This window comes from Scyliorhinus torazame, chromosome 6 (assembly GCF_047496885.1).
Source record: "Scyliorhinus torazame isolate Kashiwa2021f chromosome 6, sScyTor2.1, whole genome shotgun sequence".
Taxonomy (NCBI): domain Eukaryota; kingdom Metazoa; phylum Chordata; class Chondrichthyes; order Carcharhiniformes; family Scyliorhinidae; genus Scyliorhinus; species Scyliorhinus torazame.
Window position 1 is genome coordinate 162086270 of NC_092712.1, and position 123902 is coordinate 162210171.

Sequence of the window (123902 nt, forward strand, 5' to 3'; positions counted from 1 at the left end):
GTCTGGTAACAGTGGGGAAGAAACTGTTTTTGAATCTGTTACTGCGTGTTCTCAGACTTTTGTATCTCCTGCCTGATGAAAGAAGTTGGAAGAGTGAGTAAGCCGGGTGGGAGGGCTCTTTGATTATGCTGCCCACTTTCCCAAGGCAGCAGGAGATGTAGATAGAGCCAGTGGATGGGAGGCAGGTTTGCGTGATGGACTGGGCGGTGTTCACGACTCTCTGAAGCTTCTTGCGGTCTTGGGCCGAGGAGTTGCCAAACCAGGCTTTGATTCAGTCAGATAGGATACTTTCTTTGGTGTACCTATAAAAGTCAGTGTGGACATGCCAAATTTCCTTATTTTTATGAGGAAGTATAGGTGCTGTTGCCCTTTCTTGGCAGTAGTGTCGACGTGGGTGGACCATGACAGATTGTTGGTGATGTGCACACCTAGGAATTTGAAGCTGTCAACCACCTCCACCTAGGCCCCATTGATGCGGACAGGGGTGTGTACATTAGCTTGCTTCCTGAAGTCAATGACCAGCTCTTTAGTTTTGCTGGCACTGAGGGAGAGATTGTTGTTGTTCTGCCACTCCACTATGTTTTCTATCTCCCTCCTGTATTCTGACTCGTCCTTGTTCAAGATTCGACCCACTATAGTCATGCCGTCAGAAAACTTGTGGATGGAGTTGGAACCATATTTTGCCACACTTTCGTGTGTGTATAGGGAGTATAGTAAGGGGCTACGTATGCAGCCTTGTGGGGCCCCGGTATTGAGGACTATCGTGGAGGAGGTGTTGTTTATTCTCACTGATTGTGGTCTGTTGGTCAGAAAGTCGAGGATCCAGTTGCAGAGTGAGGAGCCAAGTCCGAGGTTTTGGAGCTTTGATATGAGCTTGGCTGGGATTATGGTGTTGAAGGCGGAGTTTTAGTCAATAAATAGGAGTCTGATGTAGGAATCCTTGTTGTCAAGATGCTCCAGGGATGAGTGTGGGCCAGGGAGATGGCATCTGCTGTGCACCGATTGCGACAGTATGCGAATTGCAATGCACCTTGGCATCCTGGGAGTACGGAGTTGATGTGCCTCATGACCAACCTCCAGAAGCACTTTATTAGGATTGATGTCAGGGCCAGCGGATGGTAATCATTGAGGCACATTGCCTGGTTCTTCTTTGGCGCCGGTATGATTGTGGTCTTCTTGGAGTGGAGTAGGGACTGGTTGAAGACGTCTGCAAACACATCTGCCAGCTGTATGGCCTTTTCGAGGGGTTCCTGACTGAGGCCAAAGAAAAAAAGAGTCTCTTTTGATTGCTGGGTCATTCCTGGCGTTGCAGGCACTGTGAAATAACCCACTATACATGCCCAAAACAGGACTCTGTTTTTGGTGAGTAAGCCGTGCCTCTGCTGCTTTAGAGCGAGAATTTACTGTCTGATTTGCTGGGAAGCAACAGATATAAAAAATGGACAAAAATGTGGAGCATTCTTTATTTGTTTTAATCGTTCCTAGATATGGGTATTGCTGGCAACGCCACAGGATTATTGGCAAGTTGCCGCAGCGCATCTTGTAGATGGAACTCTGTGCTGTCACTGTGTGCTAGTGATCGAGAGAGTGACTGCCTCAGATTGGGGATAGGCTACGAATCATATCTGTTAATTTGTCCTGGATTGTGGTGGGTTTCTTGAGTGTTATTGGAGCTGCACTCATCCAGGCATATCCAGAGTTTTCTATAACACCTTTGACTTGTATCATGTCGACACTGGACAGGTTTAATCAACTTTGGAAATGTGTTACTGGCTGCAGGATCCCCAGCCTCCAAACTGCTCTTCTAGTTTAATGTATGTGCATTGCTCGTCGATTTAAGTCTCTGGTTAATGGTTAATCCTTGGGTGTCCATGGTGGCATAATTAGCAATAGTAATGCTGCTGAATATTAAGGAGAGATGTTTGCTATTCCAATAACCTTTCACCCCTTGCTTAACCATGATTTTTCTGGCTCTGCCTGTGTGGTGGTATGTATTAGGGGTAATACGGTACACCATGAATGCCGAGGAGCTATTGGAGGACAGATGCTGGGTCACGATTGGATCTGCCGCCTACTGGGCTCCACCCAGATAGGTGGGGTATAAGAACCCGTTTTACTCCCCGCAGCTGCATTCTGTGACTGAGTTGCTGGGGAACAAGTCTGAACAAGTTTGCTCAATAAAGCCTTGATTGAAGTTCTCTCCGTCTCGCCTCGTGTGTGATCGATGGTGCTACAATTTATTGAGCAAACTTAAAAAGGAATATGGAGCTCCGGATCGCCCCGGAGTGCCTGCGAATCGGCCCCCAAGCAGCTAACGCAACATCGGCGTTTAAGCACTGGCTGGCGTGCTTTGAGGGATACCTCCGAACGGCCCCCGGCAGACCAACAGAAGACCAGAAGATGCAGGTCCTGCATTCCAGGGTGAGTCCCGAAATCTACTCACTCATCGAGGAGGCGGAAGAATTCCCAGCGGCGAGCAACTTGTTGAAGGAGATCTACATTAGGCCCGTCAACCAGGTCTACGCACGCTACCAGCTCGCGACGAGACAACAAATCCCCGGGGAATCGCTAGACGATTTCTTCAATGCTCTAACGATCCTGGGACGAAACTGCAACTGCCCAGCGGTTCCGGCGAACGAACATACGGACCTCCTGATCAGAGACGCTTACGTAGCAGGTTTGGCATCGTCACAAATTCGCCAGAGACTTTTAGAGAAAGACTCTCTCGGACTCAGAGGTACGGGCCCTTGCAGCCTCCCTCGACGTGGCCTCCCAAAACGCCCGCGCCTATGCCCCCGACCGCGCTGCAGCCCCTTGGGCTCCGTGGACCCCCGCCGTGACCGACCCCCCGGCATCTCCCCACCCCTCCGCAAGCATGCGCAGCCAGAATCCCAGACCACCCGGGGGGGCCCCGCTGCTATTTTTGCGGGCAGCCAAAACACCCCCGCCAGCGCTGCCCGGCCCGCTCGGCCACCTGCAAAAGCTGCGGTAAAAAGGGGCACTACGCAGCGGTGTTCCAGTCCCGTGTGGTCGCCGCTATCTCCAGGGAAGAAACGGGACCATGGACTCAACCCCCCCCAGCGACCCACGGGCGGCCAGCGGGCGCCTCCATTTTGGGCCCCAGACACCACGAGGGGGGGACGGGCGCCGCCATCTTACTACCCACGGACCGCGTGCGATCCATGGGAGCGGCAATTCTGTCCACCCCCGGCCACGTGCGACCCATGGGAGCGGCCATTTTGTCCACCCCAGACCACGTGCGATCCATGGACGCCGCCATCTTGGCTGACAGGCAAGGACCCCAGCGTGGACGGCTCCACACTGCCTGAAGACAACGACCTGATGCACCAACCACGTTTGCCATCGGTGACCCTCGACCAGTCGCGGCCCCAACGCTCCAGACGACAACGACAAAGGTGCTGGTGAACGGGCACGAGACGCCGTGTTTGATCGACTCGTGGAGCACGGAGAGTTTTATTCACCCGGACACGGTAAGACACTGTTCCCTTGTAATTCGGCCAAGCACCCAAAAATTTTTCCTGGCGGCGGGGTCCCACTCCATTGAAATCAAAGGGCTCTGCATCGCAAACCTAACGGTGCAGGGGAGAGAGTTCAAAAATTACCGGCTGTATGTCCTTCCCCACTTCTGCGCTCCCACCCTCCTGGGGTTGGACTTCCAATGCAACCTACAGAGCTTAACATTCAAATTTGGCGGCCCTCGACCCCCACTGACTATCTGCGACCTCGCGACACTCAAGGTCGAACCGCCCTCCTTGTTTGCGAACCTCACCCCGGATTGCAAACCCGTCGCCACTAGGAGCAGACGGTACAGCACCCAGGACCGAGCATTCATCTGGTCCGAAGTCCAGCGGCTGCTGAAAGAAGGCATAATCCAGGCCAGCAATAGTCCCTGGAGTGCCCAGGTGGTAGTAGTGAAGACAGGGGAGAAGCAAAGGATGGTCATAGACTACAGTCAGACCATCAACAGGTACACGCAGCTAGATGCGTACCCTCTTCCCCGCATATCCGACATGGTCAATCGGATTGCACAGTACAAGGTCTTCTCCACCGTGGACCTTAAGTCCGCCTACCACCAGCTCCCCATGCGCCCTGGTGACCACAAGTACACTGCCTTCGAAGCAGACGGGCGGCTATACCACTTCTTAAGGGTTCCATTCGGCGTCACGAACGGAGTCTCGGTCTTCCAATGGGAGATGGACCGAATGGTCGACCAGCACGGTTTACGGGCCACGTTCCCGTACCTCGACAACGTCACCATCTGCGGCCACGACCAGCAGGACCACGACGCCAACCTCCGCAAATTCCTCCAGACCGCTAACGCCCTCAACCTCACCTACAACGAGGAAAAATGCGTGTTTAGCACCGACCGTCTAGCCATCCTTGGCTATGTAGTGCGTAATGGAGTGATAGGCCCCGACCCCGAACGCATGCGCCCCATCATGGAGTTCCCTCGCCCCCACTGTGCCAAAGCCCTGAAACGCTGCCTGGGCTTCTTTTCTTATTACGCCCAGTGGGTTCCTCAATACGCAGACAAGGCCCGCCCACTAATCCAGTCCACTACTTTTCCCCTGTCGACAGAGGCCCGCCAGGCCTTCAGCCGCATCAAAGCGGATATTGCAAAGGTCACAATGCATGCCATCGACGAGTTCCTCCCCTCCCAAGTCGAGAGCGACGCGTCCGACATAGCTCTGGCGGCCACGCTCAACCAAACGGGCAGACCCGTGGCTTTTTTCTCCCGGACCCTCCACGCTTCAGAAATTTGCCACTCCTCAGTAGAAAAGGAAGCCCAAGCCATAGTGGAAGCTGTGCGACATTGGAGGCATTACCTGGCCGGTAGGAGATTCACTCTCCTCACTGACCAACGGTCGGTAGCCTTCATGTTCGATAATGCACAGCTGGGCAAGATAAAAAACGACAAGATCCTGCGGTGGAGGATCGAACTCTCCACCTACAATTATGAGATCTTGTATCGTCCCAGAAAGCTGAACGAGCCGTCCGATGCCCTATCTCGCGGCACCTGTGCCAACGCACAAGTGGACCGTCTCCAAGCCCTCCACGAGGACCTCTGCCACCCGGGGGTCACTCGTTTCTACCACTTCATAAAGGCCCGCAGCCTCCCGTACTCCGTCGAGGAGGTCCGAACAGTCACCAGGAACTGCCAAATCTGCGCAGAATGCAAACCGCATTTTTTCAGGCCAGATAGAGCGCACCTGATAAAGGCTTCCCGTCCCTTTGAACGCCTCAGTTTGGACTTCAAAGGCCCCCTCCCCTCCACCGATTGCAACACGTACTTTCTTAACGTCGTTGACGAATATTCCCGTTTCCCCTTCGCCATCCCCTGCCCCGACATGACCGCGGCCACGGTCATTAAAGCCCTATGCACCATCTTTACACTGTTCTGTTTCCCCGCCTACATCCATAGCGACAGGGGGTCCTCCTTCATGAGTGACGAGCTGCGTCAATTCCTGCTCAGTAAGGGCATAGCCTCGAGCAGGACGACCAGCTACAACCCCCGGGGGAACGGGTCGGTAGAGAGGGAGAATGGAACGATCTGGAAGACCGTCCTACTGGCCCTACGGTCTAGGAGACTCCCAACTTCCCGCTGGCAGGAGGTACTCACGGATGCCCTTCATTCTATCCGGTCCCTGCTGTGTACAACCACTAACCAAACGCCACACGAGCGCCTCCTTGTCTTCCCTAGGAAGTCCGCTTCTGGAATGTCACTTCCGACCTGGCTGGCAGCCCCGGGACCCATTCTGCTCCGGAAACATGTGCGGGCGCACAAATCAGACCCACTGGTGGAGAAGGTACACCTACTCCACGCAAACCCACAGTACGCCTACATGGCGTACCCAGACGGCCGACAGGACACGGTTTCTCTGCGGGACCTGGCGCCCGCCGGAGCTTCCCACACCCCCCCAACACCAATCACCTCCCCCTCACTCCCGCCGATGTGCCCCACAGCCACCCCCTTCCCGGGTTCTCCTCCCAGGCCCGTCCAGGAGTAAGGAAACAGAAGGGGACGGCGCGATGCTCCCAGAGTCGACCGGACCTGAGCCAGCACCACCACCCGGGCTGAGACGATCGGAAAGGGCGACTAGAGCACCATCTCGACTCATCAAATCGACTGAAGATGTATATAATTCAGTGGCCCAGTAAAGCGGCATTGTTGTAAATAGTTAACGTGCTAATCGGGTAAAATGTGAATAATTTGGTGGCCCCGTAAAAGCGGCATGATTGTATATAATTCAATGGTTAAGGCACCGATCCTGTAAACCCCTACCACCATACCACCCACCACCCCGCCGGGTTCTTTTTTAACAAGGGGAGAATGTGGTGGTATGTATTAGGGGTAATACGGTACACCATGAATGCCGAGGAGCTATTGGAGGACAGATGCTGGGTCCCGATTGGATCTGCCACCGACTGGGCTCCACCCAGATAGGCGGGGTATAAGAACCCGTTTTACTTCCCGCAGCTGCATTTTGTGACTGAGCTGCTGGGGAACAAGTCCAAGCAAGTTTGCTCAATAAAGCCTCGATTGAAGTTCTCTCCGTCTCGCCTCGTGTGTGATCGATGGTGCTACAGCCTGAAAGACATTCAAGGACTCTGTCTCAACCATACTTTGAGGGAGAGAATTCCAAAGTCTCGTAACTCTGAGGGAGAAAATAAATCCCTGTTCTCTGTCGTAAATGGGTGAAACCTTATTTTTAAACCAGTTCTAGATTTTCCCACAAGAGAAAACATTCTCTCCCTATTCACTGCTGTCAAGTTTCAATCAAGTTGATTCTTACTCGTCTAAACTGCAGGGGATAAGAGCCTAGCCTGTCCAAGGTTTCCTCATAAGACAACTCGCCCATTCCCGGCATTGATCTAGTCAACATACTTTGAACTGCTTCTAACCATTTACATCTTTCCTTAAATATGAAGACCAATACTGTACACAGCACTCCAGATGTGGCCTCACCAATGTCCTGTATAACTGAAGCATTATCTCCCTACTCTTGTATTCAATTCTCCTCGCAATAATGACAATAATAACAATTGGATTTGCTCATAACATGCTGCACCTGCATCCAAACATCATGCACTGGGACACACACATCCCTCTCATCTCAGAACTCTGCAATCTCTCATCATTTAGAGATTGTGTCTCTATTTTATTGGTCCTGTTAAAATAGACAACCTCATGTATTCGCTCATCATGCTCCATTTGCCGCATCTTTGCCCATTCACCTAATCTATCTATATCCTTTTGGTTATTCATGAAGGTCCCATCTTCTCAACCTTGCCCCTCACCTGAGGTGTAGTGATCTTCAAGGTAAATGACCAACAGTCAGCTCTTCCCACTTAATAGGTCACCTGAGACTTTGGCGACTTTACGTTTACCTATAGCCTTTTGTAGCCTACTTTTGTCATCTTCACAATCTACTTTCCTCTCTATGTGTCATCAGCTATTTTAACAACCATACCATCCAAACCATTTACATAAATTATAAAGAGTTGACGCCTCAGCAATGATTCCCTTGGCACACCATGCATTACATCTTTCCAACCAGAAACTGACTGATTTATGTCTACTCTTTGTTTTCTTTCAACTAGCCAATCTCCTATCCATGCCAAGATGTTACCCCCCTACCCATGAACTTTTATTTTCCACAATATCCTTTGATGAACCACCTTATTAAATGCCTTCTGAAAGTATACTACATCTACCTGTTCCCCTTTATCTACAGCAACTTTTACTCCTTCAAAGGGCAGCACGGTAGCACAGTGGTTCGCATAATTGCTTCACAGCTCCAGGGTCCCAGGTTCGATTACCGGCTTGGGTCACTGTCTGTGCGGAGTCTGTATGTTCTCCCCATGGACTGAGTCCGCGGCCACCATGCCAGCATCCCGACTGGGAATAGGTGGTTAGTTCCATGCCGCCGGGAACCTGGCCGGTCGGGTGCGGAGGATTGCTGGGTTGGCCTCTGTCAATGGGCCCCCAGCCGCTCGGCGTATTCCGTGGTCACGCCAATTTTCGGGTCCCGGAGAATCGCCGAACCGGCGCCGGGTCCGATTACGATGCGCAAGTGGATTCTCTGCCCTCGCGCCTGCCACGATTTCGGCACGGGGTTGTGAAGAATCCACCCCCCGGTATTTAGAAAGATGAAACAAGATCACGGCCGGGATTCTCCGTGAACCGGCGGGGTGGGCCACTCAGGCATGAAGGACTGGCGGGAACCACTCCGGCGTCGGGCCGCCCCAAAGGTGCGGAATCCTCCGCACCTTCAGGGGCTAGTGCTTTGAGCCGGGCCGGTTGGCGTGGAAGGGGATTGGCGCCTTGCCAACCGGCGGCGAAGGGCTTCCACCGGCCGGCGTGAGTTGGCACATGCGCGGGAGTGCCAGCGCATGCACAGAGGGTCCGTCTCTGCAGTGGCCATGGCAGACCGTTACAGCGGCGGCTGCGGAGGAATCGAGTGCCCCCACGGCACGGGTGGGCCCCGATCGTGGGCCAGGCCACCGAGGGGGCACCCCTGGGGCCAGATCCCTCCATGCCTCCTCGAGCCCCCGGAGGCCGCCTGCGGAGCCAGGTGCCGCCGGTAAAGATCTACTCTAATCTACGCCGGCAGGACTGGCTAAAAACGGGTGGCCGCTCGGCCCGTTACGGGCTGGAGAATTGCTGGGGGGGGGCCGCTGCCAACGGGATCTGACCGGCGCGGCGCGATTCCCGCCCCCACCAAAACCCCGGTGCCTGAGAGTTCGGCAGCCGGCAGGGGCGGGATTCGCACCCCACGTGTTTGATCAAGGTTCAGGAGACCAACAAAAAGATGTCGTTAACCTGAAAGTCTGAACTTGCAATGAATTACGTACAAGGGACACGTTTGAAATTGATCTGCATATCATGTTTTGTAAAGCAGTTAGATTTGTTGAACATTCACATTTCCAAAGGAAGGGGGTTGTGGTGATATGCATATGCAGAGCAATGTATATAGTTGGATGTACGACCTCTGACCAGCAGGTGGGGACGGCGATCCACCATGTGACTCCACAGATCGGCAGTTAGTAGTAAGTCACAATAGAAGACAGTCGCATCAGAAGCAGCTCCAGGCAATTCACTTATTCATACCATTTGTATTATAATTAGTTATCTTTCCGCGTGTTCAGTTTGTCAATAAAATATCTTAGTAGTAAACAACTAGATGTTCTGTGTGCATGTTTACCATGGCCACAACACAGAACGTAACAGGCAGCAGTAGGAATGAATTGGTACCAAGTGTGTGGACTCAGAGTGTCTCCCTCAGTATAGGGGGTGGCCTGGCTCAGACCGCCATTGCTGCAGTATTTCTTTTAAACACACCCCTCTGGTGCTAGTTACAGGCTCGTGGCCGCTCACACTGCTGAGACATCCAATTGGAAGGTGGCGGGAATAGAGAATCCCGCTTCTGGCGTGCACACAGGAAAATGCAGCTGGTGGACCGGAGAATCCTGCCCTTAGTCTCCGAAGTGGAGAATTACGGTCTCTGTGTGTTACAGGACCAGAGTTATTCTCTCGTAAGCAGGAATGTCTGTCGCAGTTTGCCTCTGATTGACCGACTGGAGAAACTGGAAAACTGAGAAGATCAGCCTCAGAGATAAATTTCCATAGCTGTTCGCAGGACGAGGAAAGCTGACAACAACATATCGCATCTCTCTGAAATGAAGCCAGTGGGCCTGTTTAAACCCAGGAAACTTCCTCATCCGCTCTTGCCAAAGGTAAAGAAGGAAGTTGACTCTATGTTGAAGGAAAGGGATTATTTTACTGTGACAGAACCAACACATCGATGCTTGGGGATGGTCCCAATACCAAACCCAATGGATCTTTCAGAATTTATGTAGACCGTACACAGCCGAACAAAGCAATAGGACCCGAAGTTCATCCTATGTTGACTGTGGATGAAAGCTTCACTAAGCTGAGAAAGAGTTCCATCTTCACAAAAGTAGATGCTGATAGTGGTCTTTGGGATCTGCCCCTCGATGAAGAATCTACATTTCTCACAACCTTGTTTTCTCCATTTGGGAGATTTTGATGTTAAAGATTGTCCTTCAGCATCACATCAGCACCAGAAACCTTCTAGAGGACAATGTCAAACACACTAGAGGGACTGGATGGAGCCGGAGGTCATATGGGTGACGTCCTTCCTGATCCATGGATCCACTCAGACAGAATATGACATTGGAGTGTGAACTGTGCTGTGCAACTACAGGAAGCAAGGCTTACTCTCCACAACAAAGATGATTTCTTACAGCCAATTTTCAAGTTCCTTGGGCATATCGTGGATGGATCAGAATTGATCCACAGAAAACAAGAACAGTGAAAGTGTTTTCAGCTCCTCAGAACATGACTGAGATCCAAAGATTCCTGGGTATGGTAAACCAAATCGCAAAGTTCCTGCCCAATGACACTGTCACAGTGCATAGACCCAGAGCTACCCACTAACAATACTGGCCGTGCATCTTTCACAGGATTGGGAACTGTAATCTTTCACAAACATATGGGGCAAAGTCCGCCGATCGGCGCAAAAAACGGCGCAAATCCGACTTGCGTCACGCCGGAAAAATGGGTCAAAAGTCTCCGGCCCGAAATGGGCTAGCAGCGACGTAACGGGATCCGCGCTTGCGCACGTGGTTCACGCCGTGCAGCGTCATACGTGCCGCAAGGCGTGACGGCTCATAAGGCCGCGCTGCTCCCCCCCCCACCCGACCGGAACACCCGACTGGATGGCTGGCTGCCGCTCAGCCCCGAGGTTCCAGTCACGGGATGTGGAGGCGCTCCTGGACGCAGTGGAGCAGAGGAGGGAGGCCCTGTATCCTGGGCACGGCCGCAGAGTTGCCCCACGCCACAGCCGGCGTCTGTGGAGGGAGGTGGCAGAGGCCGTCACCGCTGTGGCCCTGACACCACGGACAGGCACCCAGTGCCACAAGAAGGTGAACAACCTCGTCAGAGCAGGCAGGGTGAGCCTCCGCCATATCCCCCCTCCCCCATATCCCCCATAATCCCCCCTCCCCCATATCCCCCATATCCCCCCTCCCCCATATCCCCCCTCCCACATATCCCCCCTCCCCCATATCCCCCCTCCCCCATATCCCCCCTCCCCCATATCCCCCCTCTCCCATATCCCCCCTCCACAATATCCCCCATATCCCCCCTCCCCCATATCCCCCTCCCCATATACCCCCTCTCCAATATCCCCCCTCCCCCATATCCCCCTCCCCATATCCCCCCTCCCCATATCCCCCTCCCCCATATCCCCCCTCCTCCATATCGCCCCTCCCCATATCCCCCCTCCCCCATATCCCCCCTCCCCCATATCCCCCCATCCCCATATCCCCCATATCCCCCCTCCCCCATATCCCCCATATCCCCCTCCCCCATATCCCCATCCCCATATTCCCCTCCCCATATCCCCCATAATCCCCCCTCCCCCATATCCCCCATATCCCCCCTCCCCCATATCCCCCCTCCCCATATCCCCCTCCCCATATCCCCCCTCCCCCATATCCCCCCTCCCCCATATCCCCCCTCTCCCATATCCCCCCTCCACAATATCCCCCATATCCCCCCTCCCCCATATCCCCCCTCCCCCATATCCCCTCCCCCATAACCCCCCTCCCCCATATCCCCCCTCCCCCATATCCCCCATATCCCCCCTCCCCCATATCCCCCCTCCCCCATATCCCACTCCCCCATATCCCCCATATCCCCCCTCCCCCATATCCCCCATATCCCCAGGTGAATCCAGCCCTAACCTTAACCTCTGCAATGCACGCGCAACCGATGGCGTGCATTCATATACCTGCCTAACAGTGTTGCCTTTTACACCTGCCACCCCCCCCCCCCCCAACAGGATAAGCGCGCACACAACAATCGGGAGCTTGTGAGGACTGGAGGAGGCCCCGCTGATGAGAGGCCACTGACCGAACACGAGGAAAGGGCCCTGGAACTGGCTGGCGGACATGACGACCGGGAGGTTGCTGATGCAGAGGTCGGGGGCATAGTAGCAAGTGAGCCACCGACAGCCCGTCCCCATATCCCCCCTCTCCTATATCCCCCTCCCACATATCACCTGATCACTGCCTGATGTCTAACCATGCATGCTTCATTGTATATCGCAGGACCAAACGTCCAGGCACCCATCCCCGCAGATGCAGACCGCCCGCAGGATGCCCCTCGGAGGCCACGGAGACGGAGAGACATGAACCCTCCAGCATGCGACGCCCGCAGGATGCCCCTCGGAGGCCACGGGAGATGGAGAGACCCGGACCCTCCAGCATGCGACGCCCGCAGGATGCCCCTCGCACACCACGGGAGACGGAGAGACCCGCACCCTCCAGCATGCGGCGCCCACAGGTTGCCCCTCGCACACCACGGGAGATGGAGAGACCTGCACCCTCCAGCATGCGACGCCCGCAGGATGCCCCTCGCACACCACGGGAGACGGAGAGACCCGCACCCTCCAGCATGCGACGCCCGCAGGATGCCCCTCGCACGCCACGGGAGACGGAGAGACCCGCACCCTCCAGCATGCGACGCTCGCAGGATGCCCCTCGGAGGCCACGGGAGACGGAGAGACCTGGAGCAACAGGGAGACGACACCCCCGTCACGTGCGGGAGCGACCACCCAGCGACGAGGGGGGCAGCCACAGGCCCCCATCACATCCGAGCCAGGACACCACTACCCGGGACACCACTACCCGGGACAGCACTGCCCAGGACACCCCTACCCGGGACAGCACTACCCAGGAAGACGAAATACCGGACAGTGACTCAGAGTGGATGGGTGGAGATGAACCCCCACCCCAAAGTGCCATGGACTCAGAGTGGGACGAAGAGCACGACACAACGCCACTGCTGTCACCAACACCCTCCACCATCGCAGAAACACTCACCTCGGTTGGGCACTTTAGTGATGAGGCGTCTGGTACACTCACTGGTGCGCACAACACAGCCGTCCCGGTACAGCAGGTGGAGGTAGGAGCAGCAGAGGGGCGGGGCGGTCGGAGGGCAGCCCAGCCCAAGCGAACATCTGCCGCCCAGATGGATCCCGGGTTCCTGGAGTTACCACACCCACACATAGATCCGATGCAACCACCGACCCGGAGATGAGCGAAGAGGGTGACGGGTGGCTTGCGGCGGCTGCAGTCGCAGGTGGAGGAGTCCACCCGTGTCCAGGAGCTGGGAGTGGTGCCGGTCATGCGTGCCACCCAAGCTGACACCGCAAGGGTGGCGTCCGCGGTGGAGGCAATGGGTGCGACGGTGTCAGACATGGGGAACGGTTTGCGAGGCCTGGGGCTTTCCGTGCAGGCGGCGTCTGTGGCCCAGGAAATGGCTGCCCTCTCACAGGAGGCCATGAGCCAGTGCCAGCGCCAGATGGCAGAGGCGCTCAACGCCATAGCCCAGTCTCTGCAGGCCATGGCCCAGTCTCAGCAGGCCATGGCCCAGTCTCTGCAGGCCATCGCTGAGGGCATCGGCGCCAGTGGCCATGTGCGAGCCGGCGTCGCACTGTCACAGACAGGGTTTGCCAACCCCCTGGGCTCCATGGCTGCAAACCTGCAGACCCCTGTCGATACCAGCACGGGCCTCCAGGACTGGCAGCGCCAGATGTCGGGGGGGCGTCGGATGGCCAGTCCGTTCGCATCCCCCACCCATGTAGAGGCCTGGGGGCCATCGGGCACCCCGAGGGAGGAGGAGGTGGTGTGGTCCGTCCCGGCTCCGGGTGGGCAACGGGCAGGACAGGCTGGCAGCTCGCCATCCCAGTCGCCCGAGCCGCAGCCTGGCCCATCTAGGCCAGGATGCCCCAGGAAACGGCCGCCAAAGGGATCCAGTGTCAGAGGGCAGGAATCACAGGAGTCCACCTCCAGTTCTGCTGTACCGTCTGGGGAACCACGTAGACGTAGTCAAAGGGCCCGTAAGGCCAAACAATGAGACACTGAGTAAGTTGGCATGGGTGCAGGGCACAGATGAGTTTTAGGGGCTAGGGCACGTGCATGAACTCCTTTGGTTATTAAAGTCAATGTTACACCTACAGAAGCTGCCTTTGTGCTCTGTCCAAAGCGTGCGGGGGTTTCATGTACGTTGTCATCATCCTCCATGGCCTGCAATAGACACGCGTCCACCCGCAACTGTGTGAGCCCGGCCCGTTGTGCTGCAGGTGGATCGGCAATGGGGGGGGGTGGTGGTGTGCATGCGGGTGGGGTGGGTGGGGTTGGGGAGGGGGGTGAGGGTGCTAGGTGGGTGGATGGGTGGGGGGTGTGGGTGGTCGGCTGTTGCCATGGTGTGCGGTCTGTGGCCATACTACCCGATTCCCACGCCCATCTAGTCAGTGAAGCGGGCGTCTATCAGTCTGTCCTGTGCCCGCTGGGCCAGCCGGTAACGGTGGACAGCCACCCGCCTGTGTCTACCCCGTCTGCCCTGACCATTACCACCATCCCCCTCATCTGGGGAGGACTGCGCCTCTTCCTGCTGCTCCTCCACTCCGCCCTCCTCTGCCTGCGGCACATCGCCCCTCTGCTGGGCTATGTTGTGCAGGACGCAGCACACCACAATGATGCGGCCGACCCTATCTGACCGATACTGGAGGGCGCCCCCAGAGAGGTCCAGGCACCTGAAACGCATCTTCAGCATGCCAAAGCACCGCTCTATCACTCCCCTTGTCGCTACATGGGCATCATTGTAGCGGTTCTCCGCCTCATTGCGTGGCCTCCGTCTAGGCGTCATCAGCCACGATCGCAATGGGTAGCCCCTGTCGCCCAGCAACCAGCCCCTCAGCCGGGGATGGCGTCCCTCGTACATGCCGGGGATGGATGACCGCGACAACACGTATGAGTCGTGTACACTGCCTGGGTAACGGGCGCAGACGTGCAGTATCATCATGCAGTGGTCGCAGACCACCTGCATGTTCATCGAATAGGTCCCCTTCCTACTGGTGAACACGGCCCTGTTATCTGCAGGTGGCCGTACGGCGACATGCATCCCATCGATCGCGTCCCGGACCATGGGGAACCCGGCCACGGCAGATAAGCCCACGGCCCGGGCATCTTGGCTGGCCCGGTCCACGGGGAAGCAGATGTAGCGGTGCGCCATGGCATATAGGGCATCTGTCACTGCCCGGATGCACCGATGCACCGATGTCTGCGATATGCCGGACAGGTCCCCACTCGGTGCCTGGAATGACCCCGTTGCATAAAAGTTCAGGGCCACCGTAACCTTGACGGACACGGGGAGAGGGTGTCCCCCGCCAGTGCCACGCGGTGACAGGTGTGCCAGCAGGTGGCAGATGTGTGCCGCGGTTTCCCGCCTCATCCGGAGTCTCCTCCTGCATTCCCGGTCCGTGAGGTCCTGGTATGACTGCAAGGGCAGGTACACACGGGGCGCCCTCGGGTGCCTCCGTTGCCGTGGAGCCGCGACGTCCTCCTCCCCCTCCTCGTCCTGTCGGTCAGGTGTCCCTCCAGCCTGGGCGGCTGCCACCTGTCCCTCTGCGGCAGCCTGCGCCGCCTCTCTGGCACGCTCCTCCTCCTCCTCCTCCTCCTCATCCAGGTCAACATAGACATGAGCGGCTGCCGCCACGGCGGCCAACATCGCTGGATGATCGGAAAACATGACGGCCTGGTGGGGGGGAGGGGAACGACGACATGTCATCATTGCCCATATCCCCTCCTTCCCCCCATCCAGGTGGCATGGACCGCATGGGTCCAACTGTTGGAGGCTGGCACCTGGCCAGGTGGACCAACTCACTTGCCCTCGCATCCCCCTCCCCGGCACGGACCCCCCATTCCCCTCCCCGGCACGGACCCCCCCCCCCAACCTCCACCCCGGCACGGACCCCCCATCCCCCTCCCCGGCACGGACACCCCCCCCAACCTCCACCCCGGCACGGACCCCCCATCCCCCTCCCTGGCATGGACTCCCCCCCAACCTGCAACCAGGCACGGACCCCCCAGCCCCCTCCCCGGCACGGACCCCCCCCATCCTCCACCCCGGCACGGACCCCCCCCCCAACCTCCACCCCGGCACGGACCCCCCCCCAACCTCCACCCCGGCACGGACCCCCCATCCCCCTCCCCGGCACGGACCCCTCCCAACCTCCACCACGGCACGGACCCCCCATCCCCCTCCCCGGCACGGACCCCCCCCCCAACCTCCGCCCCGGCACGGACCCCCCATCCCCCTCCCCGGCACGGACCCCCCCCAACCTCCACCCCGGCACGGACCCCCCATCCCGCTCCCCGGCACGGACCCCCCCCCCAACCTCCACCCCGGCACGGACCCCCCATCCCCCTCCCCGGCACGGACCCCCCCCAACCTCCACACCGGCACGGACCCCCCCCAACCTCCACCCCGGCATGGACCCCCCCCCAACCTCCACCCCGGCACGGACCCCCCATCCCCCTCCCCGGCACGGACCCCCCCCCAACCTCCACCACGGCACGGACCCCCCATCCCCCTCCCCGGCATGGACTGCCTCCCAACCTCCACCCCGGCACGGACCCCCCATCCCCCTCCCCGGCACGGACCCCCCCCAACCTCCACCCCGGCACGGACCCCCCATCCCCCTCCCCGGCACGGGACCCCCCCCCCCAACCTCCACCCCGGCACGGACCCCCCATCCCCTTCCCCGGCACGGACCCCCCCCAACCTCCACCCCGGCACGGACCCCCTCCCGGCACTCCCCCGGAGCCCAGCCTACTCTAACCACCCCCCCCCACCCCCGCCGCACGCACACACACACAACCCGAGACACACCTCTCCTCACGCATTCAGACTGCGGCCACGCCATCGCCTGCCCAGAGCCAACCCCGCAGGCCGTCACTCACCTCCACGCTGGTCGGCGTGAGCCTGGAGCATCGGGTCACGCCGATGAAAAGGAGGTTTGATTCACGTCGACGGGACTTCGGCCCATCCGGAAGGGAGAATATCGGCAGGCCGAAAATCGGCTGCCTTGCGCAGACCCGTGACATTCTCCGCGGCAGCGGCGCCATTAACGCCCCGCCGACTTTTCTCCCTTCGGAGACTTCGGCAACCGGCGGGGGCAGGATTCACGGCGGCCAACGGCCATTCTCCGACCCTCTGGGGGGTCGGAGAATGACGCCCAAGATTTGTGTCTTGTTTTCTACTTTATCTGGCTTGGATCCATTTAATCAGATGAGTGTGAGGCTGATAGAATTGGTGGGTGTGTAAGGGAGAAGTGGCTGTTAGGTGTGAGTCCAGTGTCCTGTGAAGTGTTGCTGAGTGAGTGATGGAGGTGTGTTGCATTGAGCAGAGTGGAGATTGGTGTTTGAACAGAGACAGCTGCATGGTTCATCTGCCTGCCAACTTTGGTCCTTCTAACACCTGGGGTGAAATTCTCCGGAAACGGCGCGATGTCTGCCGACTGGCGCCCAAAACGGCACCAATCAGACGGGCATTGCGCCGCCCCAAAGGTGCGGAATGCTCCGCATCTTTGGGGGCCGAGCCCCAACATTGAGGGGCTAGGCCGACGCTGGAGGAATTTCCGCCCCGCCAGCTGGCGGAAAAGGCCTTTGGTGCCCCACGCCAGCTGAAATGACATCTCCAGGCGACGCATGCGCGGGAGTGTCAGCAGCCGCTAACAGTTTCCCACGCATGCGCAGTGGAGGGAGTCTCTTCCGCCTCTGCCATGGTGGAGACCGTGGCGGAGGCGGAAGGGAAAGAGTGCCCCCACAGCACAGGCCCGCCCGCGGATCGGTGGGCCCCGATCGCGGGCCAGGCCACCGTGGGGGCACCCCCCGGGGCCAGATGGTCCCGCGTCCCCCCCAGGACCCTGGAGCCCGCCCACGCCGCCTTGTCCCGCCGGTAAGGTAGGTGGTTCAATTTACGCCGGCGGGACAGGCAATTTTTCGACGGGACTTCGACCCATCCTGGCCGGAGAATCGAGCGGGGGGGCCCGCCAGCTGGCGCGGCGCGATTCCTGCCCCCGCCGAATCTCCGGTGCCGGAGACTTCGGCAACCGGCGGGGGTGGGATTCACGCCAGTCCCCGGCGATTCTCCAACCCGGCGGGGGGTCGGAGAATGTCGCCCCTGATAACTGTAATTTCATAAATGTTTTAGATGATTGATGTGAATTAATCTGTATCACTTCTTCTTTCCTTTCCTAGAAAAGTGATTAAACAGTAGTGACAACTAACAAGGTAAGAACATCTTACTAAGACCCTCTTAGCTGTGTTATTATACGAACTGTAACCTTGGAGGAGATTTTGTTATCACATTGAAGTCAGTTTGTTTGCTTTGCTGTAAGTCCCAGTGGAATCTCAAGCACTAATAATGTTCAATTTTATGGATTAAACTAACATGTATCTTAACTTCACCGACAAGCTCAGGTAGACCTAAAGATAAAACCACTTGTAGGAAGGAAAAATTCTGTGCATCAATAAACCAGAAAAATGCCCCAAGATCTTTCACAGGATAAAATCACAGGATCTTTCAAAATAATTCATTAACAAATCAAGGAGAAATTTTCAGGAGTAATTTGCAGTGGATTTTAACAGATTTACATGGAACTTTTCAGAACAAGAAACCTCAGTGGCTGAGACACAGCTGCCAATGATGGGGTAAATATGCTGGAAATGCACAAGAGTCAAGGGTCAGGATTGGAGGACTCGCAGTTGGTGTTGGCTGGTTGCTGGTTAGGGTTGGAAGAGATTACAGAGATGGAGATGGAAGAGGTTGTGAAGGGATTTCAAGAGAATTTTGAATTTGAGGCACTTGGGACAGGAGCCAATCCAGGTAATTGGAGGTGAGAGGAGATGAAATCTCCCTGGATACAATTCCCAGATGGCGTCATTCAAATTGCAGGTAATTAATATCTTCATTCTTTCCACAGCAGTGTTCATCTGATATTTTAAGATGATTGGTTACTGTGTGATTAATGTAACAACCTGTCCAGAGAATGCAATATGAAGGTTTTTTCTTAGCTTTAGGGCTTCAGGTCGTCCCAAACCTGATACGTCAACGAATGCAGCTTTGATGAAGAGTCGTCCAGACTTGAAACGTTAGCTCCATTTTCTCACCACAGATGATGTCAGACCTGCTGAGATTTTCCAGTATTTTCTGTTTGTGTTTCAGAGTCCAGCATCTGAAATAATTTGCTTTTATTTACATCAATTCTGAACCTGGTCAGATTCTATGTGCTGGAGTTGCTCCCATCTCCTGAACATGAGATTAATTAGCAGGATGACGGTGATCTCTGAAGGATATTTGGATGTGGAAAATCTTCCTACCCATTCAGTGAAGAGGCTTTAACCACAAGAATATACTTATTCACTTCTGCATATTTGATCACATGTCCAAACCAGTCCAACTATATAATCTGACCAAAAGTCGACTTACTCTGCTATAAAGCGTCATTTGAATGTGGGTCTCCATGTCTTGGAACATGCGGGGCCTACACACAGTTCACTTAGAAACTGAGTAAATGTCATTGGCCTGTCCATGCGGTCTGTTTATAGTGGAAGCACTGTAATATTACATTCCCATGGCACATGGAAACTGATTCATTTTCTAAAATATTTTGAATCTGAAACTGTCTTTTACTTTTGACATTATGTGTAATTCCTAATTGACTTTAGATCTTCTGCATATGTTAGGACATAACACGGGGATGCAACCTTCCCAAGTGATCCTGATCACACCATCAAAGATCCCAAAACAAAATCTCGCCATGCAACCCCTACTTTGGCCACTCGCGAGATTTCACAGCTATTACGGGATTTGTGCCCATGGCCAGCACAGATGCTAAATTGCAGCCTGGGTGTGGAATCTGAATTGTATTTTATTTACCATCTTGTTTCCTTTGTGAGTTTCAACAAATTCCACATCAGAAATATCTTGACCTATGAAAACAAACCCTGAGATGAGCCTTGTTTTTCTTCCTGTCACCATCACTTCCAGAAATATGTTGAACCTGAAATCTTGTTTGGTTCCTCTTAAATCATCAATTTTACTGGTTTCAGTAGCATCATATTTACATTCTTTATGTAACCAGAGGTTCTGAGTAACCTTATCATTCCTCCAATAATCCTTCATTTAATATGTCTGGAGTAAATTGCCTTTTAATTGTTATCTCTGCCCTGTTAATGAAGTTCCCTTTTGATGGTCCCATCGGCATCAGCCTTCAATAGTACAAGAGTTCCAACAAGCAATTCGATGCAGCATTAGAATTTACAAATACCACACCTTGAGTTGTAACAGCAGAATACATTTGCTCTGGAAAACACTTCCCCTTGATTCACCGTCATGACGCCTGGTTCCTGTTTTTAAAAAGCTGTCGTGATTCGTGTCTGAGAGACATCATGCTTGGTGGGTGGGAAGATGCACTGAGATCTGAAGATTCCACTTTAACCTCACGAAGTACATTATGGGCGCGATTCTTCGGTTTCAAAATTAAGTCACTGAAGGTATTTATAGTTTAATTAATAAGCTGATTGTTTTTGTTGCTTTTTCGGGATAGAATTCTGCCGATTCTATTCATGTACATCCTGTCTCAACATAGGTTTCTTAATCCTGTCATGACTCACTAAAGAAGGATTTTAAAAAATTATTTTCAGGCATCAATCTGTTCACTTCCCCCAATGCCAGATGCAGTTTTCCCTAAGAGCAAAAACCCAAAATACTGCAGGTGCTGGAAATCTAAACAATAATTGAAATAGTTGGAGATACTGAGCAGGCCAGGCAGCATCTGTCGAGAGAACACAAGACAGTCAATGTTTCTGACATGTGACCCTTCATCAGAACCCAAACATCAGATAATTTGTATTCTCTTTATAGATGATGTCTGACTTGTCGCCACCATTTTTGTTTTTGTGGTTTATTGCAAATTTCAATGGTCTCTGCACACTCCTCTGAAATGCTTAAAGTAATTGCACAAACCCAGGAAACTCCTTTTTTATTTCATGTTGATTGGTATCTACAAATGTACAATAACCGGAACATGACTGATCTGACTCTAACCTTAATCTCATATAGCTGCCTCCCGGATAACCTTTCACCCCCTTGTAAATTAAGAATCTATATAGCTCTGCTTTAAAAATATTCAAAGATTTTGCTTCCACTGCTTTTTGAGGAAGTGAGTTCCAGAGACTCATAACCTTAAGGGTGCGATTCAGTGGATTTAAAACGGCTTGTTTACCGGGGTGCCTCTCTGTGCCTGCATGGTTGAGAAAGACCCCGCTACTCAATGGCATCTTGCCATTTTTTTTGGCCTGGCTAGAAACTCCCTGTCAAGGCCACTCTTTAAGTAATTTCTACTCGCAGAAGACTACTTGCGGATCGGGGCACCATTTTTAATGGCAGCCCCGATCTTTTGATCCACTCAGCTCCCACACCGCAGCCTTCAGACCCCGACCATATCGTCCAATGTCCCTCTTCCAGGGTCCTCGAGCACCCCCACCCCACCTCGTACGGGCATGGCCCCCAAGGGCACAACCCTGACATGGGCAACCTGGCGCCTTGGAACTGCCAGTCTGCCAGCTTGGCAGTAACCGTCCCAGCCTGGATATGCCACCTGGGCACCCTGGCAACATCAGGGTAGCAGGCTGGCAGTGCCAAGGTGCCAAATTAGTAGTGCCAGTGCGCCCGGGTGCCAGGGGTAGTGCCAAGGTATTACCCTGCACAGTGTCGACCAGTCAGAGGCCTCAACACCACAATTACACCCCCCCCCCCCCCCCAGGCGCCATCACAACTGGTTCATGACTTTGTGAACCAGTATCAAACGGCGCCTGGTTCAGGCCTTCCTGAAGGCCGGTCAATCCCAGACCGGCTCAGTGGCTCATTTAAACATGCGCACCTGGATCTAGCACAGCGAGAGCACAATCCAAATCACAACGCCTCGTGGGATTCCGCTGAATATCGTGTGATGTTTTGAGTGTTGCAAACTCTGCAAGGTGCCTCTTGTGAGATTCAACAGTCTTGTCTTGACACCAAGTTGGGCGTGACGAGGCCGTTGAATCGCGCACTAAATATTTTTCCTCATCACTATCTTAAATGAGTCACCAATTATTTTTAAACAGTGATCCCTAGTTCAAGCTTCTCCCACAAGAGTAAATATCCTCTCTACGTCCACCCTGCCAATACCCCTCCGGATCTGCAAGGTTTTGAACAAATTGCCTCTTACTCTTCTAAACTTTGGTGGATACAAACCTAACTTCTCCAATCTTTTCTCAGAAGAATCTGCCTATTCCTTACATTCATCTGATAAGTCTTTGATCTGCTTCTGAAGCATTTACATCTTTCCTTAAATCTGGAGACCTTGGGCGTCATATCCGACCCCCCAGCGGGTCGGAGAATGGCCGTTGGCCGCCGTGAATCCCGCCCCCGCCGAAGTCTCCGGTACCGGAGATTGGGCGGGGGCGGGAATTGGGCTGCGCCGGTTGGCGGGACCCCCCGCTCAATTCTCCGGCCCGGATGGGCCGAAGTCCCGCCCAGAAATTGCCTGTCCCGCCGGCGTAAATCAAAGCTGGTATTTACCGGCGGGACCAGGTGGCGTGGGTGGGCTCCGGGGTCCTGGGGGGTCGCGGGGCGATCTGACCCCGGGGGGTGCCCTCACGGTGGCCTGGCCCCCGATCGGGGCCCACCGATCCGCGGGCGGGCCTGTGCCGTGGGGGCACTCTTTCCCTTCCGCCTCCGCCACGGTCGCCACCATGGCGGAGGAGGAAGTGACTCTCCCCACTGCGCATGCACGGGAAACTGTAGGCGGCCGCTGACGCTCCCGCGCATGCACCGCATTTCCGCAACAAACGCCATTTCTGCCAGCTGGCGGGGCGGAAATCCCTCCGGCGTCGGCCTAGCCCCTCAATGTTGGGGCTCGGCCCCCAAAGATGCGGAGCATTCCGCACCTTTGGGCCGGCGCGCTGCCCGTCTGATTGGCGCCGCTTTTGGCGCCAGTCGGCGGACATTGCGCCATTGGGGGAGAATGTTGCCCCATATTTTACAAAATACTCTGTGGCTCACTAATGTCTGTACAATTGAAGCATATCCTCCCTACTTTTGTAATCAATTTCCCTCACAATAAACAATAACATTCTATTAGCTTTCCTAATTACTTGCTGTACCTGTATACCAGCCTTAAGTGATTCATGCACAAGGACAATCCTTTTGAAACTAAGGGTCATGACCTGCGGTTGGGTCATGGGTAGGTGTCAGGAGGGTCGCAGAGCAATCGTTTGCCACTTTCCGAAAGTAGGAAGAAGTGCGCAATGGCTGTGATCGACTTTCAAGAATGCCAGCCGTCCCACACATGTGTACCCTCTCAGCCGGATCTAGCAATGAGCAGGGCTGCAGCTCAGCAGGCCAGACTGCCTACTCCTGATGTCAGCACATTGTCCGAGGGTGAGATTGTTTTTACAAATCGATGGAGTCTCCCTACCAGAAGCAGAGGCAAAGAGCAGGTCATGCACCCGTACACTGACATCATGTGCTCTGGGCACAAAGCCACAGACGAGAGATTTGTCCATTTGGTAGCTGCCAGCAAGCAAGCAACAGGGCTGTGTGAAAAACTGAAGAAAGATAATTCTGTAATGAAGGAAGAGAAGGTCAGAGACACAAACAGGCCAGGATCTCACAATTGAATCGGCTAGAGAGAACTTCTCAGTAGAGTCCACGGCAGGACAAAGCAGTGCTTCTGTGAGTTATATCCAGAGCTCCAGGGCCTCTGGTGAACAATTGAGAAGGAACAAAATTGGGAACAAAGCAGTATAAAGATGACTTCTGGAGGTATGGCCTTGTTAATTTTGCCTTTGCAAATCAGAATGCAAAGCCCATGTGTATTATATTCAGGGAAGTACTGGCAAATGAAAGTTTAAAACCTAATGTCAGGCGGCGAGAGTTGTGAAGGTCGGACGGCATGGGTTGCGAAGGTCAGACGGCATGGGTCGCGAAAGTCAGCATGGGTCCCTAAGGTCGAACGGTTGATAAAAGTGAGTGCCAGGAAAAAAAGTTTGAAAAACACTGCACTAGGACACAGCGATCCCCCCTCTTCCCTACAATCTATCATCATTTCGACTATAAGCTTCTTTTTTATTCTTGTTGCAAAAATAGACAATTTCACATTTTCCCACATTATACTCCATGTGTCAGATTTGTGCCCAATCACGAAACCTATTTGTGTCCCTTTGTAGCCTCCTTACGTCCTCTTCATACTTATTTTCCTACCTATCCTTGTGTGATCATCAAATTTAACAACCATACCTTGAGTCTCTTCATCCAATTCAGTTATATAAATTGAAAAAGGTTGAAGCCTCAGCTTTGATCGCTGTGGTTCACCACTTGTTACACCCCACTAACCAGAAGATGACTCATTTATGTCAACTCTGTTTCCTGTTAGCTAGCCAATCTTCTATCTATGCCAATATGTTATCCTGTACACTATGAGCTTTAATTTTTGGCAATAACCTTTGCTATGGCACCTGAGAAAATGTCTTCTGGAAATATAAGTACAGTACATCCACCAGTTCCCCTTTAGACACAGCACATGTGACTCCTTCAAAGAACTCCAATAAATTGGATAAACATGACTTCCTTTTCACAAAACCAGGTTGGCTCTATCAGATTGGTTTGAATCTTTCAAAGTGCCCGGTCACATTTTTAATGACAGCTTCTAACATTTTCCCGATGAAACATGTTGGTCTAACTGGCCTGTAATTTCCTGTTTTCTGTCTGACTCCCTTTTGAATTAACGTTTGAAACAATGGACATCAGCAGAAAATAGTTAATAGTTGTGACTGTTGTGATAAACGAAGCAGTCTTGCGCGGTGAGTTTCCAACTTATTACTGTCCGCTGAAACCTTCTTCCCTGATTATTAATCTGCCAGAGAGACACCTATTTAAATACATCCCAGGAGATGTGTGTACTGGACCTTGTTTTGGCTTGGATCCTTCTTAAATAATGTTGGACTCAAATGCCTAAAATAGAATATGCTTTATTGTGAGTGAATTTTTCTTTGAAAAAAATCATTGCACATTATGAGAGAATATTTAAAAGTCAATTCCACGTTAAAAAAAACCCTAACTCAGGATTGTTGGATACCAGGGGCGTCATTCTCCGACTCCCCGCCGGGTCGGAGAATGGCCGTTGGCCGCCGTGAATCCCGCCCCCGCCCCCGCCGAAGTCTCCGCTCCCGGAGATTGGGCGGGGGCAGGAATCCGGCCGCGCCGGTTGGCGGGACCCCCCGCTGGATTCTCCGGCCCGGATGGGCCGCAGTCCCGTCCAGGAATTGCCTGTCCCGCTGACGTAAATCAAACCTGGTATTTACCGGCGGGACCAGGCAGCGTGGGCGGGCTCCGGGGTCCTGGGGGAGGGCGCGGGGCGATCTGACCCCGGGGGGTGCCCCCACGGTGGCCTGGCCCGCGATCGGAGCCCACCGATCCGCGGGCGGGCCTGTGCCGTGGGGGCACTCTTTCCCTTCCGCCTCCGCTACGGCCTCCACCATGGCGGAGGCGGAAGAGACTCTCCCCACTGCGCATGCACGGGAAACTGACAGCGGCCGCTGACGCTCCCGCGCACGCGCTGGGAATCTGACAGCGGCCGCTGACGCTCCCGCGCATGCGCCGCATTTCCGCGCCAGCTGGCGGGGCAACAAACGCCATTTCCGCCAGCTGGCGGGCATCCCGCCGTTGGGGGAGAATTTCGCCCAAGGAGTGTGCAATGCACTGACTAATATTTCTTTCCTTGAGGCTGGTTTAGCACCGTGGGCTAAACAGTTGGCTTGTAATGCAGACCAAGGCCAGCAGCGCGGGTTCAATTCCCGTACCAGCCTCCCCGAACAAGTGCTGAAATGTGGCGACTAGGGGCTTTTCACAGTAACTTCATTGAAGCCGACTTGTGACAATAAGCTATTATTATTATTGTTGACATGTTGTTTCCATTTTGGCAGGTGACAGAAAAACAATGAAAATAAAGGAAGTTCCTGCTGCTCCATAGAAAATGATTATTGAAATACAATCAAAGAAAACAGTTCTTAAAAAATCCAGAAATAAAAATTAGACTATTCTTAGTAAGAAGGTCTTGAGTTCCTACATTTTTAATCTTGATCAAAATCTCCCCTGCAGTGATTTATTTCTGTTCATTTAAGTGTAAAACTCCTGAATTATTTATTCCTCTATTAATTACCTCTTAAATTCGAAAACCCCAGTAATTTACCTCCTGTACTGTATTTGAATGGTGCTACCCTCTACTTTGGGCTATCTGTGACTGTCAGCGCCACAACGAGGACATAAAGCTTCAGCACCATTTGTGAGCAGAGTTACATAGGGGAAACCGAGCTCTGAGTTAAATAAAAAATATTTCCAAAAGGATCCATTGCTGTTTCTGATTGGTAAAATTACAATGTTGTTTTGGATGGTGCGACTCCCTTTAAATCCTATCGCTCTTTCAGGGCGACTGATTTATTTTAAATACATTTTAGAATAAGGGAAGTGAAGCAAAAATTTCAAAGATGTTGCCCTGGTGGAATATATTTTGTTTTGCAACTGTTATGAACTGTGATAAAAAGCATATAATCATTTATGTTCCAAAACATTAAAAAATTAAAATTGATTGATTTTCAAATGATGCGTGTGTGAATGGATTTATATCTGCAGATTATATGATGACATTTCTGATCCTTTTACACAGAAATGTTTGTAAGTCTACATGACAGTTTTGTCATTTGGTGAAGCATTTTCAATGGTTTCACAGGGGCTCCAATGAAGACCTGAGGCGCGATTCAAACACCGCGTCGCGCCCGGCCCGGAGCCTGTTCTGACGCCGAATAGCGGGCGAAGCCCAAATCGACCTTTGTGCCGGACGCGATACCTTGTGCGAGTTACATGACTTACTATGCCCGGCGCAATCTGAATCTCACCCTCGCTGGGCGTGATCATATTGAAATGAGCTAAGACGAATCAGGTCCAACAAAACACTCAGTGGTTTCCGGACAGTGGTTACCAGGGGCTGGTTTAGCACACTGGGCTAAATCGCTGGCTTTTAAAGCAGACCAAGGCAGGCCAGCAGCACGGTTCAATTCCTGTACCAGCCTCCCCGAACAGGTGCCGGAATGTGGCGACTAGGGGCTTTTCACAGTAACTTCATTGAAGCCTACTCGAGACAATAAGCGATTTTCATTTCATATGTGCTTGGACTTGCAATCCAGATCTTGTACATGCACTCCAGGCTTGGTGAGAGGGGAACAAGACAATTAGATCTCTGTCCAGGTGTCTCTTCTCATCCTGGATTAAGGGAGGCTGATATCACACACTGACATGGCGGTGAAGGAATACTGGCAAGTCAATCCAGTGTCTCGGGATTCCAAGGGTTTCCTGCCTCTCCGCTTCCCCTTTTAGGTAAGGCTGAGGGAGTGTGCACCTGCACTTGTACAGGAGATCCTCAGCAGGCTGAAGCCCCCTAGGCCTCAAATATCATAGGGTGACAGCCATGGTCATCTCAGTCAACAGAGAGCAGTGCAGCCAGCAGGCTCCATAAGTAATTTCATACAAAATACGGATATGGTATATTTGAACATATTCTATAACTAACACAGTCTTAAAATATAGGGGCAGCACGGTGGCGTAGTGGGTCAGCCTTGCTGCCTCACGGCGCCGAGGTCCCAGGTTCAATCCCGGCTCTGGGTCACTGTCCAAGTGGAGTTTGCACATTCTCCCCGTGTTTCCGTGGGTTTCGCCCCCAAAACCCAAAATGTGTGCAGGATAGGTGGATTGACCACATTCAATTGCCCCTTAATTGGAAAAAATGAATTGGATATTCCAAATTTAAAAAAAGATATATATATTATACATCACACAAAAAAAAGCTCACAATAATCTTTAAAAAATGCTAATCAATGCAGCGGCACAATATCCATTAACTGATATATTTATTCCCACCAAAACAGCAAAAAAGTCATTTTAGTTCTCAATCCACTGTTAAATACAGTTACCGCTCAGGAATACTTACTGGACAGAGATGTTCTCTGAGATTGTTTTAAAGAAACGACCTGAATCCTGTCAGAACCATGCAGAAACTCTGGCTGCATTCCTTCAGACGTTGTTTCTCAATTTGTTTCAGCTCACCTTCTCATCAGACATTCCTGAACTGCTTGGAAAGAAACTGTTAATCTGTCCACAGACTGAACTGCAGTGAGAGCAAAATGGTGGACATTTGCCCACAGCTCCATCTAAACCTCAACGTCCTGCAAAATGACTGATACCTTAGCTCCTCCCAATAATTACATCATCTTACCAAGCTGGAATCTAATTAACTCCACACGGAATAACCTTCATTCAAATACAACTCCATCATCCCAATCTTTTTTCAATGTCTTAATTGCACCCCTGGTTCCCAGCCTTTCAAATCTGGATTCTTTAAAAACATTACTGCATAGGAACATAGGAATTAAGAGCAGACGTAGGCAATTCAGCCCTTCAAGCCTGCTCCGCCATTCAATCAGATCATGGCTGATCTCTTCCTGGTGTCAAATCCACCTCTCTGCCTGTTTCCCATATCCCTTTACCCTGATTTTTATAAGAAATATATCTACCTCCGTCTTGAAAGCATTGAATAATTCAGACTCCACTGCACTATGGGGCAGCGAGTTCCACAAACCAACAACCCTCTGCGAGAAGTAGTTCCTCCTCATCTCAGTTTTAAATCTACCGCCTCTCAACGTATATCAGTGACCTCTCGCTCTAAGTTTACATTTATCAATTCCTGTTAGTATTTTATATGCGTTGGTCAGTATCCCTCTCACCCTTCTAAACTCCAGCGAGCATAAGCCCAAACTCTTCAATCCCTCCTCATACGTCAACCCTTTCATCCCAAAATCAATCGGGTGGACCTTTTCTGAACTGCCTGCCATGCCACCACATCCTTCATCAAATAAGGAGACCAAAACTGGATGCAGTACTACAGATACACTCCAACCTATACACTCCAGTACTCCAGATACACTCCAACCTATACACTCCAGTACTCCAGATACACTCCAACATATACACTCCAGTACTCCAGATACACTCCAACCTATACACTCCAGTACTCCAGATACACTCCAACCTATACACTCCAGTACTCCAGATACACTCCAACATATACACTCCAGTACTCCAGATACACTCCAACCTATACACTCCAGTACTCCAGATACACTCCAACCTATACACTCCAGTACTCCAGATACACTCCAACATATACACTCCAGTACTCCAGAACCACTCCACCATATACACTCCAGTACTCCAGATACACTCCACCCTATACACTCCAGTACTCCAGATACACTCCACCCTATACACTCCAGTACTCCAGATACACTCCATCCTATACACTCCAGTACTCCAGATACACTCCAACCTAAACACTCCAGTACTCCAGATACACTCCATCCTAAACACTCCAGTACTCCAAATACACTCCAACCAGCGGGTAAATGGAGTTGAAATCAGCCATGATTGAATGGTGGAGTGGACTCGATGGGCCGAATGGCCTTACTTCCGCTCCTATGTCTTATGGTCTTATGGTCTTATAACCTATACACTCCAGTACTCCAGATACAGTCCATCCTATACACTCCAGTACTCCAGACAGATACACTCCAACCTTTACACTTCAGTACTCCAGATACACTCCACCTTACACACTCCAGTACTCCAGATACATTCCACCCTATACACTCCACTACTCCAGATATACTCCACCATATACACTTCAGTACTCCAGATACACTCCACCCTATGCACTCCAGTACTCCAGATACACTCCAACCTATACACTCCAGTACTCCAGATACACTCCACATTATGCACTCCAGTACTCCAGATACACTCCAACCTATACAATCCAGTACTCCAGATACACTACATCCTATACACTCCAATACTCCAGATACACTACACCCTATAGAACATAGAACATAGAACATTACAGCGCAGTACAGGCCCTTCGGCTCTTGATGTTGCGCCGACCTGTGAAACCACTCTAAAGCCCATCTACAATATTCCCTTACTGTCCATATGTCTATCCAATGACCATTTGAATGTCCTTAGTGTTGGCGAGTCCACTACTGTTGCAGGCAGGGCATTCAACACCCTGACTACTCTCTGAGTACAGAACCTACCTCTGACATCTGTCCTACATCTATCTCCCCTCAATTTAAAGCTATGTCCCCTCGTGCTAGACATCACCATCCGAGGAAAAAGGCTCTCACTGTCCACCCTATCTAATCCTCTGATCATCTTGTGTGCCTCAATTAAGTCACCTCTTATCCTTCTTCTCTCTAACGAAAACAGCCTCACGTCCCTCAGCCTTCACTCATAAGATCTTCCCGCCACCCTTTCCAATGCTTCCACATCCTTCCAATAATGCGGCGACCAGAACTGCACGCAATACTCCAAATGCGTCCGCACCAGAGTTTTGTACAGCTGCAACATGACCTCATGGCTCTGAAACTCAATTCCTCTACCAATAAAAGCTAACACACTGTACGCCTTCTTAACAACCCTCTCAACCTCGGTGGCAACTTTCAGGGATCTATGTACATGGACACCGAGATCTCTCTGCTCATCCACACTGCCAAGAATCTTACCATTAGCCCAGTACTCTGTCTTCCTGTTATTCCTTCCAAAATGAATCACCTCACACTTTTCTGCATTAAACTCCATTTGCCACCTCTCAGCCCAGCGCTGCAGCTTATCTATGTCCCTCTGTAACTTGTAACATCCTTCCACCCTGCAGCCATGTGTTCAACTCCTCTCTCTCCTTATTCCCTGTCTTTCTAGCATGTGGCACGGGTAACAACCCAGAGATAATAACTCTGTTTGTCCTAGATCTAAGTTTCCACCCTAGCTCCCTGAATTCCTGCCTTACATCCTTATCCCTTTTCCTACCTATGTCGTTGGTACCTATGTGGACCACGACTTGGGGCTGCTCCCCCTCCCCCTTAAGGATCCCGAAAACATGATCCGAGACATCACGGACCCTGGCACCTGGGAGGCAACACACCAACCGCGAGTTTCTTTCGTTCCCACAGAATCTCCTGTCTATCCCCCTAACTATGGAGTCTCCAATGACTAATGCTCTACTCCTCTCCCCCCTTCCCTTCTGAGCAACAGGGACAGACTCTGTGCCAGAGACCTGTACCCCATGGCTTAGCCCTGGTAAGTTCCCCCTCCCAACAGTATCCAAAGTGGTATACTTGTTACTAAGGGGAACGACCACAGGGGATCCCTGTACTGACTGCTTCCTCCCAGCCCCTCTCACCGTCACCCATCTATCTTTATTCTTCGGAGTAACTACATCCCTGAAGCTTCTATCTATAACCACCTCTGCCTCCCGAATGATCTGAAGTTCATCCAGCTCCAGCTCCAGTTCCCTAACGCGGTTTCTGAGGAGCTGGAGATGGGTGCACTTCCCACAGATGAAATCAGCAGGGACACTGACGGCGTCCCTCACCTCAAACATTCTGCAGCAGGAACATTGCAGTACCTTCCCTGCCATCCCCTCTAGATAAAAAAAGAAAAGAAAGAAAGAGCTTACCTGTTCTTCACTCTACCCCTTAGGTTAAAGGAGGTGGAAGGGTGGGGGATACTACAAGTGTAGTGTCTAGGGTTTAGAAACTGCCCAACTTAAATACAGGTAAAAATAAAACACTTAACCAGCAACCACTGCGCCCAACATGAAAACAGCAATCTACTGTTATGGGCCTGCGCAAACAATTTAAATCTTTACTATTTACCTAGCAGTCGCTCTGTCCTCACTCTAACTGGATTCAGCTGGAAACTCCCCACAGTAAGTTTGTAAAAAATTTACTCCCCTTCTCAGTCAGCACTCACTCAGCAACCACTCCACTGCACCCCTCAAGATAACACCTCAAGGAAAAGAAAAACTACTTACCAGTCATCAGTCAATCACTTAGCTGCAGGCTGTGACATCACAGTTCAACTTCTTCCTGCCCTCGAGCCTTCCTTTCAGCTTGGATCCTTACAGCGGTTGTTTTTTCTTTTGGTTAGAGGAGGGGGCAGGGAGGGAAACACTGAAGAAGTGTTCAGGTTTAAGTGTCACTTGACAACAGCTCCTCCACAAACCACCTTCTAGTAACGGTAACCACAATGCATGTATGTGAATTTCCCCCGCAACAGCCAATCAGCAGCTTCGCTCTACTGCCCTCTGCTGCATGCTTGCCTTCACTTGAACAGCTAGGGTCTCTTGCACAGGTAAACCTTCAAGTAACGGTAACCACAATGCACAAATGCAAATTTCCCCCGCAACAACCAATCAGCAGCTCCGCTCTACTGCTCTCTGCTCCAGTAATCCAATACTCCAGATACACTCCACCCTATACACAAAAATACACCAGATACACGCCACCCTATATACTTCCAACAACACCTCTCTACTTTAAATAACCTACTTTTCATAATTGCCATTAGAGAGGAAGAAGATTGGAGGGAGACTACTGAACCTGTGGCCCCTCACCGCAGCGGAACAGAGGGCACTGGACATGGTCAGTAGGCCCAGAGAGATCGCAGTCATCAAGGCAAAGGTCGGCATCGGGTAAGGAACTGAGACCCCACTAAGTTGCGGTTCCCCATGGCATGTGTGTCACCTTCCCCACACCACACACGCACCTCACCCCACACACCCTCTCCACGACCACTATTTCCCCATAACCCTCCTCCACCCACCTTCCTCTCACACCCCCCCCACTACCTCCACTCCCGCCCGGCTCCCAAAGCAATCGATTGTCCAGTCTTGTGTCTTGTAGGAGCTCCTGGCGATGACATGGGGCCTTTTGGTGTACACCGCTCCCGACTCCTACCAGACACACAAGCAGATAACAGCAAGTGTGAGGACGTGGACAGTGACGGATGCCCTTGAGTCGCATTCTGTGATTCCCTGGAGCTCAATTCCGAGGAGGACACCGGCTTTTCATTACAGCTGTCTCCAACACCCTCCATCATTCCAGAGACACTCACTCTGGTTGGACACTTCAGTGAAAATCACCTGGGGCACTATCTGGTGCGCACCACACACATGCTCCGGTACAGCAGGTGGAGGTAGCAACTCCCGAATGGATGGACGGCCGGTGGGTGGGCTGACCTCAGGGACTAGCTGCTGTCCAGGTGGGTTTTGGGCTTCTGCAACATGTGGTCCCATCAATAGCGGAGCAATCAACCATCAGCAGGAGCAAGTGATGGTGCCGACCCTGCGTGCCACTCAGACCAACACCGCACGTGTGACATTTGCGGTGAGGCCCTGGGGGCAAAGGTTTCAGCCATGGGTAAAGATGTCCAAGGCCTGGGGCAATTTGTGCAGGCGGCGGCTGAGGGCCCGGACATGGCTGCCCTACCACAGGCAGCCATGTGCCAGAGCCACCTGGACATTGCAGCGGAACTCCAGCGCCTGGCCCACTCACAGCGGGTCATGACAGAGAGCGCCGGCAGCATTGCCGGGCATTGGCCGACGTGACACAGACATAAAGTTAGGTGGCTCAGACCCGGAGAGAGATGGCTCAGTCACTGGCTGATGTGGCACAGACCCACAAGGTGGTGGCACAGTCACAGCGTGATGCGGCACAGCCCAGAGGGAGGTGGTCCACTCCTTGGCCACGAGCATGAAGACCCTGGTCGGGCCAAGTGCGAGACTCCAGGACTGGCAGTGCCAGATGGCGGTTACCTCCGCTCACACCACTGTCTCATGGAGTAGCCCAGTACAATCGGGCACTCTGCGGGAGGAGGAGGTGATGCGATCTGTGCCGATGATGCCAGCAGGGGAGGACACCCCCCTCCTGTCCGTGTCACATCACACAGGCAGCAGGCAGAACAGGGCAGCACCACGCTACCTGGGACACATGAGCAGCATCCGAGCCGCCGAAGGGTACCCAAGTCACAGGGTGGTAATCGCAGCAGGCCGCCTCCACTCCTGATGTACCGCCTGGGCATCCACCTAGACCAAGAGTTAGGTACCGTAAGGCCAGAAAGGTAGACACCAGTTAGGTTGGCTTGGGTGCAGCATGTTGATAGTGGCTAGGGCACAAACCTGTTCATATATGTTCAGAATAAGCACGTTCACTGTGTTACAACCTACCTCGGTGCTTTGTCAGAAAGGTGTGTGGGGTGCTGACCAGAGGGTCGGAGGGGCCTTGGTCCATGGACTCCAGTTCAGCCCGCAGTCACTGCTCCCGTGCCCCACATCCATACCACCCCCCGCCCCCGCCTCTGCACTCCAAGGGTTTGGTGGGACCGCCTGAGTGAATGGCCAGTTCACATGCAGGGATCACCCAGGTGGACGGTGGAAACTGCCACTGTGGGCAGGGCTCAGACATTAGCAAATGTGTGGTGCACAAGAGCAGGTCGTCATCACCCTCCATCCCCAGGACCAGATCCGCGGTTATAGCCAAGCCAGTGCCCGCAATCCATAATAAGGCAGGTAGGAATCACAGAGGGCGTTGCAAGGGGTGGGGGAGTGGGGGCTGCTGCAGGAGAGGTGTTAATGCGAGGGGGTGGTGAGCTGATGGGGCCGGTAGGGGTAGGATGGGATGTCCATGTCTCGGCCAGAACCCTAGTCGGTGAACCTCGAGATAATTAGAGGTCCCAGGCGGACACTTTGTGCAGCCTCCCTACCTACCAAGGCACCATGTCCTGCCCATCCCCTGCCACCCCCGCATCCTCCTCGGCAGACGAGGACTGAGGTTCATCCTCCTCCCCCAGTTCATTACCTCTCTGCTGCGCGATGTTGTGGAGGATACAGCAGGCCGCCATTATGTGGGAGATTCTCCTAGTGCTGTACTTGAGGGCCCTTCCAGAGCGGTCCAGGCACCTGAACCTCATCTACAGGGTTGCCGAAGCACCGCACAATCATGTCCCTGGTCACGACATGGCTGTCATTGTGCGGGTCACCGCCTGAATCTGTGGCCTCCGGATAGGAGTCATCAGCCATGACCGCAGTGGATAGCCCCTGTCACCCAGAGGCCAACGCTTCAGCGGGGGGGGGACACGTCGAAGAAGTCGGGAATTGTCAAGGATGCCAGGATGACGGCATCATGCACAATGCCCGGGTATAGGGTGAAGACGTGCTTGATGTGAGTCTCATGGTCACATGCCAGCTGCACGTTGATTGAGTGGAACCCCTTTTAGTTTGTGAAGAGCTGCCTGTCATCTGCAGGCTCGTACGGGGACATGCATCGCATCAATCAGCCCCTGGACCCAGGGCATCTCGCCAATGGCTACTAACCCAACTGCCCATGCATCATAGAATCATAGAATCATAGAATTTATAGTGCAGAAGGAGGCCATTCGGTCCATCGAGTCTGTACTGGCCCTTACAAAGAGCACCCTACTCAAGCCTGATCTACCATATCCCCGTAACCCAGTAACCCCCATTTAACCTTTTTGGACACTAAGGACAATTTAGCATGGCCAATCCACCTAACCCGCACATCTTTGGACTGTGGGAGGAAACCGGAGCACCCGGAGGAAACCCATGCAGACACGGGGAGAACGTGCAGACTCCCCACAGACAGTGCCCCAGCTGAGAATCGATCCTGGGACCCTGGAGCTGTGAAGCAACTGTGCTAACCACTATGCTACCGTGCTGCCAATCCTGGTGGGGCTCGGTCCACATTGAAATTGATGTATTGTGGCAACCGGGCATAAAGCACCTTCGTTACGGCAATGATGCACCTGTGCATTCGGCGCTCTGGGATTGCGGACAGATACCCACTGGAAGGACCCCATGGCATAGAGATTCAAGGCGACCATCTCCTTGATGGCCAACGGGAGCGGATGTCCTCCCTAACTCCCCCGCGGTGACAGGTATGCTGCGATCTTGCAGATATGTCACACTGTCTGTCTGCTCAGCCGGAGTCTTCGACAACATGCCCGGTCTGGTACACACAGGGCCTGATGCGGGCCCTCCTTCCAACCACCTCCTCGTTCTGTTGCGCTGCCGGCTCTCCATCCTCACTGGCTACCTCCTGTGCAACTGGGACACGCCCAGCTGCTGCATGATCCTCCTCCTCGAGCAGCTTCAGTTTGTACAGCCTCAGTGCATCCCCCAGACCTGCGGTGACTAGAAGGAAGGACGCCATTCCTGGCTGAATTCCAATATCCAATGTCTGCAGGCGGTGACATCACAAACCCCTCTATCCCTATGGCCTTATCGGTGCTCGTCACCAAGTGGGCCTCTAGCCCTGACGTCCATGCCTGATGCCAGGGGTACCATCGGCGAGTGCTGCCCTTGTCAATGGTACACTACTGGCCCACGTCGAGCACCCTCCTGTTGGGGCTACTGTGGGTGTTGCCCTTGGGTGTGGTGTGTGGCATTCCGCTGGTGGATGGCAGCCGTTTGTGGGTGGGGTTGTTCTGGCGGAGGGTGGGGTGCGTGGACAGTGTGGTAGCGGGTGGGCTGGGTGGGTTGTGGGGGGGGTGGGGGGGGTGTCGGCACGATACGGCCAGTGGCACATTGCAGAACCATGGGCCAAGGTGGGTGGTCACCTTGGTCCGGTGGGGGTCACCCCGGCCACGGCCCATCCCCTGATCACACTCTGTCACTCCCCGCTACCCCCTCTCCCCGCTGACCCTCACAGGAGCCACCCCAAGCAGGCTCGGCCAGTGACAGGACCGGCAGTCCAAGGTCGCAACTCTGCATCTCCTCCCTCCTCACTCTCCATCATCAGCCATGGTGCCTGTTTCCCGATTTTTAAAAGCATAAGTGAACCTTGCCATCAGGAATTCCCCCGGTCGGAGGATCCCGGAGGCCGCGGAAAATACCAGGTCAAATCGCTAATGATCTGCAAATGGTGGTTACTGTACGTACAGAGTAGAATGCATTGATGCCACTGTTGAGGAACCAGAACATTGCGATTTTGAGTGAACACGGCCACGATTTCAGCGTCAACACTGATTCTCCACTCAGTCGCTTTTCCTGAATTCGCCGTCGGCCGATGGAAATCCCACCCCTGGTCTCTGAGAGTGACTGAGGATATGAGTTATGACAATGTCCTGGGATGTGAGCACACAGCTGAAGGATTCATTTGTGGTGATCACAGAGCAGCAGCGCATTGAGACAGCAATAGCGTTGTTGGAAAATGAAAGCTGAATAATCCCAGGCGGTTTATAGCCCCAATGTGTGCAGTCAATTTCCTTTCTATCAGAATAATTCTCACAATGGCAGCAAATCTCACAGACCTGGTTGCCTGGCTCTCAGTGTCTGTGGAGAATCGCACAAATGCATTGGCTCTTGCGAACAGGACATTGCTGTATTCCATTATGCACTTGTGAGTGTCTGCCTTTGAGATACCAGACATGCCCACTGGAGAGCCCTGGAATATCCCACAGGTAAAGAAATGCAATGTCACAGTGACGTTTAAACTAATCGGCATTGGGCTGTCTCCCAATCCACAAGGAAATCCGTTTTCTTGAATAATGGAAGCTCATGACATCCTCACCAGACTGTGACATCTCTGATATTTGGAGGTCATTAAACCACCAGCCGTGTAGTTGATAATACACAAATGATCGACATTGCATTAGTCCCTGGCTGCCAGTCTCCTGGGCTGCCTAATGCTCTGCTAGTGCCACTTGTTGGTATTCTGGTTATTGCTGTGTCTGGTACTGGGACACCCTTGTCTAGATCATCTGCAGCCGCGCAAGAGCAAGTGTGAACGTAAGTCAGGCAAAGATCTGGTCAAAACAGTCTTTGCGGCCCCTAATTGTGAACTCAGCAGTTTTGGGTCAAGGGAAGCTCTAAGCTTTGCATCAGCAATGCCTTGGTCTCACTGTGGTCAACTCCACCCTTGAGGTTCATTCATCCATGAATGTTGACGTTTGCACAATGACCCGGGAAATGGATACCATCACTCTGCAATTTCCTGCATTATTTATTCAGAAGGAAAACAATATTAAAAACGGCATGAAAGAATATTGGTCCAAAATGTTTTTAAATTGGATCTGCTTTCTTTATTACCCTCCGCCCTCACTCCATTATTCTTCCCTTGCCTTTGGGAACTTTTGATCCACCCTGTGGTGTTGGGTGTTCTGACACACAGATGAGCCAACACGGTTGTATATGGTACAACGCTATTTTATTTAAACTTACTATGTACAGTTTTGTCTTGACACTCTGCACGTGGGGATTCCCTGTTTGTGATTTTGTAACAGCTCTTCTCCGTGTCTTTGTCCCCAGACCTACTGACCACCAGGTGTCGTGCTCGTGCTTTTTATGTGGTTGGTGTTCTTGTGTGTGATTGGTTGTGGTGTTGTGTGCTCTGATTTGCCTGTTGGTGTGTCCATCATGATGTGTGTGTTTGAATATCATGACATCCCCCCTTTTTACAAAGATATGTGCCTACGTGGTAATAAATATGATCGTGTCGTGAGTGCATCTAAGAGTGTGTGTGTGTCGTGTACAGCATGTGCATATGACGGAACTATTTACATGGGGCGATGTCGGGTGCGTCACATGAACCAAGTTGTACCATAACATAACATGAATGCGAACGAGAGAAAAAAAAACTTGAACAGTTGTCCAGTCAGACGATATCTGGAACGATAAACAACAACAGGTTATCATGTAAAATTGTGCAACTTGTTAGACATATGAACGGTATTATAAGTCCAGTCTAATGGGCTTGTGACGAGTTCGGGTTGACCGCCTCAAGGGTGGATCAAGAACCACCGGCTGCTGTGCAGGCATGGCCATGGGTGGCGATGGAAAGGGCGTGATGTGCGGCAGCTCCACAAAGTCATCCTCGGAAGCCTGTTGAGGATCTGGCGTGTGCGTACTGTGTGGCTGTGAGCGTGGAAGTCGGCGAAGGGCGCGCCGATTGCGGCGACGCACTGAACCATCCGGCATGCGAACCAGGAACGAGCGGGGAGCCACTTGTCGGAGGACTTCGGCCGATGCTGACCAGCCACCATACGGTTGATGGACGCGTACTTTGTCTCCGGAGGACAGGGGGGGCAGGTCCGTCGCTCGTGTGTCGTACCGACTTTTCTGGCGATCACGCTGCATTTGCATGTTCCGAAGAACCGTCTCATGGTCTGTTGTTGGTGCCAGGATGGAAGGTACCGTCGTCCTGAGGGAGCGACCCATTCGTAGCTGCGCTGGCGAGAGACCCGTGGATAGCGGGGCCGATCGATAGGCCAGCAAGGCGAGGTTAAAGTCCGATCCGGCAGCAGCCGCCTTGCACAGGAGCCGCTTGGCGATGTGGACACCCTTTTCAGCCTTCCCGTTCGATTGTGGATGTAGAGGGCTGGATGTCACATGAGTGAAACCATATGCTGCGGCAAAGGACGACCATTCACGGCTGGCGAAACAGGGTCCATTGTCTGACATGACAGTCCTTGGAATGCCATGGCGAGCAAATGTTTCCTTGCAGGCCCCAATGACTGCGGACGACGTCAGATCATGGAGAGGCATGACTTCCGGGTAGTTTGAGAAGTAGTCTATAATAACGATGTAATCTCTGCCGAGCGCGTGAAATAGGTCAACACCCACCTTCGCCCAGGGGGACGTCACCATCTCGTGTGGTAGAAGCGTCTCCGGAGGATGCGCCGGCTGAAACCTCTGACAGGTTGTGCAGTTGAGCACCATGTTGGCTATGTCTTCATTAATACCCGGCCAATATACCGCCTCTCGGGCCCTTCGTCTGCATTTTTCGACGCCCAAGTGGCCTTCGTGTAGTTGATTAAGAATCATCTGGCGCATGCTGTGCGGAATAACGATCCTGTCTAATTTCACAAGGACCCCGTCTATGTTGGTAAGGTCATCTCGCACATTATAAAACTGGGGGCACTGCCCTTTGAGCCACCCTTCCGTCATGTGGCGCATCACTCGCTGCAGAAGGGGGTCAGTCGCCGTCTCTGCGCGTATGTGGGCCAGACTAGGATCATCAGCTGGCAGATTTGCTGCTGTCAGAGTTACGTGTGCCTCAATTTGACGCACGAACCCCTCCGCATCTGGTGGTGTGCTCACTGCTCGGGAGAGAGTGTCCGCCACGATGAGATCCTTCCCCGGAGTGTAGATCAGTTCGAAATCATACCTCCTGAGTTTAAGTAAGATGCGCTGGAGGCGAGGGGTCATGTCGTTCAGGTCTTTGTTAATGATGTTGACCAGGGGGCGGTGGTCAGTTTCAACCGTAAATCGTGGCAGGCCATACACATAGTCGTGGAACTTGTCCAGTCCAGTTAACAAGCCCAGGCATTCTTTTTCTATTTGCACGTAGCGCTGTTCGGTAGGGGTCATGGCTCGTGAAGCATATGCAACCGGGGCCCATGACGACGTGCTGTCTTTTTGCAGGAGTACCGCTCCAATACCAGATTGGCTGGCGTCTGTTGAGATCTTTGTAGGGCGAGTCGTGTCAAAGAACGCCAGCACTGGTGCCGTGACCAGTTTGTGCTTGAGCTCCTCCCATTCCCGCTGATGCGATTGGTGCCAGTTGAATTCTGTCGATATTTTTATTGGATGGCGCATATTCGTTGTATGAGAAGCCAGGTTGGGAATGAACTTCCCAAGGAAGTTGACCATGCCCAGGAATCTTAGGACAGCCTTCTTGTCAGCCGGCCGTGGCATGGCTGTGATGGCGCTAACTTTGTCTGCATCGGGACGGACCCCTGACCGTGAGATGTGGTCCCCGAGGAATTTCAGCTCCGTCTGGCCGAAGGCACACTTCGCACGGTTGAGACGCAGGCCATTTTGTCGTATGCGGGTGAAGACACGTCGTAGACGATGCATGTGTTCCTGCGGAGTGGTGGACCAAATGATGATATCGTCCACATATACACGTACCCCTTCGATGCCTTCCATCATCTGCTCCATAATGCGGTGGAAAACTTCAGATGCTGAAATGATGCCGAATGGCATCCGGTTGTAGCAGAATCTGCCAAAAGGGGTGTTGAATGTGCATAGTCTTCGGCTGGCCGGGTCCAATTGGATCTGCCAAAATCCTTTGGACGCATCCAATTTGGTGAATATTTTGGCTTGCGCCATCTCGCTGGTGAGGTCCTCTCGTTTCGGGATGGGATAGTGTTCCCGCATGATGTTGTTATTCAGATCTTTAGGATCTATACATATGCGGAGCTCGCCAGAGGGCTTCTTTACACAGACCATGGAGCTGACCCATGGCGTGGGCTCCGTGACCCTGGATAGGACCCCTTGGTCCTGAAGATCCTGCAGTTGTAACTTGAGGCGGTCTTTGAGTGGCGCAGGAACCCTGCGAGGTGCGTGAACGACAGGGATGGCGTCCGGTTTGAGTCGAATCTTGTACGTGTATGGCAATGTCCCCATGCCTTCAAAAACCTCCTGGTTGTGAGCAAGGAGGGAATGGAGATTTGCGTGGAACTCAGCATCCGGGAAGTCGGATATCTCATCTGGAGAGAGAGACATAATGCGCTGTACCAGGTGAAGGACCTTACACGCCTGTGCGCCCAGTAACGAGTCTTTTGATGAGCCGACAACTTCGAAGGGGAGTGTGGCCATGTGCATCTTGTGAGTTACCTGTAGCTGGCAAGATCCTATGGACGGGATGACGTTCCCGTTATAGTCAACCATCTTGAGCCGGGATGGCGTGATGGGTGGTTTGACCTTCATGGCCTGGACTGCAGAATATGCAATCAGGTTGGCGGATGCGCCGGTGTCCAGACGGAAGGTGACGCGCGATCGGTTGACCGTCAGGGTGGCACACCACTCATCGGCTGGATTGATGGCATTGACCTTGTTGACATCGATGACGGAAACGCGGAAGGCATCCTGGTCATCTGCATCACTTAACTGGAAGTCTTGATGCGTGGGCTGGACGGTCCTGACTTGTCTGCGAGATTGTCGGGGATGTGCCGGATCCATGGGTTGAGCCGAACGACAGTGGGCAGCGTAGTGGCCCATCTTGCCACATCTGAGGCACTGTCGGTTTTTTGCAGGACATTGCCCTTTTAAATGTAGAGCTCCACAATTGCCGCACGTCATGATGTCACGGCGTTCGTTGCGCCACTGCGCATGCGCAGTGCGATCTTGCGGTGGGCGCGCCTGCGCAGTGCGTCCCTCGATGTGGCCGTTATTTTTGGCGCGCACCAGCGCGGGAGACCGCGAAAAGCGCGGGAAGCGGCCGCTGTCGTCCGGGCCGTGGGTCGGGAAGTAATCGACGGCCTGGATGCGTTCGACGTCGTGGGCGGCCTGGCTTGCCGATTCGACGGCTGGGGACCCCCTCCGTGCCAACTCGGACGCCTGAAATCGGGCAAAACGGCAGGTAGCATTTTCGTGGAGGACACAGGCTTCCACAGCAGATGCTAAGGTGAGGCTTTTTATTTTAAGAAGCTGCTGGCGTAGGCCACTAGAGGCAACGCCAAAAACAATCTGGTCCCTGATCATGGACTCTGTGGTGGTGCCGTAACCGCAGGACTGCGCTAGAATCCGGAGGTGCGTCAAAAAGGGTTGAAAAAGCTCCTCCTTACCTTGCAGGCGTTGCTGAAAGAGGTATCTTTCAAAACTTTCATTTACTTCAACTTTAAAGTGCTGGTCCAGTTTGAGGATGACCGTGTCATATTTGGATTGGTTTTCGCCTTCTTCGAACACCAGTGAGTTGAAGACGTCGAGGGCGTGCTGACCTGCGTAGAAGAGGAGCATTGCAATCTTCGTTTCATCCGAGGCACTCTGTTTTTCGGTGGCTCGGATGTACAGGTCAAATCGCTGCCTGAAGAGCTTCCAATTGGTACCTAGGTTCCCCGCGACTTGCAACGGCTGCGGTTTGTCGGTGCGGTCCATGTCCAGAATGGCAGGTTAGTTGGCAGGTATCGATCCACTCCTGTACCATGTGGTGTTGGGTGTTCTGACACACAGATGAGCCAACACGGTTGTATATGGTACAACGCTATTTTATTTAAACTTACTATGTACAGTTTTGTCTTGACACTCTGCACGTGGGGATTCCCTGTTTGTGATTTTGTAACAGCTCTTCTCCGTGTCTTTGTCCCCAGACCTACTGACCACCAGGTGTCGTGCTCGTGCTTTTTATGTGGTTGGTGTGGTTGGTGTTCTTGTGTGTGATTGGTTGTGGTGTTGTGTGCTCTGATTTGCCTGTTGGTGTGTCCATCATGATGTGTGTGTTTGAATATCATGACACACCCTTCCTTACCCTTGAGCAGTTGACACTGATACCCCGATTCCCCTGGCACAGTGGAACTGTCCTGCATTATCCTCAATCAGCCATTCATCACTGCAACACTCTGTCTACCATCAATTACTTTCTCTCTGTTACCCTAATTATGTTGAATTTGCCTTTTAATGCATATGCATGACAGACAAATGTATTCATAGAATCATAGAATTTACAGTGAAGAAGGAGGCCATTCAGCCCATCGAGTCTGCTCCGGCGGCTCTTAGAAATAGCACCCCACCCAAGCCCACACCTCCACCCTATCTCCATAACCCAGTAAACACTAAGGGCACCCAACATTAAGGGCAATTTTGAACACTAAGGGCAATTTAGCATGGTCGATCCACCTAACCTGCACATCTTTGGACTGTGGGGTGAAACCAGAGCACCCGGAGGAAACCCACGGAGGCACGGGGAGAACATGCAGACTCCGCACAGACAGTGACGCAAGGCGGGAATCGAACCTGGGACCCTGGAGCTGTGAAGCAATTGTGCTAACTACTATGCTACCATGCTGCCCATGCCCCATATTTAAAAGGTGTTCCTAACATTAGCAACCAGGAAGCTGAACTCACAATCAATCTACCAACAATTTATTCTGTAGTTTTATTCCGTTGTTGGGAAGCTGACCTTTGGCCCCCCACACAGTGAATTAGCTGTGCCCGCCTCACTTCCTACTCCCAGCAGACTCACACTTTCGTGCCCCAAGAGTGGTCTCACCAAACCCCTGTAACAAATATTATTTACATTCCTACTCCATCCCTCTTGCAATGAAGGCCAAACTTCCATTTGCCGTCCTTATTACTTGCTGTCTCAGTACATTCACATTTTGTGATTCATGCACAAGGACACCCAGGCGCCTCTGCAGCATTCTGCAGTCTCTCTCCAGTTAATTAATACTCTGCTGTTACATTCTTCCAGCCAAAGTGGACAACCTTACCTTTTCCCATATTGTACTCCATCTGGCAATTTTGTTGCTGACACACTTAGCCTTTCTATGTCACTTTGTCTATGTTCCTGGTGATTTTGCCCTCATCAGCAAATCTGGCTGTGAGAAATGTGGTCCCTTTATCAAAGTAATTATTGTAGGTCATAAATATTTGAAGCCTCGGGACTGGCAGCATGGTAGCATGGTGGGTAACACAATTGCTTCACCGCTCCAGGGTCCCAGGTTCGATTCCCAGCTTTGTTCACTGTTCGTGCAGAGTCTGCACGTTCTCCCTGTGTGTGGGTTTCCTCTGGTTTCCTCCCACAGTCCAAAGATGTGCAGGTTAGGTGGATTGACCATGCTAAATTGCCCTTAAGTGTTCAAAATTGCCCTTAGTGTTGGGTGCGATTACTGGGTTATGGGGATAGGATGGAGATGTGGGCTTGGGTAGGGTGCTCTTTCAAAGAGCTGGTGCAGACTTGATGGGCCGAATGGCCTCCTTCTGCACAGTAAATTCTATGATTCTATGACTGCAACTGTGTTAGTGTCATTTGCCAACCTGAAAATGACGATTTATCTCAGCTCTCTGGTTCCTGTAGTTAACTAGTCCTATACCCATGCAAACACCCCCAAAACTGTGTTCACTCATCATTCGGAGTAACTCTTCATGTGGCACCTTATCAAATGTCTTTTGGAAATGTAACTATAATACGTCTACTCGTTACCCTTAATGCAATTGGTTATTTGCAACCTCAAGTTAATCTGACAAATTTGTCAAACACAATTTACCTTTCAAAAAACCATGTTGTCTCTGCTTAACTGTATTGTGATTGTTTTGCATGCCTCAGTACTCCCTAATTTTGATACTGTGTAGGATTAGAATCATATTCCCCAGCCCATAGGGGCTGGTTTAACATACTGGGCTAAATAGCTGGCTTGTCATGCATAACAAGGCAGCAGCACGGGTTCAATTCCCGTACTGGCCTCCCCGAACAGACGCTGGAATATAGCGACTAGGGGCTTTTCACAGTAACTTCACTGAAGCCTACTTGTGTCAATAAGCGATTATTATGTAACCTGGGGCGAAATTCTCCACAAACGGCGCGATGTCCTCCGACTGGCGCCCAAAACGGCACCAATCAGACGGGCATCGCGCCGCCCCAAAGGTGCGGAATGCTCCGCATCTTTGGGGGCCGAGCGCCAACATTGAGGGGCTAGGCCGGCGCCGGAGGGATTTCCGCCCCGCCAGCTGGCGGAAACGGCCTTTGTTGCCCCGCCAGCTGGCGCGGAAATGACATGTCGGGGCGACGCATGCGCTGGAGCGTCAGCGGCCGCTGACAGTTTCCCACGCATGCGCAGTGGAGGGAGTCTCTTCCGCCTCCGCCATGGTGGAGACCGTGGCAGAGGCGGAAGGGAAAGAGTGCCCCCACAGCACAGGCCCGCCCGCAGATCGGTGGGCCCCGATCGCGGGCCAGGCCACCGTGGGGGCACCCCCCAGGGCCAGATCATCCCGCCTCCCCCCCAGGACCCCGGAGCCCGCCCACGCCGCCTTGTCCCGCCGGTAAATAGGTACTCTAATTTACGCCAGCGGGACAGGCAATTTATTGGCGGGACTTCGGCCCATCCGGGCCGGAGAATCGAGCGGGGGGGCCGAACAACCGGTGCGGCCCGATTCCCGCCCCCGCCCAACCTCCGGTACCGGAGACTTCGGCAACTGGCGGGGGCGGGATTCACGGCGGCCAACGGCCATTCTCCGACCTGCTGGGGGGGTCGGAGAATGACGCCCCTGGTGTCCACAGTTCTTTATGTGAAAAGTGCTTTCTTATTATTTTCCTCACGACACAAATGATCTAACTCTAATATTAAATACACAGCTAATCTTTGAAAATAGTATAAGATTTGTAACTATTGACACAATATCACCTCCACCTAATTGGTGTTGACATATGTCTATCGGGGTAGAGATCAAGAATAAGAAGGGTGCAGTCACAATGTTGGGGGTTTACTACAGGCCTCCCAACAGCCAGCGGGAGATAGGGGAGCAGATAGGTGGACAGATTTTGGAAAGGAGTGAAAGCAACAGGGTTGTTGTGATGGGAGACTTCAACTTCCCCAATATTGACTGGGACTCACTTAGTGCTAGGGGCTTGGACGGGGCAGAGTTTGTAAGGAGCATCCAGGACGGCTTCTTAAAACAATATGTAGACAGTCCAACTAGGGAAGGGGCGATACTGGACCTGGTATTGGGGAATGAGCATGGCCAGGTGGTAGAAGTTTCAGTAGGGGAGCATTTTGGGAACAGTGACCACAATTCAGTAAGTTTTAACGTGCTGGTGGACAAGGATAAGAGTGGTCCTAGGGTGAATGTGCTAAATTGGGGAAAGGCTAATTATAACAATATTAGGTGGGAACTGAAAAACCTAGATTGGGGGCGGATGTTTGAGGGTAAATCGACATCTGACATGTGGGAGGCTTTCAAATGTCAGTTGAAAGGAATTCAGGACCGGCATGTTCCTGTGTGGAAGAAGGATAAATACGGCAAATTTTGGGATCCTTGGATAATGAGAGACATTGTAAGCCTCGTCAAAAAGAAAAAGGAGGCATTTGTCAGGGCTAGAAGGCTGGGAACAGACGAAGCCTGTGTGGAATATAAGGAAAGTAGGAAGGAACTTAAGCAAGGAGTCAGGAGGGCTAAAAGGGGTCACGAAAAGTCATTGGCAAATAGGGTTAAGGAAAATCCCAAGGCTTTTTACACGTACAGAAAAAGCAAGCGGGTAGCCAGGGAAAGGGTTGGCCCACTGAAGGATAGGCAAGGGAATCTATGTGTGGAGCCAGAGGAAATGTGTAAGGTACTAAATGAATACTTTGCATCAGTATTCACCAAAGAGAAGGAATTGATGGATGCTGAGTCTGGAGAAGGGTGTGTAGATAGCCTGGGTCACATTGGAATCCAAAAAGACGAGGTGTTGGGCGTCTTGAAAAATATTAAGGTAGATAAGTCCCCAGGGCCTGATGGGATCTTCCCCAGAATACTGAAGGAGGCTAGAGAGGAAATTGCTGAGGCCTTGACAGAAATCTTTGGATCCTCACTGTCTTCAGGTGATGTCCCGGAGGACTGGAGAATAGCCAATGTTGTTCCTTTTTTAAGAAGGGTAAGAAGGATAATCCAGGGAACTACAGGCCGGTGAGCCTTACGTCAGTGATAGGGAAATTACTGGAGAGAATCCTCCGTGACAGTGAATGGTAGAACCCTCAAGAGTATTGAAAGTCAAAGAGATCTAGGAGTACAGGTCCACAGGTCACTGAAAGGGGCAACACAGGTGGAGAAGGTAGTCAAGAAGGCATACGGCATGCTTGCCTTCATTGGCCGGGGCATTGAGTATAAGAATTGGCAAGTCATGTTGCAGCTGTATAGAACCTTAGTTAGGCCACACTTGGAGTATAGTGTTCAATTCTAGTCGCCACACTACCAGAAGGGTGTGGAGGCTTTAGAGAGGGTGCAGAAGAGATTTACCAGAATGTTGCCTGGTATGGAGGGCATTAGCTATGAGGAGCGGTTGAATAAACTCGGTTTGTTCTCACTGGAACGAAGGAGGTTGAGGGACGACCTGATAGAAGTCTACAAAATTATGAGGGGCATAGACAGAGTGGATAGTCAGAGGCTTTTCCCCGGGGTAGAGGGGTCAATTACTAGGGGGCATAGGTTTAAGGTGAGAGGGGCAATGTTTAGAGTAGATGTACGAGGCAAGTTTTTTACACAGAGGGTAGTGGGTGCCTGGAACTCGCTACCGCAGGAGGTGGTGGAAGCAGGGACGATAGTTACATTTAAGGGGCATCTTGACAAATACATGAATAGGATGGGAATAGAGGGATACGAACCCAGGAAGTGTAGAAGATTGTAGTTTCGTCGGGCAGCATGGTCGGCACGGGCTTGGAGGGCCAAAGGGCCTGTTCCTGTGCTGTACATTTCTTTGTTCTTTGTTCTTTGACAGGATCTACTCCCATTTGGAAGCAAATGGACATATTAGCGAGAGGCAGCATGGTTTTGTGAAGGGGAGGTCATGTCTCACTAACTTGACAGAGATTTTCGAAGAGGTCACAAAGAGGATTGATGCAGGAAGGGTAGTAGATGTTGTCTATATGGACTTCAGTAAGGCCTTTGACAAGGTCCCTCATGGCAGACTGGTATAAAAGGTGAAGTCACACGGGATCAGGGGTGAGCTGGCAAGATGGATACAGAACTGGCTAGGTCATAGAAGGCAGAGAGTAGCAATGGAAGGGGGATTTTCTGATTGGAGGGCTGTGACTAGTGGTGTTCCGCAGGGATCAGTGCTGGGACCTTTGCTGTTTGTAGTATATATAAATGATTTGGAGGAAAATGTAACTGGTCTGATTAGTAAGTTTGCAGACGGCACAAAGGTTGTTGGAATTGCGGATAGCGATGAGGACTGTCAGAGGATACAGCAGGGTTTAGATTGTTTGAAGACTTAGGCGGAGAGATGGCAGATGGAGCTTAATCCGGACAAATGTGAGGTAATGCATTTTGGAAGGTTTAATGCAGGTAGGGAATATACAGTGAATGGTAGAACGCTCAAGAGTATTGACAGTCAGAGAGATCTCGGTGTAAAGGTCCACAGGTCACTGAAAGGGGCAACACAGGTGGAGAAGGTAATCAAGAAGGCATACGGAATGCTTACCCATATAGGCTCGCTGCCCTCTGAGGTGTCCTCCTGTAGTACAGCTGTGATATTCTCCCTAACCAGTAGCGCAACTCCGCCACCCCTTTTACATCCCCCTCTATCCCGCCTGAAACATCTCAATCCTGGAACGTTTAGTTGCCAATCCTGTTCTTTCCTCAACCAGGTCTCTGTAATGGCAAAAAATCATAGTTCCAAGTATTAATCCAAGCTCTAAGTTCATCTGCCTTACCCGTTATACTTCTTGCATTAAAACATATGCACTTCAGGCCACCAGACCCACTCTTTTCAGCACCATCTCCCTGTCTGCTCTTCCTCAGCGCCATACTGGCCCTATTCCCTAGTTCTCCCTCAATGTTTTCACCTTCTGACCTATTGCTCCGGTCCGTCATAAACCAATACAAACACAGGAACTGTGTGTATTTCTACAGCCTAATTCACATAACCAATGCAACTGCTTCACATGTCCACACTGTTTTTGGTTTGTCCAGCTGTCAAATTATGTGGCAGGGATATTCAAAAATTACTTAAACTTCTAACTGAAATGAATAGACATACTTACGGAGGGTTACATAATAGTACAGAGCAAAAATATTTATTTTGTTTAATTTTATTTGCAGTGATATAAAACATGCACCAGGGATATTAAACATCTTGTAAGTTATATGCATCACTGACTGCACTTTATTTTGGTTTGAGAAACTGATAACGTAGTTAAGATTGGCGCCTTTGGTTTTCCAGTTGGAGTCACATTGGCGCATCTCTGAGTCAGACTGAGTGCAGTGGCTGGAACACCCGCTCTATAAATGTACCTGGTTCAAACAGAGAGTGAAGAGTCCACTTGATTCCGCTGATCCGGAGTAAACTGAAGTCACGAGTCACAGCGAGAACTCAACAGTGAAACAACTCAACCCACTCTGTCCAAATCATGGAGTTACAGCTTCTCACTGTGATCTGCAGCGTCTTACTGCTGGCTCAGCAGTTTGACATTGTGCAGACAGGTAATAGTTTCAGAATATTCTAACATGTGGAATTTGAGATTATTTTCAGTTGTTTTAAATAGCAATGATTAAAAACATTTGTCATCCACATAAAAATACTTCTGAACGGCCTTTGAGGGACAAAGCCAGGACTCAAAGTGACAAGTCTTGGAATTGAATCTTAGCTGGGTTCAACTTTACCACAACCTCCTGTTTAAACAACAGAGATCAGAGGTACAATCGAATGGCCTCGTCACGCCCGACTCGGTGATGCGACGAGGCCGTTAATTCTCCTGGTAGCCCTCTCGTGAGATTTACGACACTCAGAGAAGTTTGGGTCTCACCCTCACTGCGTGAGATACAGATTTACATAATTAAGTGAGCTATTAGACTCATTTAAATATGTCGGTGCCCAGTTCTTCTGATGTCTGGGAACGAACGCCCGTGCTTCGGAGACCTCTCCATGGTGCCGTTTAACTCTGGTCCATACAAACGTGGACCAGGCGTAATGGCAGCTGGGGAGCCTGCTCGGCCATCGGAAGTCTTGGGTGGTCAGGCTCTAAGCAGGGTGATATCCTGGCACTTCTGCTGAGACACAAGCACATTGACACCTCCAGCCTGGCACCTTGGCAGTGCCACTTGAGCACCCTGGCACTGCCACCCTTGTTGGTGCAGGAAGTGAGGTGGATTGGATTGGATTTGGATTTGTTTATTGTCACGTGTACCGAGGTACAGATAAAAGTATTTTTCTTTTAACCCAGGTCCCTGGCGCTGTGAGGCAGCAGTGCTAACCACCACTCCAACATCACTCATTTTGCTGCTCAGCCCCACCTGAGACCAATTTCTACCCCTTGTGTTTAAAGCTATGGAATATTGTTTCATACATTAGAAAATATTCAAGAACCCATTTTGAGATCAGCTCTACCAGTGGGTACCCTTTTAGGGTTAGATGCCTTTCTATTCATAAACCAATACAAACACAGGAACTGCGTGTATTTCTACAGCCTAATTCACATAACCAATGCAACTGCTTGTTTTCACATGTCCACACTGTTTTTGGTTTGTCCAGCTGTCAAATTATGTGGCAGGGATATTCAAAAATTACTTAAACTTCTAACTGAAATGAATAGACATACTTACTGAGGGTTACATAATAGTACAGAGCAAAAATATTTATTTTGTTTAATTTTATTTGCAGTGATATAAAACATGCACCAGGGATATTAAACATTGTGGGAGTTATATGCATCACTGACTGCACTTTATTTTGGTTTGAGAAACTGATAACGCAGTTAAGATTGATGCCTTTGTTTATTGTCACATGTACCGAGGTACAGTTAAAAGTATTTTTCTGCGTGCAACTCAAACAAATCATTTCGTACATGGGAAGAAAAGAAAATACATAATTGGGCAACAAAAGGTCCACAATGTAAATACCTAGACACTGGCATCGGGTGAAGCATACAGGGGTGTAGTTTTAATCAGGTCAGTCCAGAAGGGGGTGATTTAGGAGTTTGTTCACAGTGGGGAAGAAGCTGTTTTTGAATTTGTTTGTCAGACTTTAGTATCTCCTGCCCGATGGAAGAGTGAGTAAGCCGGGTGGGAAGGGTCATTTATTATGCTGCCCGCTTTCCCAAGGCAGTGGGAGGTGCAAATAGAGTCAAGAGATGGGAGGCAAGTTCGTATGATGGACTGGGAGGTGTTCACGACTCTCTGAAGTTTCTTGCGGTCTTGGGCCGAGCATTTGCCATACCAGGCTGTGATGCAGCCAGACAGAAGGCTTTCTATGGTGCACCTATAAAAGGTGGTAAGAGTCTGTGTGGGCATGTCAAATTTCCTTAGTTTCCTGAGGAAATATAGGTGCTGTTGTGCTTTCTTGATGGTAGCGTCAACCAGGACAGATTTTTGGTGATGTGCACACCTAGGAATTTGAAGCTGTCAACCATCTCGGGCAGCACGGTAGCATAGTGGTTAGCACAATTACTTCACAGCTCCAGGGTCCCAGGTTTGATTCCCAGCTAGGTCACTGTCTGTGCGGAGTCTGCACGTTCTCCATGTGTCTGGTGGGTTTCGTCCAGGTGCTCCGGTTTCCTCCCACTGTCCAAAGATGTGCGGGATGTGTGGATTGGCCATGCTAAATTGCCCTTAATTTCCAAAACCATGTTAAGTGGGGTTACTGGATTACGGGGATCAGGTAGAGACGTGGGCTTCAGTAGGGTGTTCTATGTAAGGGCCGGTGCAGACTCGATGGGCCGAATGGCCTTCTTCTGCACTGTAAATTCTATGATCTCCACCTCAGCCCGTTGATGCAGACAGGGGTGTGTACAGTACTTTCCTTCCTGAAGTCAATGACCAGCTTTTTAGGTTTGCTGGCATTGGGGGGGAGATTGATGTTGTTACACCACTCCACTAGGTTCTCTATCTCCTTCCTGTATTCTGACTCGTCGTTGTTCGAGATCCGACCCACTATGGTTGTGTCCTCAGTAAACCTATAGATGGAGCTGGAACCAAAGTTTGCCACGCAGTCGTGTGTGAATAGGGAGTATACTAGGCCGCTAAGTATGCAGCCTTGCGCGGCCCCGGTATTGAGGGCTATCCTGGAGGAGGTGTTGTTGTTTATTCTTACTAATTATGGCCTGTGGGTCAGAAAGTCAAAGATCCAGTTGCAGAGCTCGGAGCCAAGTCCTAGGTTTTGGAGCTTTGATATGAGCTTGGCTGGGATTATGGTGTCAAAGACGGAGCTGTAGTCAGTAAATAGGAGTCTGATGTAGGAGTCCCTGTTGTCAAGATGCTCCAGGGGTGAGTATAGGGCCAGGGAGATGGCACCTGCTGTGGACTGGTTGCAGCGGTATGCGAATTGCAGTGGACCTAGTATGGAGCTGATGTGCTTCATGACCAACCTCTCGAAGCACTTCATTCAGATTGATGTCTGGGCCATTGGACGGTAGACATTGAGGCACATTGCCTGGTTCTTCTTTGGCACCGGTATGATAGTGGTCTTCTTTTTGCAGATGGGGACCTCGGAGCGAAGTAGGGACAGGTTGAAGATGTCCGTGAATTCATCTCCCAGCTGCGTGGCCTTGTTGGGGAGTTCTTGACTGATGCCAAAAGAAAAGAGCCCCTTTTAATTTCTGGGTCATTCCTGGCATTGCAGGCTGTAGCGCACAAAGACTCACGAGAGACGAATAGAGAAAAAGTCGATGAGGCTTTATTAAGCGTGACTTGTTCCCCGCAGTTCAGTAACAGACTGGCCTGCGGGGGAGAACTCCTGGTTCTTATACTCCGCCTTCAGGGCGGAGCTAGAGGTCAACAGCCAACCAGGACCCGGGATCTGTCAGCCAATGACATCACGGCTTCACAATCCCACATGACCCCTAATGCATACTACCACATTCACCCATTGTTAAAAATGAACCCGGCGGGGTGGTGCTTCGCATGGTGGTAAGGGTTCACAAGGCTGGTCCTGGGAGGAAAACTTTTGCATGTCATCACAGTATGCACAGGGTTTTTTTTTTGTTTTGCACTATTTACAGTAGTCGTAAGGGGGAAAAGAAAAAAAGTTCTCGTTAAAGTCCACAACATTGTAGTGTTACATCCATGCCATGAGTCGGTCGGGCGGTCTGGTCGTCCTTGTTGATCGCCTCAGCCCCGGTGGTGGTGCTTGTTCCCGTGTTGTCGTCTCCGGGAGCCTTACGGTTTCTGCTTCAGCTTCACTTCTGGTCGGACCTGGGAGGAGGACCGATCCTCCCGGGAAGGGGGCGGTGGCGGGGTGCGCCGGTGGCAGGGAGGGGGTGATTGGTGTCGGGGGGGTGTGTGTGTTGCCGGCGGGCGCCAGATCTCGTAGGGAGACCGAGTACTGTCGGCCGTCGGGGTACTCCACGTAAGCGTACTGCGGGTTCGCGTGGAGGAGGTGAACCCTCTCGACCAACGGGTCCGACTTGTGCGCCCGCACATGTTTTCGGAGCAAGATGGGTCCTGGGGCCGCCAGCCAGGTCGGCAGCGACGTTCCAGAGGAGGATTTCCTGGGGAAGACAAGGAGGCGCTCATGAGGCATTTGGTTAGTGCTAGTACACAGTAGCAACCGGATGGAGTGGAGAGCGTCCGGGAGGACCTCCTGCCACCGTGAAACTGGGAGGTCCCTGGACCGTAGGGCCAGTAGGACGGTCTTCCAGACCGTGCCGTTCTCCCTCTCTACTTGCCCGTTCCCCCGGGGGTTGTAGCTGGTCGTCCTGCTCGAGGCTATACCGTTGCTGAGCAGGAACTGGCGCAGCTCGTCACTCATGAAGGAGGACCCCCTGTCGCTGTGGATGTATGCGGGGCAACCGAACAGTGTGAATATGGTGTTAAGGGCTTTAATGACTGTGGCCGCTGTCATGTCAGGGCAGGGGATGGCGAAGGGGAAACGGGAGTACTCGTCCACCACATTCAGGAAGTATGTGTTGCGGTCGGTGGAGGGGAGGGGCCCTTTGAAATCCAGACTAAGGCGTTCAAAGGGACGGGAAGCCTTGATCAGGTGCGCACCATCCGGCCTGAAAAAGTGCGGTTTGCACTCTGCGCAGATGTGGCAGTTCCTTGTGAATGTACGGACCTCCTCCACAGAGTAGGGGAGGTTGCGGGGCTTTATAAAGTGCTGGAACCGAGTGACCCCCGGGTGGCAGAGGTCCTCGTGGAGGGTTTGGAGGCGGTTAATTTGTGCGTTGGCACATGTGCCGCGGGATAGGGCATCGTACGGCTCGTTCAGCTTTCCGGGACGGTACAGGATCTCGTAGTTGAAGGTGGAGAGCTCGATCCTCCACCTTAAGATCTTGTCGTTTTTAATTTTGCCCCGCTGTGCATTATCGAACATGAAGGCTAACGACCGTTGGTCCGTGAGGAGAGTGAATCTCCTGCCGGCCAGGTAATGCCTCCAATGTCGCACAGCTTCCACTATGGCTTGGGCTTCCTTTTCCATTGAGGAGTGGCGGATTTCTGAAGCGTGGAGGGTTCGGGAGAAAAAGGCCACGGGTCTGCCCGCTTGGTTAAGGGTGGCCGCTAGAGCTACATCGGAGGCGTCGCTCTCGACCTGGAAGGGGAGGGACTCGTCGATGGCGCGCATCGTGGCCTTTGCGATATCCGCTTTGATGCGGCTGAAGGCCTGGCAAGCCTCTGTCGACAGAGGGAAGGTCGTGGTCTGTATTAGGGGGCGGGCCTTGTCTGCGTACTGGGGGACCCACTGGGCGTAATATGAAAAGAACCCCAGGCAGCGTTTTAGGGCTTTTGAGCAGTGAGGGAGGGGAAATTCCATGAGGGGGCGCATGCGTTCGGGGACGGGGCCTATTATCCCATTGCGCACTACATATCCCAAGATGGCTAGCCGGTTTGTGCTGAAAACGCACTTGTCCTCGTTGTATGTTAGGTTCAAGGCTTTCGCGGTCTGGAGGAATTTTTGGAGGTTGGCGTCGTGGTCCTGCTGATCGTGGCCGCAGCTGGTTACGTTGTCGAGATACAGGAACGTGGCCTGCAACCCGTGTTGATCAACCATTCGGTCCATCGCTCGTTGGAAGACCGAGACCCCGTTTGTGACGTCAAATGGGACCCTTAGGAAGTGGTATAATCGCCCGTCTGCCTCGAAGGCTGTGTACTTGCGGTCACTTGGGCGGATGGGGAGCTGATGGTAGGCGGACTTGAGGTCCACGGTGGAGAAGACCTTATATTGGGCAATCCGATTGACCATGTCGGATATGCGGGGGAGAGGGTACGCATCTAGTTGTGTGTACCTGTTGATGGTCTGGCTATAGTCTATGACCATCCTTTGCTTCTCCCCTGTCTTTACTACTACCACCTGTGCTCTCCAGGGACTATTGCTGTCCTGGATTATGCCTTCCTTCAGTAGCCGCTGGACTTCGGACCGAATGAATGTCCGGTCCTGGGTGCTGTACCGTCTGCTCCTAGTGGCGACGGGTTTGCAATCCGGGGTGAGGTTTGCAAACAAGGATGGGGGCTCAACCTTGAGGGTTGCGAGGCCGCAGATAATGAGTGGGGGTATTGGGCCGCCGAATTGGAAGGTTAGGCTCTGCAGATTGCACTGGAAGTCTAATCCCAGTAATGTGGGCGCGCAGAGTTGGGGAAGGACGTAGAGCCTGTAGTTTTTAAACTCCCTCCCTTGCACCGTTAGGGTTACTATGCAGAAGCCTTTAATCTGTACGGAGTGGGATCCTGCAGCTAGGGAAATCTTTTGCGCACTGGGACGGATGGTCAAAAAACAGCGTCTTACCGTGTCGGGGTGGATTAAGCTTTCTGTGCTCCCGGAGTCGAGCAGGCATGGTGTCTCGTGCCCGTTTATCAGCACCGTTGTTGTCGTCGTCTGGAGCATCCGGGGCCGTGCTTGGTCCAGCGTCATTGAGGCCAGACGTGATCGTAGTGCTTGAGCGTCTTCCTTGAACCCCGTGGAGCCGTCAACACTGGGGTCCGTTGTTGCCGTCCAAGATGGCGGCGGGGGTGAACAAAATGGCCACCCCCATGCATCGCACATGGCTGGGGGGTCACAAGATGGCGGCGGGGGTGGACAAAATGGCCGCCCCCTTGCGTCGGACAGGGCTGGGGCGTCCCAAGATGGCGGCGCCCCTCCTCCCCTCATGGTGGCCGGGACCCAAAATGGCGGCGCCTGCGGGTCGCACATGGGGCGCTGGGGGGGTTGGTGAACGTTTGAAACGCGCAGGACTCCTTGTTCTCCGGGGACAGCGGTGGCCGGGACCCAAAATTGCTGCGCTTGCGGGTCGTACATAGGGCACTGGGGGGGTTGGGGAGCGTTAGAAACGCGCAGGACTGCTTCTTCTCCTGGGACAGTGGCGACCTCCCGGGACCGGCACACAGCCGCGAAATGGCCCTTTTTCCCGCAGCTCTTGCAAATCGCTGCGCAGGCCGGGCAACGCTGCCGGGGGTGTTTCGCCTGGCCGCAGAAATAGCAGCGGGCTCCCCCGGGATGACTTGGAGTCTGAACCGCGCAAGCCTGTGGGGTGGGGGGGGGGGTTTGTCGCGACGGGGGTCCACGGAGCCCAAGGGGCTGCCGCGCGGTCGGGGCCGTACGCGCGGGCGTTTCGCGCGGCTACATCCAGGGAGGCTGCAAGGGCCCGTGCCTCTGAGAGTCCCAGCGACTCTTTTTCCAAAAGTCTTTGGCGGATTTGGGGAGAGTTCATACCTGTGACAAAAGCATCACGCATCAACATGTCCATGTGTTCAATCGCGTTTACTGGCGGGCAGCTGCAGGCCCGTCCCAAAATTAGCAGCGCGGCGTAGAATTCGTCCAGCGATTCTCCGGGACTTTGCCGTCTCATTGCGAGTTGGTAGCGTGCGTAGATCTGGTTCACTGGGCGAATATAGATGCTCTTTAGTGCTGCAAACGCCGTCTGGAAATCCTCTGCATCTTCGATGAGAGGGAAAATTTCCGGGCTTACCCTCGAGTGCAGGACCTGTAGTTTCTGGTCTTCTGTGACCCGGCCGGGGGCCGTTCTGAGGTAGGCCTCGAAACAAGTCTGCCAGTGTTTGAAAACTGCTGCTGAGTTCACTGCGTGGGGGCTGATCCTCAGGCATTCCGGGATGATCCTGAGCTCCATAGTCCTTTAAGCACGCTAAATAAATTGTAGCGCACAAAGACTCATGAGAGACGAATAGAGACAAAGTCGATGAGGCTTTATTAAGCGTGACTTGTTCCCCGTAGTTCAGGAACAGACTGGCCTGCGGGGGAGAACTCCTGGTTCTTATACTCCGCCTTCAGGGCGGAGCTAGAGGTCAACAGCCAACCAGGACCCGGGATCTGTCAGCCAATGACATCACGACTTCACAGTCCCACATGACCCCTAATGCATACTACCACACAGGCACCGTGAAACACCCCACTGTACATGCCCAAAGCAGGACTCTGGTTTTTGGTGGTTAAGTCGTACCTCTGCTGCTTGAGAGCTAGAATTTACTGTCTGATTTGCTGGTGAAGCAACAGAAATAAAAAATGGACAATCGATCCTAGATATGGGTATTGCTGGTAAGCCACAGGATTATCAGCAAGTTTGCCGCAGCGCACCTTGTAGATGGAACACTGATTCCACTGGCCACTGTGCCCATTCACCTAATCGATCTGTATCCTTTTGGTTATTCATGAAGGCCCCACCTTCTCAAGCTTGCCCCTTGCTGAGGTATGGTGATCCTCAAGTTAAATCACCACCAGTCAGCTCTCCCCGCTTAAAGGGGATAGCAGCCTATGGTCATCTGGGACTATGGCGACTTTACCTTTACCTATATCCTCGAGTCTAAGTGCGGTGATGGATGTGAAGGAGAATACCTTTCCAGCCGGCTGTCATGGTGGGTTTACACAACAGATCATTTACTTTTCAGTTCATTATATATGCAAGAATATGAAGCATGTCATATCCTGTGGTGGGGTGGAGCTGGTTTAGCTCACTGGGCTAAATCGCTGGCTTTTAAAGCAGACCAAGGCAGGCCAGCAGCACGGTTCAATTCCCGCACCAGCCTCCCCGAACAGGCGCTCAAATGTGGCGACTAGGGGCTATTCACAGTAACTTCATTGAAGCCTACTTGTGACAATAAGCGATTTTCATTTAATATACCGCAGTGAGGGCGGAGCCCACCGGGGTTCCAGTGCAGTACCTGGAAGTATACCGTATTATCATTTCCAGATCATAGGTCTCAGCACTATACAGACAGTTCATACTTAGGTGAATACATTCACCACATGGGGCGGAATTCTCCTACCCGCCCCGCCACATTTCTGCCCCGACCGGCCGGCGGGAGTCTCCGTAACACCGGCCGGTCAATGGGGTTTCCCATTGTGGGGCAGCCCCACGCCATCGGGAAACCCCCCGGCGCCGGCAAAACGGAGACTCCCGCCGGTGGAGAATGACGCCCATGATGTTATGACAGTACTATAAGGGGTTAATTCAACCAGATCCTGTGTACAGCTTCACAGGAGGTGAGCAGCATCACATGATCTTGCTCTCCTGCTTGTATAACCTCATTGTAAGATATAGCCAGAGTAAAATGTGCTCGAATAAAGTTAGTGTCTTACTTATCTCTGTATTGTCAGTAAATATGCTGTATTAGTCAACAGCCAATACTAAGAGTATTATATGGCGGCAGTGAGTGAAAGAATAATAATGAGCAAGTCTCTGCTATTGCTGGAAATCTTTGAGCAGGTCACAGGCTTCAACCAGGAAGAGTGTTTCTGAATTTCCACTGGGGATTTGCCAGATTACACACTGCATCAGGCCTTGCTGCAAAGGTGAGCAGTGATCTGTCAGTACATTGTTATATGCCATGAGTGACTGTGCAGTCGATATCCTCGTCAGTATCATGATATTCAAACATATATCATAACACATACATAATGATAGACAGACCAACGGACCAATTAGCACACATAACACGACAGCCAATCACAGCCAAGAGGAGACACAGTATAAGACAAGAAACACGACACTTCCTGGGCAGTCCATCTGGAGACAGCACAGGGCCAGGACCTCATAGCAAGACACTCACACCGTCACAACGTGCTGAGTACCAAGTCTGATGTATAAATAGTTAAATGGAATAAAACTGTGTTGTACCAATCGCAACCGTGTTGGTTCGTCTGTACCTCAGAGCACCCAACACTTCATGATACCAGGAGTGAATCGATACCTACCGGCAAATCTGCCATCCTCAGCCATGGACACCCGCAACAAACTGCAGCCGTTGCAAGTCGCTGGGAACCTGGGCACAAATTGGAAGATCTTCAAGCAGCGCTTCGAACTCTTCATGCAAGCCAATGAAAAACAAGGCGCCTCGGACGAAACAAAGATTGCCATGCTCCTCACTACCGCAGGTCAGCACGCCATCGATGTATACAACTCCTTGGAGTTCGCGGAAGGTGAGAACAAAGCTAAGTGTGACACGGTCCTCCTCAAGCTCGACAAGCACTTCAACGTTGAGGTCAACGAAAGCTTTGAGAGGTATGTCTTTCAGCAGCGCCTGCAAGGTAATCATAGAATTTACAGTGCAGAAGGAGGCCATTCGGCCCATCGAGTCCACACCGGCTCTTGGAAAGAGCACCCTACCCAAGGTCAACACCTCCACCCTATCCCCATAACCCAGTAACCCCACCCAACACTAAGGGCAATTTTGGACACTAAGGGCAATTTATCATGGCCAATCCACCTAACCTGCACATCTTTGGACTGTGGGAGGAAACTAGAGCACCCGGAGGAAACCCACACACACACGGGGAGGATGTGCAGACTCCGCACAGACAGTGACCCAAGCCGGAATCAAACCTGGGACCCTGGAGCTGTGAAGCAATTGTGCTATCCACAGTGCTACCGTGCTGCCCAAGGATGAGCTCTTTCAGTCCTTCCTGACGCACCTCCGCATACTCGCGCAGTCCTGCGGTTACGACACCACCTCAGAGTCCATGATCCGGGACCAGATCATTTTTGGCATTGCCTCCAGTGGTCTACGCCAGCAGCTTCTAAAAATTAAAGGCCTGACCTTAGCATCTGCAGTTGAAGCCTGTGTCCTGCATGAGAATGCAACCAGCCGCTATGCCCAATTTCAGGCGACCGAATTGGCATGGAGGGGGTCCCACGCGATCGAATCGGCAAGCCAGGCCACCCACGAGGCCGAACGCGTTCAGGCAATCGAGTTTCTCCCGGCCCGTGGCCTGGACGAGGGCGGCCGTTTCGCGCGCTTTTTAAGGCCTCCCGCGTTTGTGCGCGCCAAAACCTACGGCAATACTGAGGGATGTGCTGCACAGGTGCGCCCGACGCAAGACCGAACTGCGCATGCGCAGTGGCGTAACGAACGCCATGACATCATGACGTGCGGCAACTGTGGAGCTGCACATTTAAAAGTGCAAAGTCCTGCAAAAACCCGACAATGCCTACGCTGTGGCAAGATGGGCCACTACGCTGCCTACTGTCGACCGGCTCAACCTGTTGATCTTCCACATCTCCGACAACCTCGCAGGAACGTGCGGACCATTCAGCCTCCACATCACGACATCCAAACCGACGACACAGATGACCAAGACGCCTTCCGGGTTGCGGTCATTGATGCGAACCGGGTCAACACCATCAATCCGGGCGATGAATGGAGTGCCACCCTAACGGTCAACCGATCGCCGATCACTTTCCGCCTGGACACTGGCGCCTCCGCCAACCTCATAGCATGGTCAGTCTTCTATGCCATGAAGGTCAGACCACCAATCCAGCCATCCCGGTGCAAGATGGTCGACTACAACGGGAACGTTATCCCGGCCATGGGACCCTGCCAGCTCCAGGTGACACACAAAACACACACGGCCACACTCTCGTTCGAGATAGTTGGCTCATCGAAGGACTCCCTGCTGGGCGCACAGGCATGCAAGGCTCTCCACCTTGTGCAACAAATTCTCTCTCTCTCTCCAGACAGCACGTCTGACTTCCCGGATGCAGAGTTCTACGCACAGCTCCAATCGCTCCTCGCCCACAACCAGGAGGCATTCGAAGGCATGGGAACACTGCCATACACCTACCGAATTTGCCTCAAACCGGACGCCATCCCGGTCGTTCACGCACCTCGCAGGGTTCCTGCGCCACTTAAAGACCGCCTCAAGCAGCAGCTGCAGGATCTCCAGGACCAAGGGGTCCTATCCAGGGTCAGGGATCCCACGCCATGGGTCAGCTCCATGATGTGTATCAAGAAGCCCTCTGGCGAGCTCCGCATCTGTATTGACCCCAAAGACCTCAATAATAATATTATGAGGGAACATTATCCCATACCCAAACGGGAGGAGATCACCAGTGAAATGGCCCAGGCGAAGATATTCACGGAACTGGATGCTTCGAAAGGATTTTGGCAGATCCAACAGGACCCGTCCAGCCGAAAGCTATGTACCTTCAACACCCCTTTCGGCAGGTTCTGCTACAACCGGATGCCATTTGGCATCATCTCGGCATCCGAGGTCTTCCATAGAATCATGGAGCAGATGATGGAAGGCATCGAAGGGGTGTGCGTATATGTGGACGATGTCATCATCTGGCCCACCACACCGCAGGAGCACATACATCGTCTCCAACACGTTTTTGCCCGCATACGGGAAAACGACCTGCGCCTCAACCGAGCCAAGTGCTCCTTTGGCCTGACCGAGTTGAAGTTCCTGGGAGACCATATCTCCCGGTCAGGGGTCCGTCCGGATGCAGACAAGGTGAGCGCCATCACAGCCATGCCGCAGCCGGCCGACAAGAAGGCTGTCCTACGCTTCCTTGGCATGGTCAACTTCCTGGGGAAGTTCATTCCCAACCTTGCCTCCCACACGACGGCTCTACACCACCCAGAAAATCCACAGAGTTCTAGTGGCAACACACACACCAGCTGGAATGGGAGGAGCTCAAACGCAAACTCACTACGGCACCAGTGTTGGCGTTTTTTGACACGTCTCGTGCCACCAAAATCTCAACTGATGCCAGCCAATCCGGCATTGGAGCAGTGCTCCTGCAGAGGGATGACACGGCATCATGGGCCCCAGTGGCCTATGCATCACGGGCCATGACCCCCACAGAGCAGCGCTACGCGCAAATCGAAAAAGAATGCCTGGGCTTGCTAACTGGTTTCGACAAGTTCCACGATTACGTCTATGGTCTTCCACGGTTCACGGTCGAAACTGACCACCGCCCCCTGGTCAGCATAATAAACAAGGACCTGAACGAGATGACCCCTCGCCTCCAGCGCATCCTACTTAAACTCAGGAGGTACGACTTCTAACTGGTCTACACTCCAGGGAAGGAGCTCATCATGGCAGATGCCCTATCCAGAGCAGTGAGCACGCCGCCAGATGCGGAGGGGTTCGTATGTCAGGTCGAGGCACAGGTGGCTTTTACAGCGGCAAATCTGCCGGCTGATGACTCCAGTCTGGCCCGTATCCGCCGAGAGACTGCGACCGACCCCCTTCTGCAGCGAGTGATGCGCCACATGACGGGAGGATGGCTCAAAGGGCAGTGCCCGCAGTTCTACAATGTACGAGACGACCTAGCCGTCATTGATGGTGTCCTTCTGAAGCTGGACCGGATTGTGATTCCGCACAACATGCGCCAGCTGGTTCTCGACCAACTACACGAAGGCCACTTGAGGGTCGAGAAGTGCAGACGGAGGGCTCGAGGGGCAGTATACTGGCAGGGCATCAGTGACGATATTGCCAACATGGTGCTCAACTGTACAACCTGCCAAAGGTTTCAGCCGGTGCAACCTCCTGAGACGCTTCTGCCCCATGAGCTGGTGACGTCCCCCTGGGCGAAGGTGGGTATCGACCTATTTCACACGCTCGGCATGGACTCTGTCATCATAGTTGACTACTTCTCAAACTACCCAGAAGTAATACGCCTGCACGATTTGACGTTGTCTGCTGTCATCAGGGCCTGCAAAGACACCTTTGCTCGCCACGGCATTCCGATGACTGTCATGTCGGACAATGGGCCCTGTTTTGCCAGCCAGGAATGGTCGTCCTTTGCTGCTTCGTATGGCTTCACACACGTGACGTCCAGCCCTCTGCATCCCCAGTCCAATGGAAAGGCGGAGAAGGGCGTTCACATTGTCAAGCGGCTCCTCTGCAAGGCTGCTGCTGCCGGGTCGGACTTCTACCTCGCCCTGCTGGCCTATCGCTCGGCCCCACTAGCCACTGGTCTCTCACCAGCACAGCTGCTGATGGGTCACGCCCTCAGAACCACTGTGCCTTCCATCCTGGCACCAACAATAGACCATGCTCCGGTACTGCATAGGATGCAACTGCAGCGCGGTCGCCAGAAGAGGTCGTACGACATACGGGCAACTGATCTTCCCTCCCTGGCCCCTGGAGACAACGTCCGCATCCACCTACCAGACGGTGGCTGGTCAGCACCTGCCGAAGTTCTCCGACGCGTGGCTCCCCGCTCGTTCCTGGTACGCATGCCGGATGGATCCGTGCGTAGGCGCAATCGCCGAGCCCTTCGCTTACTTCCACACTCGCGATGGGACCCTACACAGACGCCGTGTCCTCCACTGGTTCCTGATAGCGACTTCGTGGAGCTGCCATATACCATGCCCCTTCTGTCGCCGCCCGTGGCCGGGCTCGCACCTCAGCCAGTGGTTCTCGACCCACCATTGAGGCGGTCAACCCAAATTCATCGTCCACCTACTAGACTGGACTTATGAGACTGTTCACACGTCAAACTTTTGCAACCACTGTTTTATAACATGTCACTGTTTTATCGTTCCAAATTTCAACGTTGTTCTTCTTTTGTTATGGTGCAACCTCATTAGCATGTCACACCTGACATCGCCCCTTGTATATAGTTAAGTCCCATGTACATGATGTAAATATTACGCATACACACACACCTTTAGCTGCACTCAGGAAACATTTATATTTATAACCACGTAGGCACATAATCTTGTAAAAAAGGGAGGGATGTCATGATATTCAAACATGCATCATAACACATACATAATGATAGACAGAGCAACGGACCAATTAGCACACATAACACGACAGCCAATCACAGCCAAGAGGAGACACAGTATAAGACAAGAAACACAACACTTCCTGGGCAGTCCATCTGGAGACAGCACAGGGCCAGGACCTCATAGCAAGACACTCACACCGTCACAACGTGCTGAGTACCAAGTCTGATGTATAAATAGTTAAATGGAATATAACTGCGTTGTACCAATCGCAACCGTGTTGGTTCGTCTGTACCTCAGAGCACCCAACACTTCAGTCAGGATATTGATGATGAAAATCTAGGTATGAGGAAGTAATCAATGCACTGAAAATCTACTTCATCCTGAGAAAGAGTATAATTTCTGAGCAGGCATTTTTCAATACACCATATCCAAACCAAGGGGAAAGCGTTGATGCATTTATCAACAATCAGTATAGGGTTGCAGAAAATTGTGGATATGGCAACTTGAATGATGAACAAATCAGAGACAGATTTGTCTTCGGAGTGTTGGATGAAGCCTTGTCTGACCACCTGCATCCTTGAAATCTAAACTTAACAAAGTCAATCCAACTGATCAGGCAAGCTGAGGTTAGGAAGCAAAACTGATCCATGACTGTATCGTTCCATGTTCTATGTTCTATGACTCAAGATGACAGGGAGAACCCGATTTTGGGTTCTTTCTGATGCTAAATTGCAATTTGACCATCAGGCAAAAAAACTACATGTTCCGGGAGGGATAGAACTCAAGGTCAGAGAACAACTGGATGCGACTCTTCGATATAGAGAGAGAAAAATCACAGAAACATTCTGGGTTGAATTCTCCGCTTCACAATGCCGGAAGCGTGAATCGCAATCAAACAGAGAATCACACAAAATGGAAAAAGTCAGGTTTGCGACCGGCACCGATTCTGACGCCGTGCTCCGATCTCTCACTGGCGGCAAAACCAACGTTTGCGTCTCACGCCGGTGGGTCCATGCAAAACCGACATTTGCATGGAAATTGATATCTATAATGGCTTGAACTTTCATGCTCCACCCTTCCGCAATACTCCGTCCTACTTAGGCAGACGTCTAGCGGGCTCGAATAAGTGCAAGTACTTGTAAGCGGTGACTGAGCGCCATGGCTGCAGAGGGAGAGCAGGAGGCTGAAAAACTCGTAAAAGCCGCAAAAAGCGAGTGGTTTGCTGGGGATGGGAGTTTGTGCTTGTGGAAGTGTAGTGATATGCATATGCATAGCAACCTCTGAAAAGCAGGTGGGGATGGTAATCCACCATGTGATGCCACAGATTGGCAGTAGTTCGTACTCGAGGACAGTAACACTGGAAGTAGCTCCAGGAGAATTCACTTAATCGCTACCGTTTGTATTATAGTTTGTTCTTTATCTTTCCATTTTGTTAATAATCTATCTTCCTAGTAAAAAAATAGATGTTCTGTGTGCATCTTTCCCACAGCCACAATACAGAATATAACATGGTACCAGGGATAGCGTTATATTTCACAGGAGAAGCTACAGCAGACGATGATGATGATTATGATGATTACAATGCTGATTACAATGCTGAGATTACAATAATGATGATTACGATGAGTATGTTTTGTGTGCATCCTTTCCACAGCCACAACACAGAACATAACATGGAATCAGGAATGGGATTATACTTCACAGCAGAAGCTACAGCGTACGACAATGATGATTTTCATGATGATGATCATTACAAAGAGGAAAGTGAAGAATCCGATGATGAGCCAGAAGAGGAAGAATATGAATGTTTATTTAGTCTATTTGGCATTAGTGACTAGGTGATAACAAGTAGCATCAAATCTGTGCATGACAATGATGAGTGTGACAGTTCTAAATTGGAGTATGCAGAGGCTGAAAGTGAGATTGCAACAGCAGACAAATTAGCTGAGAGCAAATCAACTGTGAGCAGACAACTGGTAATTGAAGAAATAACCCCCATTTTGGAGAAATTGCCTCCAGAGAAGTACAATGAATTATCCTATTGCCACGGAATGGTTCCTGCAGTAGATTCCCAAGTAACCAAGGCCAGTCCATCACAAAACTTGCAGAAAGAACAGATGGATACAATTTCATGCAGTCCTACAACGATAGGCAAAGCATGCATCGTTCTATCAGATGAGGATGAGCAACTAATTGAAACTAAAACACAAAGTGAAGAACTAATGTCTAATGGTGAGCACATTGATTGAGCTCAGACACTGGAATGCGATTGTTTGTAGATCTTTCCTGACGTTGGAAAACTGCCTGCAACTGCGAAAACCTCCGAAAGTATGCCAACTTTGTGTCATAATATACACCAGTATATCATGGTGCAGACACACACACTGATGGACACACAGCAAGACCAATCAACATACACAACACCGCAGCCAATCACCAGTTAGAGCACACTCACTACAAAGACAGGGGGCATCAGAGTTCCCGCTCATTCGGGATGCAGCCTCTTAGAAGGACAGAGCTTACAGCTTACAGCACAGATCTTCACCATGTGCTGAGTGCATCGACTGGTTAGGACAGGCATAGGCCTTTAGTTTAATCTAACATCGTGTTAACCCACAGTGAAAGTATGTTCAACAGTTTCTAACTTAATAAAATAGTGTTGTACTATTTTAAGTGTTGGTGGCCTGTATGTGTTCCACGGATCCAGAGCACCCAACACATCATGATACCAGGAGTTGAGGGATATTAGAACTTCTTAGACCTACCTGCAAGTGATCTGCCTTCCACCAGCATACAGTCATCCTGCAGAATGGACAGCGTCCGCCCGCCGCCGCCGCTCTGCATCACCGGGAACCTGGGGGCCAACTGGAAGATATTCAAACAACGCTTCCAGCTCTACCTTGAAGCCACAGACCGGGAAGCTGCCTCAGATACCAGGAAGATCGCTCTCCTCCTATCCACGTCCGGGGAACATGCCATCCACATTTTCAATTCTCTCACCTTTGCTGATGATGAAGATAAATCAAAATTCAAGACGGCCCTCCTCACGTTTGACAGTCACTGCGACATAGAGGTGAATGAAAGTTTCGAGCGCAATGTATTCCAACAGCGTTTGCAGGGTAAGGATGAACCTTTCCAGTCCTTTCTCACCCGCCTCCGCATCCTTGCGCAGTCCTGTAATTACGGGCCCAGCCCTGACTCCATGATACACGACCAGATCGTTTTTGGTGTTCAGTCGGTCCCCCTACGCCAGCAGCTCCTCAAGGTAAAGCAGCTCACCCTAGCGATTGCCATCGAGACCTGCGTGCTACACGAACACGCCACTAGTTGGTATTCCCACATCCAAGCGGCTGAAACGACGCGGCAAGGTCCCCACGAGGCAGAACGGGTCCAAGCAATTGAGCAACTCCAAGGCCTCAGCCTGGATGAGGGCGGCCATTTCGCGCGCATTTCGCGGACTCCCGCGCTTGTGCGCACCGAACGAGAGGACGGCGACGTCGACGGCAGGCGCACACCATGTACGACCGCACCACGCATGCGCGGTGGTGCAGCGAACGTACTGACGCTACAACGTGCGGCAACTGTGGCTCCGCCCACTTAAAGCAGCAATGCCCTGCCAAATCCCGATGATGCCTGAGGTGTGGCAAACTTGGACATTATGCTGCCTTATGCAGATCAGCTCAGCCTGCCAACTCTTATCGCTCCAGCCAGCCTCGCAGAAATGTCCGTGCCATTCAACCCACGGTCACCGAGTCCGATTATGACCTGCTACCCGATATTGACACCGAGGACCCGAAGGCACCTTTTCAAGTCGGTATCGTTACAAAAAACAGGGTGTCCCCGAAGCAAAGAATCCAGCCTCTATCGGTATACAGCATCGATCCAGACGATGAGTGGTGTGCCACCCTTATGGTCAACCGGTCCCAAATACGATTCCGCCTAGACACTGGTGCCTCCGCCAATCTCATTTACCTCCAAAGCCTTTGTGTCAAACCAGCCATCTATTAGATTATAATGGCAATGCCATTGCTGCCAGCGGCTCATGCCAACTTGAAGTGACTTACAGATAATGCAAAGCCATCCTTCCTTTTGAAATCGTGGGCTCCTCGAAAGCCTCCCTGCTTGGTGCGCAGGCATGCAAGCTGTTGAACCTAGTTCAGAGTTCACTCTCTCTCTCCTGCTGACGCGTCTGCCTTTCAGGACACCGACTTCAGGGCGCAGCTCGACGCCATCATCAACCAGTACCACGACGTCTTTGAGGGCATGGGCACGCTCCCCTACAGCTACAAGATTTTATTAAAACCGAATGCCACGCCTCTGGCGCACGCACCTCGCAGGGTCCCAGCACCCTTTAAGGACCGCCTCAAGCAGCAGCTGCAGGACCTCCAGAACCAAGGAGTGATTTTCAAAGTCACGGAACCGACCGACTGGGTCAGTTCCATGGTATGTGTAAAAAAAGCCTTCTGGCGAATTGAGAATTTGCATTGATCCCAAGGATCTAAATCGCAATATCATGAGGGAGCATTATCCAATTCCCAAGCAAGAAGAGCTCACATGTGAGGTGGCTCGCGTCAAGCTCTTCACCAAACTCGACGCCTCAAAAGGATTCTGGCAAATCCAGCTCGATAAATCCAGCAGGAAACTTTGCACATTCAATACCCTCTTTGGCAGATATTGTTACAACAGGATGCCGTTTGGGATCATATCCGTTTCAGAAGTGTTCTGTAGGATTATGGAACAAACGATGGAAGGCATTGAAGGTGTTTGCGTCTTTGTCGATTACATAATCATTTGGTCCACCACCCCGCAGGAGCATGTTAGTCACCTCCAGCGCGTATTCAGACGTATACATGAGCATGGCCTCCGCCTCAACAGGGCCAAATGCTCTTTTGGTCAGACGGAACTCAAGTTCCTCGGGGACCACACATCTCCCAATTGGGTGTGCAGCCGCATGCGGACAAGGTAGCTGCCATCACAGCTATGAAAACACCAGAGGACAAGAATGCAGTCCTCCGATTTCTGGGCATAGTCAATTTTTTAGGGAAATTCATCCCTAACCTCGCCTCTCATACCACGGCTCTCAGGAACCTGGTCAGGATGACGACAGACTTCCAATGGCTCCCTGCCCACGAGCGCGAATGGAGAGAACTCAAAACAAAACTGACCACGGCCCCGGTCTGATCTTTCTTTGATCCAGCAAAAGAGACCAAAATTTCGACCGATGCCAGCCAATCCGGCATTGGGGCAGTGCTCCTTCAACGTGATGAGGCCTCATCATGGGCCCCCGTTGAATTTGCATCACGTGCGATGACCCCCACGGAGCAGCGCTACGCGCAGATAGAAAAGGAGTGCCTGGGCCTTCTGACCGGTGTGGTTAAGTTTCACGATTATGTCTACGAACTTCCTCAATTCACCGTCGAGACCGACCATCGCCCGCTGGTCAATATAATACAGAAAGACGTGAACGACATGACGCCTCGCCTCCAGCGTATTCTGCTCAAACTCCAGCGATACGACTTCCAGCTGGTATACACCCCAGGCAAAGACCTCATCATTGCTAACGCTCTCTCCAGGGCAGTCAACATTCCATGTGACCCAGCGGGATTTGTCTGCCAGGTTGACGCCCATGTGGCATTCGCGGCCTCCAATCTACCTGCCTCGGATGAACGCCTCGTCCAAATTCGCCGTGAGATGGCGGCTGACCCTTTGCTACAGCGTGTCATGCGCCACCTAACAGACGGGTGGCTCAAGGGCCAACGCCCTCAATTCTATAATGTCAGAGATGATCTGGCGGTAGTAGACTGGGTTCTTCTAAAACTGGACCGCATTGTCATCCCGCATAGCATGCGCCAGCTTGTCCTGGAACAGCTACACGAGGGCCATCTTGGCGTGGAAAAGTGCCACCGACGGGCCCGAGAGGCAGTGTACTGGCCAAGCATTAATGAGGACATAGCCAACACAGTGCTCAACTGCCCCACTTGTCAGCGCTTCCAGCCGGCCCAACACATGAGACCCTGCAGCCCCATGAGTTGGTCATGTCACCATGGACCAAGGTGGGCATCCACCTGTTCCACGCGCTGGGTAGAGACTATGTCCTGATCGTGGACTATTTTTCGAATTGCCCGGAGGTGATACGGTTGCACGACCTCACCTCGTCTGCAGTCATTCGTGCATGTAAAGAAACCTTTGCTCGACACGGCATCCCGCTCACGGTCATGTCGGACAATGGCCCCTGCTTCGCCAGCCAAGAATGGTCCAACTTTGCCAGGCGGTACAATTTTGCCCAAGGGACGTCCAGTCCCTTGTATCCCCAATCCAACGGCAAAGCGGAGAAGGGAGTACATATAGTCAAACGGCTCCTATGCAAGGCTGCCGATGCTGGGTCCGATTTCTACCTGGCCCTGCTGGCCTATCACTCCGCCCCACTGTCCACTGTCCTGTCGCCAACCCAGTTACTCATGGGTCGCACCCTGAGGATGACAGTGCCGTCCATCCATGTCCCAGACCTCGACAACGTTCCGGTCCTTCGCTGGATGCAGCTGTCTCGTGCACAGCACAAGGCAGCTCATGACTCCCATGCAGCTGATCTCCCCGCTCTGGCTCCAGATGACAACGTCCGTATCCATCTTCCGGATGGTGGCTGGTCTGCAACTGCTGTTGTCCTTCGGCAGGTGGCCCCCCCGCTCGTTCCTGGTTCGTCTACAGGATGGCTCTATTCTGCGCTTGCAATCGATGCGCCCTTCGTCTCGTTCCACGCTCGTCACGTGATCCTCCAGTGTTGCCTCGCCCTCCTGCTGACCCTGCCACGGGCTATGCAGAGCTCCCCGTCACTCTGCATCCCCCTGACTTTGACGCAGTCCAGCCCGCTCCTGAACCGGCGGCTCTCGACCCACCCTTGAAGCGGTCAACCAGAATTCGTCATCACCTCAGAGACTAAATTTATGAACTTTGCAAACTGATGGACTCTCTGAATTGTTTCGTTGCTTTGTTTGATCGTTTCCCTGGTTTGTATATATTGTTGATCTCGTTACTCTTGTTGAATACTCCTTCTCTGCACCAGGCACCTCCTTCCCATGTAAATAGCTGAGTTCTCATGTACATAGTCCTGTAAATATGACTTTGCACCCCACACGTAGTTAGGAACATTCTCACCATACATTATTTATTGCCACACACATGCATTTTATTTATAAAAGGGGGCATGTCATAATATACACCAGTATATCATGGTGCAGACACACACTGATGGACACACAACAAGACCAATCAACACACACAACACCGCAGCCAATCACCAGTTAGAGCACACTCACTATAAAGACAGGGGGCATCAGAGTTCCCGCTCATTCGGGATGCAGCCTCTCAGAAGGACAGAGCTTACAGCTTACAGCACAGATCTTCACCATGTGCTGAGTGCATAGACTAGTTAGGACAGGCATAGGTCTTTAGTTTAATCTAACATTGTGTTAACCCACAGTGAAAGTATGTTCAACAGTTTCTAACTTAATAAAGTAGTGTTGCGCTATTTTAAGTGTTGGTGGCCTGTATGTGTTCCACGGATCCAGAGCACCCAACACATCACATTGGATGCCTTATTAGTTGATGAGCCTGTAGTATAGCATTGGAGGGCAAGCACTATAGATCAATCAAAACTCCTCAATCCAGCAAAGGCTCCAGAAACAGCTATTACAGCAGAAGATCCAGGAACCACTATTACAACAGAAGAGCCAGAAACAGCTACAACAGCAGAAGATCCAGAAACAGCTACAACAGCAGAAAATCCTGAAACAGCTACAACAGCAGAAGATTCAGAAACAGGTACAACAGCAGAAAATCCCGTAACAGCTACAACAGCAGAAGAGCCAGAAACAGACATTACAGCAAAAGATCCAGGTGAAGCCATTACAGCAAGTGATCCTGAACAGCTAATACCTTGGTCGAGACCAGTATTAAGAGTGAGGCTCCAGGTGCATAGGGAGATGTCAGTTTGGACCGCAGCAACTTCACGGATGACTCCACTAAAGCTAAGAGAAGGAAAGAGCTGATTATTAAAAAAAGAAGGAAGGGTAAGTGAAGAGTCGTGGACAGAGTCTGTCGGCCGGGTGGCAGCCACGACAGTTAAGACATGAGCATCCGCAATAAGGCCAATATAGAAGAACACATACGGAGTAGGAAGCATCATTTCAAAAAGCTGAAAGAGTTTATGACTCAAAGACCAGTCAGAAAACCTGTCTTTCAAAAGATGAAACAAGATCACGTATTCGGTCAAGGATCAGGAGACCAGCAAGAAGATATTGTTTGCCTGAAGGTCTAAACGTGCAATGAATCGCATACAAGAGACATGTTTGAAATTGTTATGAAAATCATGTTTTGGAAAGCACAGTTATATTTGTTAACCATTCAAATTTCCAAAGGGAGGGGGATGTGGTGATATGCATATGCATAACAATGTATCTAGTCAGATACGCGACTGCTGACCAGCAGGTGGGGTTGATGATCGACCATGTGACTCCACAGATTCACGAACTCTGACCAGCATGTGGGGCGGTGTTCCACCATGTTTCTTCACAGATCGGCATTCGGTGGTAAGTCACACGAGAGGACAGTCGCATTAGAAGTACCTCCAGGAGAATTCACTTATTCATTTCCATTTGTATTATAGTTAGTTATCTTTCCACGTGTTCATTTTGTTAATAAACTATCTTAGTAGTAAAGAACTAGATGTTCTGTGTGAATCTTTACCATGGCCACAACACAGAACATAACAGGCAGTAGTGCGGAATGAATTGGTGCCAGGTCTGTGGACTCAGAGTGTCTCCCTCGGGATGGGTGTGTCTTGGCTCAGACCTCCAATGCTGCAGTTTGTCTTTTCAACACACCCTCTGGTGCTACGCACAACCTACTGGCTTCTCACACTGCTGATGTCGCCTGTGTCCTTTAAATGCTCAGAAGGCCTCTGGTCATCTGGGAACCCACCGATTCCATCGCTCTGGACACCCTCATACACCAGCCATTTCAGCAAGGGGATGAGTGTGGCCAAGCTCAAGCAGAGGCCCAGAGTTGTTGGCACTCCATGGAAATGCTGCCCCACTTGCAGAGAAAGTAGGGATCAGTGGTGCTTACCTCAACCAGAGAACACCTACACTGTGGCCTTTAGAACCCTCCCTGGTTTCCTGTCACTCTCAGAGCAGAGGCTTCACCAGTGACCCCCACCACTCTGGATCAGCAGCTGTCTCCTCTTGGTGAGGTTGACGGTGCAGACTGCCTCTGCCACCATCTCCCGCTGTAATGTTCTCTGTATGCACGGGTGGCGAGGTCTTTGTAGTTGAAGTTATCAAAGAACATACGGCTTTGTAAATGAACAAAACTGCTTATTAATTAACTAAATCATTAAAGGGTTTCTGTGATGTCTGTAAGATTACAGGTGGATATGACGGCTAAATACAAACAATTATGAGTAACTATTATTAATTACTGTTGACTCAGGAGCTGCTTGATATGCGACTATACTCTGTGTTTGATGTCCAGGTTGTCTCTCCCACATGTGTGTCCTCCAGTCATGTTCTCCTATCGCCACACCACCTGTGGTCAGAAGCTAGAATACGTTCTGTCTCCCATGTGGGTGTCTTCCAGTAACATTCTCCTGTAGCCATGCCACCTGTGCTCTGATGCGAGAGTTGTAATCTATGCATGCAAGCATTAATGTTTATATACAGTTTGGTTATTATGTTATATGCACAAATGGTATTCCACATATTATTACACCAATGTGCTGTTCAGGAGAGCAGGGTTATGCCAGCGGCCCATTCTGTGGAACAGTGTGTGCACTCATGCACATAATGAGATACAGACAGGCAGTGACAGACACCCAGTACATCCAGTCAACACACGGGACAGAACACGACCAATCACCAGACAGAACACGAGAAGGGGGTTTTACACTATAAAACACATGAGGCATCAGCACTCTGCCTCTTTCCACTGGTGATAACTGTAGTGACAGTCAGGGTGTATATATCAGTTAGCACCTTCTACACGTGGCTCAGAGCTAGTTTGGTCTAGTTAGTTATAGTTAGCACACTTAGATTAGTAGAGTGTCAACCCACAGCAAGCTGTGTGCACTGCTACAGAAGTTCAATAAAACGTATTGAACCAACGTCTAAGTTTGGTGTCTACTTTCCAGTACATCTGCATCCAGTTGCAGTCCGTGTTACCCCAGGGTGAATAACGCGACATGGTACCAGTAGTCTATTTTATCCAAGTGACTTACCTCGGGTGATTCAGTGACGACCAGCAAGTGCCTTCCAGTGGCATGGAGAAGATCTAGGCCCCTCCACAGATACAGATCTCCGGCAATCTCGGTGTCAACTGGCGGGCCTTCAAACAGAGTTTCTGTCTCTACATTGAGGCCTTGGAACTCGAGGAAGCGTCCGATGTCAGAAAAATCGCGTTGCTCCTATCAACTGCGGGGGACCAACCCATCCAAATTTTCAACTCGCTCACTTTTGCCGACGACGAGGACAAGACCAAATTCGAGACCATTTTAGCTAAATTCGACAATCACTGGGAAGTCGGAACGAATGAGAATTTTGAGCTTCCAGCAATGCCTTCAGGGTAAGGATGAACTGTTCCAATCCTTCATAACTCATATCCGTATATTAGCGCAGTCCCTCAACTATGGTGACACCGCTGATTTCATCATCAGGGATCAGATAGTGTTTCGGGTCCTCTCTGACTCTTTGCGGGAGCAGCTCCTCAAAATAAAAAACATGACCCTGCCAGTCGCAATCGAGACGTGTAAAGTGCATGAACAGGCGAGAAGTCGGTACACCCGTTTCAAATCGGCAGAACAGGAACAACTTGCCTCCCACAAGGCAGAGAGTGTACAGGCCATCACCCGGATGCAGCGCCTCAGTATCGATGAAGGTGGCCATTTCTCGTGCTTTTCCCGGGGTCCCACGCATGCGCACCACGAACGGTAGAACGAAGCGGCCGAAGACCAAACTGCACAGGTGTGAACGTCAGCTGACTGCACAGCACATGTCTGATGACGCACAGAGCGTACCGACATCAACGTCATGACATGTCCGAACTGCGGCACCGCCCACTTAAAGCAGCAATGCCCTGCAAAAGGCAGGCCATGTTTAAATTGTGGGAAGCCTGGACATTATGCAGCCTTGTGTAGGTCTGCACCACCGGCAAGGGCCAGCGATCTCATTTCCAACGCAAACGCGTTCAATGTGTACAGCAAGGGCTACTGGATTCTGATCCTGGTAGCACAACGGATCCAGAGGATGACTGATGGAGTCCCCATATCGTGTAGGCATCATCACTACACGTGACTATGCCACCTCAAATTCAGCAAGGCGCCTATTTATCCTCAATGTGGATTCTGCGGACGAATGGCGTGCTGTCATGCACGTTAACCAATGCAGCATCCCGTTCAAGCTGGACACTGGTGCTTCAGCCAATCTCATCTCTCAAGTTGATTTTGACCGCATTAGAAAGCAACCCAAAATTCTTCCGCCAGCCTGCCAGCTCCTTGATTATAATGGCAATGCCATAACTACATTAGGATCTTGTCATCTGTATTTCTCCAACAAGACCATCAATGCCACACTGCGATTCAAAATCGTCAAGCCTGACAAGGCATCCCTGCTTGGTGCCCATGTGCATGCTGTGTGGGATTACAATCCGGTCCAACTTTAGGAGGACATCATCAATGACGGCCAAGTCGTCCCGGACATTGTAGAATTGTGGGCACTGCCCCTTGAGCCACCCTTCCGTCATGTGGCGCATCACACGTTGTAGAAGGGGGTCAGCCGCAGTCTCACGGCGAATGTGGGCCAGACTTGCATCAGTAGCTGGCAGATTGGCCGATGTGAAGGCTACATGTGCGTCAACCTGACAGACGAACCCCCCCGATTCGGGCGTTGTGTTCACTGCTCTTGACAGGGCATCTGCGATGATGAGGTCCTTTCCCGGGGTGTAGACCAGTTGGAAGTCGTACCTCCGGAGCTTGGGCAGAATGCGCTGGAGGCGAGGGGTCATCTCATTGAGGTCCTTTTGTATGATGCCAACCAGGGGGCAAAGGTCGGTCTCCACGGTGAACTGAGGAAGTCCATACACATAGTCGTGGAATTTATCTATGCCGGTTAACAAACCCAAGCTCTCCTTATCAATCTGCGCATAGCATTTTTCTGTGGGGGTCATGGCCCGCGAGGCACAGGCGACCAGATATGATGCAGAGTTGTCCCTCCATGATTCGATGAAACACCTCGGATGCCGAGATGATGCCAAACGGCATCCTATTGTAGCAGTATCTGCCAAAGGGAGTGTTGAAAGTACACAGCTTTTTGCTGGACTGATCCAGCTGAATCTGCCAAAAGCCCTTTGAGGCATCAAGCTTGGTGAAAATTTTAGCCCGGGCCATTTCGCTCGTGATTTCTTTCCATTTGGGTATGGGGTAATGTTCCCTCATGATGCTATTGTTCAGGTCTTTCGGGTCGATGCAGATCCGGAGTTCGCCAGAGGGCTTTTTTACGCACACCATGGAGCTGACCCATGGCGTAGGCTCCGTGACCCGGGAAAGCACTCCTTGGTCCTGCAGATCCTGCAGCTGCTGCTTGAGGCGGTCCTTGAGTGGTGCTGGGATTTTACGAGGTGCGTGAATGACCGGGGTGGCGTCCGGTTTGAGCCGTATTCTGTAAGTGTAGGGCAGTGTGCCCATGCCCTCGAAAACCTGCTGGTTGTGGGCGAGGAGCGAGTGGAGCTGTGCCCTAAAGTCTGCATCCGGGAAATCTGACGTGCCTTCTGGAGACAGAGTGTGTACCCGCTGAATGAGGTGGAGGATCTTGCACGCCTGTACACCTAGCAGAGAGTCCTTCATGGATCCAACTATCTCAAAAGACAGTGTGGCTGTGTATGAATTGTGTGCAACCTCGAGCTGGCAAGACCCCATGGCCGGGATAACATTACCGTTGTAATCGATCAACTGACAGCGGGATGGCCGAATCGGTGGTTTGACCTTCAAGGTGTAGAAGGCTGACCATGCAATGAGATTGGCAGAGGCACCAGTGTCTAAATGGAATGTGATTGGTGATCGGGTGACCGTTAGGGTGGCACACCATTCATCGCCCGGATTAACGCTGTGCACTGGCATCGGCTGGTGGGTCCTACTTGGGGACATCCGATTTCAGTCTATTACCGCAACGCGGAAGGCTTCCCAGTCGTCGGTATCACCGGTCTGTACGTCATCAGGGTATGACTCGGTGTATGGAGGCTGAATGGCCCGCACGTCCCTGCAAGGCTGGCAGAATTGCGGAGTGTTGGCAGGTTGAGCTGCTCGACAGCAGGCAGCGTAGTCGCCCATCTTGCCACAGCGGAGGCATTGTCGAGTATTGGCTGGACATTGCCGCTTTAAGTGTGCGGATCCACAGTTGCTGCACGTCGTGGCGTCATGGCGTTCGTTGCGCCACCACGCATGCGCAGTTCAGTCCTGCGTAGAGCGCGCCTGCGCGTCACGTCCCTCTGCGCCGATGTCCCCTCTTTTGGCGCGTACAAGCGCGGGAGGCCTCGGAAAGCGCGCAAAATGGCCACCCTTGTTTGGGCCGCGGGCCGGGAGGAACTTGATCGATTGGACCCGCTCGGCCTCGTAGGACCCCTGCCGTGCCGATTCGGCCGCCATGGAATTGGGAGTAGCGGCTGGTCGAGTTTTCGTGGAGGACGTAGGTTTCGATGGCCGTGGCTAGGGTGAGGCTCTTTATTTTGAGGAGCTGCTGACGTAGGGTGTCCGAGGTGACCCCAAAAACTATCTGGTCCCAAATCATGAGGTGGCCTTATAGCCGCAGGACTGTGCGAGGATACGGAGGTGTGTCAAAAAGGATTGAAAAGGGTCATACTTACTCTGCAGGCGCTGCTGGAAGAGGTACCTCTCAAAGCTCTCATTCACTTCGACGCTGAAGTGTTGCTCAAGTTTTAGAAGGACCGTCTTGTACTTCGTCTTGTCCTCGCCTTCCGCGAATGCCAGGGAGTTGTAGACGTGGATGGCGTGTTGCCCTGCCGTGGAGAGGGGGAGGGCGATCTTCCTGGTGTCCGATGCATTCTTCCTGTCTGTGGCTTCTAGCAAGAGCTGGAAGCGCTGTTTAAACAGCTTCCAGTTGACGCCGAGATTTCCAGCGATTTGGAGTGGCTGCGGCGGGCTGATGGTGTCCATCGCACAGGATGGCGGATCTCTGAAGATGTGCAGGTAGGTCTCACAGTTGCTGGCGAGTTTCCAACCCTGGTATCATGTCGTGTTGGGCGTTCCGATATACAAACGAACCAACACAGTTGTAGATGGTACAACTCTGTTTTATTATTCTGTATAATAACAACTGTTAACTTTTGGCTGTTGTTCGTACTTCACCAGTTAACCTGTGGACCCAGCCCGAGCACTATCTTAGTGAGGCACATGGTGTATGTCTGAGTGGCATGCTGTGAGCTCTGTGCTCAGCTATCTCCTGGTAGAATGAGCGGGAACTGAGATATTCCCTGTTTTATAGTGCGTGTGCTCTCACTGGTGATTGGCTGTGATGTTGTGTGTGTGTTGATTGGTCCGTCGACCTGTCCATCAGTGTGTGTGTGTGATTGCACCATGATATGTTAATATGGATATCATGACACATACCATGTCCTCTGCCAATGTGACATTGATGACATCCTGGCGCAATACCCAGATGTGTTTAGTGGAATGGGTACGCTGCCATACTGCTACAAGATCTTACTCAGGCCTGATGCGACACCTGTGATCCATGCACCACGCCGGGTGCCGGCTGCTGTGAAGGAACGTTTAAAGGCACAGCTGCAGGAGCTCCAAGACCAGGGCATAATCTCTAAAGTGGCGGAACCGACTGACTGGGTCAGCTCGATGGTCTGTGTGAAGAAGCCCTCAGGAGATTTGCGGATATGCATAGATCCCAAAGATCTTAACCGAAACATAATGTGGGAACATTAGCCGATCCCGAAGCGGGAGGAACTGACCAGTGAGATGGCACACGCCAAATTCTTCACGAAGCTAGATGCATCGCGTGGTTTCTGGCAAATACAACTGGATGAGTCCAGCAGGAAGCTCTGCACGTTCAATACACCTTTCGGAAGGTACTGTTATAACCGGATGCCTTTTGCCATTGTTTCAGCCTCTGAAATCTTCCACAGGATCATGGAGCAGATGACGCGTCTGGAAGGGGCGGAGCTGGCAGACATGCAGCCACACTGCGGGGTCTGCAGGCCTGTGAGTCTGAGAGTCGGGCCTGCGAGTTGGAGGATTTGGACCTGGCCAGGCAAACTCTGGCATAGTGTCCTTTCTTGCCGCAGAAGCTACAGTTCACGTTTCGAGCCGGGCAACGCTGCCTGGGGTGCTGGTGCTGGCTGCAGAAATAGCAGGGTAGCCCTCCGGGTAGGGCGGGCAGCCGCGCGGCACAGGCCTGGGGTACTCTCTGGTCAGGAGTCCACGAGGGGGTCGCGTGATCGGAAGGGAAAGCGTCGAGGCTTTGAAACGCTACTTCTCGGGAGGTGGCTAGTTTTACCGTCTCTTTTAGGTCGAGGGCGCCCTTCTTGAGCAGGCGCTGTCGGACGTAATTGGACCGGACCCCAGCCACGTCGGCGTCACGGACGGCGAGTTCCATATGTTGAGAGGCCGTGACGGCCTGGTAGTTGCTGTTTCGCGCGAGGACTTTGAGGTCGCGTAGCTACTCCTCCAGCGATTCCCCGGGGCGTTGGCGGCGAGTGGTGAGGTGATGCCGCGCGTACACCTCGTTTACCGGCCTTACGTATAGGCGCTTCAGCATCACGAGGGTGTCCGCGTATGTGGAGGCTTCCTCGAGCTGTACAGAGGTTCGATGGCTCACCTCGGCGTGGAGGAGGCCCAGCTTCTGATCGTCGGTGACGGAAGGCGAGGAGGAGGCGGCGAGGTAGGCCTCGAAATATCGGAGCCAGTGTGAAAAAATCCCTTTGGCTTCCGCGGCCTGTGGGTTGAGTTCCACTCGGTCAGGTTTGAGGGCCGATTCCATTGTGATGTTGTCGTCGATTAAATTGATGCGACCATCAATTCACGCGAGACAGAGAGTTGAAGTGAACAGCGGCTTTAATCGACTAGAACAGTGCCTGCCTGCGACTGCTCTGCTAGTGAGGGCCGCCTCCAGGGCAGCTGCTCTTTATACCTCCCCTCAAGGGGGCGGAGCCCACCAGGGCACCAACATGATACATTCTGTGTAATATCGTACAATGGTCCTGTGGCGCACAAAGACTCTGTGAGACGAATAGAGTGAAGTCGATGAGGCTTTATTAAGCGTGTCTGTTCCCCAGCAGCCCGATAGTAAACTGGCCTGCGGGGGAAGGCACCGGCTTCTTATACTTCGCCTTCAGGGCGGAGTATGAGGTCAACGGCCAACCAGGACCCGGGATCTGTCAGCCAATGACATTAGGGCTTCCAGTCCCACATGACCCCCAATACATACTACCACAGGTCCATCGGTGGAGCCCACATGGGCAACAGCATGATATAGTGTAATACAGTGGTGAATGGTGAGTACAATACGTTCACCTCACCCGTTACTCCACAAGTCCGGTGATGGTGGCAACACTGCGGATCTGGGGACAGTGGAGGAGGTACAAGAAGGTGGAGGGAGCATCGGTCTGGACCCCAATATGTAACAACCACAGGTTTGTCCCGGATAGGATGGATGGTGGGTTCCAGAGCTGGCAGAGGGCAGGCATCAGAAGGATGGGGGAGCTGTTCATAGATGGAAGCTTTCCCAGTTTGAAGGCGCTGGAGGACAGATTTAATCTGCCGCCAGGAAACGCCTTTAAATATCTACAAGTACGAGCCTTCCTGAAAAAACAGGTAGTGGCCTTTCCGACGCTGCCGCCACTGAGGATGCAGGACAGGGTGGTCTCCGGCACCTGGGTGGGGGAGGGGAAGGTGTCGGATATCTTCCAGGAACTACAGGAGGCGGAGGAAACCCCGGTGGAGGAGCTCAAGAGCAAGTGGGAGGAGGAGCTAGGTGAGGAGTTGGAAGCGGGTCTGTGGGCAGAGGTCCTGGGCAGGGTTAATTCCTCCTCATCATGTGCCAGGCTCAGTCTAATTCAATTTAAGGTGGTCCACCGGGCACACATGACGGCAGCGAGAATGAGCAAGTGTTTTGGGGTAGAAGACAGTTGTATGAGGTGCAAGGGCAGCCCTGCAAACCCGGAGCTGAGAGAGTTTTGGGCATGCCCGGAGCTTAGAGAGTTCTGGCAAGGGTTCGCGAGGGCTATGTCCAAGGTGCTTAACACACGGGTGGTGCTGAGTCCAGAGATAGCGATCTTGTATCTAGTAGCCCGGAGACGGATTTTATTAATGTGGAGGGACTCGAAGCCCCCGAGTGTAGAGACTTGGGTTAACGACATGGCTGGGTTTCTCAGCCTCGAGAAAATAAAGTTTGCCATAAGAGGGTCTACGCTAGGGTTCTCTCGGAGGTGGCAGCCGTTCGTCGACTTTCTCGGGGAAAATTAAAATGTCAGCAGCAGCAGCAATCGTAGGGGTGGAGGGATGGAGTGCTTCATTGGGATGGTGTGGGAAGATTGAGTCACATGGGATAATGTCTATTTAATTGTTATTGTATATTCTCTTTTTGCACTGTGTTAATGTTCACTCTAGTTTGTTTTGTTATTATTGTGTGGTAAACCACTGTTGCACCTCATTTTGGTGATGTATGGTAGGACCTGTACTACAGGTATGTTGGTAGTCCCTGCCTGCTGGCTCCGCCCAGGCGGCGGAGTATAAATATGTGTGTCCTCCATGCTACAGCCATTTCGCCAGCTGCTGTGGGAGGCCACACATCTTAGAGCAATAAAGCCTTAGTTGTACCCAGCTCAAGTCTTTGTGCAATCGATCGTGCATCAAATTATTGCTCTAAGATTTACAAAAGCTGGACCTCCGTATCAAAGCGGATCGTCTGCAGCTGGATCCGCATTCATGCGATGCCAAAAAGGACTTTAACCACTGGCTAGCTTGTTTCGAAGCGTACATCAACTCGACGCTCAGCCCTGTCTCGGAGGCTCAAAAGATACAGATCCTGTACTAAAGGTTGATCTCCAGCGTCTTTCCGCTAATCCAGGACGCGCCGAACTACGCTGAAGCCATGACGCTTCTCAAAGAGAATTACACTCAGAAGACGAACACGTTCTTCGCAAAGCACGTACTCGCCACTCGCTCTCAACTCCCTGGTGAGTCCATAGAAGACTTCTGGCGGACTCTAATCCCACTCGTATGGGACTGTGACTGTCAGGTCATTACGGCCACTGAACATTCAAACCTCCTCATGCGGGATGCGTTTGTTACGGGGATTGGGTCGGACCTCATATGCCAGCGACTGTTAGAAGGGGCCACGCTCGACCTAGCAGAGACAAAGAAACTAGCGCTCTCTATGACAGTCGCCTCGTGCAACGTTCAGGCCTACACCCCCAGCCGCACGGCCCACCCTTCTATGCATCGTGGACCCCACAGATGGCCGCCCCAGCGTGGGCCTTACCCAGACAATACGCCTGCGCCACGCACTAGCCAGCGAACCCCGGGGATCCCCGATGTTACTTTTACAGCCAGCAGAAACACCCCGCCAACGCTGCCCGGCACGCATTTTGTAAGGCTGGCGGCAAGAAGGTGCACTTCGCCACGGTGTGCCAGGCCAGCGCAGTCGCCAGTCGCGCAGTCGCCGCTATCGCCCCCACCCCCCTTGTTTACGGACAATGGGCGGCACCATCTTCACCTCCCCGGTCCATGCGCAACCAGCGGGCGCCGCCATCTTCGCCCCCTCAGACCACGCGCGCCCAATGGGCGCCGCCATCTTCTCCCCCTCAGACCAAGCGTGGCCAGTGGGCGCCGCCATCTTATCCTCCGAGCAACACGTGTGGCCCATGGATGCCGCCATCTTGTTCAACCTCCGCCATGTGCGGCCCATGGGTGCCGCCATTTTGTCCTCCTCAAGAAATTCAGGCGCCGCCTTGAGAATATATCTTGTCTCCTCCACGGCTCATGGGCACCGTCAGCGTTCCAGAACCTGTGCCACCCGGGCTCTCCATCATCCGACACCAGCGACGACCGACCACGACTCGCCTCAGTGACCATCGACCAGTCTCGTCTGCACAACCTGGCCACCGCATCGACCAGCGTTAAAATCATTGGACACGTGAGCTCTTGCCTGCTAGACTCTGTGCGCACCGAAAGCTTCATCCACCCGGAGACGGTAAGGCGCTGTTCCCTCGCGGTACACCCCGCCAAGCAAAAAATCTCCCTGGCCTCCAGATCCGATTCCGTGGTGATGGGGGGGTACTATACGGTCACACTCATGGTCCAGCGTGTAGAATTCAGCGGCTTCCACCTCTCCATCCTCCCTAACCTCTGCGCTGCCCTACTACTCGGCCTGGACTTCCAGTGCAACCTCCAGAGCCTAATCCTAAAATTCGGCGGGCCCCGACCACCCCTCACTGTGTGCGGCCTCGCGGCCCTAAAGGTCGACCCACCCTCCCTCTTCACAAATCTAACCTCAGATTGCAAACCCGTCGCCACCAGGAGCAGACGGTACAGCACCCAGGACAGGACCTTCATCAGGTATGTGGTCCAGCGGCTGCTTCGGGAGGGCATTATCGAGGCCAGCAACAGCCCCTGGAGAGCCCAAGTGGTAGTAGTTAAAACTGGGGAGAAACACAGATGGTCGTGGACTTCAGCCAGATCATCAATCAGTACACGCAGCTCGACGTGAACCCCTCGCACACATATCTGATATGCTCAATCAGATTGCACAGTACCGGGTCTTCTCAACGGTAGTCCTCAAATACGCCTACCACCAACTCCCCATTCGTAAATCGGACCATCCATACACTGCCTTTGAGGCAGATGGCCGCCTCTATCACTTCCCCAGGGTTCCCTTCGGCGTCACCAACGGGGTCTCGGTCTTCCAAAGGAAGATGGACCGAATGATCAACCGGTACGGTTTGTGGGCCACCTTTCCGTACCTAGACAACGTCACCATCTGCGGCCATGATCAGCAGGACCATGACGCCAACCTTGCCAAATTTCTCCACACCGCCACTCTCCTAAACCTCACCTACAACAAGGAAAAGTGCGTGTTTAGCACGACCCGCTTAGCCATCCTCGGCTGTGTGGTCCAGAACAGAGTTCTGGGGCCCGATCCCGACTCCATGCGTCCCCTCATGGAGTTCCCCCTCTCCCACTGCCCCAAGGCCCTCAAACGCTGCCTGGGGTTCTGTTCGTACTACGCTCAGTGGATCCCAAACTATGCGGACAAGGCCCGCCCACTCATACAGTCAACCCAATTTCCCCTGATGGCCGAGGCACAACAGGCCTTCGCCCGTATCAGAGCTGATATCGCCAAGGCCGGGATGCACGCAGTAGACGAGACACTGCCCTTTCAAGTAGAGAGCGACGCATCAGACGTCGCCCTAGCCGCCACCCTCAATCAGGCAGGCAGACCCGTGGCATTCTTTTCCCGCACCCTTCATGCCTCAGAAATTTGGCACTCATCCGTCGAAAAAGATGCCCAAGCTATCGTTGAAGCTGTGCGGCATTGGAGGTATTACCTGGCCGGCAGGAGATTCACTCTCCTCACTGACTAACGGTCGGTAGCCTTCATGTTTAACAACACACAGCGGGGCAAGATCAAGCATGATAAAATCTTGAGGTGGAGGATCGAGCTCTCCACCTACAGTTACGAGATTTTGTATCGCCCCGGTAAGCTCAACGAGCCCCCAGACGCCCTCAGCTCCCAGCAGCAACCGCCCCGGGATCATCCGTCCTCCCCTTGCCCACACCGAGTATCGAATTTTGGAAGCCTGGAGGGTACGGGAGAAAAAAGCCATGGGCCTTCCTGCCTGATTGAGGGTAAAGTCAGCCGCATCGCACTCTACCTGGAACGGGATGGATTCGTCCACAGTGTGCATCGTGGCCTTGGCAATATCCGCCTTGGTGCGGCCGTAAGCCAGGTGAGCCTCATCCGTCAGGGGAAAAACAGTGGATTTGATGAGTGGGCGGGTCTTGTCCGCATAATTGGGGGCCCACTGGGCATAGTACGAAAAGAACCCCAGGCATCTCATCAGGGCCTTGGGGCAGTGGGAGGGGGAGAGAGTTGCAGGAGGGGGGGCATGCAGTCGGGGTCGGGCCCTAGGACTCCGTTTTCCACGACGTAGCCAAGGATGGCTAGTCGGGTTGTGCGGAAAACGCATTTCTCCTTATTATATGTCAGATTAAGGAGCTGGGCAGCGTGGGGGAATTTCTTGAGGTTAGCGTCGTGGTCCTGCTGATTATGGCCACAGATGGTGACATTATCTAGATACAGGAATGTGGCCCGCAGCCCATACTGGTCAACCATTCGGTCCATCGCTCTCTGGAAGACCGAGACCCCATTGGTGACGCCGAAGGGAACCCGGAGAAAGTGGTAGAGGTGGCCAGCTGCCTCGAAGGCAGTGTACTGGCGGTCCTCCGGGCGGATAGGGAGCTGGTGGTATGCGGACTTCAGGTCCACCGTGGAGAAGATCCGGTACTGCGCAATCTGATTTGACCATATCATATATGCGTGGGAGGGCGTACACATCGAGCTGCGTGTACCGGTTGATGGTCTGACTGTAGTCGATAACCATCCAATGCTTCTCTCCAGTCTTGACAACTGCCACTTGAGCTCTCCAGGGGCTGATACTGGCCTCTATGATCCCTTCCTGCAGGAGCCGCTGAACCTCCGACCTGATGAAGGTCATGTCCCGAGCACTGTATCGTCTGCTCTTAGTGGCGACGGGCTTACAGTCTGGGGTGAGGTTGGTGAAGAGCGAGGGAGGGGCGACCTTAAGAGTTGAGAGGCTACAGAAGCTATAGACGGTCAGTGGGGGCAGGGGTCCATCGAACTTCGGAGTGATACTCTGGAGGTTGCACTGGAAGTCGAGACCCAGAAGAATTTCCACGCAGAGGTGTGGGAGGACGTAGAGCCTAAAAGTTTTGAAATCTATGCCCCGTACCTTGAGAGTCACGACACAGTACCCACGGATTTGCACGATATGTGACCCAGAGGCCAGGCAGATTCTCTGGGCTGCGGGTAAAACAAGAAGGGAGTAGCGCCGTACAGTGTCCGGGTGTATGAAGCTGTCTGTGCTCATGGAGTCAAAAAGGCAGGCCGTCTCGTGGCCATTGATCTGGACTGCCATCAGAGATTTTGCGAGGTGACGAGGCCGAGACTGGTCTAGGGTGATGGAGGCGGCCACGGGAAGGCAGGCTGGCTTCGGACGGCGGGAGGGCTTCGGACAGCGGGTGGGCCGGTCAAGAGTAGCAGAGACCAGCTGACGGACGGGTGAGCCGGGGTTCCGAGAGGCGGCGGTGGACTTCAAAAATGGCGTCGGAGGTGACGTCCAGAGGGTGCCGCTTGGTCGGAGGCATAGGCACCCATGTTACGGAAGGCCACCTCCAGCGATTCAGCAAGCTGCACCGTTTCCCGGAGGTCGAGTGTCTCCCTCTCTAGCAGGTGCTGGCGAATGCAGTGTGAATCAATGCCGGCAACATAGGCATCCTGGAGCAGAAGTTCAGTGTGCTTTGCAGCCGACACCGCCTCGCAGTTGCAGACCCCGCCGAGCACCCGCAAACATGCAGAAATTCTGCCAGCGACTCTCCACGCCGCGTGGCAAGGAGGTGCCTGGCAAACAGTCCGTTAACCCCCCTCACATACCGTCCTTTCAAGAGAGTAATGGCTTCATCAAATGTGGCCGCGTCCCGGAAGGTGAGAAAAATTTGCGGGCTCACCCGGGAGATGAGAACTCGCAGCTTGTGTTGCTCGGAGTCGGCGACGGCGGCAGAATTGATGAAGGATTCTAGACAACGAAGCCAGTGTGCGAAGAAGGCATCGGCATCGGCTGATTGGGGATCGACCTGCAGGAGGTCTGGTTTGAAACCCAGATCCATGTTAAACAGCTCTTGAAATGAAATGAAATGAAAATCGCTTATTGTCACAAGTAGGCTTCAAATTAAGTTACTGTGAAAACCCCCTAGTCACCACATTCAGTGACCCCCTAGTCACCTGTTCAGGGAGGCTGTTACAGGAATCGAACCATGCTGCTGGCCTGCCTTGGTCTGCTTTCAAAGCCAGCAATTTAGCCCTGTGCTAAACAGCCCCTGCTTTGATTTAATGTCAGTCAATTAAATTGATATGCCATCAATTAAGACGGAGAACGCAGAGTGAATTAACTATGGCTTTAATTGACTTACAACAGAGCTGGCAGCGTTCCACAGAATGAGGCAGTGTGAGAGGTCGCAGCTTATATACCGAGGCCCTAGTGGGAGGAGCCACGGGCAGAGCCAAAACCGTACAACATGTAATATAGTGGCAATACTGTACAACACGTAATACTGTGGCAGCACAATACAACACAGTGGTTTCACCACAGTAATATGTTGTGTTCTTTGTCTTTTCTTCCAGAATGATCCGATGTGTTGATGACAAAGAAGTCACCAATCATAAGATTGAAACAAAACAAATTTATTGTAAAACTATTAATTAAATGAAGTTTGCACACTCTACTGAACTACAGTAAATAATAACGTAGCATTGAATCTGTCCAGCAATACTCAATAATCTAAATAGTCACTAACTATACTATGATCTAACTTGTGTTAACTCTCTCTAATCTAATCTTCTCCTCGTGCTGTTCTCATGCTTTCCCCTTCACCGACTACCCAGAATTCCCTCAGGGGCTGATTTATATACAGAGAGGTGGTGGTGCCCTCCAGTGTTTGAATTACACAGAGATGTAATAATTAACCCTTCACTAACCTGACAATATACATATCATTACAGGCGCCACGCATTGCCGGCACCATCCTTTTAGACTAAAGTCTTTGGGACTCCTCCAGTCAGCCTTACAGTCACTGGAATGTCGCTGACACCCCTTCTCAATTTCATAGCTCTGGCCTATCATCTGTATCAGCTCAGGAAGTACCTTATCCAAAGGCTGGGCATCTGGTTGTGACCCAGCTGTGGGCTGGGATTCAGCAGACCTCTGACAGCTGTTTCCCTCGGATGTTCCTGCCTCCACAGCAGCTGTGTGATGCTCACCAGATTGTGACCCCGAAGCCTATAAGCCCACCAAGATGTGTGAATCTGCACTGCTGGAGGGTGCAGGTGATAGCTGCGACACATCGCCGATGTTCTTCTCGGAGCTCTCCTCTGAGGTGGTCACTTGGGTGGCTGCGCGGTGGAACAACTCCGGAAGCCCTGGCCTCATCCGATGGTGATCCTGCAAGACAATGGACACGTGCTGATTGAAATGGAAGGATAGTTTGGTGGAACATCAACAACTCACTTCAGACAGGTCATCTGGGTGAAGGGGCAGTGGATCCTCACGTCTATAGCTCAGACCAATCTTGCTGTTGGTCACTGCTCTCTCCTTGGACAACCCCGTGATCTCCAGGAACCATTCCTCATAGGAGGTGAGGACTTGGATCTCTGGGACTCCACCCCCACCTCCACCGTCTTCGCCCTTTCCCTCTTATTATGGACTAGGTTCTCCTGCGGGGACAAAGAGAGGACATTGTGAGCTGCACGTTTGATCGGTCAGGGAGGTCTATCGCAGGTGGCATGTGAGGGCACTGCACCTGGACATGAAAGGGCTGTGCTGGTGGGTGTCAGAGGGATCTGAGGAACAAGCTTGAAGATCGGATGTTGGGGTTGCGAGGTGTCAGTCAGTGGATTGGGGGGAGGGTTTGGGAAATTGAGGGGTGGCAGGCGGAACTGAAGCCAGGAGGGAGGTGGTAACTTACCTTTGCAGCTTGTTGGAGGTTAATTGTCTTCTTCCTACATTGGACGGCGGTCCTCCTGGTCACACTGCCCACACCCATTTCAGCTCCCTCTGCCTCCCAGGAGGCATTGCTGACCCTGCGGCTGGTTTTACAATCCCCTCAGGGGAACAGGGTTCCCCATCTCTCATCGACGGCATCGAGAAGCCTGATCTGGTCGGCATCGTCAAAGAGAGAGGCAGGTCTGCACGCTGTCATGTTTGTGTGTAGACTGGGAGTGAGTGGTGAGGGAGTGTTTATGAATAGCTCCCCTTTGTTAGTGACGAGCAGCTGAGATGCAAGTTGGGCGAATCAGACAGTGGGGGAGCCAGGAATGGCAATATTCATTTTTAATAAGGACACGGGGAGTCCAGACCGAGTAAAATAATGAAACATTGTTTTATTTACAAACAATATTTACATTGCCCGGTAGATCCCTCCCAGGTTCCTGCTCTGGTCAGTGCCTTACTGATCGACCGTTTATACAGAGGTTAATAGAGATCCCCGCGCCTGGCTTGTACTCCGTCAGGACCACGGTGAAGATAATCATTCCCACCCCATAGTCCCGTGCGGAATATTACACATGTGGGGGGTCATTTTTGGCACTAAGTGCTGGAGAAAATTATAACTTGTCTCCCTCCAATGTACTGATTTGCCAGATAGTGATCGCGGGCGGGATTTAGATTGCGATGTCTCACGTGATCCTGTGATCTTGTGTGACGTGGCGAACTGGTTGATCCAAGAAGAGAGATCTCCCAGCTTCTTCCGGCCATGATCAATCAGGGGATCAGGGGTTATGGGGAGAAGGCAGGAGAATGGAGATGAGAAAAATATCAGCCATCATTGAACGGCGGACCAGGCTCGATGGGCCGAGTGGCCTTATGTCTTATGTCTTATGCCTTGCCATCTTGCAGGCGCAACACAGCCAATGGATCATGCCCCCCATGTTGTTATTTTTGCAGTAACCAAGATCTCTGTTTATTAAATCAATTATTATGTAAAATTCTACAGATGTTACATGCAACAATTTGTATTTTTCTAGACGACCCAGTCTGCTCTCTGCCACGTAAAGTGGGAAGATGTAAGGCAAGTATTATCCGCTTTTTTTACAGTCAAAGAAAGAAAGCCTGTAAGGAATTTACATACGGAGGCTGTAGGGGGAATGCAAACAATTTTGAAACGATGGAGGACTGCCAAAAGAATTGCCCAACAGCAGGTAAATTTCTGTTCCAACATTTTTTCCTGGTCAGTAATGTGCAGCTTTTTCAACAGGGTGCTCTGGGTCACAAACAGGTCACCAACACTGGAAGTGGTGCAACTCTATTTTATTATAAGGTCAACTATATTAACATATTTGAACTGTGGGTAAATGCAATACCAGCTTTAACTGTTGACCCTTGCCTAGTCCTAACCAGGTGATGCACTCAGCACATGGTGAATGTCTGTGTTTCAGGCTGTGAGCTCTGTGCTCCGAGCTGGCTGCTACTAGAATGAGCGGGAACTCTCCTGTCCCCTGGTTTTATAGTGTGTGTGCTCTCACTGGTGATTGGCTGCGGTGTTGTGTATGCTGATTGGTCCCACTGCATGTCCATCAGTGTGTGTGTGTGTGTCTGCACCATGATATACTGGTGTCTATTATGACATCCCCCCTTTTATATAAAGAATATGTGCCTGCGTGACAATTAATATGCTGTTGTGAATATACCTGACTATGTGTGTGCGTGTTATTTACATGACTATGTACATGAGGCTAATTTATTTACACGGGAAGGTGCCTGGTGCCGAGAAATAGGGTGTCACACCAACAACGAAATGAACATTACATACAAACTACTGGAAAGATGAAACAGGATAACAGAACAGATCAAAGAGTCCAACATTGTAAACTCATAAGTCAAGTCTCTGAGGTGGGCGACGATTTCTGGTTGACCGCCTCAAGGGTGGGTCAGGAGCCACCTGCTGAGGAATGGGCTGGGCCACGGCAGAGTGAGGAGGATGCAGAGTATTCGGAATCTCCACATATTCCAGACTGGAGACAACAGGAGGGCGTGGCACCGGTGGAGGATCACGTAGCGAGCGTGGAACGAGACGAAGGGCACGCCGATTGCGGCGGCGAATGGAACCATCTGGCAGACGAACCAGGAACGAGCGGGGAGACACCTACCGAAGAACCACAGCAGTTGCAGACCAGCCACCCTCCGGAAGATGGATGCGGACATTGTCATCCGGCGCCAGAGCAGGGAGATCAGTCACTCGAGCGTCATGCGCTGCCTTGTGTTGTACATGAGACTGTTGCATCCGCTGAAGGACCGGAACGTGGTCGAGGTCTGGGACGTGAATGGACGGCACCGTGGTCCTGAGGGTGCGACCCATGAGCAGCTGGGCTGGCGACAGGCCCGTGGAGAGTGGGGCTGAACGATAGGCCAGCAAGGCGAGGTAGAACTCGGATCCTGCATCGGCAGCCTTGCAGAGGAGCCGTTTGACGATGTGGACGCCCATTTCCGCTTTGCCATTGGATTGGGGGTGCAGGGGACTGGATGTCACATGCACAAAGTTGTACCTGCTGGCAAAATTGGACCATTCCTGCTTCCAAAGCAGGAGCCATTGTTCGACATCACAGTGAGTGGGATGCCGTGACAAGCAAAGGTCTCCTTGCAGGTACGGATGACCGCCGATGATGTGATGTCGTGCAGGGGTATGACCTCCGGATAGTTCGAAAAATAGTCTACAATCAGAACATAGTTCCTGCCGAGTGCATGGAACAGGTCAACGGCTACCATAGACCAAGAGGACGTGACCAACTCATGGGGCTCTAGGGTCTCACGTGGTTGGGCCAGCTGGAACCGCTGACAGGTGGGGCAGTTGAGCACTGTGTTGGCGATGTCCTCATTGATGCCGGGCCAGTAAACAGCCTCTCGGGCCCTCCGTCGGCACTTCTCCACGCCAAGATGGCCCTCGTGCAGCTGTTCCAAAACAAGGTGGCATATGCTGTGGGGGATCACGATGCGGTCCAGCTTCAGGAGGACACCATCAACTACTGCTAGATCGTCTCTGATATTGTAGAACTGTGGGCATTGGCCCTTGAGCCACCCGTCCGTCATGTGGCGCATGACACGCTGTAGGTGGTCAGCCGCAGTCTCGCAGTGAATGTGGATAAGGTGTTCATCCGAGGCCGGCAGATTTTTTTTTCATAGAATTTACAGTGCAGAAGGAGGACATTCGGCCCATCGAGTCTACACCGGTCTTGGAAAGAGCATCCTACCCAAGGTCCACACCTCCACCCTATCCCCATAACCCAGTAACCCCACCCAACACTAAGGGCAATTTTTGGACACTAAGGGCAATTTATCATGGCCAATCCACCTAACCTGCACATCTTTGGACTGTGGGAGGAAACCGGAGCACCCGGAGGAAACCCACGCACACACGGGGAGGATGTGCAGACTCCGCACAGACAGTGACCCAAGCCGGAATCGAACCTGGGACCCTGGAGCTGTGAAGCAATTGTGCAATCCACAATGCTACCGTGCTGCCCTGGAGATTGGAGGCCGTGAAGGCCACATGGGCATCAACCTGGCAGACAAACCCCTTTGCGTCACATGGGGTGTTGACTGCCCTGGACAGAGCGTCCAGGTAATGAACCAGGCGACGTGTTAGATTTGGAGGTAGGTGAGCACTTTGGGGACAGTGACCACAATTCGGTGACGTTTACGTTAGTGATGGAAAGGGATAAGTATACCCCGCAGGGCAAAAGTTATAGCTGGGGGAAGGGCAATTATGATGCCATTAGACATGACTTGGGAGGGGTAGGTTGGAGAAGTAGGCTGCAAGTGTTGGGCACACTGTATAGGTGGAGCTTGTTCAAGGAACAGCTACTGCGTGTTCTTGATAAGTACGTACCGGTCAGGCAGGGAGGAAGGCGTCGAGCGAGGGAACCGTGGTTTACCAAAGAAGTGGAATCTCTTGTTAAGAGGAAGAAGGAGGCCTATGTGAAGATGAGGTGTGAAGTTTCAGTTGGGGCGCTTGATAGTTACAAGGTAGCGAGGAAGGATCTAAAGAGAGAGCTAAGACGAGCAAGGAGGGGACATGAGAAGTGTTTGGCAGGTAGAATCAAGGAAAACCGAAAAGCTTTCTATAGGTATGTCAGGAATAAAAGAATGACTAGGGTAAGAGTAGGGCCAGTCAAGGACAGGGATGGGAAATTGTGTGTGGAGTCTAAAGAGATAGGCGAGATGCTAAATGAATATTTTTTGTCAGTATTGACTCAGGAAAAAGAGAATGTTGTGGAGGAGAATGCTGAGACCCAGGCTATTAGAATAGATGGCATTGAGGTACGTAGGGAAGAGGTGTTGGCAATTCTAGACAGGCTGAAAATAGATAAGTCCCCGGGGCCTGATGGGATTTATCCTAGGATTCTCTGGGAAGCCAGGGAAGATATTGCTGAGCCTTTGGCTTTGATTTTTATGTCATCATTGGCTACAGGAATAGTGCCAGAGGACTGGAGGATAGCAAATGTGGTTCCTTTGTTCAAGAAGGGGAGTAGAGACAACCCCGGCAACTATAGACTGGTGAGCCTCACGTCTGTTGTGGGTAAAGTCTTGGAGGGTATTATATGAGACAAGATTTATAATCATCTAGATAGGAATAATATGATTAGGGATAGTCAGCATGGCTTTGTGAAGGGTAGGTCATGCCTCACAAACCTTATTGAGTTCTTTGAGAAGGTGACTGAACAGGTAGACGAGGGTAGAGCAGTTGATGTGGTGTATATGGATTTCAGTAAAACGTTTGATAAGGTTCCCCACGGTAGGCTATTGCAGAAAATACGGAGGCTGGGGATTGAGGGTGATTTAGAGATATGGATCAGAAATTGGCTAGCTGAAAGAAGACAGAGGGTGGTGATTGATGGGAAATGTTCAGAATGGAGTTCAGTTACAAGTGGCGTACCACAAGGATCTGTTCTGGGGCCGTTGCTGTTTGTCATTTTTATAAATGACCTAGAGGAGGGCGCAGAAGGGTGGGTGAGTAAATTTGCAGACGACACTAAAGTCGGTGGTGTTGTCGACAGTGCGGAACGATGTTGCAGGTTACAGAGGGACATAGATAAGCTGCAGAGCTGGGCTGAGAGGTGGCAAATGGAGTTTAATGTAGAGAAGTGTGAGGTGATTCACTTTGGAAGGAATAACAGGAATGCGGAATATTTGGCTAATTCTTGGAAGTGTGGATGAGCAGAGGGATCTCGGTGTCCATGTACATAGATCCCTGAAAGTTGCCACCCAGGTTGATAGGGTTCTGAAGAAGGCCTATGTAGTATTGGCCTTTATTGGTAGAGGGATTGAGTTCCGGAGTCATGAGGTCATGTTGCAGCTGTACACAACTCTGGTATGGCCGCATTTGGAGTATTGCGTACAGTTCTGGTCACCTCATTATAGGAAGGACGTGGAAGCTTTGGAACGGGTGCAGAGGAAATTTACCAGGATGTTGCCTGGTATGGAGGGAAAATCTTATGAGGAAAGGCTGATGGACTTGAGGTTGTTTTTGTTAGAGAGAAGTAGGTTAAGAGGAGACTTAATAGAGGCATAAAAAATGATCAGGGGTTAGATAGGGTGGACAGTGAGAGCCTTCTCCCGCGGATGGAAATGGCTAGCACGAGGGGACATAGCCTTAAACTGAGGGGTAATAGATATAGGACAGGGGTCAGAGGTAGGTTCTTTACGCAGAGTGGTGAGGCCGTGGAATGCCCTACCTTCTACAGTAGTGAACTCGCCAACATTGAGGGCATTTAAAAGTTTATTGGATAAGCATATGGATGATAATGGCATAGTGTAGGTTAGATGGCTTTTGTTTTTTGACTTCCCATGTCAGTGCAACATCGTGGGCCGAAGGGCCTGTACTGCACTGTATCGTTCTATGTCTATGTAAAGCATAGAAAGAAACCTGAAAAACTGAATCTGTAATTGGACAATGTAGCTGTATAATATATAAATTATTCTGCTATGCATATCACATTTAATATTTATTGAAATGATATATATATGTTTTTGTTCATAATCACAAGGTAAGGGGATGAAATAATCATCTTTATTATTGTCCCAAGTAGACTTATATTAACACTGCAATGAGGTTACTGTAAAAATCCTCTAGACGGCGCACTCCAGCGCTGTTCGGGTAACATAGAGGGAAAATTCCAAATGTCAAATTAACCTAATAAGCACGTCTTTTGGGATTTATGGGAGGAAACCGGAGTACCCAGAGGAAACCCATGCAGACACGGGGAGAACATGCACACTCCGCACAGACAATGACCCAAGCGGCATTCGAACCCGGGACCCTGGCGTTGTGAAGCAACAGTGCTAACCACTGTGCTACCATGTCACCATGTTGTGATATGCATAAGCAATTGTACATGGAAATATGTTTGACCTCTGACCATTAGGTGGCAGGTGGCATGTAACACTGCAACCTAGGGGGAATCTGTAGAAGACGTACGTATTTGTGGTTAGTTTTGTTTGTGATTGTGCCAGTTTGTAAGTATTAATTTCCAACCCACAGCTTGTTATATAATAATAAATTCAACTAGTCTAGAACTAGATGTTCTTTTGTGCACTGATTCAATCATTGTCCATGCACTAGAATATTACACTCTGGAGCTGGCAGCCGCTCTGTCTCCTTGGACTCCCTGGTACTAGGTGGAGAGAGGTGCTCACCTCCTTCCTTGCTCTCAAAAATCATGATGCCTGGTTCCTGTTTTTAAAAAGCTGTCATGATTCGTGCCTGAGAGACATCATGCTTGGTGGGTGGGAAGTCTGAAGTCTGAAGATTCCACTTTAACCTCACTCAGGACATTATGGACTTGATTCTTCGGTTTCAAAATTAAGTGCGCCTGTCAGGGGAGAATCAGGACTGTATCTCACTGGCAATAGGAGAGTTACAGAGGTGGAATTCTCACACCTTTACTGTGATAAATTATGTACAGCTGCGAGCACGACGGTCTCCCTGCATTTACTGATCTCGAGCTGACAGTTTAAATATTTGCTCATTAGTTTACTTTCATTAGTATTCAAAAAGAGTATAAAGTGAGTTCGCTGGATATTGGGTTCATAGTTTGGAGGCTGAATTCTGTATTGCTGTATCCTGTGAATAAACGTGCCAATAATGGAAACGATTTGTGTCTTGTTTCCTACTTTATCTGGCTTGGATCCATTTAATCAGATGAGTGTGAGGCTGATAGAATTGGTGGGTGTGTCAGGGGGAAGTGGCTGTTAGGTGTGAGTCCAGTGTGCTGTGAAGTGTTGCTGAGTGAGTGATGGAGGTGTGTTGCATTGAGCAGAGTGGAGATTGGTGTTTGAACAGAGACAGCAGCACGATTAATATGCCTGTCAACTTCGGGCCTTCTAACACCTGACTACTGTTAATTCATAAATGTTTTAAATGATTGATGTGAATTAATCTGTATCGCTTCTTCTTTCCTTTCCCAGAAAAGTGATTAAATAGTAGTGGCAACTAACAAGGTAAGCACATCTTACTAAGAACCTCTTAGCTGTGTTATTATACGAACTGTAACCTTGAAGGAGATTTTGTTATCAGGTTGAAGTCAGTTTGTTTGCATTGCTGTAAGTCCCAGTGGAATCTCGAGCACTAATAATGTTCAATTTTGTGGACTAAACTAACATGTATCTTAACTTCACTAGCAAGCTCAGGTAGACCTAAAGATAAAACCACTTGTAGGAAGGAAAAATTCTGTGCATCAATCAACCAGAAAAATGGCCCAATATCTTTCACAGGCGTGTGTCAAAATAATTAAATGGCAAAGCAAGGAGAAATTTTCTGGAGAAATTTGGATGGATTTTAACAGATTTACATGGAAATTTTCAGAACAAGAAACGTCAGTGGTTGAGGCATGGCTGCCAATGATGGGGTAAATATGCTGGAAATGCACAAGAGTCAAGGATCAGGATTGGAGGACTCACAGTTGGTATTGGCTTGTTGCCGGTTAGGGTTGGAAGAGATGACAGAGATGGAGAGGGAAGAGGTTGTGAAGGGATTTCAGGAGAAGTTTGAATTTGAGGCATATGGGACAGGAGCTAATCCAGGTAATTGGAGGTGAGAGGAGATGAAATCTGCCCGGATACAATTCCCAGTTGGCCTCATTCAAACCAGAGGTAATTAATATCTTCATTTTTTTCCACAGCAGTGTTCATCTGATTTTTTAAGATGATTGGTTACTGTGTGATTAATGTAACAACCTGTCCAGAGAATGCAACATGAAGGTTTTTTCTTAGCTTTAGGGCTTCAGATCGTCCCAAACCTGGTACGTCAACGAATGCAGCTTTGATGAAGAGTTGTCCAGACTTGAAACGTTAGCTCCATTTTCTCACCACAGATGATGTCAGACCTGCTGAGATTTTCCAGTATTTTCTGTTTTTGTTTCAGAGTCCAGCATCTGAAATAATTTGCTTTTATTTACAACAACTCTGAACTTGGTCAGATTCTATGTGCTGGAGTTGCTCCCATCTCCTGAGATTAATTAGAAGGATGACGGTGATCTCTGAAGGATATTTAGATGTGGAAAATCGTTCTACCCATTCAGTGATACACCTTCAACCACAAGAATATACTTATTCACTTTTGCAGATTTGATCACATGTCCAAACCAGTCCAACTATATAATCTGACCAAAAGTCGACTTACTCTGCTATAAAGCGTCATTTGAATGTGGGTCTCCATGTCTTGGAACATGCGGGGCCTAGACACAGTTCACTTAGAAACTGAGTAAATGTCATTGGCCTGTCCATGCGGTCTGTTTATAGTGGAAGCACTGTAACATTACATTCCCATGGCACATGGAAACTGATTCATTTTCTAAAATATTTTGAATCTGAAACTGTCTTTTACTTTTGACATATGTTCTGCATATGTTCGGACATAACACGAGGATGCAACCTTCACAAGTGATCCTGAACACAACATCAAAGATCCCAAAACAAGAACTCGCCATGCAAACCCCTACTTTGGCCTCTCGCGAGATTTCACAGCTATTGCGGGATTTGTGCCCATGGCCAGCACAGATGCTAAATTGCAGCCAGGGTGTGGAATCTGAATTGTATTTTATTTACCATCTTGTTTCCTTTGTGAGTTTCAACAAATTCCACATCAGAAATATCTTGACCTATGAAAACAAACCCTGAGATGAGCCTTGTTTTTCTTCCTGTCACCATCACTTCCAGAAATATGTTGAACCTGAAATCTTATTTGGTTCCTCTTAAATCAGCAATTTTACTGATTTCATTAGCATCATATTTACATTCTTCATGTAACCAGAGGTTCTGAATAACCTTTATCATTCCTCCAAAGTCCTTCATTTAATATGTCTGGAGTAAATTGCCTTTTCATTGTTATCTCTGCCCTGGTAATGATGTTCCCTTTTGATGGTCCCATCGGCATCAGCCTTCAATAGTACAAGAGTTCCAACAAACCATTCGATGCAGCATTAGAATTTACGTGTACCACATTTCGAGTTGTACCAGCAGAATATTTTGCTCTGGAAAAACACTTCCCCTTGATTCGTTGTCAATGGACAATATTCCATCATGTTTATTGGTCCAGAAATCCTGCGACATTTTCACTTTTCTTCACTTCCATGCGATAGAACATTACACTCTGGAGCTGGCAGCGGCTCTGTCCCCTTGGACTCCCTGGTACGAGGTGGAGCGAGGTGCTCACCTCCTTCCTCCCTCTCAAAGGTCATGATGTCTGATTCCTGTTTTTATAAAGCTGTCGTGATTCGTGCCTGAGAGACATCATGCTTGGTGGGTGGGAAGATGCACTGAGGTCTGAAGATTCCACTTTAACCTCACTAAGTACATTATGGACTTGATTCTTCGGTTTCAAAATTAAGTCTCTGAAAGTATTTCTTGTTTAATTAATAACCTGATAGTTTTTGTTGCTTTTTCGGGATAGAATTCTGCCGATTCTATTCATGTACATCCTGTCTCAACATAGGTTTCTTAATTCTGTCATGATTCGCTGAAGGACTTTTAAAAATTATTTTCAGGCATCAATCTGTTCACTTCCCCCAATCCCAGATGCAGTTTTCCCGAAGAGCAAAAACCCAAAATACTGCAGGTGCTGGAAATCTGAAACAAAAATCGAAATAGTTGGAGATACTGAGCAGGTCAGGCAGCATCTGTCGAGAGAACACAAGACAGTCAATGTTTCTGACATGTGATCTTTCATTAAAAGCCAAACATCAGATAATTTGTATTCTCTTTATAGATGATGTCTGACTTGTCGCCACCATTTTTGTTTTTGTGGTTTATTGCAAATTTCAATGGTCTCTGCACACTCCTCTGAAATGCTTAAAGTAATTGCACAAACCCAGGAAACTCCTTTTTTATTTCATGTTGATCGGTATCTACAAATGTAGAATAACCGGAACATGACTGACCTGACTCTAATCTTAATCTCATATTGCTGCCTCCCCGATAACCTTTCACCCCCTTGTAAATTAAGAATCTATATAGCTCTGCTTTAAAAATATTCTAAGATTTTGCTTCCACTGTTTTTTGAGGAAGTGAGTTCCAGAGACTCATAACCGTAAGGGTGCTATTCAGTGGATTTTGAATGGCACGTTTATCGGGGTGTCTCTCTGTGCCTGCATGGTTGAGAAAGACCCCGCTACTCAAACTTACCTTGCCATTTTTTTTGGCCTGGCGAGAAACTCCCTGTCAAGACCACTCTTTAAGTCATTTCTACTCGCAGAAGACTACTTGCGGATCGGGGCACCGTTTTTAAAGGCAGCCCCGATCTTTTGATCCACTCAGCTTCCCCACCGCAGCCTTCTGACCTCGACCACCTCATCCAACATCCCTCTTTCAGGGTCCTCGAGCACCCCCACCCCACCTCGTATGGGCATGGCCCCCAAGGGCCCAACCCTGACATGGGCAACCTGGCACCTTGGCACTGCCAGTCTGCCAGCTTGGCAGTAACCGTACCAGCCTGGAGATGCCACCTGGCACCCTGGCAGCACCAGGGTAGCAGGCCATCAGTGCCAAGGTGCCAAATTGGTAGTGCCAGTGTGCCCGAGTGCCAGGGGTAGTGCCAAGGTACTACCCTGCCCAATGTCGACCAGTCAGAGGCCTCAACACCCCAATTACACGCACCTCCAGGTGCCATCACAACTGGTTCATGACTTTGTGAACCAGTATCAAACGGCGCCTGGTTCAGGCCTTACTGAAGGCCGGTCAATCCCAGACCGGCTCAGTGGCTCATTTAAACATGCGCCCCTGGATCTAGCACAGCGAGAGCACAATCCAAACCACAACGCCTCGTTGGATTCCGCTGAATATCGTGTGATGTTTTGAGTGTTGCAAACTCCGCAAGGTGCCTCTTGTGAGATTCAACAGTCTTGTCTTGACACCAAGTCGGGCGTGACAAGGCCGTTGAATCGCGCACTAAATATTTTTCCTCGTCACTATCTTAAATGAGTCACCAATTATTTTTAAACAGTGATCCCTAGTTCAAGCTTCTCCCACAAGAGTAAATATCCTCTCTACGCCCACCCTGCCAATACCCCTCCGGATCTGCAAGGTTTCAAACAAATTGCCTCTTACTCTTCTAAACTTTGGTGGATACAAACCTAACCTCTCCAATCTTTTCTCAGAAGAAACCGCTGTTTCTCTCTTTATTTGTTTCTAAATATGGCGGTCAATATAGCCCCCTTCCTTAATTCTATTTACGTTTGCTTTAGAGTCGCCAGGTATCTTTTGATACCGCCACAAGGTTCAAAACCGAATACTGATCAAAGAGTCGGTACACCAGTTAGTTAGTTCAAAGTCAATACTATTTATTTACACACACAGCAATATCTACTCATGCACAAAATACTACAGGCTAAACTATCACTACTGTTAAAGCCTATACTTAGCTTCGGGCGCCCACTCAGTCAGAGGAACAATGGCCGTTGTTCGGTTCTGAGGCTGCTGGGGTCGAAGTGGTGATGGTGAACAGCTAAGGTCGTCCGTCTGGTAGCGAGCGTTGACCTTGGACTTACTTGCTTCTGGTGTAGCTGGTGGAAGGATCTCTCCGCTTTGAGAGCCGATTCTAAGAGAGCGATTCTCTCTTGGGGCCTTCTTCTTATACCCGAAGGGGTTTTGCGCGCTTTTGGGTGGGCCTTGAACTTGGCCCCAATCAATTGGGCCAGATCTCGATCACTTGTATTGATCTTGACCAATAAAGGGGTGGGTGCCCTGATGGCTGGGTGTGTCCTAGGTGGCCGGTGGCCTGGCTTTGTTTGTGCTTTCGGTTTGGGGAACTGGCGCCGTGAGGTCTGGGGCCAGATCGGTTACTTGAGTATCTCCCTTTGTTCCCTGAGATGGGCTGTCAATATGCTAATGGACCGACAGTTTCAGTCTCGCCTGGGAGCTGCGGTTCCAATACACGTAGAGGCTCTGTGCCTGCCTGCTTTCTTAGCATTGTCCATAGTTCCCTGCAATCTTTGAAAACATCCATTTTGTATTCTGGAATTGACCATCCCAGATGGCTACACCGCCTATTCCTTACATTCGTCTGATAAGCTTCTGAAGCATTTACATCTTTCCTTAAATCTGGAGACCATATTTTACAAAATACTCTGTGGTCTCACTAATGTCTGTACAATTGAAGCCTATCCTCCCTACTTTTGTAATCAATTTCCCTCACAATAAACAATAACATTCTATTAGCTTTCCTTATTACTTGCTGTACCTGTATACCAGCCTTAAGTGATTCATGCACAAGACAATCCTTTTGAAACTAAGGGTCATGACCTGCGGTTGGGCCAGGGATAGGTGTCAGGAGGGTCGCAGAGCAATCGTTTGCCACTCTCCGAAAGTAGGAAAAAGTGCCCAATGGCCACGATCAACTTTCAAGAATGCCAGCCGTCCCGCACATGTGTACCCCCTCAGCCGGAACTAGCAGTGAGCAGGGCTGCAGCTCAGCAGGCCAGACTGCCTACTCCTGATGTCAGCACATTGTCCGAGGGTGAGATTGTTTTTACAAATCGATGTAGTCTCCCTACCAAAACCAGAAGCAGCGGCAGAGAGCAGGTCACGCACCCGTACACTGATATCATGTGCTCTGGGCACAAAATCACAGACGAGAGATTTGTCCATTTTGTAGCTGCCAGCAAGCAAGCAACAGGGCTGTGTGAAAAACTGAAGAAAGATAATTCTGTAATGAAGGAAGAGAGGGTCAGAGACACAAACAGGCCAGGATCTCACAATTGAATCGGCTAGAGAGAACTTCTCAGTAGAGTCCACGGCAGGACAAAGCAGTGCTGCTGTGAGTTATATCCAGAGCTCCAGGGCCTCTGGTGAACAATTAAGAAGGAACAAAATTGGGAACAAAGCAGTATAAAGATGATTTCAGGATGTATGGCCTTATTAATTTTGCCTTTGCAAATCAGAATGCAAAGCCCATGTGTATTATATTCTGGGAAGTACTGGCAAATGAAAGTTTAAAACCCTCAAAATATCAAAGGCATTTGAATAATAAGCATGGCGAGCGGGGTCGAAGGTTTTGATTTTTTCAAAGGATGCAGTGAGAACTTAAAGTGGCAGCTGTAGTCCTTAGCAGAAATGTAACATTGAATGACAAAGTAAGTGAGATCGTGAGGACCAAGCAGGCTCATTGTTGCATTAAAGATAAGCAATAACTGTGTTTCATGAAGGTCAGCCAGCAACAGTTGCTAAGGTCAGGCAGCGAGAGTTGTGAAGTTCGGACAGCATGGGTCGCGAAGGTCAGACGGCGTGGGTCGCGAAGGTCAGCATGGGTCCCTAAGGTCGAACGGTTGGTAAAAGTGAGTCCCAGGAAAGAAAGTTTGAAAAGCACTGCACTAGGCCACAGAGATCCTCCCACAATCTATCATCATTCAGACTATAAGCTTCTTTTTTATTCTTGTTGCAAAAATAGACAATTTCACATTTTCCCACATTATACTCCATGTGCCAGATATTTGCCCAATCACTTAACCTATTTGTGTCCCGTTGTTGTCTCCTTACGTCCTCTTCATACTTGTTTTCCTATCTCTTGATCATTTGGTGAATTCAGAAATCTTAATGTTTTCAGTATTGAATGTAAACCCTGATGTGTTTCTGTTTAAGGGTTGTTAAGTCTTTTGGATGTTAAAAGGAAAGCTTAAAGGATTACTTAGTGTTGTATTCTTTGGGGGTTATCTTTGAATTAATGGTTGCTAAGCTATTCACTGTTTGTTTTAAAAAGGTTAACTTGAGTTCATAGAATAAACATTGTTTTGTTTTAAAAAGAACTTTTCCATTTCTGAAGTACCACTCCTGTAGAGTGGGTCGAGTGCTCCCCATACCACAATCTAGTAAAGGTTGTTGGTCAGGTGAACTCCATGATACACTGTGGGGTTCTCTAAACCCTGATCCATCACAAATTGGGGGCTCATCCAGGATAAAAGTCTATCTATTCGATCGGCTTAGTGAACTTAAAGGCAGTGAGGGGTGAGCATATTGTGGTTGCTTTTCAGGTGTGGTATTTTAGTTTAAATGGGAGTGTGTTGTGGACAATGGCTCTTTCAGAGGCTCTGATGTTTTTGGTGGTGGAGATGGTCACACGCAGTACCTTATGGATAGAGACTAAAAGCAGACTGTTAGATTTGACAAAAACATTGCAGTTAACATGACCTGACAAAATGTGAAAAGATGAGTAATTATGGTGGTGGCTAAGCATTTAAAGTTGCCTGAGATACAGTCTGACTCATTAAAAATGGCAAAGATCCAGCTGCAGATTAAGTAACTTGAACATGAAAAAAAATTTAAGCAGCTTGAATATGCAATGAGAGGAAAAGAAAAGGAGAGAGAAGAAAAAAACAAAGAAAGAATAGTCCTAGCAGAACAAAAAGAAAAAGAAAGGGAGATACAGATCAGGGAAAAAGATAAAGAGAGAGAGTTTGAACTTCAGAAAAAGACCATGAAACATGATAGTCAGTTAAAATTGGCAGACGTAAAGGGAAACGGACAGTTGGATGATCGTGATGAGGATAGTGAAAAAGAGCATCTTAGTCGAAGGTGTGGTGGGGATCTATTTTAATATGTCCAAGCATTGCCAAGGTTTGACGAGAAGGAGGTAGAAGACTTTTTCATTTCATTTGAGAAGGTAGCTAAACAAATGAAATGGCCACAGGACATGTGGGTATTACTGATTCAAACAAAGCTGGTAGGTAGGGCTAGTGAAGAGTTTGCATCACTACCGGAGGAGGTATCTGGGACGTATGAGGAGGTGAAAAAATCCATCTTAGGTGCATAGGAACTAGTGCCTGAAGCCTACAGACAAAGATTTAGAAATTAAAGAAATAATTTGGTCAACATACATGGAGTTTGAAAGGCTCAAACAGAGTAATTTTGATAGGTGGATAAGGGCTTTGAAAATAGACCAAACGTATGAAGCTCTCAGAGAAATTATACTTTTGGAGGAGTTTAAAAATTTAATTCCTGATGTAGTGAGAACGCCTGTGGAAGAGCAGAGGGTTAAAACTGTGAGGTTAGCAGCCGAAATGGCAGATGATTATGAATTAGTTCATAATTCAATGCTTGGTTTCCGACATCAGTTTCAACCTGTGAGGGATAGAAACTGGGGATATGAGAAATACTAAAGAGGTAGAGGTAAAGGTGATCTGATGGGAGATAATAAGGAGAGTGTACCTCAGATTAAAAAAGAAATCCAGGAGGGTGGAAAAGAAATTAAAAGTTTCAAATGTTTTCACTGTAATAAACTAGGCCATGTAAAGTCACAGTGTTAGTGGTTGAAGAAAAGCACTGGGAAGGCTGATGTCGTAAAACAGGTTAAGACAGTGGGGGTTGTTAAAGTGGGAAAGGAAAGCTCAAGTGAAACGAAGGAGGAGCAAAAGATTGTACAGACTGATCGAGAGGTGATTGATAAGAAGGTGCCAGATCTCTTTAACGAATTTACTTGTGTGGGTAAAGTTTACTCGTGTATCAGGAGGAGTAGGTAAAGAAATCACAATTTTAAGAGAAACGGGAGCTAGTCAATCTTGAATGGTAAGAGATGAGGTGTTCTGTAGTTTGGGAAGAATAGTGCCAGGAAAGGTGGTAATATGTGGAATTCAGGGTGAGAGGAGTGGCATTCCATTATATAAGGTAAGGTTGGAAAGTCCAGTGAAGAGTGGTGAAGTGATAGAAGGAGTAATAGAGAAATTATCTTATCCAGGAATACAGTTTATCTTGGGTAATGATATAGCTGGATATAGCTGGTGGGAGTGATGCCTACTGTGGTTGATAAGCCAGTGGAAAATCAGTCAACTGAAGTGTTGAAGGACGAATATCCTGGGATTTTTCCGGATTGTGTAGTAACAAGGTCGCAAAGTCACAGGTTAAGACAAGAGGAGAAATCAAAGAGTGAAGATGAAGTTGAAGTGCAATTATCAGAAACGATTTTTGATCAGATGGTTGAAAAAGAACAAGAACAGGTGGAGGATGAGGTGGATATTTTTAGTTCAGGAAAATTGGCAGAGTTACAACAGAAAGATGTTGAAATAAAACAAATATATCAGAAAGCATATACGGAAGAGGAATCTGAGAGTATACCAGAGTGTTATTACCGTAAAAATGATGTCTTGATGAGAAAATGGAGACCTGTACATATGCAGGCGGATGAAAAGTGGGCTGAAGTTCATCAAGTAGTATTGCCGGTAGGGTATAGAAAGGAGGTGTTGCGAGTTGCACATGAGGTACCAGTGGGAGGTCATTTGGGAATAAGGAAAACTCAAGCTAAAATCCAGAAACATTTATATTGGCCTGGACTCCCTAAAGATGTCGTTAAATTTTGTCAATCATGTCACACATGTCAAGTGATAGGGAAACCTCAAGCAGTGATAAAACCAGCGCCCTTAATACCCATTCCAGCATTTGACTAACCTTTTACAAGGGTCCTAATTGATTGTGTAGGACAGCTTCCTAAAACAAAAAGTGGGAATCGTATCTTTTGACTATAATGGATGTGTCTACTAGGTGTCCAGAGGCCATTCCAGTACGTAATATTACAGCTAAAAGGATTGTGGAGGAGTTACTTAAATTCTTTACTAGATATGGACTACCCACAGAAATTCAATCGGATCAAGGATCGAATTTTATCTCAAAGTTATTCAAAGAAGTTATGGATAGCTTAGGAATAAAACAATTTAAATCAACTGCGTACCATCCAGAATCGCAGGGAGCATTAGAAAGGTGGCATCAGACATTAAAGACAATGTTGAAGGCGTATTGTCAAGATTATCCAGAGGATTGGGATAAAGGAATCCCAGTCGTATTGTTTGCAATTAGTGACGCACCTAATGGGTCTACCAAATTTAGTCCTTTTGAACTAATTTTTGGTGATGAGGTAAGAGGACAACTTAAATTGATTAAGGAAAAATTGGTGGGTGAGGAATTGGAAATTACACTATTGGATTACGTGTCAAATTTTAGGGAACAATTAAATAGAGCAGGTGAATTGGCTGGACAACATTTGAAAGTTGCACAAAATGTGATGAAATGGGTAGCGGACAAGAAATCCAAAGTTCATAGTTTTGCCAGTGGGGATAAAGTTTTAGTGTTGTTACCAGTGGTAGGTGAACCTTTAAAAGCTAGGTTTTGTGGACCTTATCAGATTGAAAGGAAATTAAGTGAGGTGAATTATGTGATTAAAAACACCAGATAGAAGGAAGACTCACCGAGTGTATCATGTGAACATGCTTAAAAGGTACTTTGAAAGGGAAGGAGAGAAAAAGGAGGAGGTTTTAATAATTCTAGCTCAAAGTGACGAACCAAATCCAGATGACTGTGAATTTGACATACCTCAAATTAAATTGGAAAATGAGGATGTTCTTAAAAATTGGGATAGATTATTGAGTAACCTTCCAGAGGAAAAACGAACTGACCTGAAAGAGTTATTGATATCATATGGGCAAGTTTGTGGAGATAAATTGGGAAGTACTAAAATGGCTATACATGATGTAGATGTGGGAAATGCCATTCCAATCAAACAACATCCATATAGACTTAATCCTTTAAAATTGGCACAGGTTAACAAAAAGATTGAAAGTATGCTTAAAAATGGCAGCCAATGGAGCTCACCCATAGTGATGGTACCTAAACCAGATGGTACAGAATAGTTGTGTGTGGACTAAAGAAAGGTTAATGCAGTTACAAGAATGGACTCTTATCCTATCCCACGTTTGGAGGATTGCATTGAGAAAGTGGGAAAGTCCGCTTTTATTTCCAAATTGGATTTACTTAAAGGTCACTGGCAGGTACCTTTATCCGAAAGGGCGAAGGAGATTTCAGCTTTTGTGACTCCAGATGGTATATACCAATTCAAAGTTATGCCATTTGGCATGAAAAACACCCCAGCCACATTTCAATGGTTAACTAACATAGTTGTTTCAGGATTACCCAATTGTGCGGTATACATCAACGATCTGGTAATTTTCAGCCAGACATGGAAAGACCATTTGAAACATCTGATGGAGTTATTCAATCAACTTCAGGAGGCGGGTTTGGTGATAAACCTCGCCAAAAGTGAATTTGGAAAAGCCCAAGTCACTTTCCTTGAGGAGTTTTCGATACCCTCGAGACAAAGGGAAATTATGCGATTTCTTGGCATGAGTGGATTTAACCGAACATTTGTGAAAAAGTTTTGTAGCGTGATTGCTCCACTGATGGACTTGCTGAAGAAACTTCAAAAATTTCAACAGACAGCGGACTTTCGACAGGCATTTGACTGCCTGAAAGCTGTGATAACCAATGCTCCTGTGTTGGAAAATTGCAAGGGGCTCTGTGATCAGATTGAACTAAAGTATCTGACTTGAAAGAGAAATGCCGAGGCGTAGAGAAGTGGACGGATCGTGCAGAGGCCTTCTTGTTCAAAGAGACTGTCAAATGAGAAGCATTTCAGTTGGAGGAAGAAGAACGGAAAAAAATGGACTATATTATTATACCTGTTTGCGTGTGTTGTTCTTTGAAACGATAAAATATATTTACTGTGTGCATTTCTTAAAGGATGGTGAAAAGGTGAAAAATGAAACCATCTTGAAATTGATGGGGTTTTTTTTCTTGGGGGAAGGTGTCATGAGAATGTCGCTTTAAGAAATGTTTGGCTGCTCATGTTACTGCAGTGATGTCAGAGTGTGGGTAGAGCTGAGCTCTGGTTCTGCTTTTTAGTTTCGTTTTGAGAAAAGCTTGGGTGTGTCTGTCTTTTTGGTTTCGTTTTTTAAGTGTGTTGCAGCTCAAGTCAGCCAAAGCAGCTGTATTGTTGAGCTCTCTCTGCCATGAAGGACTATCCCTTGATCATTTGGTGAATTCAGAAATGTAAATGTTTTCAGTATTGAATGTAAACCCTGATGTGCTTCTGTTTGAAGGTTTGTTAAGTCTGTTGGACGTTAAAAGGAAAGCTTAAAAGATTACTTAGTGCTGTATTCTTTGGGGGTTATCTTTGAACTAATGGTTGCTAAGATATTCACTGTTTGTTTTAAAAGGTTAACTTGAGTTTATAGAATAAACATTGTTTTGTTTTAAAAAGAACTTTTCCATTTCTAAAGTACCACCACTCTAGAGTGGGCCATGTGCTCCCCATACCACAATCTATTAAAAGTTGTGGGTCAGGTGAACTCCATGATACACTTTGGGGTTCTCTAAACCTTGACCCATAACAATACCTTAAGTCTCTTCATCCAACTCAGTTATATAAATTGAAAAAGGTTGAAGCCCCAGCTCTGATCACTGTGGTACACCATGTGTTACACCCCACTAACCATAAGATAACCCATTTATGTCAACTCTGTTGCCTGTTAGCTAGACAATCTTCTCTCCATGCCAATATGTTATCCCGTACACCATGAGCTTTTATTTTTGCCAATAACCTTTGATGTGGCCCCTGAGCAAATGTCCTCTGGAAATTTAAGAACAGTACATCCAGCAGTTCCCCTTTAGACACAGCACATGCGACTCCTTCAAAGAGCTCCAATAAATTGGATAAACATGACTTCCTTTTCACAAAACCAGGTTGACTCTATCGGATTGGCTTGAATCTTTCTCAGTGCCCAATAACATTCTTAATGACAGCTTCTGACATTTTCGCAATGAAACATATTAGTTTAACTGGCCTATAATTTCCTGTTTTCTGTCTCCCTCCCTTTTAAATAAACGTTTGAAACAATGTACATCAAGGAGAAAATAACTGATAGTTGTGACTGTTGTGATAAACTAAGCAGTCGTGCACGGTGAGCTTCCAACTTATTACTGTCCATTGAAACCTTCTTCCCTGATTATTAATCTGCCAGAGAGACACCTATTTAAATACATCCCAGGAGATGTGTGTACTGGAGCTTGTTTGGGCTTGGATCCTTCTTGAATAATGTTGGACTCAAATGATTGAAATAGAATATGCTTTATTGTGAGTGAATCTTTCTTTGAAAAAAATCCTTGCACATTACGAGAGAATATTTAAAAGTAAATTCCACGTTAAAAAACCCCTAACTCAGGATTGTTGGATACAAGGAATGTGCAATGCACTGACTAATATTTCTTTCCTTGGGGCTGGTTGAGCACAGTGGGCTAAACAGTTGTCTTGTAATGCAGAACAAGACCAGCAGCGCGGGTTCAATTCCCATACCGGCCTCCCCGAACAAGTGCCGGAATGTGGCGACTGGGGGCTTATCACAGTAACTTCATTGAAGCCGACTTGTGACAATAAGCTATTATTATTATTATTGACATGTTGTTTCCATTTTGGCAGGTGACAGGAAAACAATGAAAATCAAGGAAGTTCCTGCTGCTCCATAGAAAATGATCATTGAAATACAATCAAAGAAAACAGTTCTTAAAAAATCCAGAGATGAAAATTAGACTATTCTTAGTAAGAAGGTCTTGAGTTCCTACATTTTTAATCTTAATCAAAATCTCCCCTGCAGTGATTTATTTCAGTTTGTTTAAGTGTAAAACTCCTGAATTATTTATTCCTCTATTAATTACCTCATAAATTCAAAAACCCCAGTAATTTACCTCCTGTACTGTATTTGAATGGTGCTACCCTCTACTTTGGGCTATCTGTGACTGTCAGCGCCACAACGAGGACATAAAGCTTCAGCACCATTTGTGAGCAGAGTTACATCGGGGAAACCTGAGCTCTGAGTTAAATGGAAAATATTTCCAAAAGGATCCATTGCTGTTTCTGATTGGTAAAATTACAATGTTGTTTTGAATGGTTCGACTCCCTTTAAATCCTATCGCTCTTTAAGGGTGACTGATTTATTTTAATACATTTTAGAATAAGGGAAATCTGACAAGTGAAGCAAATATTTCAAAGATGTTGCCCTGGTGGAATATATTTTGTTTTCAACTGTTATGAACTGTGATAAAAAGCATATAATCATTTATGTTCCAAAACATTAAAAAATTAAAATTGATTGAATTGCAAATGATGCGTGTGTGAATGGATTTATATCTGCAGATTATATGATGACATTTCTGAACCTTTTACACAGAAATGTTTGTAAGTCTACATGACAGTTTTGTCATTTGGTGAAGCATTTTCAATGGTTTCACAGGGGCTCCAATGAAGACCTGAGGCGCGATTCAAACACCGCATCACGCCCGGCCCGGAGCCGGCTCTGACGCCGAATAGCGGGCGAAGCCCAAATCGACCTTTGTGCCGGACGCGATACCTTGTGCGAGTTACATGACTTACTATGCCCGGCGCAATCTGAATCTCACCCTCGCTGGGCGTGATCATATTGAAATGAGCTAAGACGAATCAGGTCCAACAAAACACTCAGTGGTTACTGGATATGTGCTTGGACCGGCATTCCACATCTTGTACATGCACTCCAGGCTTGGTGAGAGGGGAACAAGACAATTAGATCACTGTCCAGGTGTCACTTCTCATCCAGGATTGAGGGAGGCTGATATCACACACTGACATGGCGGTGAAGGAATACTGGCAAGTCAATCCAGTGTCTCGGGATTCCAAGGGTTTCCTGCCTCTCCGCTTCCCATTTTGGAATATCCAGCCTTTTACGTGAGGCTGAGATCCTCAGCAGGCTGGAGCCCCCCCAGGCCTCAAATATCATAGGATGACAGCGATGGTCATCTCAGACAATAGAGGGCAGTGCAGCCAGCAGGCTCCAGAAGTAATTTCGTACAAAATAGGGATATGGTATATTTGAACAAATTCTATAACTAACACAGGATTAAAATATACGGGCAGCACGGTGGCGTAGTGGGTTAGCCCTGTTGCCTCACGGCGCCAAGGTCCCAGGTTCAATCCTGGCTCTGGGTCACTGTCCATGTGGCGGTTGCACAGTCTCCCCGTGTTTGCGTGGGTTTCGCCCCCAAAATGCAAAATATGTGCAGGATAGGTGGATTTGCCACACGCAATTGCCCCTTAATTGGAAAAAATGAATTGGATATTCCAAATTCTTTTTAAAATGTGGGGGCGATTCTCCGATATTGAGGCCAAGTGTTCGCGTCGTCATCAACGCCCAAGAACCCTTACGCGGCGCCAAATGGGCACCGCGCCAACCCGCGCATGCGCAGTAGGGGCAGCCCAAACCTGCGCATGCGCAGTTTGGCCACGCCATACTGCGCATGTGCAGGGAACGTCTTACGCACACTGGCCCTCACCAACATGGAGCCGGTGTTCTGGGGCCGCGCGCGGAAGGAGATAGGCCTGGGGGGGGAGGCCGGCCCGCCGATCGGTGGGCCGTGATCGTGGGCCAGACCCCATCGGAGGCAACCCCGATGAACGAGCCCCCCCCCCCCACAGGCCGCCCCCCCAGCGTTCCCACAGAGTTCCCGCCGGCAGCGACCAGGGGTGGATGGCGCCGGCGGGAACCTTACGTGTCGTCACGGCCGCTTGGCCCATCCGGCCGGAGAATCGCCGCTTGCCGGTTCTCCGAGCGGCCCGGTGCTAATCGCGCACCGCTGGTTTCTGGAGGGTGGGAAAATCGCGTGTGGGGGTTGGGGCGGCGTGGTACAATTCGCACGGTGCCCCGGCAATTTTCCCACCCGGCGTAGGGGGGAGAATAGCGCTCAGTATATATTATACATCACACAAGAACATAGCTCACAATAATCCTCAAAAAATGCTAATCAAACTCAGGCTGCATTCCTTCAGACGTTGTTTCTCAATTTGTTTCAGCTCACCATCTCATCAGACATTTCTGAACTGCTTGGAAAGAAACTGTTAATCTGTCCACAGACTGAACTGCAGTGAGAGCAAAATGGTGGACATTTGCCCACAGCTCCATCTAAACCTCAACGTCCTGCAAAATGGCTGATACCTTAGCTCCTCCCAATAATTACATCAGCTTACCAAGCTGAAATCTAATTAACTCCACACGGAATAACCTTCATCCAAACACAACTCCATCAGCCCAAGCTTTTTTCAATGTCTTAATTGCACCCCTGGTTCCCAGCCTTTCAAATCTGGATTCTTTAAAAACATTACTGCATAGGAACATAGGAATTAAGAGCAGACGTAGGCAATTCAGCCCTTCAAGCCTGCTCCGCCATTCAATCAGATCATGGCTGATCTCTTCCTGGTGTCAAATCCACCTCTCTGCCTGTTTCCCATATCCCTTTACCCTGATTTTTATAAGAAATATATCTACCTCCGTCTTGAAAGCATTGAATAATTCAGACTCCACTGCACCATGGGGCGGCAAGTTCCAAGATTCACCACCCTCTGCGAGAAGTAGTTCCTCCTCATCTCAGATTTAAATCTACCGCCTCTCAACGTATATCAGTGACCTCTCGTTCTAGTTTTCCCCACAAGGGAGAACAGTTGGTCTATGTTTACTTCATCAATCCCTCTTAGTATTTTATATACCTCGATCAGATTCCCTCGCATTCTTCTAACCTCCAGCAAGTATAAGCCCAAACTCATCAATCCCTCCTCATACGTCAACCCTTTCATCCAAAAATCAATCTGGTGAACCTCCTCTGAACTGCCTGCAACACCACAACATCCTTCATCAAATAAGGAGACCAAAACTGGATGCAGTACTCCAGATACACTCCACCATATACACTCCAGTACTCCAGATACACTCCACCCTAAAAACTCCAGTGCTCCAGGTACACTCAACCCTATACACTCCAGTACTCCAGATACACTCCACCCTATACACTCCAGTACTCCAGATACACTCCACCCTATACACTCCAATACTCCAGATACACTCCAATACTCCAGATACTCTCCGCCCTATACACTCCAGTACCCCAGATACACTCCACCCTATACACTCCAGTACTCCAGATACACTCCACCCTATACACTCCAATACTCCAGATACACTCCAATACTCCAGATACACTCCACCCTATACACTCCAGTACTCCAGATACACTCCACCCTATACACTCCACCCTATACACTCCAATACGCCAGATACACTCCACCCTATACATTCCAGTACTCCAGATACACTCCACCCTATACACTCCACCCTATACACTCCAATACGCCAGATACACTCCACCCTATACATTCCAGTACTCCAGATACACTCTCTCTACTTTTACTAATCTACTTTTCATAATACCATGAGAGGAAGAAGATTGGAGGGAGACCGCTGAACCTGTGGCCCCTCACCGCAGTGAAAAGAGGGCACTGGATATGGTCAGTACGCTCGGAGAGATCGCAGTCACCAAGGTAAAGGTCAGCATGGGTAAGGAACTGAGACCCCACTACGTTGAGGTTCCCCATGACACGTGTGTCACCTTCCCCACACCACACACGCACCTCACCCCACACACCCTCTCCACGATCACTATTTCCCCATAACCCTCCTTCACCCACCTTCCTCTCACACCCCCCACTACCCCCACTCCCGCCTGGCTCACAAAGCAATCGAGTGTCCAGTCTTGTGTCTTGTAGGAGCTCCTGGCGATGACATGGGGCCTTCTGGTGTACACCGCTCCCGACTCCTACCAGACCCACAAGCAGATAACAGTGAGATCGAGGACGTGGACAGTGACGGAAGCACTCTAGTCGCCTCCTGTGATACCCTGGATCTCAATTCCGAGGAGGACACCAGCTTTTCATTACAGCTGTCTCCAACACCCTCTATCATGCCAGAGACACTGGTTGGACACTTTGGTGAAAATCTCCTGGGACACTATCTGGTGCGCACCACACACATGCTCCGGTACAGCAGGTGGAGGTAGGAACTCTCAAACAGACGGACAGTCGGTGGGTGGGCTGACCCCAGGGACTAGCTGCTGTCCAGGTGGGCTTTGGGCTTCTGCAACATGTGGTCCCATCGATAGCAGAGATGCAGTCACAGAGACAGGGACTGCAAAATGGGGTGTCGGTACCATTCAGTACCTGCTGGTGTAGTTGGAGGAATCCAACCATCAGCAGGAGCAGGTGGTGGTGCTGACCATGTGTGCCACCCAGACCAACACCGCACGAGTGATGTCTGCGGTGAAGCCCTGGGGGTGAATGATTCAGCCATGGGTCAAGATGTCCAAGGCCTTGGCCAATCTGTGCAGGCAGTGGGCAAGGCCCAGGTCAGCGCTGCCTTACCACAGGCAGCCATATCCCAGAACCACCTGGACATTGCAGCAGAACTCCAGAGCCTGTCCCAATCAGAGCGGAACATGACTGAGAGCGTCGGCAGCATTGCCCTGGCATTGGCCGACGTGGCACAGACATAAAGTTAGCTGGCCCAGTCCCGGACAGAGATGGCTCAGTCACTGGCTGATGTGGCACAGACCCACACGACCCACAGTCACAGCGTGATGTGCTGCAGCCCAGAGGGAAGTGGTCCACTCCTTGGCCACGAGCATGAAGACCCTGGTAGGGTCAAGAGCGGGACTACAGGACTGGCAGTGCCAGAAGGCGGTTACCTCCGCTCACACCACTGTCTCATGGAGTATCCCAGGGGCCATCAGGGCACTCTGAGGGAGGAGGAGGTGATGCGGTCTGTGTCGATGATGCCAGCAGGGGAGGTAATGGAATACCACAGCGCCTCGGACACCCCCCTCCTGGCCCTGTCACATCACATGGACAGCGGGCAGAACAAGGCAGCACCACGCTACCTGGGACACACGAGCAGCATCCCGGTCACCCCAGAAGACAGCCGCCGAATGGGGCCCAGATCACAGGGTGGTAATCGCAGCAGGCCGCCTCCACTCCTGATGTACCGCCTGGGCATCCACCTAGACCAAGGGTTAGGTACCATAAGGCCAGAAAGGTAGACACCAGTTAGGTTGGCTTGGGTGCAGCATGTTGATAGTGGCTAGGGCACAAACCTGTTCACATATGTTCAGAATAAGCACGTTCACTGTGTTACAACCTACCTCGGTGCTCTGTCAGAAATGCATGTGGGGTGCTGACCAGAGGGTCGGAGGGGGCTTGGGCCTCGGACCCCATTTCAGCCCGCAGTCACTGCTCCCGTGCCCCACATCCATACCACCCCCCGCCCCCGCCTCTGCACTGGTGGGACCGCCTGAGGGAATGGCCAGTTCACATGCAGGGATCACCCAGGTGGACGGTGGATACTGCCACTGTGGGCAGGGCTCAGACATTAGCAAATGTGTGGTGCACAAGAGCAGGTCGTCATCACCCTCCATCCCCTGGACCAGACCTGCGGTTATAGCCAAGCCAGTGCCCATAATCCATAATAAGGCAGGTAGGAATCACAGAGGGCGTTGCAAGGGGTGGGGGAGTGGGGGCTGCTGCAAGAGAGGTGTTAATGCGAGGGGGTGGTGAGCTGATGGGGCCGGTAGGGGTGTGATGGGATGTCAGAACCCTAGTCGGTGAACCTCGAGATAATTAGAGGTCCCAGGCGGACACTTTGTGCAGCCTCCCTACCTACCAAGGCACCATGTCCTGCCCATCCCCTGCCACCCCCACATCCTCCTCGGCGGACGAGGACTGAGGTTCATCCTCCTCCCCCAGTACGTTACCTCTCTGCTGCGCGATGTTGTGGAGGATACAGAAGGCCACCATTATGTGGGAGATTCTCCTAGTGCTGTACTTGAGGGCCCTTCCAGAGCGGTCCAGGCACCTGAACCTCATCTACAGGGTTGCCGAAGCACCGCACAATCATGTCCCTGGTCACGACATGGCTGTCATTGTGCGGGTCTCCGCCTCAATCTGTGGCCTCCGGATAGGAGTCATCAGCCATGACCGCAGTGGATAGCCCCTGTCACCCAGAGGCCAACGCTTCAGCGGGGGTGGGGGCACCTCGAAGAAGTCGGGAATTGTCAAGGATGCCAGGATGAAGGCATCATGCACAATGCCCGGGTATAGGGTGAAGACGTGCTTGATGTGAGTCTCATGGTCACATGCCAGCTGCACGTTGATTGAGTGGAACCCCTTTTAGTTTGTGAAGAGCTGCCTGTCATCTGCAGGCTCGTACGGGGACATGCATCGCATCGATCAGCCCCTGGACCCAGGGCATCTCGCCAATTACAAAGAGCACCCTACTCAAGCCTGATCTACCCTATCCCCGTAACCCAGTAACCCCCATTTAACCTTTTTGGACACTAAGGGCAATTTAGCTTGGCCAATCCACCTAACCCGCACATCTTTGGACTGTGGGAGGAAACCGGAGCACCCGGAGGAAACCCATGCAGACACGGGGAGAACGTTCAGACTCCCCACAGACAGTGCCCCAGCTGAGAATCGATCCTGGGACCCTGGAGCTGTGAAGCAACTGTGCTAACCACTATGCTAGTGACCCCCACCGCTAGTGACTCCGTGCTGCCCATCCTGGTGGGGCTCGGTCCACATTGAAATTGATGTATTGTGGCAACCGAGCACAAAGCGCCTTCGTTACGGCAATGATGCACCTGTGCATTCGGCGCTCTGGGATTGCGGACAGATCCCCACTGGAAGGACCCCATGGCATAGAGATTCAAGGCGACCATCTCCTTGATGGCCAACGGGAGCGGATGTCCTCCCTAATTCCCCCGCGGTGACAGGTATGCTGCGATCTTGCAGATATGTCACACTGTCTGTCTGCTCAGCCGGAGTCTTCGACAACATGCCCGGTCTGGTACACACAGGGCCTGATGCGGGCCCTCCTTCCAACCACCTCCTCGTTCTGTTGCGCTGCCGGCTCTCCATCCTCACTGGCTACCTCCTGTGCAACTGGGACACGCCCAGCTGCTGCATGATCCTCCTCCTCGAGCAGCTTCAGTTTGTACAGCCTCAGTGCATCCCCCAGACCTGCGGTGACTAGAAGGAAGGACGCCATTCCTGGCTGAATTCCAATATCCAATGTCTGCAGGCGGTGACATCACAAACCCCCCTATCCCTATGGCCCTATCGGTGCTCGTCACCAAGTGGGCCTCTAGCCCTGACGTCCATGCCTGATGCCAGGGGTACCATCGGCGAGTGCTGCCCTTGTCAATGGTACACTACTGGCCCACGGCGAGCACCCTCCTGTTGGGGCTACTGTGGGTGTTGCCCTTGGGTGTGGTGTGTGGCATCCCGCTGGTGGATGGCAGCCATTTGGGGGTGGGGATTGTTATGGCTATGGCGGAGGGGGGGGGCTGTGTGGAAAGTGTGGTAGCGGGTGGGCTGGGTGAGTTGTGGGGGGGGGGGATGGTGTCGGCACCATTCAGCCAGTGGCACATTGCTGAACCATAGAATCATTAAAATTTACAGTGCAGAAGGAGGCCATTCGGCCCATTGAGTCTGCACCGGCTCTTGGAAAGAACACCCTACCCAAGGTCCACACCTCCACCCTATCCCCATAACACAGTAACCCCACCCAACACTAAGGGCATGGCCAATCCACCGAACCCGCACATCTTTGGACTGTGGGAGGAAACCGGAGCACCCAGAGGAAACCCACGCACACACGGGGAGGATGTGCAGACTCCGCACAGACAGTGACCCAAGCCGGAATCGAACCTGGGACCCTGGAGCTGTGAAGCATTTGTGCTATCCACAATGCTATCGTGCTGCCAAGGTGGGCCAAGGTGGGTGGTCACCTTGGTTCCGTGGGGGTCACCCCGGCCACGGCCCATCCCTAGGTCACACTCTGTCACCCCCCGCTACCCCCTCTCCCCGCTGACCCTCACAGGAGCCACCCCAAGCAGGCTCGGCCAGTGTCAGGACCGGCAGTCCAAGGTCGCAACTCTGCATCTCCTCCCTCCTCACTCTCTATCATCAGCCATGGTGCCTGTTTCCCGATTTTTAAAAGCACAAGTGAACTTTGCCATCAGGAATTCCCCCGGTCGGAGGATCCCGGAGGCCGTGGAAAATACCTGGTCAAATCGCTAATGATCTGCAAATGGTGGTTACTGTACGTACAGAGTAGAATGCATTGATGCCACTGTTGAGGAACCAGAACATTGCGGTTTTGAGTGAACACGGCCATGATTTCAGCGTCAAGACTGATTCTCCACTCATTCGCCTTTCCTGAATTCGGCGTCGGCCGATGGAAATCCCGTCCCTGGGGCGTCATTCTCCGACCCCCCAGCGACCTGGGCCGCCGTGAATCCCGCCCCCACCGGTTGCCGAAGTCTCCGGTACCGGAGATTGGGTGGGGGCGGGAATCGCGCCGCGCCGGTTGGCGGGCCCGCCCGCTCGATTCTCCGGCCCGGATGGGCCGAAGTCCCGCCGACAAATTGCCTGTCCCGCCAGCGTAAATTAAAGTAGGTATTTACCGGCGGGACAAGGCGGCGTGGGCGGGCTCCGGGGACATGGGGGGGGGGGGGCGCGGGGCGATCTCACCCCGGGGGATGCCCCCACGGTGGCCTGGCCCACGATCGGGGCCCACCGATCCGCGGGCGGGCCTGTGCCGTGGGGGCACTCTTTCCCTTCCGCCTCCGCAACGGTCTCCACCATGGCGGAGGTGGAAGAGACTCTCCCCACTGCGCATGCGCGGGAAACTGTAAGCGGCCGCTGACGCTCCCGTGCATGCTTCGTCCCGACATGTCATTTCCGCGCCATCTGGCGGGGCAACAAACGCCGTTTCCGCCAGCTGGCGGGGTGGAAATCCCTCCGCCGCCGGCCTAGCCCCTCAATGTTGGGGCTCGGCCCCCAAAGATGCAGAGCATTCCGCACCTTTGGGGCGGCGCGATGCCCGTCTGATTGGTGCCGTTTTGGGCGCCAGTCGGCAGACATCGCGCCGTTTGGGGAGAATTTCGCCCCACTTGTCTCTGAGAGTGACTGAGGATATGAGTTATGACAATGTCCTGGGATGTGAGCACACAGCTGAAGGATTCATTTGTGGTGATCACAGAGCAGCAGCGCATTGAGACAGCAATAATGTTGTTGGAAAATGAAAGCTGAATAATCAAAGGCGGTTTATAGCCCCAATGTGTGCAGTCAATTGCCTTTCTATCAGAGGAATTCTCACAATGGCAGCAAATCTCACAGACCTGGTTGCCTGGCTCTCAGTGTCTGTGGAGAATCGCACAAATGCATTGGCTCTTGCGAACAGGACATTGCTGAATTCCATTATGCACTTGTGAGTGTCTGCCTTTGAGATACCAGACATGCCCACTGGAGAGCCCTGGAATATCCCACAGGTATAGAAATGCAATGTCACAGTGATGTTTAAACTAATCGGAATTGGGCTGTCTCTCAATCCACAAGGAAATCCGTTTTCTTGAATAATGGAAGCTCATGGCATCCGCACCAGACTGTGACATCTCTGATATGTGGAAGTCATTAAACCACCAGCCGTGTGATAATACACAAATGCTCGACATTGCATTAGTCCCTGGCTGCCAGTCTCCTGGGCTGCCTAATGCTCTGCTAGTGCCACTTGTTGGTATTCTGGTTATTGCTGTGTCTGGTACTGGGACACCCTTGTCTAGTTCCTCTGTAGCTGTGCAAGAGCAAGTGTGAACATAAATCAGGCAAAGGTCTGGTCAACACAGTCTTTACGGCCCTTACTTGTGAACTCAGCAGTTTTGGGTAAAGGGAAGCTCTAAGCTTTGCATCAGCAATGCCTTGGTCTCACTGTGGTCAACTCCACCCTTGAGGTTCATTCATCCATGAATGTTGACGTTTGCACAATGACCCTGGAAATGGATACCATCACCCTGCAATTTCCTGCATTATTTATTCAGAAGGAAAACAATATTAAAAACGGCATGAAAGGATATTGGTCCAAACTTTTTTTAAATTGGATCTGCTTTCTTTATTACCCTCCGCCCTCACTCCATTACCCTTCCCTTGCCTTTGGGAACTTCTGATCCAACCCTCTTTACCTTGACCAGTTGAAACAGATACTCGGTTTCCCCTGGCACAGTGGAACTGTCCTCCATTATCCTCAATCAGCCATTCATCACTGCAACACTCTGTCTACCATCAATGACTTTCTTTCTATTGCCCTAATTATATTGAGTTTGCCTTTTAATGCATATGCATGACAGACAAATGTATTCATAGAATCATAGAATTTACAGTGAAGAAGGAGGCCATTCAGCCCATCGAGTCTGCTCCGGCTCTTAGAAAGAGCACCCTACCCAAGCCCACACCTCCACCCTATCTCCATAACCCAGTAAACACTAAGGGCACCCAACATTAACGGCAATTTTGGACACTAAGGGCAATTTAGCATGGTCAATCCACCTAACCTGCACATCTTTGGACTGTGGGGTGAAACCAGAGCACCCGGAGGAAACCCACACACACGGGGAGAACGTGCAGACTCCGCACAGACAGTGACCCAAGGCGGGAATTGAACCTGGGATCCTGGAGCTGTGAAGCAATTGTGCTAACCACGATGCTACCATGCTGCCCATGCTCCGTATTGTAAAGGTGTTCCTAACATTAGCAACCAGGAAGGTGAACCCACAATAAATCTACCAACAATTTATTCTGTAGTTTTATTCCGTTGTTGGGAAGCTGACCTTTGGCCCCCCACACAGTGAATTAGCTGTGCCCGCCTCACTTCCTACTCCCAGCAGACTCACACTTTCGTGCCCCAAGAGTGGTCTCACCAAACCCCTGTACAGTTGCAACAAATATTATCAACATTCCTACTCCATCCCTCTTGCAATGAAGGCCAAAATTCCATTTGCCGTCCTTATTACTTGCTGACCAAGTACATTCACATTTTGTGATTCATGCACAAGGACACCCAGGCGAGTCTCTCTCCAGTTAATTAATACTCTGTTGTTACATTCTTCCAGCCAAAGTGGACAACCTTACCTTTTCCCATATTGTACTCCATCTGGCAATTTTGTTGCTGACACACTTAACCTATCTATGTCACTTTGTCTATGTTCCTGGTGATCTTGCCCTCATCAGCAAATCTGGCTGTGAGAAATGTGGTCCCTTTATCAAAGTAATTATTGTAGGTCATAAATATTTGAAGCCTCGGGACTGGCAGCATGGTAGCATGGTGGGTAACACAATTGCTTCACCGCTCCAGAGTCCCTGGCTTGGTTCACTGTCTGTGCAGAGTCTGCATGTTCTCCCAGTGTGTGTGTGGGTTTCCACCGGTTTCCTCCCACAGTCCAAAGATGTGCAGGTTAGGTAGATTGGCCATGCTGAATTACCCTTAAGTGTTCAAAATTGCCCTTGGTGTTGGGTGGGGTTACTGGGTTATGGGGATAGGATGGAGATGTGGGCTTGGGTAGGATGCTCTTTCAAAGAGCCGGTGCAGACTCGATGGGCTGAATGGCCTCCTTCTGCACAGTAAAATCTATGATTCTATGACTGCAACTATGTTAGTGACATTTGCCAACCTGAAAATGACCATTTAATCGCAGCTCTCTGGTTCCTGTAGTTAACTAGTCCTATACCCATGCAAACACCCCCAACACTGTATTCACTCATCATGCATAGTAACTCTTCATGTGGCACCTTATCAAATGTCTTTTGGAAATGTGAATACAATACGTCTACTCGTTACCTTTAATGCAATTGGTTATTTGCAACCTCAAGTTAATCTGACAAATTTGTCAAACACAATTTATCTTTCAAAAAACCATGTTGTCTCTGCTTAACTGTATTGTGATTGTTTTGTATGCTTCACTACTCCCTCATTTTGATACTGTGTAGGATTAGAATCATGTTCCCCAGCCCATAGGGGCTGGTTTAGCACACCTGGCTAAATAGCTGGCTTGTCATGCAGAACAAGGCAGCAGCATGGGTTCAATTTTCGTACTGGCCTCCCCGAACAGCCGCTGGAATGTAGCGACTAGGGGCTTTTCACAGTAACTTCACTGAAGCCTACTTGTGCCAACAAGCGATTATTATTATTATGTAACCTGGGGCACGATTCTCCGACCCCCCACCGGGTCGGAGAATCGCCGGGGGCCAGCGTGAATCCCGCCCCGGCCGTGTCCCGAATCCTCCGCCACCGGAGATTCAGCGGGGGCGGGAATCGCGCCGCACCAGTCGGCGGAAGTCCCCCGGCGATTCTCCGGTCCGTGATGGGCCGAAGTCCCGCTGCTGTCTACCCACGCCAGCCGGCGTGGATTGAACCACCTTTCGAACGGCGGGACAAGGCGGCGCGATCGGGCTCCGGGATCCTGGGGGGCGCGGGGCGATCTGGCCCCTGGGTGTGCCCCCATGGTGGCCTGGCCCGCGATCGGGACCCACCGATCCGCAGGCAGGCCAGTGCCATGGGGGCACTCTTTTCCTTCCGCCTTCGCCGTGGTCTCCACTATGGCGGAGGCGGAAGAGAACCACTCCACTGCGCATGTGCGGGGATGCCGTGAGTGGCCGCTGACGCTCCCGCGCATGCGCCGCACGGCAAAGTTATTTCCGCGCCAGCTGGCGGGGCACCAAAGGCCTTTCCCGCCAGCTGGCGGGGCGGAAATCAGTCCGGCGCAGGCCTAGCCCCTCAAGGTGAGGGCTCAGCCCCCCAAGATGCGGAGAATTCCGCACCTTTGGGGCGGCGCGATGCCGGACTGATTCGCGTCGTTTTTGGCGCCGGTCGGCGGACATCGCGCCGATTGCGGAGAATCCCGCCCCTTGTTTCCACAGCTCTTAATGAGAAACGTATTATTCTCCTCATGATACAAATGACCTAACTCTAATATTAAATGCACAGCTAATCTTTGAAAATAGTATAAAATTTGTAACTTTTGACATAATATCATCTCCACCTAATTGGTGTCGACATATGTCTATAGGGGTAGAGATCAAGAATAAGAAAGGTGCAGTCACAATGTTGGGGGTTTATTACAGGCCTCCCAACAGCCAGTGGGAGATAGAGGAGCAGATAGGTAGACAGATTTTGGAAAGGAGTAAAAGCAGCAGGGTTGTGTGATGGGAGACTTCAACTTCCCCAATATTGACTGGGACTCACTTAGTGCCGGGGGCTTGGACGGGGCAGAGTTTGTAAGGAGCATCCAGGAGGGCTTCTTAAAACAATATGTAGATAGTCCAACTAGGGATGGGGCTGTACTGGACATGGTATTGGGGAATGAGCACGTCCAGGTGGTAGACGTTTCAGTAGGGGAGCATTTTGGGAACAGTGACCACAATTGAGTAAGTTTTAAAGCGCTGGTGGACAAGGATAAGAGTGGTCCTCGGGTGAATGTGCTAAATTGGGGGAAAGCTAATTATAACAATATTAGGCGGGAACTGAAGTACCTAGACTGGGGGTGGATTTTTGCAGGTAAATCAACATCTGACATGTGGGAGGGTTTCAAATGTCAGTTGAAAGGAATTCAGGACCGGCATGTTCCTGTGCGGAAGAAGGATAAATGCGGCAAATTTCGGGAACCTTGGATAACGAGAGATCTTGTAGGCCTCGGCAAAAAGAAAAAGGAGGCATTTGTCAGGGCTAGAAGGCTGGGAACAGTCGAAGCCTGTGTGGAATATAAGGAAAGTAGGAAGGAACTTAA

At 50.8% G+C, this 123902-nt stretch overlaps 1 protein-coding gene across 1 annotated transcript; it reads left to right on the forward strand.

Annotated features, from left to right (window-relative positions):
- Positions 1-49548: 49548 nt before the first annotated feature.
- Positions 49549-110536, forward strand: LOC140425116 (kappaPI-actitoxin-Avd3b-like). Its single transcript, XM_072509030.1, has 4 exons — positions 49549-49796; positions 90104-90277; positions 96540-96572; positions 109855-110536. The coding sequence occupies exons 1-3, from the start codon at positions 49724-49726 to the stop codon at positions 96545-96547; spliced, it is 255 nt and encodes an 84-aa protein (XP_072365131.1). The 5' UTR covers positions 49549-49723; the 3' UTR covers positions 96548-96572; positions 109855-110536.
- Positions 110537-123902: the final 13366 nt, after the last annotated feature.

Bases quoted from the DNA above. Each gene is read 5' to 3' on its own strand.
- LOC140425116 (XM_072509030.1), top strand. From the start codon at position 49,724: ATGGAGTTACAGCTTCTCACTGTGATCTGCAGCGTCTTACTGCTGGCT. The intron at 49,797-90,103 runs GTAATAGTTTCA...GTATTTTTCTAG, and splicing joins GTTTGACATTGTGCAGACAG to ACGACCCAGTCTGCTCTCTG.